General features: G+C 38.0%; 2 protein-coding genes across 7 annotated transcripts; both read right to left on the reverse strand.

Moving 5' to 3' along the window:
• Positions 1-57,706: 57,706 nt before the first annotated feature.
• On the reverse strand, positions 57,707-74,808 carry LOC310853675 (G1/S-specific cyclin-D2-like). The gene is made up of 5 exons (XM_083758070.1): positions 74,116-74,808; positions 72,603-72,818; positions 67,795-67,954; positions 64,678-64,826; positions 57,707-61,485 (listed from the first exon to the last, which is right to left on the reverse strand). The coding sequence occupies exons 1-5, from the start codon at positions 74,314-74,316 to the stop codon at positions 61,318-61,320; spliced, it is 894 nt and encodes a 297-aa protein (XP_083614196.1). The 5' UTR covers positions 74,317-74,808; the 3' UTR covers positions 57,707-61,317.
• A 5,833-nt stretch (positions 74,809-80,641) lies between these two features.
• On the reverse strand, positions 80,642-108,780 carry usp18 (ubiquitin specific peptidase 18). Of its 6 annotated transcripts, XR_014568777.1 has the most exons (12): positions 108,584-108,780; positions 107,516-107,612; positions 107,004-107,176; positions 106,840-106,919; positions 106,567-106,701; positions 105,734-105,829; positions 104,095-104,259; positions 103,629-103,760; positions 103,278-103,318; positions 102,247-102,352; positions 83,355-83,601; positions 80,642-81,560 (listed from the first exon to the last, which is right to left on the reverse strand). XR_014568777.1 is itself a non-coding variant. In XM_083757643.1 (11 exons), exons 1-10 carry the CDS (start codon positions 108,651-108,653, stop codon positions 102,277-102,279), a joined length of 1,065 nt encoding a protein of 354 aa, XP_083613769.1. In that variant the 5' UTR covers positions 108,654-108,780; the 3' UTR covers positions 80,642-81,560; positions 102,247-102,276. The 6 variants fall into 6 exon arrangements, 5 of the variants coding, with proteins under 5 accessions (XP_083613769.1, XP_083613767.1, XP_083613768.1 ...); XM_083757643.1 differs by lacking the exon at positions 83,355-83,601; XM_083757641.1 differs by lacking the exon at positions 80,642-81,560 and having other exon boundaries at positions 83,058-83,601.
• Positions 108,781-109,599: the final 819 nt, after the last annotated feature.

Genomic DNA, 109,599 nt, shown 5'->3' on the forward strand with positions numbered 1-109,599 from the left:
GGTAGGGGCTATAGCCCATGCTCAAAAACGATGAAAAACGAGGATAACATTTTTTTCAAAAATTAAAAAAACGATGGGCTATAACCCATGTTTTTTGAAATTTTGAATTTTTTTCAAATCCTCAAAAATGATGAAAAACTGCGTGCTATAGTATGCCGTACGGTAGGGGCTATAGCCCATGCTCAAAAACGATGAAAAACGAGGATAACATTTTTTTCAAAAATTCAAAAAACGATGGGCTATAACCCATGTTTTTTGAAATTTTGAATTTTTTTCAAATCCTCAAAAATGATGAAAAACGGCGTGCTATAGTATGCCGTACGGTAGGAGCTATAGCCCATGTACAAAAACGATGAAAAACGAGGATAACATTTTTTTTTTTAATTCAAAAAACGATGGGCTATAACCCATGTTTTTTGAAATTTTGATTTTTTTTTTTAAATCCTCAAAAATGATAATAAACGGCGTGCTATAGTATGCCGTACGGTAGGGGCTATAGCCCATGTTCAAAAACGATGAAAAACAAGGATAACATTTTTTTCAAAAATTAAAAAAACGATGGGCTATAACCCATGTTTTTTGAAATTTTGAAATTTTTTCAAATCCTCAAAAATGATGAAAAACTGCGTGCTATAGTATGCCGTACGGTAGGGGCTATAGCCCATGCTCAAAAACGATGAAAAACGAGGATAACATTTTTTTCAAAAATTCAAAAAACGATGGGCTATAACCCATGTTTTTTGAAATTTTGAATTTTTTTCAAATCCTCAAAAATGATGAAAAACGGCGTGCTATAGTATGCCGTACGGTAGGAGCTATAGCCCATGTACAAAAACGATGAAAAACGAGGATAACATTTTTTTTTTAAATTCAAAAAACGATGGGCTATAACCCATGTTTTTTGAAATTTAGATTTTTTTCAAATCTTCAAAAATTATGAAAAACGGCGTGCTATAGTATGCCGTACGGTAGGGGCTATAGCCCATGTTCAAAAACGATGAAAAACGAGGATAACATTTTTTTCAAAAATTTAAAAAACGATGGGCTATAACCCATGCTTTTTTAAATTTTGCATTTTTTTCAAATCCTCAAAAATGATGAAAAACGGCGTGCTATAGTATGCCGTACGGTAGGGGCTATAGCCCATGTTCAAAAACGATGAAAAACAAGGATAACATTTTTTTCAAAAATTAAAAAAACGATGGGCTATAACCCATGTTTTTTGAAATTTTGAAATTTTTTCAAATCCTCAAAAATGATGAAAAACGGCGTGCTATAGTATGCCGTACGGTAGGGGCTATAGCCCATGTTCAAAAACGATGAAAAACGAGGATAACATTTTTTTCAAAAATTTAAAAAACGATGGGCTATAACCCATGCTTTTTTAAATTTTGCATTTTTTTCAAATCCTCAAAAATGATGAAAAACGGCGTGCTATAGTATGCCATACAGTAGGGGCTATAGCCCATGTTCAAAAACGATGAAAAACAAGGATAACATTTTTTTCAAAAATTAAAAAAACGATGGGCTATAACCCATGTTTTTTTAAATTTTGAAATTTTTTCAAATCCTCAAAAATGATGAAAAACGGCGTGCTATAGTATGCCGTACGGTAGGGGCTATAGCCCATGTTCAAAAACGATGAAAAACGAGGATAACATTTTTTTCAAAAATAAAAAAAACGATGGGCTATAACCCATGTTTTTTGAAATTTTGAATTTTTTTCGAATCCTCAAAAATGATGAAAAACGGCGTGCTATAGTATGCCGTACGGTAGGGGCTATAGCCCTTGTTCAAAAACGATGAAAAACGAGGATAACATTTTTTTCAAAAATTTAAAAAACGATGGGCTATAACCCATGTTTTTGAAATTTTGAATTTTTTTCAAATCCTCAAAAATGATGAAAAACGGCGTGCTATAGTATGCCGTACGGTAGGGGCTATAGCCCATGTTTAAAAACGATGAAAAACAAGGATAACATTTTTTTCAAAAATTAAAAAAACGATGGGCTATAACCCATGTTTTTTGAAATTTTGAATTTTTTTCAAATCCTCAAAAATGATGAAAAACGGCGTGCTATAGTATGCCGTACGGTAGGGGCTATAGCCCATGTTCAAAAACGATGAAAAACGAGGATAACATTTTTTTCAAAAATAAAAAAAACGATGGGCTATAACCCATGTTTTTTGAAATTTTGAATTTTTTTCAAATCCTCAAAAATGATGAAAAACTGCGTGCTATAGTATGCCGTACGGTAGGGGCTATAGCCCATGCTCAAAAACGATGAAAAACGAGGATAACATTTTTTTCAAAAATTCAAAAAACGATGGGCTATAACCCATGTTTTTTGAAATTTTGATTTTTTTTCAAATCCTCAAAAATGATGAAAAACGGCGTGCTATAGTATGCCGTACGGTAGGGGCTATAGCCCATGCTCAAAAACGATGAAAAACGAGGATAACATTTTTTTCAAAAATTCAAAAAACGATGGGCTATAACCCATGTTTTTTGAAATTTTGTTTTTTTTTCAAATCCTCAAAAATTATGAAAAACTGCGTGCTATAGTATGCCGTACGGTAGGGGCTATAGCCCATGTTCAAAAACGATGAAAAACGAGGATAACATTTTTTTCAAAAATAAAAAAAACGATGGGCTATAACCCATGTTTTTTGAAATTTTGATTTTTTTTTCAAATCCTCAAAAATGATGAAAAACGGCGTGCTATAGTATGCCGTACGGTAGGGGCTATAGCCCATGTTCAAAAACGATGAAAAACGAGGATAACATTTTTTTCAAAAATTTAAAAAAACGATGGGCTATAACCCATGTTTTTTGAAATTTTGAATTATTTTCAAATCCTCAAAAATTATGAAAAACTGCGTGCTATAGTATGCCGTACGGTAGGGGCGATAGCCCATGTTCAAAGACGATGAAAAACGAGGATAACATTTTTTTCAAAAATTAAAAAAACGATGGGCTATAACCCATGTTTTTGGAAATTTAGATTTTTTTTCAAATCCTCAAAAATGATGAAAAACGGCGTGCTATATTATGCCGTACGGTAGGGGCTATAGCCCATGTTCAAAAACGATGAAAAACGAGGATAACATTTTTTTCAAAAATTAAAAAAACGATGGGCTATAACCCATGCTTTTTGAAATTTTGCATTTTTTTCAAATCCTCAAAAATGATGAAAAACGGCGTGTTGTAGTATGCCGTACGGTAGGGGCTATAGCCCATGTTCAAAAACGATGAAAAACGAGGATAACATTTTTTTCAAAAATTTAAAAAACGATGGGCTATAACCCATGTTTTTGAAATTTTGAATTTTTTTCAAATCCTCAAAAATGATGAAAAACGGCGTGCTATAGTATGCCGTACGGTAGGGGCTATAGCCCATGTTTAAAAACGATGAAAAACAAGGATAACATTTTTTTCAAAAATTAAAAAAACGATGGGCTATAACCCATGTTTTTTGAAATTTTGAATTTTTTTCAAATCCTCAAAAATGATGAAAAACGGCGTGCTATAGTATGCCGTACGGTAGGGGCTATAGCCCATGTTCAAAAACGATGAAAAACGAGGATAACATTTTTTTCAAAAATAAAAAAAACGATGGGCTATAACCCATGTTTTTTGAAATTTTGAAATTTTTTCAAATCCTCAAAAATGATGAAAAACTGCGTGCTATAGTATGCCGTACGGTAGGGGCTATAGCCCATGCTCAAAAACGATGAAAAACGAGGATAACATTTTTTTCAAAAATTCAAAAAACGATGGGCTATAACCCATGTTTTTTTAAATTTAGATTTTTTTTCAAATCCTCAAAAATGATGAAAAACGGCGTGCTATAGTATGCCGTACGGTAGGGGCTATAGCCCATGCTCAAAAACGATGAAAAACGAGGATAACATTTTTTTCAAAAATTCAAAAAACGATGGGCTATAACCTATGTTTTTTGAAATTTTGATTTTTTTTTCAAATCCTCAAAAATTATGAAAAACTGCGTGCTATAGTATGCCGTACGGTAGGGGCTATAGCCCATGTTCAAAAACGATGAAAAACGAGGATAACATTTTTTTCAAAAATAAAAAAAACGATGGGCTATAACCCATGTTTTTTGAAATTTTGATTTTTTTTTCAAATCCTCAAAAATGATGAAAAACGGCGTGCTATAGTATGCCGTACGGTAGGGGCTATAGCCCATGTTCAAAAACGATGAAAAACGAGGATAACATTTTTTTCAAAAATTTAAAAAAACGATGGGCTATAACCCATGTTTTTTGAAATTTTGAATTATTTTCAAATCCTCAAAAATTATGAAAAACTGCGTGCTATAGTATGCCGTACGGTAGGGGCGATAGCCCATGTTCAAAGACGATGAAAAACGAGGATAACATTTTTTTCAAAAATTAAAAAAACGATGGGCTATAACCCATGTTTTTGGAAATTTAGATTTTTTTTCAAATCCTAAAAAATGATGAAAAACGGCGTGCTATATTATGCCGTACGGTAGGGGCTATAGCCCATGTTCAAAAACGATGAAAAACGAGGATAACATTTTTTTCTAAAATTAAAAAAACGATGGGCTATAACCCATGTTTTTTGAAATTTAGATTTTTTTTCAAATCCTCAAAAATGATGAAAAACGGCGTGCTATAGTATGCCGTACGGTAGGGGCTATAGCCAATGTTCAAAAACGATGAAAAATGAGGATAACATTTTTTTCAAAAATTAAAAAAACGATGGGCTATAACCCATGTTTTTTGAAATTTTTTAATTTTTTAAAATCCTCAAAAATGATGAAAAACGGCGTGCTATAGTATGCCGTACGGTAGGAGCTATAGCCCATGTACAAAAACGATGAAAAACGAGGATAACATTTTTTTCAAAAATAAAAAAAACGATGGGCTATAACCCATGTTTTTTGAAATTTTGAATTTTTTTCAAATCCTCAAAAATGATGAAAAACGGCGTGCTATAGTATGCCGTACGGTAGGGGCTATAGCCCATGTTCAAAAACGATGAAAAACGAGGATAACATTTTTTTCAAAAATAAAAAAACGATGGGCTATAACCCATGTTTTTTGATTTTTTTTTTTTTTTTTTTAAATCCTCAAAAATGATAAAAAACGGCGTGCTATAGTATGCCGTACGGTAGGGGCTATAGCCCATGTTCAAAAACGATGAAAAACGAGGATAACATTTTTTTCAAAAAATCAAAAAACGATGGGCTATAACCCATGTTTTTTGAAAATTTGATTTTTTTTCAAATCCTCAAAAATTATGAAAAACGGCGTGCTATAGTATGCCGTACGGTAGGGGCTATAGCCCATGTTCAAAAACGATGAAAAACGAGGATAACATTTTTTTCTAAAATTAAAAAAATGATGGGCTATAACCCATGCTTTTTGAAATTTAGATTTTTTTTCAAATCCTCAAAAATGATGAAAAACGGCGTGCTATAGTATGCCGTACGGTAGGGGCTATAGCCAATGTTCAAAAACGATGAAAAATGAGGATAACATTTTTTTCAAAAATTAAAAAAACGATGGGCTATAACCCATGTTTTTTGAAATTTTTAAATTTTTTCAAATCCTCAAAAATGATGAAAAACAGCGTGCTATAGTATGCCGTACGGTAGGAGCTATAGCCCATGTACAAAAACGATGAAAAACGAGGATAACATTTTTTTCAAAAAAAAAAAAAACGATGGGCTATAACCCATGTTTTTTGAAATTTTGAATTTTTTTCAAATCCTCAAAAATGATGAAAAACGGCGTGCTATAGTATGCCGTACGGTAGGGGCTATAGCCCATGTTCAAAAACGATGAAAAACGAGGATAACATTTTTTTCAAAAATAAAAAAACGATGGGCTATAACCCATGTTTTTTGAAATTTTGAATTTTTTTCAAATCCTCAAAAATGATGAAAAACGGCGTGCTATAGTATGCCGTACGGTAGGAGCTATAGCCCATGTACAAAAACGATGAAAAACGAGGATAACATTTTTTTTTAAAATTCAAAAAACGATGGGCTATAACCCATGTTTTTTGAAATTTAGATTTTTTTCAAATCTTCAAAAATTATGAAAAACGGCGTGCTATAGTATGCCGTACGGTAGGGGCTATAGCCCATGTTCAAAAACGATGAAAAACGAGGATAACATTTTTTTCAAAAATTTAAAAAACGATGGGCTATAACCCATGCTTTTTTAAATTTTGCATTTTTTTCAAATCCTCAAAAATGATGAAAAACGGCGTGCTATAGTATGCCGTACGGTAGGGGCTATAGCCCATGTTCAAAAACGATGAAAAACAAGGATAACATTTTTTTCAAAAATTAAAAAAACGATGGGCTATAACCCATGTTTTTTGAAATTTTGAAATTTTTTCAAATCCTCAAAAATGATGAAAAACGGCGTGCTATAGTATGCCGTACGGTAGGGGCTATAGCCCATGTTCAAAAACGATGAAAAACGAGGATAACATTTTTTTCAAAAATTTAAAAAACGATGGGCTATAACCCATGCTTTTTTAAATTTTGCATTTTTTTCAAATCCTCAAAAATGATGAAAAACGGCGTGCTATAGTATGCCGTACAGTAGGGGCTATAGCCCATGTTCAAAAACGATGAAAAACAAGGATAACATTTTTTTCAAAAATTAAAAAAACGATGGGCTATAACCCATGTTTTTTTAAATTTTGAAATTTTTTCAAATCCTCAAAAATGATGAAAAACGGCGTGCTATAGTATGCCGTACGGTAGGGGCTATAGCCCATGTTCAAAAACGATGAAAAACGAGGATAACATTTTTTTCAAAAATAAAAAAAACGATGGGCTATAACCCATGTTTTTTGAAATTTTGAATTTTTTTCGAATCCTCAAAAATGATGAAAAACGGCGTGCTATAGTATGCCGTACGGTAGGGGCTATAGCCCTTGTTCAAAAACGATGAAAAACGAGGATAACATTTTTTTCAAAAATTTAAAAAACGATGGGCTATAACCCATGTTTTTGAAATTTTGAATTTTTTTCAAATCCTCAAAAATGATGAAAAACGGCGTGCTATAGTATGCCGTACGGTAGGGGCTATAGCCCATGTTTAAAAACGATGAAAAACAAGGATAACATTTTTTTCAAAAATTAAAAAAACGATGGGCTATAACCCATGTTTTTTGAAATTTTGAATTTTTTTCAAATCCTCAAAAATGATGAAAAACGGCGTGCTATAGTATGCCGTACGGTAGGGGCTATAGCCCATGTTCAAAAACGATGAAAAACGAGGATAACATTTTTTTCAAAAATAAAAAAAACGATGGGCTATAACCCATGTTTTTTGAAATTTTGAATTTTTTTCAAATCCTCAAAAATGATGAAAAACTGCGTGCTATAGTATGCCGTACGGTAGGGGCTATAGCCCATGCTCAAAAACGATGAAAAACGAGGATAACATTTTTTTCAAAAATTCAAAAAACGATGGGCTATAACCCATGTTTTTTGAAATTTTGATTTTTTTTCAAATCCTCAAAAATGATGAAAAACGGCGTGCTATAGTATGCCGTACGGTAGGGGCTATAGCCCATGCTCAAAAACGATGAAAAACGAGGATAACATTTTTTTCAAAAATTCAAAAAACGATGGGCTATAACCCATGTTTTTTGAAATTTTGTTTTTTTTTCAAATCCTCAAAAATTATGAAAAACTGCGTGCTATAGTATGCCGTACGGTAGGGGCTATAGCCCATGTTCAAAAACGATGAAAAACGAGGATAACATTTTTTTCAAAAATAAAAAAAACGATGGGCTATAACCCATGTTTTTTGAAATTTTGATTTTTTTTTCAAATCCTCAAAAATGATGAAAAACGGCGTGCTATAGTATGCCGTACGGTAGGGGCTATAGCCCATGTTCAAAAACGATGAAAAACGAGGATAACATTTTTTTCAAAAATTTAAAAAAACGATGGGCTATAACCCATGTTTTTTGAAATTTTGAATTATTTTCAAATCCTCAAAAATTATGAAAAACTGCGTGCTATAGTATGCCGTACGGTAGGGGCGATAGCCCATGTTCAAAGACGATGAAAAACGAGGATAACATTTTTTTCAAAAATTAAAAAAACGATGGGCTATAACCCATGTTTTTGGAAATTTAGATTTTTTTTCAAATCCTCAAAAATGATGAAAAACGGCGTGCTATATTATGCCGTACGGTAGGGGCTATAGCCCATGTTCAAAAACGATGAAAAACGAGGATAACATTTTTTTCAAAAATTAAAAAAACGATGGGCTATAACCCATGCTTTTTGAAATTTTGCATTTTTTTCAAATCCTCAAAAATGATGAAAAACGGCGTGTTGTAGTATGCCGTACGGTAGGGGCTATAGCCCATGTTCAAAAACGATGAAAAACGAGGATAACATTTTTTTCAAAAATTTAAAAAACGATGGGCTATAACCCATGTTTTTGAAATTTTGAATTTTTTTCAAATCCTCAAAAATGATGAAAAACGGCGTGCTATAGTATGCCGTACGGTAGGGGCTATAGCCCATGTTTAAAAACGATGAAAAACAAGGATAACATTTTTTTCAAAAATTAAAAAAACGATGGGCTATAACCCATGTTTTTTGAAATTTTGAATTTTTTTCAAATCCTCAAAAATGATGAAAAACGGCGTGCTATAGTATGCCGTACGGTAGGGGCTATAGCCCATGTTCAAAAACGATGAAAAACGAGGATAACATTTTTTTCAAAAATAAAAAAAACGATGGGCTATAACCCATGTTTTTTGAAATTTTGAATTTTTTTCAAATCCTCAAAAATGATGAAAAACTGCGTGCTATAGTATGCCGTACGGTAGGGGCTATAGCCCATGCTCAAAAACGATGAAAAACGAGGATAACATTTTTTTCAAAAATTCAAAAAACGATGGGCTATAACCCATGTTTTTTTAAATTTAGATTTTTTTTCAAATCCTCAAAAATGATGAAAAACGGCGTGCTATAGTATGCCGTACGGTAGGGGCTATAGCCCATGCTCAAAAACGATGAAAAACGAGGATAACATTTTTTTCAAAAATTCAAAAAACGATGGGCTATAACCTATGTTTTTTGAAATTTTGATTTTTTTTTCAAATCCTCAAAAAATATGAAAAACTGCGTGCTATAGTATGCCGTACGGTAGGGGCTATAGCCCATGTTCAAAAACGATGAAAAACGAGGATAACATTTTTTTCAAAAATAAAAAAAACGATGGGCTATAACCCATGTTTTTTGAAATTTTGATTTTTTTTTCAAATCCTCAAAAATGATGAAAAACGGCGTGCTATAGTATGCCGTACGGTAGGGGCTATAGCCCATGTTCAAAAACGATGAAAAACGAGGATAACATTTTTTTCAAAAATTTAAAAAAACGATGGGCTATAACCCATGTTTTTTGAAATTTTGAATTATTTTCAAATCCTCAAAAATTATGAAAAACTGCGTGCTATAGTATGCCGTACGGTAGGGGCGATAGCCCATGTTCAAAGACGATGAAAAACGAGGATAACATTTTTTTCAAAAATTAAAAAAACGATGGGCTATAACCCATGTTTTTGGAAATTTAGATTTTTTTTCAAATCCTCAAAAATGATGAAAAACGGCGTGCTATATTATGCCGTACGGTAGGGGCTATAGCCCATGTTCAAAAACAATGAAAAACGAGGATAACATTTTTTTCTAAAATTAAAAAAACGATGGGCTATAACCCATGTTTTTTGAAATTTAGATTTTTTTTCAAATCCTCAAAAATGATGAAAAACGGCGTGCTATAGTATGCCGTACGGTAGGGGCTATAGCCAATGTTCAAAAACGATGAAAAATGAGGATAACATTTTTTTCAAAAATTAAAAAAACGATGGGCTATAACCCATGTTTTTTGAAATTTTTTAATTTTTTAAAATCCTCAAAAATGATGAAAAACGGCGTGCTATAGTATGCCGTACGGTAGGAGCTATAGCCCATGTACAAAAACGATGAAAAACGAGGATAACATTTTTTTCAAAAATAAAAAAAACGATGGGCTATAACCCATGTTTTTTGAAATTTTGAATTTTTTTCAAATCCTCAAAAATGATGAAAAACGGCGTGCTATAGTATGCCGTACGGTAGGGGCTATAGCCCATGTTCAAAAACGATGAAAAACGAGGATAACATTTTTTTCAAAAATAAAAAAACGATGGGCTATAACCCATGTTTTTTGATTTTTTTTTTTTTTTTTTTAAATCCTCAAAAATGATAAAAAACGGCGTGCTATAGTATGCCGTACGGTAGGGGCTATAGCCCATGTTCAAAAACGATGAAAAACGAGGATAACATTTTTTTCAAAAAATCAAAAAACGATGGGCTATAACCCATGTTTTTTGAAAATTTGATTTTTTTTCAAATCCTCAAAAATTATGAAAAACGGCGTGCTATAGTATGCCGTACGGTAGGGGCTATAGCCCATGTTCAAAAACGATGAAAAACGAGGATAACATTTTTTTCTAAAATTAAAAAAACGATGGGCTATAACCCATGCTTTTTGAAATTTAGATTTTTTTTCAAATCCTCAAAAATGATGAAAAACGGCGTGCTATAGTATGCCGTACGGTAGGGGCTATAGCCAATGTTCAAAAACGATGAAAAATGAGGATAACATTTTTTTCAAAAATTAAAAAAACGATGGGCTATAACCCATGTTTTTTGAAATTTTTAAATTTTTTCAAATCCTCAAAAATGATGAAAAACAGCGTGCTATAGTATGCCGTACGGTAGGAGCTATAGCCCATGTACAAAAACGATGAAAAACGAGGATAACATTTTTTTCAAAAAAAAAAAAAACGATGGGCTATAACCCATGTTTTTTGAAATTTTGAATTTTTTTCAAATCCTCAAAAATGATGAAAAACGGCGTGCTATAGTATGCCGTACGGTAGGGGCTATAGCCCATGTTCAAAAACGATGAAAAACGAGGATAACATTTTTTTCAAAAATAAAAAAACGATGGGCTATAACCCATGTTTTTTTTTTTGTTTTTTTTTTTTTTAAATCCTCAAAAATGATAAAAAACGGCGTGCTATAGTATGCCGTACGGTAGGGGCTATAGCCCATGTTCAAAAACGATGAAAAACGAGGATAACATTTTTTTCAAAAAATCAAAAAACGATGGGCTATAACCCATGTTTTTTGAAAATTTGAATTTTTTTCAAATCCTCAAAAATTATGAAAAACGGCGTGCTATAGTATGCCGTACGGTAGGGGCTATAGCCCATGTTCAAAAACGATGAAAAACGAGGATAACATTTTTTTCAAAAATTAAAAAAACGATGGGCTATAACCCATGCTTTTTGAAATTTTGAATTTTTTTCAAATCCTCAAAAATGATGAAAAACGGCGTGCTATAGTATGCTGTACAGTAGGGGCTATAGCCCATGTTCAAAAACGATGAAAAACAAGGATAACATTTTTTTCAAAAATTAAGAAAACCATGGGCTATAACCCATGTTTTTTTAAATTTTGAATTTTTTTCAAATCCTCAAAAATGATGAAAAACTGCGTGCTATAGTATGCCGTACGGTAGGGGCTATAGCCCATGCTCAAAAACGATGAAAAACGAGGATAACATTTTTTTCAAAAATTCAAAAAACGATGGGCTATAACCCATGTTTTTTGAATTTTTGAATTTTTTTCAAATCCTCAAAAATGATGAAAAACTGCGTGCTATAGTATGCCGTACGGTAGGGGCTATAGCCCATGCTCAAAAACGATGAAAAACGAGGATAACATTTTTTTTTTTAATTAAAAAAACGATGGGCTATAACCCATGTTTTTTGAAATTTTGAATTTTTTTCAAATCCTCAAAAATGATGAAAAACGGCGTGCTATAGTATGCCGTACGGTAGGAGCTATAGCCCATGTACAAAAACGATGAAAAACGAGGATAACATTTTTTTCAAAAATAAAAAAAACGATGGGCTATAACCCATGTTTTTTGAAATTTTGAATTTTTTTCAAATCCTCAAAAATGATGAAAAACGGCGTGCTATAGTATGCCGTACGGTAGGGGCTATAGCCCATGTTCAAAAACGATGAAAAACGAGGATAATTTCTTTTTCAAAAATAAAAAAAACGATGGGCTATAACCCATGTTTTTTGAAATTTTGATTTTTTTTTTAAATCCTCAAAAATGATAAAAAACGGCGTGCTATAGTATGCCGTACGGTAGGGGCTATAGCCCATGTTCAAAAACGATGAAAAACGAGGATAACATTTTTTTCAAAAATTAAAAAAACCATGGGCTATAACCCATGTTTTTTGAAATTTTGAATTATTTTCAAATCCTCAAAAATGATGAAAAACTGCGTGCTATAGTATGCCGTACGGTAGGGGCTATAGCCCATGTTCAAAAACGATGAAAAACGAGGATAACATTTTTTTCAAAAAATCAAAAAACAATGGGCTATTACCCATGTTTTTTGAAAATTTGATTTTTTTTCAAATCCTCAAAAATTATGAAAAACGGCGTGCTATAGTATGCCGTACGGTAGGGGCTATAGCCCATGTTCAAAAACGATGAAAAACGAGGATAACATTTTTTTCAAAAATTAAAAAAACGATGGGCTATAACCCATGCTTTTTGAAATTTTGAATTTTTTTCAAATCCTCAAAAATGATGAAAAACGGCGTGCTATAGTATGCCGTACGGTAGGGGCTATAGCCCATGTTCAAAAACGATGAAAAACGAGGATAACATTTTTTTCAAAAATTAAAAAAACGATGGGCTATAACCCATGTTTTTTGAATTTTTGAATTTTTTTCAAATCCTCAAAAATGATGAAAAACTGCGTGCTATAGTATGCCGTACGGTAGGGGCTATAGCCCATGTTCAAAAACGATGAAAAACGAGGATAACATTTTTTTTTTAAATTAAAAAAACGATGGGCTATAACCCATGTTTTTTGAAATTTTGAAATTTTTTCAAATCCTCAAAAATGATGAAAAACGGCGTGCTATAGTATGCCGTACGGTAGGGGCTATAGCCCATGTTCAAAAACGATGAAAAACGAGGATAACATTTTTTTCAAAAAATCAAAAAACGATGGGCTATAACCCATGTTTTTTGAAAATTTGAATTTTTTTCAAATCCTCAAAAATGATAAAAAACGGCGTGCTATAGTATGCCGTACGGTAGGGGCTATAGCCCATGTTCAAAAACGATGAAAAACGAGGATAACATTTTTTTCAAAAATTAAAAAAACGATGGGCTATAACCCATGCTTTTTGAAATTTTGCATTTTTTTCAAATCCTCAAAAATGATGAAAAACGGCGTGCTATAGTATGCTGTACAGTAGGGGCTATAGCCCATGTTCAAAAACGATGAAAAACAAGGATAACATTTTTTTCAAAAATTAAAAAAACCATGGGCTATAACCCATGTTTTTTGAAATTTTGAATTTTTTTCAAATCCTCAAAAATGATGAAAAACGGCGTGTTGTAGTATGCCGTACGGTAGGGGCTATAGCCCATGTTCGAAAACGATGAAAAACGAGGATAACATTTTTTTCAAAAATTAAAAAAACGATGGGCTATAACCCATGTTTTTTGAAATTTTGAAATTTTTTCAAATCCTCAAAAATGATGAAAAACTGCGTGCTATAGTATGCCGTACGGTAGGGGCTATAGCCCATGCTCAAAAACGATGAAAAACGAGGATAACATTTTTTTCAAAAATTCAAAAAACGATGGGCTATAACCCATGTTTTTTGAATTTTTGATTTTTTTTCAAATCCTCAAAAATGATGAAAAACTGCGTGCTATAGTATGCCGTACGGTAGGGGCTATAGCCCATGCTCAAAAACGATGAAAAACGAGGATAACATTTTTTTTTTTAATTAAAAAAACGATGGGCTATAACCCATGTTTTTTTAAATTTTGATTTTTTTTCAAATCCTCAAAAATGATGAAAAACGGCGTGCTATAGTATGCCGTACGGTAGGAGCTATAGCCCATGTACAAAAACGATGAAAAACGAGGATAACATTTTTTTCAAAAATAAAAAAAACGATGGGCTATAACCCATGTTTTTTGAAATTTTGATTTTTTTTCAAATCCTCAAAAATGATGAAAAACGGCGTGCTATAGTATGCCGTACGGTAGGGGCTATAGCCCATGTTCAAAAACGATGAAAAACGAGGATAATTTTTTTTTCAAAAATAAAAAAAACGATGGGCTATAACCCATGTTTTTTGAAATTTTGATTTTTTTTTTAAATCCTCAAAAATGATAAAAAACGGCGTGCTATAGTATGCCGTACGGTAGGGGCTATAGCCCATGTTCAAAAACGATGAAAAACGAGGATAACATTTTTTTCAAAAATTAAAAAAACCATGGGCTATAACCCATGTTTTTTGAAATTTTGAATTATTTTCAAATCCTCAAAAATGATGAAAAACTGCGTGCTATAGTATGCCGTACGGTAGGGGCTATAGCCCATGTTCAAAAACGATGAAAAACGAGGATAACATTTTTTTCAAAAAATCAAAAAACAATGGGCTATAACCCATGTTTTTTGAAAATTTGATTTTTTTTCAAATCCTCAAAAATTATGAAAAACGGCGTGCTATAGTATGCCGTACGGTAGGGGCTATAGCCCATGTTCAAAAACGATGAAAAACGAGGATAACATTTTTTTCAAAAATTAAAAAAACGATGGGCTATAACCCATGCTTTTTGAAATTTTGAATTTTTTTCAAATCCTCAAAAATGATGAAAAACGGCGTGCTATAGTATGCCGTACGGTAGGGGCTATAGCCCATGTTCAAAAACGATGAAAAACGAGGATAACATTTTTTTCAAAAATTAAAAAAACGATGGGCTATAACCCATGTTTTTTGAATTTTTGAATTTTTTTCAAATCCTCAAAAATGATGAAAAACTGCGTGCTATAGTATGCCGTACGGTAGGGGCTATAGCCCATGTTCAAAAACGATGAAAAACGAGGATAACATTTTTTTTTTAAATTCAAAAAACGATGGGCTATAACCCATGTTTTTTGAAATTTTGAAATTTTTCAAATCCTCAAAAATTATGAAAAACGGCGTGCTATAGTATGCCGTACGGTAGGGGCTATAGCCCATGTTCAAAAACGATGAAAAACGAGGATAACATTTTTTTCAAAAATTAAAAAAACGATGGGCTATAACCCATGCTTTTTGAAATTTTGCATTTTTTTCAAATCCTCAAAAATGATGAAAAACGGCGTGCTATAGTATGCTGTACAGTAGGGGCTATAGCCCATGTTCAAAAACGATGAAAAACAAGGATAACATTTTTTTCAAAAATTAAAAAAAACATGGGCTATAACCCATGTTTTTTGAAATTTTGAATTTTTTTCAAATCCTCAAAAATGATGAAAAACGGCGTGCTATAGTATGCTGTACAGTAGGGGCTATAGCCCATGTTCAAAAACGATGAAAAACAAGGATAACATTTTTTTCAAAAATTAAAAAAACCATGGGCTATAACCCATGTTTTTTGAAATTTTGAATTTTTTTCAAATCCTCAAAAATGATGAAAAACGGCGTGTTGTAGTATGCCGTACGGTAGGGGCTATAGCCCATGTTCAAAAACGATGAAAAACGAGGATAACATTTTTTTCAAAAATTAAAAAAACGATGGGCTATAACCCATGTTTTTTGAATTTTTGAATTTTTTTCAAATCCTCAAAAATGATGAAAAACTGCGTGCTATAGTATGCCGTACGGTAGGGGCTATAGCCCATGCTCAAAAACGATGAAAAACGAGGATAACATTTTTTTTTTTAATTAAAAAAACGATGGGCTATAACCCATGTTTTTTGAAATTTTGAATTTTTTTCAAATCCTCAAAAATGATGAAAAACGGCGTGCTATAGTATGCCGTACGGTAGGAGCTATAGCCCATGTACAAAAACGATGAAAAACGAGGATAACATTTTTTTCAAAAATAAAAAAAACGATGGGCTATAACCCATGTTTTTTGAAATTTTGAATTTTTTTCAAATCCTCAAAAATGATGAAAAACGGCGTGCTATAGTATGCCGTACGGTAGGGGCTATAGCCCATGTTCAAAAACGATGAAAAACGAGGATAATTTTTTTTTCAAAAATAAAAAAAACGATGGGCTATAACCCATGTTTTTTGAAATTTTGAATTATTTTCAAATCCTCAAAAATGATGAAAAACTGCGTGCTATAGTATGCCGTACGGTAGGGGCTATAGCCCATGTTCAAAAACGATGAAAAACGAGGATAACATTTTTTTCAAAAAATCAAAAAACAATGGGCTATAACCCATGTTTTTTGAAAATTTGATTTTTTTTCAAATCCTCAAAAATTATGAAAAACGGCGTGCTATAGTATGCCGTACGGTAGGGGCTATAGCCCATGTTCAAAAACGATGAAAAACGAGGATAACATTTTTTTCAAAAATTAAAAAAACGATGGGCTATAACCCATGCTTTTTGAAATTTTGAATTTTTTTCAAATCCTCAAAAATGATGAAAAACGGCGTGCTATAGTATGCCGTACGGTAGGGGCTATAGCCCATGTTCAAAAACGATGAAAAACGAGGATAACATTTTTTTCAAAAATTAAAAAAACGATGGGCTATAACCCATGTTTTTTGAATTTTTGAATTTTTTTCAAATCCTCAAAAATGATGAAAAACTGCGTGCTATAGTATGCCGTACGGTAGGGGCTATAGCCCATGTTCAAAAACGATGAAAAACGAGGATAACATTTTTTTTTTTAATTCAAAAAACGATGGGCTATAACCCATGTTTTTTGAAATTTTGAAATTTTTTCAAATCCTCAAAAATGATGAAAAACGGCGTGCTATAGTATGCCGTACGGTAGGGGCTATAGCCCATGTTCAAAAACGATGAAAAACGAGGATAACATTTTTTTCAAAAAATCAAAAAACGATGGGCTATAACCCATGTTTTTTGAAAATTTGAATTTTTTTCAAATCCTCAAAAATTATGAAAAACGGCGTGCTATAGTATGCCGTACGGTAGGGGCTATAGCCCATGTTCAAAAACGATGAAAAACGAGGATAACATTTTTTTCAAAAATTAAAAAAACGATGGGCTATAACCCATGCTTTTTGAAATTTTGCATTTTTTTCAAATCCTCAAAAATGATGAAAAACGGCGTGCTATAGTATGCTGTACAGTAGGGGCTATAGCCCATGTTCAAAAACGATGAAAAACAAGGATAATTTTTTTTTCAAAAATTAAAAAAACCATGGGCTATAACCCATGTTTTTTGAAATTTTGAATTTTTTTCAAATCCTCAAAAATGATGAAAAACGGCGTGTTGTAGTATGCCGTACGGTAGGGGCTATAGCCCATGTTCAAAAACGATGAAAAACGAGGATAACATTTTTTTCAAAAATTCAAAAAACGATGGGCTATAACCCATGTTTTTTGAATTTTTGAATTTTTTTCAAATCCTCAAAAATGATGAAAAACTGCGTGCTATAGTATGCCGTACGGTAGGGGCTATAGCCCATGCTCAAAAACGATGAAAAACGAGGATAACATTTTTTTTTTAATTAAAAAAACGATGGGCTATAACCCATGTTTTTTGAAATTTTGAATTTTTTTCAAATCCTCAAAAATGATGAAAAACGGCGTGCTATAGTATGCCGTACGGTAGGAGCTATAGCCCATGTACAAAAACGATGAAAAACGAGGATAACATTTTTTTCAAAAATAAAAAAAACGATGGGCTATAACCCATGTTTTTTGAATTTTTGAATTTTTTTCAAATCCTCAAAAATGATGAAAAACGGCGTGCTATAGTATGCCGTACGGTAGGGGCTATAGCCCATGTTCAAAAACGATGAAAAACGAGGATAAATTCTTTTTCAAAAATAAAAAAAACGATGGGCTATAACCCATGTTTTTTGAAATTTTGATTTTTTTTTTAAATCCTCAAAAATGATAAAAAACGGCGTGCTATAGTATGCCGTACGGTAGGGGCTATAGCCCATGTTCAAAAACGATGAAAAACGAGGATAAATTTTTTTTCAAAAATTAAAAAAACCATGGGCTATAACCCATGTTTTTTGAAATTTTGAATTATTTTCAAATCCTCAAAAATGATGAAAAACTGCGTGCTATAGTATGCCGTACGGTAGGGGCTATAGCCCATGCTCAAAAACGATGAAAAACGAGGATAAGATTTTTTTTTTTAATTAAAAAAACGATGGGCTATAACCCATGTTTTTTTAAATTTTGAATTTTTTTCAAATCCTCAAAAATGATGAAAAACGGCGTGCTATAGTATGCCGTACGGTAGGAGCTATAGCCCATGTACAAAAACGATGAAAAACGAGGATAACATTTTTTTCAAAAATAAAAAAAACGATGGGCTATAACCCATGTTTTTTGAAATTTTGAATTTTTTTCAAATCCTCAAAAATGATGAAAAACGGCGTGCTATAGTATGCCGTACGGTAGGGGCTATAGCCCATGTTCAAAAACGATGAAAAACGAGGATAATTTTTTTTTCAAAAATTAAAAAAACCATGGGCTATAACCCATGTTTTTTGAAATTTTGAATTTTTTTCAAATCCTCAAAAATGATGAAAAACGGCGTGCTATAGTATGCCGTACGGTAGGGGCTATAGCCCATGTTCAAAAACGATGAAAAACGAGGATAATTTTTTTTTCAAAAATAAAAAAAACGATGGGCTATAACCCATGTTTTTTGAAATTTTGAATTATTTTCAAATCCTCAAAAATGATGAAAAACTGCGTGCTATAGTATGCCGTACGGTAGGGGCTATAGCCCATGTTCAAAAACGATGAAAAACGAGGATAACATTTTTTTCAAAAAATCAAAAAACAATGGGCTATAACCCATGTTTTTTGAAAATTTGATTTTTTTTCAAATCCTCAAAAATTATGAAAAACGGCGTGCTATAGTATGCCGTACGGTAGGGGCTATAGCCCATGTTCAAAAACGATGAAAAACGAGGATAACATTTTTTTCAAAAATTAAAAAAACGATGGGCTATAACCCATGCTTTTTGAAATTTTGAATTTTTTTCAAATCCTCAAAAATGATGAAAAACGGCGTGCTATAGTATGCCGTACGGTAGGGGCTATAGCCCATGTTCAAAAACGATGAAAAACGAGGATAACATTTTTTTCAAAAATTAAAAAAACGATGGGCTATAACCCATGTTTTTTGAATTTTTGAATTTTTTTCAAATCCTCAAAAATGATGAAAAACTGCGTGCTATAGTATGCCGTACGGTAGGGGCTATAGCCCATGTTCAAAAACGATGAAAAACGAGGATAACATTTTTTTTTTAAATTCAAAAAACGATGGGCTATAACCCATGTTTTTTGAAATTTTGAAATTTTTTCAAATCCTCAAAAATGATGAAAAACGGCGTGCTATAGTATGCCGTACGGTAGGGGCTATAGCCCATGTTCAAAAACGATGAAAAACGAGGATAACATTTTTTTCAAAAAATCAAAAAACGATGGGCTATAACCCATGTTTTTTTAAAATTTGAATTTTTTTCAAATCCTCAAAAATTATGAAAAACGGCGTGCTATAGTATGCCGTACGGTAGGGGCTATAGCCCATGTTCAAAAACGATGAAAAACGAGGATAACATTTTTTTCAAAAATTAAAAAAACGATGGGCTATAACCCATGCTTTTTGAAATTTTGCATTTTTTTCAAATCCTCAAAAATGATGAAAAACGGCGTGCTATAGTATGCTGTACAGTAGGGGCTATAGCCCATGTTCAAAAACGATGAAAAACAAGGATAAATTTTTTTTCAAAAATTAAAAAAACCATGGGCTATAACCCATGTTTTTTGAAATTTTGAATTTTTTTCAAATCCTCAAAAATGATGAAAAACGGCGTGTTGTAGTATGCCGTACGGTAGGGGCTATAGCCCATGTTCAAAAACGATGAAAAACGAGGATAACATTTTTTTCAAAAATTCAAAAAACGATGGGCTATAACCCATGTTTTTTGAATTTTTGAATTTTTTTCAAATCCTCAAAAATGATGAAAAACTGCGTGCTATAGTATGCCGTACGGTAGGGGCTATAGCCCATGCTCAAAAACGATGAAAAACGAGGATAACATTTTTTTTTTAATTAAAAAAACGATGGGCTATAACCCATGTTTTTTGAAATTTTTAATTTTTTTCAAATCCTCAAAAATGATGAAAAACGGCGTGCTATAGTATGCCGTACGGTAGGAGCTATAGCCCATGTACAAAAACGATGAAAAACGAGGATAACATTTTTTTCAAAAATAAAAAATACGATGGGCTATAACCCATGTTTTTTGAAATTTTGAATTTTTTTCAAATCCTCAAAAATGATGAAAAACGGCGTGCTATAGTATGCCGTACGGTAGGGGCTATAGCCCATGTTCAAAAACGATGAAAAACGAGGATAAATTCTTTTTCAAAAATAAAAAAAACGATGGGCTATAACCCATGTTTTTTGAAATTTTGATTTTTTTTTTAAATCCTCAAAAATGATAAAAAACGGCGTGCTATAGTATGCCGTACGGTAGGGGCTATAGCCCATGTTCAAAAACGATGAAAAACGAGGATAAATTTTTTTTCAAAAATTAAAAAAACCATGGGCTATAACCCATGTTTTTTGAAATTTTGAATTATTTTCAAATCCTCAAAAATGATGAAAAACTGCGTGCTATAGTATGCCGTACGGTAGGGGCTATAGCCCATGCTCAAAAACGATGAAAAACGAGGATAAGATTTTTTTTTTTAATTAAAAAAACGATGGGCTATAACCCATGTTTTTTTAAATTTTGAATTTTTTTCAAATCCTCAAAAATGATGAAAAACGGCGTGCTATAGTATGCCGTACGGTAGGAGCTATAGCCCATGTACAAAAACGATGAAAAACGAGGATAACATTTTTTTCAAAAATAAAAAAAACGATGGGCTATAACCCATGTTTTTTGAAATTTTGAATTTTTTTCAAATCCTCAAAAATGATGAAAAACGGCGTGCTATAGTATGCCGTACGGTAGGGGCTATAGCCCATGTTCAAAAACGATGAAAAACGAGGATAATTTTTTTTTCAAAAATAAAAAAACGATGGGCTATAACCCATGTTTTTGAAATTTTGATTTTTTTTTTAAATCCTCAAAAATGATAAAAAACGGCGTGCTATAGTATGCCGTACGGTAGGGGCTATAGCCCATGTTCAAAAACGATGAAAAACGAGGATAACATTTTTTTCAAAAATTTAAAAAACCATGGGCTATAACCCATGTTTTTTGAAATTTTGAATTATTTTCAAATCCTCAAAAATGATGAAAAACTGCGTGCTATAGTATGCCGTACGGTAGGGGCTATAGCCCATGTTCAAAAACGATGAAAAACGAGGATAACATTTTTTTCAAAAAATCAAAAAACAATGGGCTATAACCCATGTTTTTTGAAAATTTGATTTTTTTTCAAATCCTCAAAGATTATGAAAAACGGCGTGCTATAGTATGCCGTACGGTAGGGGCTATAGCCCATGTTCAAAAACGATGAAAAACGAGGATAACATTTTTTTCAAAAATTAAAAAAACGATGGGCTATAACCCATGCTTTTTTAAATTTTGAATTTTTTTCAAATCCTCAAAAATGATGAAAAACGGCGTGCTATAGTATGCCGTACGGTAGGGGCTATAGCCCATGTTCAAAAACGATGAAAAACGAGGATAACATTTTTTTCAAAAATTAAAAAAACGATGGGCTATAACCCATGTTTTTTGAATTTTTGAATTTTTTTCAAATCCTCAAAAATGATGAAAAACTGCGTGCTATAGTATGCCGTACGGTAGGGGCTATAGCCCATGTTCAAAAACGATGAAAAACGAGGATAACATTTTTTTTTTAAATTCAAAAAACGATGGGCTATAACCCATGTTTTTTGAAATTTTGAATTTTTTTCAAATCCTCAAAAATTATGAAAAACGGCGTGCTATAGTATGCCGTACGGTAGGGGCTATAGCCCATGTTCAAAAACGATGAAAAACGAGGATAACATTTTTTTCAAAAATTAAAAAAACGATGGGCTATAACCCATGCTTTTTGAAATTTTGCATTTTTTTCAAATCCTCAAAAATGATGAAAAACGGCGTGCTATAGTATGCTGTACAGTAGGGGCTATAGCCCATGTTCAAAAACGATGAAAAACAAGGATAACATTTTTTTCAAAAATTAAAAAAACCATGGGCTATAACCCATGTTTTTTGAAATTTTGAATTTTTTTCAAATCCTCAAAAATGATGAAAAACGGCGTGCTATAGTATGCTGTACAGTAGGGGCTATAGCCCATGTTCAAAAACGATGAAAAACAAGGATAACATTTTTTTCAAAAATTAAAAAAACCATGGGCTATAACCCATGTTTTTTGAAATTTTGAATTTTTTTCAAATCCTCAAAAATGATGAAAAACGGCGTGTTGTAGTATGCCGTACGGTAGGGGCTATAGCCCATGTTCAAAAACGATGAAAAACGAGGATAACATTTTTTTCAAAAATTAAAAAAACGATGGGCTATAACCCATGTTTTTTGAATTTTTGAATTTTTTTCAAATCCTCAAAAATGATGAAAAACTGCGTGCTATAGTATGCCGTACGGTAGGGGCTATAGCCCATGCTCAAAAACGATGAAAAACGAGGATAACATTTTTTTTTTTAATTAAAAAAACGATGGGCTATAACCCATGTTTTTTGAAATTTTGAATTTTTTTCAAATCCTCAAAAATGATGAAAAACGGCGTGCTATAGTATGCCGTACGGTAGGAGCTATAGCCCATGTACAAAAACGATGAAAAACGAGGATAACATTTTTTTCAAAAATAAAAAAAACGATGGGCTATAACCCATGTTTTTTGAAATTTTGAATTTTTTTCAAATCCTCAAAAATGATGAAAAACGGCGTGCTATAGTATGCCGTACGGTAGGGGCTATAGCCCATGTTCAAAAACGATGAAAAACGAGGATAATTTTTTTTTCAAAAATAAAAAAAACGATGGGCTATAACCCATGTTTTTTGAAATTTTGATTTTTTTTTTAAATCCTCAAAAATGATAAAAAACGGCGTGCTATAGTATGCCGTACGGTAGGGGCTATAGCCCATGTTCAAAAACGATGAAAAACGAGGATAACATTTTTTTCAAAAATTAAAAAAACCATGGGCTATAACCCATGTTTTTTGAAATTTTGAATTATTTTCAAATCCTCAAAAATGATGAAAAACTGCGTGCTATAGTATGCCGTACGGTAGGGGCTATAGCCCATGTTCAAAAACGATGAAAAACGAGGATAACATTTTTTTCAAAAAATCAAAAAACAATGGGCTATAACCCATGTTTTTTGAAAATTTGATTTTTTTTCAAATCCTCAAAAATTATGAAAAACGGCGTGCTATAGTATGCCGTACGGTAGGGGCTATAGCCCATGTTCAAAAACGATGAAAAACGAGGATAACATTTTTTTCAAAAATTAAAAAAACGATGGGCTATAACCCATGCTTTTTGAAATTTTGAATTTTTTTCAAATCCTCAAAAATGATGAAAAACGGCGTGCTATAGTATGCCGTACGGTAGGGGCTATAGCCCATGTTCAAAAACGATGAAAAACGAGGATAACATTTTTTTCAAAAATTAAAAAAACGATGGGCTATAACCCATGTTTTTTGAATTTTTGAATTTTTTTCAAATCCTCAAAAATGATGAAAAACTGCGTGCTATAGTATGCCGTACGGTAGGGGCTATAGCCCATGTTCAAAAACGATGAAAAACGAGGATAACATTTTTTTTTTAAATTCAAAAAACGATGGGCTATAACCCATGTTTTTTGAAATTTTGAAATTTTTTCAAATCCTCAAAAATGATGAAAAACGGCGTGCTATAGTATGCCGTACGGTAGGGGCTATAGCCCATGTTCAAAAACGATGAAAAACGAGGATAACATTTTTTTCAAAAAATCAAAAAACGATGGGCTATAACCCATGTTTTTTGAAAATTTGAATTTTTTTCAAATCCTCAAAAATTATGAAAAACGGCGTGCTATAGTATGCCGTACGGTAGGGGCTATAGCCCATGTTCAAAAACGATGAAAAACGAGGATAACATTTTTTTCAAAAATTAAAAAAACGATGGGCTATAACCCATGCTTTTTGAAATTTTGCATTTTTTTCAAATCCTCAAAAATGATGAAAAACGGCGTGCAATAGTATGCTGTACAGTAGGGGCTATAGCCCATGTTCAAAAACGATGAAAAACAAGGATAACATTTTTTTCAAAAATTAAAAAAACCATGGGCTATAACCCATGTTTTTTGAAATTTTGAATTTTTTTCAAATCCTCAAAAATGATGAAAAACGGCGTGCTATAGTATGCTGTACAGTAGGGGCTATAGCCCATGTTCAAAAACGATGAAAAACAAGGATAACATTTTTTTCAAAAATTAAAAAAACCATGGGCTATAACCCATGTTTTTTGAAATTTTGAATTTTTTTCAAATCCTCAAAAATGATGAAAAACGGCGTGTTGTAGTATGCCGTACGGTAGGGGCTATAGCCCATGTTCAAAAACGATGAAAAACGAGGATAACATTTTTTTCAAAAATTCAAAAAACGATGGGCTATAACCCATGTTTTTTGAATTTTTGAATTTTTTTCAAATCCTCAAAAATGATGAAAAACTGCGTGCTATAGTATGCCGTACGGTAGGGGCTATAGCCCATGCTCAAAAACGATGAAAAACGAGGATAACTTTTTTTTTTTAATTAAAAAAACGATGGGCTATAACCCATGTTTTTTGAAATTTTGAATTTTTTTCAAATCCTCAAAAATGATGAAAAACGGCGTGCTATAGTATGCCGTACGGTAGGAGCTATAGCCCATGTACAAAAACGATGAAAAACGAGGATAACATTTTTTTCAAAAATAAAAAAAACGATGGGCTATAACCCATGTTTTTTGAAATTTTGAATTTTTTTCAAATCCTCAAAAATGATGAAAAACTGCGTGCTATAGTATGCCGTACGGTAGGGGCTATAGCCCATGTTCAAAAACGATGAAAAACGAGGATAATTTTTTTTTCAAAAATAAAAAAAACGATGGGCTATAACCCATGTTTTTTGAAATTTTGATTTTTTTTTTAAATCCTCAAAAATGATAAAAAACGGCGTGCTATAGTATGCCGTACGGTAGGGGCTATAGCCCATGTTCAAAAACGATGAAAAACGAGGATAACATTTTTTTCAAAAATTAAAAAAACCATGTGCTATAACCCATGTTTTTTGAAATTTTGAATTATTTTCAAATCCTCAAAAATGATGAAAAACTGCGTGCTATAGTATGCCGTACGGTAGGGGCTATAGCCCATGTTCAAAAACGATGAAAAACGAGGATAACATTTTTTTCAAAAAATCAAAAAACAATGGGCTATAACCCATGTTTTTTGAAAATTTGATTTTTTTTCAAATCCTCAAAAATTATGAAAAACGGCGTGCTATAGTATGCCGTACGGTAGGGGCTATAGCCCATGTTCAAAAACGATGAAAAACGAGGATAACATTTTTTTCAAAAATTAAAAAAACGATGGGCTATAACCCATGCTTTTTGAAATTTTGAATTTTTTTCAAATCCTCAAAAATGATGAAAAACGGCGTGCTATAGTATGCCGTACGGTAGGGGCTATAGCCCATGTTCAAAAACGATGAAAAACGAGGATAACATTTTTTTCAAAAATTAAAAAAACGATGGGCTATAACACATGTTTTTTGAATTTTTGAATTTTTTTCAAATCCTCAAAAATGATGAAAAACTGCGTGCTATAGTATGCCGTACGGTAGGGGCTATAGCCCATGTTCAAAAACGATGAAAAATGAGGATAACATTTTTTTTTTAAATTCAAAAAACGATGGGCTATAACCCATGTTTTTTGAAATTTTGAAATTTTTTCAAATCCTCAAAAATGATGAAAAACTGCGTGCTATAGTATGCCGTACGGTAGGGGCTATAGCCCATGCTCAAAAACGATGAAAAACGAGGATAACATTTTTTTCAAAAATTAAAAAAACGATGGGCTATAACCCATGTTTTTTGAAATTTTGATTTTTTTTTTAAATCCTCAAAAATGATAAAAAACGGCGTGCTATAGTATGCCGTACGGTAGGGGCTATAGCCCATGTTCAAAAACGATGAAAAACAAGGATAACATTTTTTTCAAAAATTAAAAAAACCATGGGCTATAACCCATGTTTTTTGAAATTTTGAATTTTTTTAAAATCCTCAAAAATGATGAAAAACGGCGTGCTATAGTATGCCATACGGTAGGGGCTATAGCCCATGTTCAAAAACGATGAAAAACAAGGATAACATTTTTTTCAAAAATTAAAAAAACCATGGGCTATAACCCATGTTTTTTGAAATTTTGAATTTTTTTCAAATCCTCAAAAATGATGAAAAACGGCGTGCTATAGTATGCCGTACGGTAGGGGCTATAGCCCATGTTCAAAAACGATGAAAAACGAGGATAACATTTTTTTCAAAAATTAAAAAAACGATGGGCTATAACCCATGTTTTTTGAATTTTTGAATTTTTTTGAAATCCTCAAAAATGATGAAAAACTGCGTGCTATAGTATGCCGTACGGTAGGGGCTATAGCCCATGCTCAAAAACGATGAAAAACGAGGATAACATTTTTTTCAAAAATTAAAAAAACGATGGGCTATAACCCATGTTTTTTTTAATTTTGAATTTTTTTAAAATCCTCAAAAATGATGAAAAACGGCGTGCTATAGTATGCCATACGGTAGGGGCTATAGCCCATGTTCAAAAACGATGAAAAACAAGGATAACATTTTTTTCAAAAATTAAAAAAACCATGGGCTATAACCCATGTTTTTTGAAATTTTGAATTTTTTTCAAATCCTCAAAAATGATGAAAAACGGCGTGCTATAGTATGCCGTACGGTAGGGGCTATAGCCCATGTTCAAAAACGATGAAAAACGAGGATAACATTTTTTTCAAAAATTAAAAAAACGATGGGCTATAACCCATGTTTTTTGAATTTTTGATTTTTTTTGAAATCCTCAAAAATGATGAAAAACTGCGTGCTATAGTATGCCGTACGGTAGGGGCTATAGCCCATGCTCAAAAACGATGAAAAACGAGGATAACATTTTTTTCAAAAATTAAAAAAACGATGGGCTATAACCCATGTTTTTTTTAATTTTGAATTTTTTTCAAATCCTCAAAAATGATGAAAAACGGCGTGCTATAGTATGCCGTACGGTAGGAGCTATAGCCCATGTACAAAAACGATGAAAAACGAGGATAACATTTTTTTTTTTAATTCAAAAAACGATGGGCTATAACCCATGTTTTTTGAAATTTTGATTTTTTTCAAATCTTCAAAAATGATGAAAAACGGCGTGCTATAGTATGCCGTACGGTAGGGGCTATAGCCCATGTTCAAAAACGATGAAAAACGAGGATAACATTTTTTTCAAAAATTACAAAAACGATGGGCTATAACCCATGTTTTTTGAAATTTTGATTTTTTTTTTTTAATCCTCAAAAATGATAAAAAACGGCGTGCTATAGTATGCCGTACGGTAGGGGCTATAGCCCATGTTCAAAAACGATGAAAAACAAGGATAACATTTTTTTCAAAAATAAAAAAAACGATGGGCTATAACCCATGTTTTTTGAAATTTTGAAATTTTTTCAAATCCTCAAAAATGATGAAAAACTGCGTGCTATAGTATGCCGTACGGTAGGGGCTATAGCCCATGCTCAAAAACGATGAAAAACGAGGATAACATTTTTTTCAAAAATTCAAAAAACGATGGGCTATAACCCATGTTTTTTGAAATTTTGAATTTTTTTCAAATCCTCAAAAATGATGAAAAACGGCGTGCTATAGTATGCCGTACGGTAGGAGCTATAGCCCATGTACAAAAACGATGAAAAACGAGGATAACATTTTTTTTTTAAATTCAAAAAACGATGGGCTATAACCCATGTTTTTTGAAATTTTGATTTTTTTCAAAAATTATGAAAAACGGCGTGCTATAGTATGCCGTACGGTAGGGGCTATAGCCCATGTTCAAAAACGATGAAAAACGAGGATAACATTTTTTTCAAAAATTTTAAAAACGATGGGCTATAACCCATGCTTTTTTAAATTTTGCATTTTTTTCAAATCCTCAAAAATGATGAAAAACGGCGTGCTATAGTATGCCGTACAGTAGGGGCTATAGCCCATGTTCAAAAACGATGAAAAACAAGGATAACATTTTTTTCAAAAATTAAAAAAACGATGGGCTATAACCCATGTTTTTTGAAATTTTGAAATTTTTTCAAATCCTCAAAAATGATGAAAAACGGCGTGCTATAGTATGCCGTACGGTAGGGGCTATAGCCCATGTTCAAAAACGATGAAAAACGAGGATAACATTTTTTTCAAAAATAAAAAAACGATGGGCTATAACCCATGTTTTTTGAAATTTTGAATTGTTTTCAAATCCTCAAAAATGATGAAAAACGGCGTGCTATAGTATGCCGTACGGTAGGGGCTATAGCCCTTGTTCAAAAACGATGAAAAACGAGGATAACATTTTTTTCAAAAATTTAAAAAACGATGGGCTATAACCCATGTTTTTGAAATTTTGAATTTTTTTCAAATCCTCAAAAATGATGAAAAACGGCGTGCTATAGTATGCCGTACGGTAGGGGCTATAGCCCATGTTTAAAAACGATGAAAAACAAGGATAACATTTTTTTCAAAAATTAAAAAAACGATGGGCTATAACCCATGTTTTTTGAAATTTTGAATTTTTTTCAAATCCTCAAAAATGATGAAAAACGGCGTGCTATAGTATGCCGTACGGTAGGGGCTATAGCCCATGTTCAAAAACGATGAAAAACGAGGATAACATTTTTTTCAAAAATTCAAAAAACGATGGGCTATAACCCATGTTTTTTGAAATTTTGAATTTTTTTCAAATCCTCAAAAATGATGAAAAACTGCGTGCTATAGTATGCCGTACGGTAGGGGCTATAGCCCATGCTCAAAAACGATGAAAAACGAGGATAACATTTTTTTCAAAAATTCAAAAAACGATGGGCTATAACCCATGTTTTTTGAAATTTAGATTTTTTTTCAAATCTTCAAAAATTATGAAAAACGGCGTGCTATAGTATGCCGTACGGTAGGGGCTATAGCCCATGCTCAAAAACGATGAAAAACGAGGATAACATTTTTTTCAAAAATTCAAAAAACGATGGGCTATAACCCATGTTTTTTGAAATTTTGATTTTTTTTCAAATCCTCAAAAATTATGAAAAACTGCGTGCTATAGTATGCCGTACGGTAGGGGCTATAGCCCATGTTCAAAAACGATGAAAAACGAGGATAACATTTTTTTCAAAAATAAAAAAAACGATGGGCTATAACCCATGTTTTTTGAAATTTTGATTTTTTTTTCAAATCCTCAAAAATGATGAAAAACGGCGTGCTATATTATGCCGTACGGTAGGGGCTATAGCCCATGTTCAAAAACGATGAAAAACGAGGATAACATTTTTTTCAAAAATTTAAAAAACGATGGGCTATAACCCATGTTTTTTGAAATTTAGATTTTTTTTCAAATCCTCAAAAATGATGAAAAACGGCGTGCTATAGTATGCCGTACGGTAGGGGCTATAGCCAATGTTCAAAAACGATGAAAAATGAGGATAACATTTTTTTCAAAAATTAAAAAAACGATGGGCTATAACCCATGTTTTTGAAATTTTTTAATTTTTTCAAATCCTCAAAAATGATGAAAAACGGCGTGCTATAGTATGCCGTACGGTAGGGGCTATAGCCCATGTTTAAAAACGATGAAAAACAAGGATAACATTTTTTTCAAAAATTAAAAAAACGATGGGCTATAACCCATGTTTTTTGAAATTTTGAATTTTTTTCAAATCCTCAAAAATGATGAAAAACGGCGTGCTATAGTATGCCGTACGGTAGGGGCTATAGCCCATGTTCAAAAACGATGAAAAACGAGGATAACATTTTTTTCAAAAATAAAAAAAACGATGGGCTATAACCCATGTTTTTTGAAATTTTGAATTTTTTTCAAATCCTCAAAAATGATGAAAAACTGCGTGCTATAGTATGCCGTACGGTAGGGGCTATAGCCCATGCTCAAAAACGATGAAAAACGAGGATAACATTTTTTTCAAAAATTCAAAAAACGATGGGCTATAACCCATGTTTTTTGAAATTTAGATTTTTTTTCAAATCTTCAAAAATTATGAAAAACGGCGTGCTATAGTATGCCGTACGGTAGGGGCTATAGCCCATGCTCAAAAACGATGAAAAACGAGGATAACATTTTTTTCAAAAATTCAAAAAACGATGGGCTATAACCCATGTTTTTTGAAATTTTGATTTTTTTTCAAATCCTCAAAAATTATGAAAAACTGCGTGCTATAGTATGCCGTACGGTAGGGGCTATAGCCCATGTTCAAAAACGATGAAAAACGAGGATAACATTTTTTTTCAAAAATAAAAAAAACGATGGGCTATAACCCATGTTTTTTGAAATTTTGATTTTTTTTTCAAATCCTCAAAAATGATGAAAAACGGCGTGCTATAGTATGCCGTACGGTAGGGGCTATAGCCCATGTTCAAAAACGATGAAAAACGAGGATAACATTTTTTTCAAAAATTTAAAAAAACGATGGGCTATAACCCATGTTTTTTGAAATTTTGAATTATTTTCAAATCCTCAAAAATTATGAAAAACTGCGTGCTATAGTATGCCGTACGGTAGGGGCGATAGCCCATGTTCAAAGACGATGAAAAACGAGGATAACATTTTTTTCAAAAATTAAAAAAACGATGGGCTATAACCCATGTTTTTGGAAATTTAGATTTTTTTTCAAATCCTCAAAAATGATGAAAAACGGCGTGCTATATTATGCCGTACGGTAGGGGCTATAGCCCATGTTCAAAAACGATGAAAAACGAGGATAACATTTTTTTCAAAAATTTAAAAAACGATGGGCTATAACCCATGTTTTTTGAAATTTAGATTTTTTTTCAAATCCTCAAAAATGATGAAAAACGGCGTGCTATAGTATGCCGTACGGTAGGGGCTATAGCCAATGTTCAAAAACGATGAAAAATGAGGATAACATTTTTTTCAAAAATTAAAAAAACGATGGGCTATAACCCATGTTTTTTGAAATTTTTAAATTTTTTCAAATCCTCAAAAATGATGAAAAACGGCGTGCTATAGTATGCCGTACGGTAGGAGCTATAGCCCATGTACAAAAACGATGAAAAACGAGGATAACATTTTTTTCAAAAATAAAAAAACGATGGGCTATAACCCATGTTTTTTGAAATTTTGAATTTTTTTCAAATCCTCAAAAATGATGAAAAACGGCGTGCTATAGTATGCCGTACGGTAGGGGCTATAGCCCATGTTCAAAAACGATGAAAAACGAGGATAACATTTTTTTCAAAAATAAAAAAACGATGGGCTATAACCCATGTTTTTTGATTATATATATTTTTTTTTTAATCCTCAAAAATGATAAAAAACGGCGTGCTATAGTATGCCGTACGGTAGGGGCTATAGCCCATGTTCAAAAACGATGAAAAACGAGGATAACATTTTTTTCAAAAAATCAAAAAACGATGGGCTATAACCCATGTTTTTTGAAAATTTGAATTTTTTTCAAATCCTCAAAAATTATGAAAAACGGCGTGCTATAGTATGCCGTACGGTAGGGGCTATAGCCCATGTTCAAAAACGATGAAAAACGAGGATAACATTTTTTTCAAAAATTAAAAAAACGATGGGCTATAACCCATGCTTTTTGAAATTTTGCATTTTTTTCAAATCCTCAAAAATGATGAAAAACGGCGTGCTATAGTATGCTGTACAGTAGGGGCTATAGCCCATGTTCAAAAACGATGAAAAACAAGGATAACATTTTTTTCAAAAATTAAAAAAACCATGGGCTATAACCCATGTTTTTTGAAATTTTGAATTTTTTTCAAATCCTCAAAAATGATGAAAAACGGCGTGCTATAGTATGCTGTACAGTAGGGGCTATAGCCCATGTTCAAAAACGATGAAAAACAAGGATAACATTTTTTTCAAAAATTAAAAAAACCATGGGCTATAACCCATGTTTTTTGAAATTTTGAATTTTTTTCAAATCCTCAAAAATGATGAAAAACGGCGTGTTGTAGTATGCCGTACGGTAGGGGCTATAGCCCATGTTCAAAAACGATGAAAAACGAGGATAACATTTTTTTCAAAAATAAAAAAAACGATGGGCTATAACCCATGTTTTTTGAAATTTTGAAATTTTTTCAAATCCTCAAAAATGATGAAAAACGGCGTGCTATAGTATGCCGTACGGTAGGGGCTATAGCCCATGCTCAAAAACGATGAAAAACGAGGATAACATTTTTTTCAAAAATTCAAAAAACGATGGGCTATAACCCATGTTTTTTGAAATTTAGATTTTTTTTCAAATCCTCAAAAATGTGGAAAAACTGCGTGCTATAGTATGCCGTAGGGTAGGGGCTATAGCCCATGCTCAAAAACGATGAAAAACGAGGATAACATTTTTTTCAAAAATTCAAAAAACGATGGGCTATAACCCATGTTTTTTGAAATTTTGAATTTTTTTCAAATCCTCAAAAATGATGAAAAACGGCGTGCTATAGTATGCCGTACGGTAGGAGCTATAGCCCATGTACAAAAACGATGAAAAACGAGGATAACATTTTTTTCAAAAATAAAAAAAACGATGGGCTATAACCCATGTTTTTTGAAATTTTGAATTTTTTTCAAATCCTCAAAAATGATGAAAAACGGCGTGCTATAGTATGCCGTACGGTAGGGGCTATAGCCCATGTTCAAAAACGATGAAAAACGAGGATAATTTTTTTTTCAAAAATAAAAAAAACGATGGGCTATAACCCATGTTTTTTGAAATTTTGATTTTTTTTTTAAATCCTCAAAAATGATAAAAAACGGCGTGCTATAGTATGCCGTACGGTAGGGGCTATAGCCCATGTTCAAAAACGATGAAAAACGAGGATAACATTTTTTTCAAAAATTAGAAAAAACCATGGGCTATAACCCATGTTTTTTGAAATTTTGAATTATTTTCAAATCCTCAAAAATGATGAAAAACTGCGTGCTATAGTATGCCGTACGGTAGGGGCTATAGCCCATGTTCAAAAACGATGAAAAACGAGGATAACATTTTTTTCAAAAATTAAAAAAACGATGGGCTATAACCCATGCTTTTTGAAATTTTGAATTTTTTTCAAATCCTCAAAAATGATGAAAAACGGCGTGCTATAGTATGCCGTACGGTAGGGGCTATAGCCCATGTTCAAAAACGATGAAAAACGAGGATAACATTTTTTTCAAAAATTAAAAAAACGATGGGCTATAACCCATGTTTTTTGAAATTTTGAATTTTTTTCAAATCCTCAAAAATGATGAAAAACTGCGTGCTATAGTATGCCGTACGGTAGGGGCTATAGCCCATGCTCAAAAACGATGAAAAACGAGGATAACATTTTTTTTTTAAATTCAAAAAACGATGGGCTATAACCCATGTTTTTTGAAATTTTGAATTTTTTTCAAATCCTCAAAAATGATGAAAAACGGCGTGCTATAGTATGCCGTACGGTAGGAGCTATAGCCCATGTACAAAAACGATGAAAAACGAGGATAATTTTTTTTTTTTTAATTCAAAAAACGATGGGCTATAACCCATGTTTTTTGAAATTTTGATTTTTTTCAAATCTTCAAAAATGATGAAAAACGGCGTGCTATAGTATGCCGTACGGTAGGGGCTATAGCCCATGTTCAAAAACGATGAAAAACGAGGATAACATTTTTTTCAAAAATTAAAAAAACGATGGGCTATAACCCATGCTTTTTGAAATTTTGCATTTTTTTCAAATCCTCAAAAATGATGAAAAACGGCGTGCTATAGTATGCCGTACAGTAGGGGCTATAGCCCATGTTCAAAAACGATGAAAAACAAGGATAACATTTTTTTCAAAAATTAAAAAAACGATGGGCTATAACCCATGTTTTTTGAAATTTTGAATTTTTTTCAAATCCTCAAAAATGATGAAAAACGGCGTGCTATAGTATGCCGTACGGTAGGGGCTATAGCCCATGTTCAAAAACGATGAAAAACGAGGATAACATTTTTTTCAAAAATTAAAAAAACGATGGGCTATAACCCATGTTTTTGAAATTTTTAAATTTTTTCAAATCCTCAAAAATGATGAAAAACGGCGTGCTATAGTATGCCGTACGGTAGGGGCTATAGCCCATGTTTAAAAACGATGAAAAACAAGGATAACATTTTTTTCAAAAATTAAAAAAACGATGGGCTATAACCCATGTTTTTTGAAATTTTGAATTTTTTTCAAATCCTCAAAAATGATGAAAAACGGCGTGCTATAGTATGCCGTACGGTAGGGGCTATAGCCCATGTTCAAAAACGATGAAAAACGAGGATAACATTTTTTTCAAAAATAAAAAAACGATGGGCTATAACCCATGTTTTTTGAAATTTTGAATTTTTTTCAAATCCTCAAAAATGATGAAAAACTGCGTGCTATAGTATGCCGTACGGTAGGGGCTATAGCCCATGCTCAAAAACGATGAAAAACGAGGATAACATTTTTTTCAAAAATTCAAAAAACGATGGGCTATAACCCATGTTTTTTGAAATTTAGATTTTTTTTCAAATCTTCAAAAATTATGAAAAACGGCGTGCTATAGTATGCCGTACGGTAGGGGCTATAGCCCATGCTCAAAAACGATGAAAAACGAGGATAACATTTTTTTCAAAAATTCAAAAAACGATGGGCTATAACCCATGTTTTTTGAAATTTTGATTTTTTTTCAAATCCTCAAAAATTATGAAAAACTGCGTGCTATAGTATGCCGTACGGTAGGGGCTATAGCCCATGTTCAAAAACGATGAAAAACGAGGATAACATTTTTTTTCAAAAATAAAAAAAACGATGGGCTATAACCCATGTTTTTTGAAATTTTGATTTTTTTTTCAAATCCTCAAAAATGATGAAAAACGGCGTGCTATAGTATGCCGTACGGTAGGGGCTATAGCCCATGTTCAAAAACGATGAAAAACGAGGATAACATTTTTTTCAAAAATTTAAAAAAACGATGGGCTATAACCCATGTTTTTTGAAATTTTGAATTATTTTCAAATCCTCAAAAATTATGAAAAACTGCGTGCTATAGTATGCCGTACGGTAGGGGCGATAGCCCATGTTCAAAGATGATGAAAAACGAGGATAACATTTTTTTCAAAAATTAAAAAAACGATGGGCTATAACCCATGTTTTTGGAAATTTAGATTTTTTTTCAAATCCTCAAAAATGATGAAAAACGGCGTGCTATATTATGCCGTACGGTAGGGGCTATAGCCCATGTTCAAAAACGATGAAAAACGAGGATAACATTTTTTTCAAAAATTTAAAAAACGATGGGCTATAACCCATGTTTTTTGAAATTTAGATTTTTTTTCAAATCCTCAAAAATGATGAAAAACGGCGTGCTATAGTATGCCGTACGGTAGGGGCTATAGCCAATGTTCAAAAACGATGAAAAATGAGGATAACATTTTTTTCAAAAATTAAAAAAACGATGGGCTATAACCCATGTTTTTTGAAATTTTTAATTTTTTTCAAATCCTCAAAAATGATGAAAAACGGCGTGCTATAGTATGCCGTACGGTAGGAGCTATAGCCCATGTACAAAAACGATGAAAAACGAGGATAACATTTTTTTCAAAAATAAAAAAAACGATGGGCTATAACCCATGTTTTTTGAAATTTTGAATTTTTTTCAAATCCTCAAAAATGATGAAAAACGGCGTGCTATAGTATGCCGTACGGTAGGGGCTATAGCCCATGTTCAAAAACGATGAAAAACGAGGATAACATTTTTTTCAAAAATAAAAAAACGATGGGCTATAACCCATGTTTTTTGATTATTTTTTTTTTTTTTTTAATCCTCAAAAATGATAAAAAACGGCGTGCTATAGTATGCCGTACGGTAGGGGCTATAGCCCATGTTCAAAAACGATGAAAAACGAGGATAACATTTTTTTCAAAAATTAAAAAAACGATGGGCTATAACCCATGTTTTTGAAATTTTTAAATTTTTTCAAATCCTCAAAAATGATGAAAAACGGCGTGCTATAGTATGCCGTACGGTAGGGGCTATAGCCCATGTTTAAAAACGATGAAAAACAAGGATAACATTTTTTTCAAAAATTAAAAAAACGATGGGCTATAACCCATGTTTTTTGAAATTTTGAATTTTTTTCAAATCCTCAAAAATGATGAAAAACGGCGTGCTATAGTATGCCGTACGGTAGGGGCTATAGCCCATGTTCAAAAACGATGAAAAACGAGGATAACATTTTTTTCAAAAATAAAAAAAACGATGGGCTATAACCCATGTTTTTTGAAATTTTGAATTTTTTTCAAATCCTCAAAAATGATGAAAAACTGCGTGCTATAGTATGCCGTACGGTAGGGGCTATAGCCCATGCTCAAAAACGATGAAAAACGAGGATAACATTTTTTTCAAAAATTAAAAAAACGATGGGCTATAACCCATGTTTTTGGAAATTTAGATTTTTTTTCAAATCCTCAAAAATGATGAAAAACGGCGTGCTATATTATGCCGTACGGTAGGGGCTATAGCCCATGTTCAAAAACGATGAAAAACGAGGATAACATTTTTTTCAAAAATTTAAAAAACGATGGGCTATAACCCATGTTTTTTGAAATTTAGATTTTTTTTCAAATCCTCAAAAATGATGAAAAACGGCGTGCTATAGTATGCCGTACGGTAGGGGCTATAGCCAATGTTCAAAAACGATGAAAAATGAGGATAACATTTTTTTCAAAAATTAAAAAAACGATGGGCTATAACCCATGTTTTTTGAAATTTTTAATTTTTTTCAAATCCTCAAAAATGATGAAAAACGGCGTGCTATAGTATGCCGTACGGTAGGAGCTATAGCCCATGTACAAAAACGATGAAAAACGAGGATAACATTTTTTTCAAAAATAAAAAAAACGATGGGCTATAACCCATGTTTTTTGAAATTTTGAATTTTTTTCAAATCCTCAAAAATGATGAAAAACGGCGTGCTATAGTATGCCGTACGGTAGGGGCTATAGCCCATGTTCAAAAACGATGAAAAACGAGGATAACATTTTTTTCAAAAATAAAAAAACGATGGGCTATAACCCATGTTTTTTGATTATTTTTTTTTTTTTTTTAATCCTCAAAAATGATAAAAAACGGCGTGCTATAGTATGCCGTACGGTAGGGGCTATAGCCCATGTTCAAAAACGATGAAAAACGAGGATAACATTTTTTTCAAAAAATCAAAAAACGATGGGCTATAACCCATGTTTTTTGAAAATTTGAATTTTTTTCAAATCCTCAAAAATTATGAAAAACGGCGTGCTATAGTATGCCGTACGGTAGGGGCTATAGCCCATGTTCAAAAACGATGAAAAACGAGGATAACATTTTTTTCAAAAATTAAAAAAACGATGGGCTATAACCCATGCTTTTTGAAATTTTGCATTTTTTTCAAATCCTCAAAAATGATGAAAAACGGCGTGCTATAGTATGCTGTACAGTAGGGGCTATAGCCCATGTTCAAAAACGATGAAAAACAAGGATAACATTTTTTTCAAAAATTAAAAAAACCATGGGCTATAACCCATGTTTTTTGAAATTTAGATTTTTTTTCAAATCCTCAAAAATGATGAAAAACGGCGTGCTATAGTATGCCGTACGGTAGGGGCTATAGCCAATGTTCAAAAACGATGAAAAATGAGGATAACATTTTTTTCAAAAATTAAAAAAACGATGGGCTATAACCCATGTTTTTTGAAATTTTTAATTTTTTTCAAATCCTCAAAAATGATGAAAAACGGCGTGCTATAGTATGCCGTACGGTAGGAGCTATAGCCCATGTACAAAAACGATGAAAAACGAGGATAACATTTTTTTCAAAAATAAAAAAAACGATGGGCTATAACCCATGTTTTTTGAAATTTTGAATTTTTTTCAAATCCTCAAAAATGATGAAAAACGGCGTGCTATAGTATGCCGTACGGTAGGGGCTATAGCCCATGTTCAAAAACGATGAAAAACGAGGATAACATTTTTTTCAAAAATAAAAAAACGATGGGCTATAACCCATGTTTTTTGATTTTTTTTTTTTTTTTTTTAATCCTCAAAAATGATAAAAAACGGCGTGCTATAGTATGCCGTACGGTAGGGGCTATAGCCCATGTTCAAAAACGATGAAAAACGAGGATAACATTTTTTTCAAAAAATCAAAAAACGATGGGCTATAACCCATGTTTTTTGAAAATTTGAATTTTTTTCAAATCCTCAAAAATTATGAAAAACGGCGTGCTATAGTATGCCGTACGGTAGGGGCTATAGCCCATGTTCAAAAACGATGAAAAACGAGGATAACATTTTTTTCAAAAATTAAAAAAACGATGGGCTATAACCCATGCTTTTTGAAATTTTGCATTTTTTTCAAATCCTCAAAAATGATGAAAAACGGCGTGCTATAGTATGCTGTACAGTAGGGGCTATAGCCCATGTTCAAAAACGATGAAAAACAAGGATAACATTTTTTTCAAAAATTAAAAAAACCATGGGCTATAACCCATGTTTTTTGAAATTTTGAATTTTTTTCAAATCCTCAAAAATGATGAAAAACGGCGTGCTATAGTATGCTGTACAGTAGGGGCTATAGCCCATGTTCAAAAACGATGAAAAACAAGGATAACATTTTTTTCAAAAATTAAAAAAACCATGGGCTATAACCCATGTTTTTTGAAATTTTGAATTTTTTTCAAATCCTCAAAAATGATGAAAAACGGCGTGTTGTAGTATGCCGTACGGTAGGGGCTATAGCCCATGTTCAAAAACGATGAAAAACGAGGATAACATTTTTTTCAAAAATAAAAAAAACGATGGGCTATAACCCATGTTTTTTGAAATTTTTAAATTTTTTCAAATCCTCAAAAATGATGAAAAACGGCGTGCTATAGTATGCCGTACGGTAGGGGCTATAGCCCATGCTCAAAAACGATGAAAAACGAGGATAACATTTTTTTCAAAATTCAAAAAACGATGGGCTATAACCCATGTTTTTTGAAATTTAGATTTTTTTTCAAATCCTCAAAAATGTGGAAAAACTGCGTGCTATAGTATGCCGTAGGGTAGGGGCTATAGCCCATGCTCAAAAACGATGAAAAACGAGGATAACATTTTTTTCAAAAATTCAAAAAACGATGGGCTATAACCCATGTTTTTTGAAATTTTGAATTTTTTTCAAATCCTCAAAAATGATGAAAAACGGCGTGCTATAGTATGCCGTACGGTAGGAGCTATAGCCCATGTACAAAAACGATGAAAAACGAGGATAACATTTTTTTCAAAAATAAAAAAAACGATGGGCTATAACCCATGTTTTTTGAAATTTTGAATTTTTTTCAAATCCTCAAAAATGATGAAAAACGGCGTGCTATAGTATGCCGTACGGTAGGGGCTATAGCCCATGTTCAAAAACGATGAAAAACGAGGATACATTTTTTTTCAAAAATAAAAAAAACGATGGGCTATAACCCATGTTTTTTGAAATTTTGATTTTTTTTTTAAATCCTCAAAAATGATAAAAAACGGCGTGCTATAGTATGCCGTACGGTAGGGGCTATAGCCCATGTTCAAAAACGATGAAAAACGAGGATAACATTTTTTTCAAAAATTAAAAAAACCATGGGCTATAACCCATGTTTTTTGAAATTTTGAATTATTTTCAAATCCTCAAAAATGATGAAAAACTGTGTGCTATAGTATGCCGTACGGTAGGGGCTATAGCCCATGTTCAAAAACGATGAAAAACGAGGATAACATTTTTTTCAAAAATTAAAAAAACGATGGGCTATAACCCATGCTTTTTGAAATTTTGATTTTTTTTCAAATCCTCAAAAATGATGAAAAACGGCGTGCTATAGTATGCCGTACGGTAGGGGCTATAGCCCATGTTCAAAAACGATGAAAAACGAGGATAACATTTTTTTCAAAAATTAAAAAAACGATGGGCTATAACCCATGTTTTTTGAATTTTTGAATTTTTTTCAAATCCTCAAAAATGATGAAAAACTGCGTGCTATAGTATGCCGTACGGTAGGGGCTATAGCCCATGCTCAAAAACGATGAAAAACGAGGATAACATTTTTTTTTTAAATTCAAAAAACGATGGGCTATAACCCATGTTTTTTGAAATTTTGAATTTTTTTCAAATCCTCAAAAATGATGAAAAACGGCGTGCTATAGTATGCCGTACGGTAGGAGCTATAGCCCATGTACAAAAACGATGAAAAACGAGGATAATTTTTTTTTTTTTAATTCAAAAAACGATGGGCTATAACCCATGTTTTTTGAAATTTTGATTTTTTTCAAATCTTCAAAAATGATGAAAAACGGCGTGCTATAGTATGCCGTACGGTAGGGGCTATAGCCCATGTTCAAAAACGATGAAAAACGAGGATAACATTTTTTTCAAAAATTAAAAAAACGATGGGCTATAACCCATGCTTTTTGAAATTTTGCATTTTTTTCAAATCCTCAAAAATGATGAAAAACGGCGTGCTATAGTATGCCGTACAGTAGGGGCTATAGCCCATGTTCAAAAACGATGAAAAACAAGGATAACATTTTTTTCAAAAATTAAAAAAACGATGGGCTATAACCCATGTTTTTTGAAATTTTGAATTTTTTTCAAATCCTCAAAAATGATGAAAAACGGCGTGCTATAGTATGCCGTACGGTAGGGGCTATAGCCCATGTTCAAAAACGATGAAAAACGAGGATAACATTTTTTTCAAAAATTAAAAAAACGATGGGCTATAACCCATGTTTTTGAAATTTTTAAATTTTTTCAAATCCTCAAAAATGATGAAAAACGGCGTGCTATAGTATGCCGTACGGTAGGGGCTATAGCCCATGTTTAAAAACGATGAAAAACAAGGATAACATTTTTTTCAAAAATTAAAAAAACGATGGGCTATAACCCATGTTTTTTGAAATTTTGAATTTTTTTCAAATCCTCAAAAATGATGAAAAACGGCGTGCTATAGTATGCCGTACGGTAGGGGCTATAGCCCATGTTCAAAAACGATGAAAAACGAGGATAACATTTTTTTCAAAAATAAAAAAAACGATGGGCTATAACCCATGTTTTTTTAAATTTTGAATTTTTTTCAAATCCTCAAAAATGATGAAAAACTGCGTGCTATAGTATGCCGTACGGTAGGGGCTATAGCCCATGCTCAAAAACGATGAAAAACGAGGATAACATTTTTTTCAAAAATTCAAAAAACGATGGGCTATAACCCATGTTTTTTGAAATTTAGATTTTTTTTCAAATCTTCAAAAATTATGAAAAACGGCGTGCTATAGTATGCCGTACGGTAGGGGCTATAGCCCATGCTCAAAAACGATGAAAAACGAGGATAACATTTTTTTCAAAAATTCAAAAAACGATGGGCTATAACCCATGTTTTTTGAAATTTTGATTTTTTTTTCAAATCCTCAAAAATTATGAAAAACTGCGTGCTATAGTATGCCGTACGGTAGGGGCTATAGCCCATGTTCAAAAACGATGAAAAACGAGGATAACATTTTTTTTCAAAAATAAAAAAAACGATGGGCTATAACCCATGTTTTTTGAAATTTTGATTTTTTTTTCAAATCCTCAAAAATGATGAAAAACGGCGTGCTATAGTATGCCGTACGGTAGGGGCTATAGCCCATGTTCAAAAACGATGAAAAACGAGGATAACATTTTTTTCAAAAATTTAAAAAAACGATGGGCTATAACCCATGTTTTTTGAAATTTTGAATTATTTTCAAATCCTCAAAAATTATGAAAAACTGCGTGCTATAGTATGCCGTACGGTAGGGGCGATAGCCCATGTTCAAAGACGATGAAAAACGAGGATAACATTTTTTTCAAAAATTAAAAAAACGATGGGCTATAACCCATGTTTTTGGAAATTTAGATTTTTTTTCAAATCCTCAAAAATGATGAAAAACGGCGTGCTATATTATGCCGTACGGTAGGGGCTATAGCCCATGTTCAAAAACGATGAAAAACGAGGATAACATTTTTTTCAAAAATTTAAAAAACGATGGGCTATAACCCATGTTTTTTGAAATTTAGATTTTTTTTCAAATCCTCAAAAATGATGAAAAACGGCGTGCTATAGTATGCCGTACGGTAGGGGCTATAGCCAATGTTCAAAAACGATGAAAAATGAGGATAACATTTTTTTCAAAAATTAAAAAAACGATGGGCTATAACCCATGTTTTTTGAAATTTTTAAATTTTTTCAAATCCTCAAAAATGATGAAAAACGGCGTGCTATAGTATGCCGTACGGTAGGAGCTATAGCCCATGTACAAAAACGATGAAAAACGAGGATAACATTTTTTTCAAAAATAAAAAAAACGATGGGCTATAACCCATGTTTTTTGAAATTTTGAATTTTTTTCAAATCCTCAAAAATGATGAAAAACGGCGTGCTATAGTATGCCGTACGGTAGGGGCTATAGCCCATGTTCAAAAACGATGAAAAACGAGGATAACATTTTTTTCAAAAATAAAAAAACGATGGGCTATAACCCATGTTTTTTGATTTTTTTTTTTTTTTTTTTAATCCTCAAAAATGATAAAAAACGGCGTGCTATAGTATGCCGTACGGTAGGGGCTATAGCCCATGTTCAAAAACGATGAAAAACGAGGATAACATTTTTTTCAAAAAATCAAAAAACGATGGGCTATAACCCATGTTTTTTGAAAATTTGAATTTTTTTCAAATCCTCAAAAATTATGAAAAACGGCGTGCTATAGTATGCCGTACGGTAGGGGCTATAGCCCATGTTCAAAAACGATGAAAAACGAGGATAACATTTTTTTCAAAAATTAAAAAAACGATGGGCTATAACCCATGCTTTTTGAAATTTTGCATTTTTTTCAAATCCTCAAAAATGATGAAAAACGGCGTGCTATAGTATGCTGTACAGTAGGGGCTATAGCCCATGTTCAAAAACGATGAAAAACAAGGATAACATTTTTTTCAAAAATTAAAAAAACCATGGGCTATAACCCATGTTTTTTGAAATTTTGAATTTTTTTCAAATCCTCAAAAATGATGAAAAACGGCGTGCTATAGTATGCTGTACAGTAGGGGCTATAGCCCATGTTCAAAAACGATGAAAAACAAGGATAACATTTTTTTCAAAAATTAAAAAAACCATGGGCTATAACCCATGTTTTTTGAAATTTTGAATTTTTTTCAAATCCTCAAAAATGATGAAAAACGGCGTGTTGTAGTATGCCGTACGGTAGGGGCTATAGCCCATGTTCAAAAACGATGAAAAACGAGGATAACATTTTTTTCAAAAATAAAAAAAACGATGGCTATAACCCATGTTTTTTGAAATTTTGAAATTTTTTCAAATCCTCAAAAATGATGAAAAACGGCGTGCTATAGTATGCCGTACGGTAGGGGCTATAGCCCATGCTCAAAAACGATGAAAAACGAGGATAACATTTTTTTCAAAAATTCAAAAAACGATGGGCTATAACCCATGTTTTTTGAAATTTAGATTTTTTTTCAAATCCTCAAAAATGTGGAAAAACTGCGTGCTATAGTATGCCGTAGGGTAGGGGCTATAGCCCATGCTCAAAAACGATGAAAAACGAGGATAACATTTTTTTCAAAAATTCAAAAAACGATGGGCTATAACCCATGTTTTTTGAAATTTTGAATTTTTTTCAAATCCTCAAAAATGATGAAAAACGGCGTGCTATAGTATGCCGTACGGTAGGAGCTATAGCCCATGTACAAAAACGATGAAAAACGAGGATAACATTTTTTTCAAAAATAAAAAAAACGATGGGCTATAACCCATGTTTTTTGAAATTTTGAATTTTTTTCAAATCCTCAAAAATGATGAAAAACGGCGTGCTATAGTATGCCGTACGGTAGGGGCTATAGCCCATGTTCAAAAACGATGAAAAACGAGGATAAATTTTTTTTCAAAAATAAAAAAAACGATGGGCTATAACCCATGTTTTTTGAAATTTTGATTTTTTTTTTAAATCCTCAAAAATGATAAAAAACGGCGTGCTATAGTATGCCGTACGGTAGGGGCTATAGCCCATGTTCAAAAACGATGAAAAACGAGGATAACATTTTTTTCAAAAATTAAAAAAACCATGGGCTATAACCCATGTTTTTTGAAATTTTGAATTATTTTCAAATCCTCAAAAATGATGAAAAACTGTGTGCTATAGTATGCCGTACGGTAGGGGCTATAGCCCATGTTCAAAAACGATGAAAAACGAGGATAACATTTTTTTCAAAAATTAAAAAAACGATGGGCTATAACCCATGCTTTTTGAAATTTTGAATTTTTTTCAAATCCTCAAAAATGATGAAAAACGGCGTGCTATAGTATGCCGTACGGTAGGGGCTATAGCCCATGTTCAAAAACGATGAAAAACGAGGATAATTTTTTTTTCAAAAATAAAAAAAACGATGGGCTATAACCCATGTTTTTTGAAATTTTGATTTTTTTTTTAAATCCTCAAAAATGATGAAAAACTGTGTGCTATAGTATGCCGTACGGTAGGGGCTATAGCCCATGTTCAAAAACGATGAAAAACGAGGATAACATTTTTTTCAAAAATTAAAAAAACGATGGGCTATAACCCATGCTTTTTGAAATTTTGAATTTTTTTCAAATCCTCAAAAATGATGAAAAACGGCGTGCTATAGTATGCCGTACGGTAGGGGCTATAGCCCATGTTCAAAAACGATGAAAAACGAGGATAAATTTTTTTTCAAAAATAAAAAAAACGATGGGCTATAACCCATGTTTTTTGAAATTTTGATTTTTTTTTTAAATCCTCAAAAATGATAAAAAACGGCGTGCTATAGTATGCCGTACGGTAGGGGCTATAGCCCATGTTCAAAAACGATGAAAAACGAGGATAACATTTTTTTTTTAATTCAAAAAACGATGGGCTATAACCCATGTTTTTTGAAATTTTGAATTTTTTTCAAATCCTCAAAAATGATGAAAAACGGCGTGCTATAGTATGCCGTACGGTAGGAGCTATAGCCCATGTACAAAAACGATGAAAAACGAGGATTTTTTTTTTTTTTTTAATTCAAAAAACGATGGGCTATAACCCATGTTTTTTGAAATTTTGATTTTTTTCAAATCTTCAAAAATGATGAAAAACGGCGTGCTATAGTATGCCGTACGGTAGGGGCTATAGCCCATGTTCAAAAACGATGAAAAACGAGGATAACATTTTTTTCAAAAATTAAAAAAACGATGGGCTATAACCCATGCTTTTTGAAATTTTGCATTTTTTTCAAATCCTCAAAAATGATGAAAAACGGCGTGCTATAGTATGCCGTACAGTAGGGGCTATAGCCCATGTTCAAAAACGATGAAAAACAAGGATAACATTTTTTTCAAAAATTAAAAAAACGATGGGCTATAACCCATGTTTTTTGAAATTTTGAATTTTTTTCAAATCCTCAAAAATGATGAAAAACGGCGTGCTATAGTATGCCGTACGGTAGGGGCTATAGCCCATGTTCAAAAACGATGAAAAACGAGGATAACATTTTTTTCAAAAATTTAAAAAACGATGGGCTATAACCCATGTTTTTTGAAATTTTGAATTTTTTTCAAATCCTCAAAAATGATGAAAAACGGCGTGCTATAGTATGCCGTACGGTAGGGGCTATAGCCCATGTTTAAAAACGATGAAAAACAAGGATAACATTTTTTTCAAAAATTAAAAAAACGATGGGCTATAACCCATGTTTTTTGAAATTTTGAATTTTTTTCAAATCCTCAAAAATGATGAAAAACGGCGTGCTATAGTATGCCGTACGGTAGGGGCTATAGCCCATGTTCAAAAACGATGAAAAACGAGGATAACATTTTTTTCAAAAAAAAAAAACGATGGGCTATAACCCATGTTTTTTGAAATTTTGAATTTTTTTCAAATCCTCAAAAATGATGAAAAACGGCGTGCTATAGTATGCCGTACGGTAGGGGCTATAGCCCATGTTCAAAAACGATGAAAAACGAGGATAACATTTTTTTCAAAAATTAAAAAAACGATGGGCTATAACCCATGTTTTTTGAAATTTTGAATTTTTTTCAAATCCTCAAAAATGATGAAAAACGGCGTGCTATAGTATGCCGTACGGTAGGGGCTATAGCCCATGTTTAAAAACGATGAAAAACAACATGTTTTTTGAAATTTTGAATTTTTTTCAAATCCTCAAAAATGATGAAAAACGGCGTGCTATAGTATGCCGTACGGTAGGGGCTATAGCCCATGTTCAAAAACGATGAAAAACGAGGATAACATTTAAAAAAAAAAAAAAAAAACGATGGGCTATAACCCATGTTTTTTGAAATTTTGAAATTTTTTCAAATCCTCAAAAATGATGAAAAACGGCGTGCTATAGTATGCCGTACGGTAGGGGCTATAGCCCATGTTCAAAAACGATGAAAAACGAGGATAACATTTTTTTCAAAAATTAAAAAAACGATGGGCTATAACCCATGTTTTTTGAAATTTTGAAATTTTTTCAAATCCTCAAAAATGATGAAAAACGGCGTGCTATAGTATGCCGTACGGTAGGGGCTATAGCCCATGTTCAAAAACGATGAAAAACGAGGATAACATTTTTTTCAAAAATTCAAAAAACGATGGGCTATAACCCATGTTTTTTGAAATTTAGATTTTTTTTCAAATCCTCAAAAATGATGAAAAACTGCGTGCTATAGTATGCCGTACGGTAGGGGCTATAGCCCATGCTCAAAAATGATGAAAAACGAGGATAACATTTTTTTCAAAAATTCAAAAAACGATGGGCTATAACCCATGTTTTTTGAAATTTTGAATTTTTTTCAAATCCTCAAAAATGATGAAAAACGGCGTGCTATAGTATGCCGTACGGTAGGAGCTATAGCCCATGTACAAAAACGATGAAAAACGAGGATAACATTTTTTTTTTTAATTCAAAAAACGATGGGCTATAACCCATGTTTTTTGAAATTTTGATTTTTTTCAAATCTTCAAAAATGATGAAAAACGGCGTGCTATAGTATGCCGTACGGTAGGGGCTATAGCCCATGTTGAAAAACGATGAAAAACGAGGATAACATTTTTTTCAAAAATAAAAAAAACGATGGGCTATAACCCATGCTTTTTGAAATTTTGCATTTTTTTCAAATCCTCAAAAATGATGAAAAACGGCGTGCTATAGTATGCCGTACAGTAGGGGCTATAGCCCATGTTCAAAAACGATGAAAAACAAGGATAACATTTTTTTCAAAAATTAAAAAAACCATGGGCTATAACCCATGTTTTTTGAAATTTTGAAATTTTTTCAAATCCTCAAAAATGATGAAAAACGGCGTGCTATAGTATGCCGTACGGTAGGGGCTATAGCCCATGTTCAAAAACGATGAAAAACGAGGATATTTTTTTTTTCAAAAATAAAAAAACGATGGGCTATAACCCATGTTTTTTGAAATTTTGAATTTTTTTCAAATCCTCAAAAATGATGAAAAACGGCGTGCTATAGTATGCCGTACGGTAGGGGCTATAGCCCATGTTCAAAAACGATGAAAAACGAGGATAACATTTTTTTCAAAAATTTAAAAAACGATGGGCTATAACCCATGTTTTTTGAAATTTTGCATTTTTTTCAAATCCTCAAAAATGATGAAAAACGGCGTGCTATAGTATGCCGTACGGTAGGGGCTATAGCCCATGTTTAAAAACGATGAAAAACAAGGATAACATTTTTTTCAAAAATTAAAAAAACGATGGGCTATAACCCATGTTTTTTGAAATTTTGAATTTTTTTCAAATCCTCAAAAATGATGAAAAACGGCGTGCTATAGTATGCCGTACGGTAGGGGCTATAGCCCATGTTCAAAAACGATGAAAAACGAGGATAACATTTTTTTCAAAAAAAAAAAAACGATGGGCTATAACCCATGTTTTTTGAAATTTTGAATTTTTTTCAAATCCTCAAAAATGATGAAAAACGGCGTGCTATAGTATGCCGTACGGTAGGGGCTATAGCCCATGTTCAAAAACGATGAAAAACGAGGATAACATTTTTTTCAAAAATAAAAAAAACGATGGGCTATAACCCATGTTTTTTGAAATTTTGCATTTTTTTCAAATCCTCAAAAATGATGAAAAACGGCGTGCTATAGTATGCCGTACGGTAGGGGCTATAGCCCATGTTTAAAAACGATGAAAAACAAGGATAACATTTTTTTCAAAAATTAAAAAAACGATGGGCTATAACCCATGTTTTTTGAAATTTTGAATTTTTTTCAAATCCTCAAAAATGATGAAAAACGGCGTGCTATAGTATGCCGTACGGTAGGGGCTATAGCCCATGTTCAAAAACGATGAAAAACGAGGATAACATTTAAAAAAAAAAAAAAAAAACGATGGGCTATAACCCATGTTTTTTGAAATTTTGAATTTTTTTCAAATCCTCAAAAATGATGAAAAACGGCGTGCTATAGTATGCCGTACGGTAGGGGCTATAGCCCATGTTCAAAAACGATGAAAAACGAGGATAACATTTTTTTCAAAAATAAAAAAAACGATGGGCTATAACCCATGTTTTTTGAAATTTTGAATTTTTTTCAAATCCTCAAAAATGATGAAAAACGGCGTGCTATAGTATGCCGTACGGTAGGGGCTATAGCCCATGTTCAAAAACGATGAAAAACGAGGATAACATTTTTTTCAAAAATAAAAAAAACGATGGGCTATAACCCATGTTTTTTGAAATTTTGAATTTTTTTCAAATCCTCAAAAATGATGAAAAACGGCGTGCTATAGTATGCCGTACGGTAGGGGCTATAGCCCATGCTCAAAAACGATGAAAAACGAGGATAACATTTTTTTCAAAAATTCAAAAAACGATGGGCTATAACCCATGTTTTTTGAAATTTTGAAATTTTTTCAAATCCTCAAAAATGATGAAAAACGGCGTGCTATAGTATGCCGTACGGTAGGGGCTATAGCCCATGTTCAAAAACGATGAAAAACGAGGATAACATTTTTTTCAAAATTTCAAAAAACGATGGGCTATAACCCATGTTTTTTGAAATTTTGAAATTTTTTCAAATCCTCAAAAATGATGAAAAACGGCGTGCTATAGTATGCCGTACGGTAGGGGCTATAGCCCATGTTCAAAAACGATGAAAAACGAGGATAACATTTTTTTCAAAAATTCAAAAAACGATGGGCTATAACCCATGTTTTTTGAAATTTAGATTTTTTTTCAAATCCTCAAAAATGATGAAAAACTGCGTGCTATAGTATGCCGTACGGTAGGGGCTATAGCCCATGCTCAAAAATGATGAAAAACGAGGATAACATTTTTTTCAAAAATTCAAAAAACGATGGGCTATAACCCATGTTTTTTGAAATTTTGAATTTTTTTAAAATCCTCAAAAATGATGAAAAACGGCGTGCTATAGTATGCCGTACGGTAGGAGCTATAGCCCATGTACAAAAACGATGAAAAACGAGGATAACATTTTTTTTTTTAATTCAAAAAACGATGGGCTATAACCCATGTTTTTTGAAATTTTGATTTTTTTCAAATCTTCAAAAATGATGAAAAACGGCGTGCTATAGTATGCCGTACGGTAGGGGCTATAGCCCATGTTGAAAAACGATGAAAAACGAGGATAACATTTTTTTCAAAAATAAAAAAAACGATGGGCTATAACCCATGCTTTTTGAAATTTTGCATTTTTTTCAAATCCTCAAAAATGATGAAAAACGGCGTGCTATAGTATGCCGTACAGTAGGGGCTATAGCCCATGTTCAAAAACGATGAAAAACAAGGATAACATTTTTTTCAAAAATTAAAAAAACCATGGGCTATAACCCATGTTTTTTGAAATTTTGAAATTTTTTCAAATCCTCAAAAATGATGAAAAACGGCGTGCTATAGTATGCCGTACGGTAGGGGCTATAGCCCATGTTCAAAAACGATGAAAAACGAGGATAATTTTTTTTTCAAAAATAAAAAAACGATGGGCTATAACCCATGTTTTTTGAAATTTTGAATTTTTTTCAAATCCTCAAAAATGATGAAAAACGGCGTGCTATAGTATGCCGTACGGTAGGGGCTATAGCCCATGTTCAAAAACGATGAAAAACGAGGATAACATTTTTTTCAAAAATTTAAAAAACGATGGGCTATAACCCATGTTTTTTGAAATTTTGCATTTTTTTCAAATCCTCAAAAATGATGAAAAACGGCGTGCTATAGTATGCCGTACGGTAGGGGCTATAGCCCATGTTTAAAAACGATGAAAAACAAGGATACATTTTTTTTCAAAAATTAAAAAAACGATGGGCTATAACCCATGTTTTTTGAAATTTTGAATTTTTTTCAAATCCTCAAAAATGATGAAAAACGGCGTGCTATAGTATGCCGTACGGTAGGGGCTATAGCCCATGTTCAAAAACGATGAAAAACGAGGATAACATTTTTTTCAAAAAAAAAAAAACGATGGGCTATAACCCATGTTTTTTGAAATTTTGAATTTTTTTCAAATCCTCAAAAATGATGAAAAACGGCGTGCTATAGTATGCCGTACGGTAGGGGCTATAGCCCATGTTCAAAAACGATGAAAAACGAGGATAACATTTTTTTCAAAAATAAAAAAAACGATGGGCTATAACCCATGTTTTTTGAAATTTTGCATTTTTTTCAAATCCTCAAAAATGATGAAAAACGGCGTGCTATAGTATGCCGTACGGTAGGGGCTATAGCCCATGTTTAAAAACGATGAAAAACAAGGATAACATTTTTTTCAAAAATTAAAAAAACGATGGGCTATAACCCATGTTTTTTGAAATTTTGAATTTTTTTCAAATCCTCAAAAATGATGAAAAACGGCGTGCTATAGTATGCCGTACGGTAGGGGCTATAGCCCATGTTCAAAAACGATGAAAAACGAGGATAACATTTTTTTCAAAAATAAAAAAAACGATGGGCTATAACCCATGTTTTTGAAATTTTGAATTTTTTTCAAATCCTCAAAAATGATGAAAAACGGCGTGCTATAGTATGCCGTACGGTAGGGGCTATAGCCCATGTTCAAAAACGATGAAAAACGAGGATAACATTTTTTTCAAAAATAAAAAAAACGATGGGCTATAACCCATGTTTTTTGAAATTTTGAATTTTTTTCAAATCCTCAAAAATGATGAAAAACGGCGTGCTATAGTATGCCGTACGGTAGGGGCTATAGCCCATGCTCAAAAACGATGAAAAACGAGGATAACATTTTTTTCAAAAATTCAAAAAACGATGGGCTATAACCCATGTTTTTTGAAATTTAGATTTTTTTTCAAATCCTCAAAAATGATGAAAAACGGCTTGCTATAGTATGCCGTACAGTAGGAGCTATAGCCCATGTACAAAAACGATGAAAAACGAGGATAACATTTTTTTCAAAAATTCAAAAAACGATGGGCTATAACCCATGTTTTTTGAAATTTTGAATTTTTTTCAAATCCTCAAAAATGATGAAAAACGGCGTGCTATAGTATGCCGTACGGTAGGGGCTATAGCCCATGTTCAAAAACGATGAAAAACGAGGATAACATTTAAAAAAAAAAAAAAAAAACGATGGGCTATAACCCATGTTTTTTGAATTTTTGAAATTTTTTCAAATCCTCAAAAATGATGAAAAACGGCGTGCTATAGTATGCCGTACGGTAGGGGCTATAGCCCATGTTCAAAAACGATGAAAAACGAGGATAACATTTTTTTCAAAAATAAAAAAAACGATGGGCTATAACCCATGTTTTTTGAAATTTAGATTTTTTTTCAAATCCTCAAAAATGATGAAAAACGGCGTGCTATAGTATGCCGTACGGTAGGGGCTATAGCCCATGTTCAAAAACGATGAAAAACGAGGATAACATTTTTTTCAAAAATTAAAAAAACGATGGGCTATAACCCATGTTTTTTGAAATTTTGAAATTTTTTCAAATCCTCAAAAATGATGAAAAACGGCGTGCTATAGTATGCCGTACGGTAGGGGCTATAGCCCATGCTCAAAAACGATGAAAAACGAGGATAACATTTTTTTCAAAAATTCAAAAAACGATGGGCTATAACCCATGTTTTTTGAAATTTAGATTTTTTTTCAAATCCTCAAAAATGATGAAAAACTGCGTGCTATAGTATGCCGTAGGGTAGGGGCTATAGCCCATGCTCAAAAACGATGAAAAACGAGGATAACATTTTTTTCAAAAATTCAAAAAACGATGGGCTATAACCCATGTTTTTTGAAATTTTAAATTTTTTTCAAATCCTCAAAAATGATGAAAAACGGCGTGCTATAGTATGCCGTACGGTAGGAGCTATAGCCCATGTACAAAAACGATGAAAAACGAGGATAACATTTTTTTTTTTAATTCAAAAAACGATGGGCTATAACCCATGTTTTTTGAAATTTTGACTTTTTTCAAATCTTCAAAAATGATGAAAAACGGCGTGCTATAGTATGCCGTACGGTAGGGGCTATAGCCCATGTTCAAAAACGATGAAAAACGAGGATAACATTTTTTTCAAAAATTAAAAAAACGATGGGCTATAACCCATGCTTTTTGAAATTTTGCATTTTTTTCAAATCCTCAAAAATGATGAAAAACGGCGTGCTATAGTATGCCGTACGGTAGGGGCTATAGCCCATGTTCAAAAACGATGAAAAACGAGGATAACATTTTTTTCAAAAATTAAAAAAACGATGGGCTATAACCCATGTTTTTTGAAATTTTGAAATTTTTTCAAATCCTCAAAAATGATGAAAAACGGCGTGCTATAGTATGCCGTACGGTAGGGGCTATAGCCCATGCTCAAAAACGATGAAAAACGAGGATAACATTTTTTTCAAAAATTCAAAAAACGATGGGCTATAACCCATGTTTTTTGAAATTTAGATTTTTTTTCAAATCCTCAAAAATGATGAAAAACTGCGTGCTATAGTATGCCGTAGGGTAGGGGCTATAGCCCATGCTCAAAAACGATGAAAAACGAGGATAACATTTTTTTCAAAAATTCAAAAAACGATGGGCTATAACCCATGTTTTTTGAAATTTTGAATTTTTTTCAAATCCTCAAAAATGATGAAAAACGGCGTGCTATAGTATGCCGTACGGTAGGAGCTATAGCCCATGTACAAAAACGATGAAAAACGAGGATAACATTTTTTTTTTTAATTTAAAAAACGATGGGCTATAACCCATGTTTTTTGAAATTTTGATTTTTTTCAAATCTTCAAAAATGATGAAAAACGGCGTGCTATAGTATGCCGTACGGTAGGGGCTATAGCCCATGTTCAAAAACGATGAAAAACGAGGATAACATTTTTTTCAAAAATTAAAAAAACGATGGGCTATAACCCATGCTTTTTGAAATTTTGCATTTTTTTCAAATCCTCAAAAATGATGAAAAACGGCGTGCTATAGTATGCCGTACAGTAGGGGCTATAGCCCATGTTCAAAAACGATGAAAAACAAGGATAACATTTTTTTCAAAAATTAAAAAAACCATGGGCTATAACCCATGTTTTTTGAAATTTTGAAATTTTTTCAAATCCTCAAAAATGATGAAAAACGGCGTGCTATAGTATGCCGTACGGTAGGGGCTATAGCCCATGTTCAAAAACGATGAAAAACGAGGATAATTTTTTTTTCAAAAATAAAAAAACGATGGGCTATAACCCATGTTTTTTGAAAATTTGAATTTTTTTCAAATCCTCAAAAATTATGAAAAACGGCGTGCTATAGTATGCCGTACGGTAGGGGCTATAGCCCATGTTCAAAAACGATGAAAAACGAGGATAACATTTTTTTCAAAAATTTAAAAAACGATGGGCTATAACCCATGTTTTTTGAAATTTTGCATTTTTTTCAAATCCTCAAAAATGATGAAAAACGGCGTGCTATAGTATGCCGTACGGTAGGGGCTATAGCCCATGTTTAAAAACGATGAAAAACAAGGATAACATTTTTTTCAAAAATTAAAAAAACGATGGGCTATAACCCATGTTTTTTGAAATTTTGAATTTTTTTCAAATCCTCAAAAATGATGAAAAACGGCGTGCTATAGTATGCCGTACGGTAGGGGCTATAGCCCATGTTCAAAAACGATGAAAAACGAGGATAACATTTTTTTCAAAAAAAAAAAAACGATGGGCTATAACCCATGTTTTTTGAAATTTTGAATTTTTTTCAAATCCTCAAAAATGATGAAAAACGGCGTGCTATAGTATGCCGTACGGTAGGGGCTATAGCCCATGTTCAAAAACGATGAAAAACGAGGATAACATTTTTTTCAAAAATTAAAAAAACGATGGGCTATAACCCATGTTTTTTGAAATTTTGAATTTTTTTCAAATCCTCAAAAATGATGAAAAACGGCGTGCTATAGTATGCCGTACGGTAGGGGCTATAGCCCATGTTCAAAAACGATGAAAAACGAGGATAACATTTTTTTCAAAAAAAAAAAAACGATGGGCTATAACCCATGTTTTTTGAAATTTTGAATTTTTTTCAAATCCTCAAAAATGATGAAAAACGGCGTGCTATAGTATGCCGTACGGTAGGGGCTATAGCCCATGTTCAAAAACGATGAAAAACGAGGATAACATTTTTTTCAAAAATTCAAAAAACGATGGGCTATAACCCATGTTTTTTGAAATTTTGATTTTTTTTCAAATCCTCAAAAATGATGAAAAACGGCGTGCTATAGTATGCCGTACGGTAGGGGCTATAGCCCATGTTCAAAAACGATGAAAAACGAGGATAACATTTTTTTCAAAAATAAAAAAAACGATGGGCTATAACCCATGTTTTTTGAAATTTTGAATTTTTTTCAAATCCTCAAAAATGATGAAAAACGGCGTGCTATAGTATGCCGTACGGTAGGGGCTATAGCCCATGCTCAAAAACGATGAAAAACGAGGATAACATTTTTTTCAAAAATTCAAAAAACGATGGGCTATAACCCATGTTTTTTGAAATTTTGATTTTTTTTCAAATCCTCAAAAATGATGAAAAACGGCTTGCTATAGTATGCCGTACGGTAGGAGCTATAGCCCATGTACAAAAACGATGAAAAACGAGGATAACATTTTTTTCAAAAATTCAAAAAACGATGGGCTATAACCCATGTTTTTTGAAATTTCGAATTTTTTTAAAATCCTCAAAAATGATGAAAAACGGCTTGCTATAGTATGCCGTACGGTAGGGGCTATAGCCCATGTTCAAAAACGATGAAAGACGAGGATAACATTTTTTTCAAAAATTCAAAAAACGATGGGCTATAACCCATGTTTTTTGAAATTTTGAATTTTTTTCAAATACTCAAAAATGATGAAAAACGGCGTGCTATAGTATGCCGTACGGTAGGGGCTATAGCCCATGCTCAAAAACGATGAAAAACGAGGATAACATTTTTTTCAAAAATTCAAAAAACGATGGGCTATAACCCATGTTTTTTGAAATTTTGATTTTTTTTCAAATCCTCAAAAATGATGAAAAACGGCGTGCTATAGTATGCCGTACGGTAGGAGCTATAGCCCATGTACAATAACGATGAAAAACGAGGATAACATTTTTTTCAAAAATTCAAAAAACGATGGGCTATAACCCATGTTTTTTGAAATTTCGAATTTTTTTCAAATCCTCAAAAATGATGAAAAACGGCTTGCTATAGTATGCCGTACAGTATGGGCTATAGCCCATGGTCAAAAATGGGATAAAAAACATCTAAAAATAGACGTCTAAAACACGTCTATTTTTAGACGTGTTTTAGACGTCTATTTTTAGACGCTCGTCTAATAGCCCATACTGTACGGCATACTATAGCACGCCGTTTTTCATCATTTTGTGTGTAGGACTAGTAGCATGCCAAAGTTTGTGCTATTGCCATAGAGAATGCATTGGGCATTTAAGTTAAACAACTCAGAAACTATAAAACATTTCAAAGTAAAAAAGTTCCAGCATGTGTCTCCACATTAAGCTGAATAATAAAAAGTGTGAATGGAGTTTCTAGGTGAAAGTCATTTTTGACGTGCCAGTGGCTACGTTTACATGAAGGGTGATCATTCCGAATAAATACTTCAGAATAAAATACATCCGATGTAATGTTTTTTGCCACGAGTTTACATGGGAAATGGTCATTCCGAATGAGTGTTTATATGGAGAAGTGATAGAAGACATGATACATGTTAATTCACGTGAAACTACGCCATCTGTTGGACACATAAAATATAGGCAGTTCATTCATTGTGACTTTCAGACGAAAGACGACACTTTGAAATCCCATCATTTCATTCCGCAGTAGTTTTGAGGCTGCTGCTTGGATAAGGACGGACATACTATGTTTACCGTCTTTTTTTCCCCACCTGCTGCGGCTCCCCTTCTCCGCTGGGAAGGTGATCATCTCGTTTTTATGTGTAGCCTGCCCTACTTTATTATCTACAGCACGGCCAGGGCACGCAACACACTGATTATTATTGTATCGGGTCGCTCGTTATTTTTGAGAGAGAGAGAGAGAGAGAGAGAGAGAGAGAGAGAGAGAGTGTGAGAGAGAGACCGTTGAACACACACACACACACACACACACACACACACACACACACAAAATGCACGAAATAACGCGCTCTATGTGCAAACTCCTCAGCGCGCCTTGGATATGAGGCTTATGAGCGCCTTGGAGTTGGAGCGCAATGGAAATGAGCATGCTCAGAAAGACCAGAATTAATTTACATCCGAAGCAGTGTATACATGAGTCCAATTTTCTTTCAATCGCATTGAACATCGGAGTAATCCGGCCAGTGACATCGGAATGGTTTTTAGATCGCATCGAGCGTTTTCATTCGGATGTAAGTTTTTGTAGGTGTTTACATAACAACGTTTAATACGATTTAACTTCTATTCGGAATGAAAAGGGGATTTAACTGCTCATGTAAACGTAGCCAATGTCTGCCATTGAGCCCCATTGTAAATTTGAAAGCACTATATTTCTAAAACTATGAAACATTTCAAATATTCCTTTTCAGACAAATGTCCACCGTAAGATGAACCTTTTCAGGCAAATGTCCACCGTAAGATGAACCTAAGTAGGCTAGAATGGGGTTGGTAGGTTTAAGCATGTAGGACTAGTAGCATGCCAAAGTTTGTGCTATTAGTTAGTACTATTAGTGCTATTAGCTATTAGTTAGTACCCTGAAATACAAGACTAGTTAAGACATCTCTGCAACGGCCATTAACTGTAGAGAAGGAAAATGCCACACAAAGATCTTTAGCCAATTTATTGAACACAATGAACAGTTATTTTGGATCAGACATGTCTGAGGTACATCATGTGATTTATTGTGGTGGTAGAAAAGGGAGTGTGGCATAAAAACAACTGGCAGTCCCACATCCTCTCGACACATGAACAATAATGAACATGAACAATTAATTAACTTACTTCTGGTGACTAAAATGTGGACTAAAATGGGTACCTCACAAAAAAAGGTAAAACAAAAAAGAATGAAAGGAAAGGGGGGAAAAAATGCTTCACTTAGTCCAAGGCACTCATCTTAAAAATGTCAAATTCAAAAGAAAGAAGGGGGAAATTCTATAGGAAAAGAAAACCAATAATATAGATGTTTTCTGTCTTTGAAATACAAACTATATACACCGTCACCTTCTCTGATTTAGCACCAAATGAGACATGGGAAAACAAATTTGTAGAATACCGGTAGTCACCAATGAGTGAACACTTGAATCCGTTTAGTGGATTCAAAGAGGTGCCATCATGCCTCTCTTCCAGGAAATTAACGTAACCCGTCCAACAAATTCAGAGTCAAGAGATGAACCCCAACCCCCGCCCCCCGCCCCCCAGAAGAAGAAAAAAACAAAAACTGCCCAGTTATGATGAGGTAATGCAAGATGGAATCTCGCTCTTTCTGTCCAAGGAACCTGAGGTACACAAACAACACAGGAAGCAGCAAGAATATCAGATAATAGGAATATAACAGACAAGAATTGAGAATAAACATGCTATTCAAAAAAGGTCTGCAAACACAAGTGCTTCCAGTCCCAGACCAAACCTCTTACTTGCCCTCCAGTACGCACAAGGCAGAAAAGCAAGGAGAACGTTACATTTTCAAAATGTCATAATATAGCAGCACACTCAAGTGAATCACAATAAGGCAACGTAATCTTTGTGTAAGACTAGAAAAAGAAAAGCTTAATAGCAGCAAGAGGAAGATGTCTATAATATAAACACTTTGGAATTATATCTTTCAAATTATTCACAAAAACAAACCTTTAAAAGCATCAACAATGTTGATGTTTAAAGCAGGCGAGTTTTTTTCTAATACAAAATGTTTTTGGCTTTTTGCACCACTAAACATGCGAGAAAAATCTGAAAATAATAATAAAGAACATTTCTGTCATAAATGTCAAACCGAGTATTCTCTCATGGTAAATTTGGTTATATATTGGAGAATTTTTCAACCCCTGCCCATGACTAGATAATGGAATTGAGGCATTGCTTTTTAATTTTTTAACTCAGTTTGGAGAACATCTTACATAAACAAGCAAAACAAGAACGAGAAAGTAATATTTAGGACACAGAATGTAATTCTTTCAAAGAACCATCACAAAGTTTGGCTATGGATTTAGGCAAACCAAAAATTCAAGTAAGGTTAAATGAATGAATGCAATAAAAAATAAAGCTTAATTTATACTTCTTCACACAACGCTTTCAACAAGCGTTTTTGACCGCCCCCTCCCCACCCAAAAGAAAGTGTGATTTTTGTCTAGCGCCATGGTCGTATGACGAAATATAAATTTGCCTTAAGTCTATACGTGACTTGGCTTTGTAGGTTTGCATTTACTAACCCATGGGATAGCTTTCAATACAATATGCATCACCCCAATTGGGAATCCAGCCCACAGAAAAAGGAAAAAAAAAAAAAAAAAGGAAAAAAAAGAATAACTTAAGAGAAAACCAAAAACATAACATAACCCTAACACCCCACCTGAATCTCCTCAACTACCATCCCCTTTCTATTCTTAAGGAGTGTTTTAAAAGTGCATTTAGATTGATCCGAGCCCCTTCCCCCGCAAACAACCACTTTTTTTTTCTCTTCTTATAATCAATGGTTAGATTGATACCGGAGAAAATGATGGGTAAAACTCCCGTGCACTAGTGATGCTAAACTTGGGGGAGGGGTGGTAATGAATGAATTTGACCGCCCCCAACCTGTCGCGACAAAAATAAAAAAATAAAAAGAAAGAAAATGTCTGACTCATCCGCTGATTGCGGGTCAACCCGCGCATTACTACCGTGCACACAAACTGTGTACTGAACCCTCTCCCTCACAAGGTATCAGACCTTGTGGCGTGCGCTGCACAAGTATCGTGCGGCATTTGAATAACTAAATAGATTAGGATTAACACTCCGTTCAACATCCAGCACTGGACACATCACCCATTTTCTTCTTACACTTTCTGTACACTTTTCCTTCTCAAACCTCCTGCCATCTCTCACGAACATTTAACCACTACATCTCTGTGTGCTTTGCTGTGCATCAACAGTGACAACAGAAGTATCCAAAAGATCCATAATCGCGGAATGTTCGCCCCGATGTTCATAATGACATGATGGCCACTACAGGGCTCCTGTAGTTTATTAAACCTGCTTTCCATTCATCTCTCTACCGTCCAACCACGGCCAAACCTGCAACACTACTTAGCACAACGAAACAGTCTCCCCCAATCACTACAGTCAAACTACTGTATACACCCAATCTCTTTCTAGAACAAGAAACAACCGCTATTAAGAGTCTAGGGGCACCATCTTCGTCAGTGCCTTATCCCTAAACCTATCCTTTTTGTTTTTACCATTTGATCGGCAAAGAAGTTTATGGATAAAGGCTAAGGCACTGATGGAAATGGGGGTCAAATGCAGCCTTCCAAATCAAAATAAGGTGAATATTGGCCTGTTGACTTTGACATGGCAGTAAAATCAAGACCTCAGTAAACAATGCTGATCTTGATATTAAGCACAGCCCCAACCTCTCCATTATCACTCTCTCTCGACTCTGTCTCGAGTGGGCCCAGCCCACTTCTGGCCAGCACAGATGAGCACAAATAGCAAGCAGTGGCGCACAACACACTAGAAAGCAAGAGTCACTATTTTATCTAGCACTCCCCCTAGTGGACAACAGCTTGGTTTAAATGCCATGTATAATCTCATCATTCACACACTCATGCACACGTTTCCTGTACATTGGAAACTGAATACAAATCACAGTTGAGAAAAATTCTATAACTGTGAAATTGATAAATGCTTATTAAAGATAAATGCAACTAAGTCGTCTCTTGACTGTACTAATAACAAATAGACATTATTTATGATAAATGTATTTCTTGTTACGCTAGATGGTATGAAAAGAAATATGAATATATCATAGTATAATTACCCATTTTGTTTTCAAGTAAGAAAATATATTTAGGTTTCCATTCTGGCAACCTAGGGAACTATCAAGTTTTCAAAAATGTACTGTTTTAAACAGGCTGTGTGATTATATGTGGCCCATACAACAACAACAGGTCAAATTATGACCACTCTGTACTACTTAACGGGGAAAACAGAACAAAACAAAACCCATCTTCACTGTCAATCCAAAAAAATGCCGTTTTCAGCAAAGCTCAAAGAACACCGTCCATCGTGGGGGAGCCAACATAATACACTTGCCGAATCACCGGAGCTTATAGGTGGGACTTGACAAATAATGACGGGCGGCTCATGGCTTGGATGTTTTTTTTTACGCCACGTTGCTGCTGCCCGCTAAGCTCATTGTTCAGCAGGACTTGCGTTCTAAACGGGGCTGGTTAGCAGGGAGCGAGTTCATAGGTTCACGTCGCGTACATCTGTAGGGGTGCTCGCCTGGTCTTGCTGCTCCATGGCTTTGTTGCCCGCTCGGACGGCGGCGGCGCTCTCCTGCCTCTGCAGGCCCTCCCTCAGACTGTTGGCCAGCACCAGCTCGATTTGCTCCTGGCACGCCTTCAGGCAATCCTAGAAGAAAAGAAAAAAAGGTTTATTATCCCATTTAGACCCGAGAACCATTCTACAAATGTTGTTCTAAATCCTGACAGTTTTCTGTAAACCCTATGTTTTCTATGCCAGTGGTTCTCAAACATTTTCATGTCAAGGACCCACAAAAATATATATATTTGGCCGCTGACCCCCCCCATCTGAAAATATGTTGTTCCAGGGACCCACCCACCCAGAAGCAAAGATTTGAGTTAAAAACGTTCACTCTGAAAGAATACGTTTGGGCCACATTTTCACGATTGTTCAAAAATAGCAAACCTACAAGCTCATAGTGCGGCACTCGGTGCCGCGCTATGAGCTTGTAGATCTGCTATTCAATCCATAGCTAAAGTACAACATAATGCTTGAAACACCAAAAAGGGGTTCCCGGCCCAAAATGGGTTATACAAACATACGCGCGAGTGGCTCCACATGTACGGATTAATGAATGATCTGATGCGCACATGCCGGACATCTGCGGACGAACACTGAACAGCTTTGGTCACATGCGTGGCATACCAGCAGGGAATTATGATTATCCCATTCTGAACGGGAACCCATTTTGGTGTTAGCATCATGTTATGCTTTAGCTATTGAAAAATAGCAGATCTACAAGCTCATAGCGCGCCACCAAGTGGCGCGCTACGAGCTTGTAGGTCTGCTATTTAAAAAAAATCGAAGAACGACTGACATTTTTAGAATCTGATCTCAGGTCAGAATGGGTTGATCAGACCAGTGTGTGTCCAGTGGAAAGCTCGTATGAATCTGATCTCAGGTCAGAATGGGTTATGGTAGGTGGTCCCGTCTGTGTAAGGAGCAGAACAATGGGTACCAGCACACTCCCAATACCAACGACACGGTGCACCTAGTTACTTGGTGGGCACAGGAATCCTCTCTAACACGGGGAGAGGTGGGAGGGAAACATTCTTAATCTAATTCAGGGGTCATTGGCATGGCTTTGGCTTGTGGTTTGGACATTTTTGTCATCCATTTTTACCACGGACATAAAAGAAAATGGAGCACTTCACCACTTTTCAACCTATCTTCATATAATAGGTCCTCACTAATAATCATGATAAAATGTGCACAATATTTTTCTACTCAGTGCAGGCTGTGGGCAGTTCAGAAACCGTCCTCCAGTGACATCATCATTAGGCAGATTTATTTTTTACCAAGTACCACCAGTGGTACAAATACCACAGGTTGAGAATCACTGCCCTACACCCATTGCTGGCAAACAATTTCCAAATAATGTCAGACCAAAATATCGTAACATACAAATGTGCAAGAGCACTTTGGTGTAACATGGCGGTACAAGGTGCATGCTTGAGCATCCGAAAAGGAAGCATCCCAGTGCAGATGAACCTACACAGTGTTGGGCAATATTACACATTAATACTCCTTTAAAAAGTAATATATTAATTACTACTTTGTATTAAGAGTAATATATCATATTACATTACTAACACATTGAATACAGCCGATGTGCAAAGCTCAAACATGTCGCGTCAGCAACGTGTTGCGAGCAGAGCTTGCAGATCGGCTATTTTCAGTGTGCGAACCTGTCATACGACAAAAGTATCAATTCGGCTTTAGACATCGAATACTTCACAGACCACGGTTGAGAGCCATTAGCCCATGCTACCCGCACAATGTTTACAATCGCGCTTTGACCGTCACCGATACAAACTTAAAGTATGGATGTGTACGTGGCTTCGTTTTGGAGCCACGTGGAACCCCTGAAAACTTTGTGCGATGACGCAAGCTTAGAAAGGAATAGATCTACAAGTTAACAACTTTCTACTCTGCCGTATAAATGCAATGCTCCACGTCCACGGTCTGACAACGGACAGACACACCTTGGCACCGACTCATAAGACAACGATACAGCGAAGAGAGATCGCTTTTATTTCACTCAGAATCAAAAAAACAAATCATGCATAACGCAGCATTACTTAAATCAGTAATATGTAATAATATTAGGTACTCTTTTGGCAGCTGTAATACGTTACACTACCCGTTACTGGGTAAAGTAATAATATTCCACTAATATATTACCAAGTAATGCGTTACTGCCCAACACTGCTGCATGTTGCATGGCGAGTAATGTCGGCTGGGTGAACAATTAGCAAATTGAGCTAATGAGTTAATGTATGTATATTTCAATCATCGATACTAAAATTGTAAAAGATAATGTGTTGCAGCCCTAAAGGGAACCCTCTTTTTCCATGTCCTCCTCCTCCCTGCCGATCTGGACGAGATGTGGGAGGTCTGCAAGCCGACAGCGGGGACCTTAAAGAATGCACCGGGGCTCGCAAAAGAGGCCGACATTCCTTTGAAATGTACGGATAATTAGATCCTGATGGGCCGCAGTCGGAGGGCCTGTTGTGACGGGCTGGGTTTGCGGGGCCCACGATGCCATGGCAACATAACAACCACAAGCCCGATGGCGGGAGCGTTGCCGTTCCTCTGACTGAGGAACGGGCCTTTATGAAAGACTTCTGGGCTTGCGTCAGTCCCTCATCAGGTTGTGTAGTAATGCCACTATACACAGACAGACAGTTGTATCTTTGAGCGTTTCCACGATAACAAATTGACTGTATGCAAATGCACGACGGAAGATCCTCCTACGCAAATATTAATACACTTACATTGGGTCGACCGGACGGAGCGTGCAGTAATAGTATGTGTAGGTGAGAATAACTTGGAAGATCGCTTTATCTCTCTCTCTCCACTGGCCACTCCCCTTGAAAGATGGCCCTCGGCTTCAACTGCATTAGGAACATTTTTATTCCTCTACCACCAGGAGGGGCACACACAGCTAAAGTGGGAGAAACTCAAAAGGAACTTGCCTGCCTGTGTCCTACCACAAGAATGTGGGCCCAGGGTTCTAAAGAAGACATTCCCTCTACTGTTGCTCTTTATAGCAAAGCAGTCATGCTCCCCAGCCAAGAGCCACAGGCTCTCCCTATGAAAAGTAAATGGCTTCAATCTGCCACAATGGCAGCCATCGACGGTGTTTACTAGAAGGTCCTCCATGCCCATTATAACCTGCGAGAGGTTATGAATACCGTTGGTAAAGTACTGCCGTGTATGCAATAATCAAAGTAAGTAGCTAACTATATCAACAGATGTTATAATTCCCACACTCTCACGCTATGGTTTACTACTCACCACCTCCGTGTTGGTGATCTTAGCCAGCAGGTCCGTCAGCCTGTCTCGACTCAGCGTCTGGTCGGTGTGGTGGATCTGCAGGCCGCAGACCGCCGCTCCCACACTGCCGGTGGCGATCATGGAAGGCGGGTTCATGGCGAAGTTGAAATCTGCCGGGGAGGGAGGGAGGGAGAAGCAACGAGAAAACAGAACCGCTTTAGTTTATCACACGTCAATCAATTCAATTCAATGGGCTTTATTGGCATGAGAAAACATACGTACGTTTACATTGCCAAAGCAAAAGGCACAATACAGCAACACATTGAAAGTCAGAAAGTCTTCAATAAATCAATTTCTATGTACCAAGATCACTCGAGGCAGACAGTGCAGGAATACACACAATGATTAGCCTCAGGGTGGTTGTGTTCCAGCAGCTCACAGATCTTGCTGCCGTGTTTGCACATCAATCACTGTCGAGGCAACAATAGTGCAGGACGATGATAATCGCTTCGACGACACTTAGCACAGTGCAGCCTCACTCAGCCCAAAGGGGGGACGACACATAGCACAGTGCAGCCTCACTCAGCCCAAAGGGGGGGACGGGCGACGGACGGGTTGCAAAAGCATCCGAATCATCTCCAAAATGCATCCGTCCCAGCTGAACCGGACTTTCGCACAGACTTTTGGAGTTTCGACACACCCAACGACCACGGCGTGGAACCCGTGTGGTTTCCTATTAACCAAGAGCTTCAGCTGTGATTACAAAAACAGAGCATATGCGTCCTCCTACTCACTTAGCACTAACGACTCCCTCTGGTGACCGACTGGTCCCCCCCGTCCCAGACTCAGAGATCAAGTGGTCAACAAGCCTTAAGGACGGACCGCGGAAAAGGAAGCGATTGAGCACATTATTCACATGGCTGTCCGTTTTGCCCTTACATCATACCGGGGGTGGTAGGTATGACGCAAGACGATGATGTCAATTCACCTAGTCAGTTTCTCTCAACAGCAGCACAATACTGTTACTGTATATTGTCAAACATACAAAATATACCCGACACAAATACTGGTGGAAAGCAACCACAAACTAAACATTTACTCACGTACTGTACTTAAGTACAATTTTGAGGCATTTGTAATTTCACAGTTCAAATACTAGTCTTCTCTACTCCACTACATCTCGGATCCAAATGTACTTTTACTCCACTACATTTGAAAGCTTGTTACAATTTACTATCTTGATTAGTATTACAAAAACAAACATTAATCACTTCAGACCTACAGTATACATATCGGCCATTTTGAAAATAGCCGATCTATAAGGTCTGCTTTTTTTCCCAAAAGATTTTTATAGAAGAACATTTTCATACCAATACTTTTGTACCATTACTCAAGTAATTTTAGAATTTCGGACGTTCAATTGTAAAAGTATTTCTATATTGCTGTATTGATACTTTTACTCAAGTACAAAATGTGAGTACTTTTTCCACTTCTGCTGGTTCCACAACACAGTCACACTTTTAATAAGTGCTGGACCGCTGCATTGCCCAAGGCCCTACACAAGCCAACCCAGTGAATGGCAATAGTCAGCACAGGCCAGTCCCTCTCTTGCTAAACTCCTTCCTTCAAAGAGGATATGACCGATAGCTCTGTCTAACTCCTGGAGAGTAGCCCACCGCACAACACCTCTCCTCTCCTCTCCTTCAAGGACCAGCTGTCCATAGGAGGAGCTCCATCGTAAGAATAACATCTCGACTCCATATAAAACTCCAAACATTTACGTTACAGCACAACCACAGCAGGCCTTGCATTTTTTTTCTCTCTCTCCCGCTCTCTCTCCACCCCCCCCCCCCCCCCCCGCCCTCCCCCCTGCGGCTGTTTTGTGCTGGGGCATAACCAGCTGCTTATGAATAGCGGGAGGCAACCACTGAAACACACCCAAATAAATACAAAATAAAATAAGACTAAAGTGACACACAACAAGCCCTAAACGCATTCGTCAAACTACATTTTTCAATGATTGTTGGTTGGCTGCCTTCAGCAGATAAAAGTGAGTCTAGGTGGTGGTGCTCTAAACACGCTTTCCAGGATATGAAAACATGATAATGGAATTTAAATGCCAGGCACAGGGGAGCCACACAATGCAGGGCACATCTGAATGTGTGCTGCTGCAGCGCCAAAAGACTTTGTTTTACAAATGCACACAAAGGCAGTGAAGGAAGGAAGGAAGATTGCTGGCCCACTGCCCCGACTATTTAAACCCGCTAGCTTCTCTAGTGTCAACAAACAATACAGAGAGGAGCCCTGAAAATCAGCTGCACCTGAGTCATAGTGCACTGCTTGTGCATAGGTGTGCGTGTGCGTGTGCGTGCGTGTCATCTGAGTGGGTGGCTAATCTAAACACTGCACTAACAATTCTCCCAGGCGCTTTGGAACGAGGGCCCCTGCTATGTCCACTGGGCAAAGCCAATGTTTCATTGGCTAAGTACATTTGCAGACATACCTCGTACCGCGTTTAACCTAGGAGCAGTGGACGGCTGTTGAACAGCTAGTGTGTAGTTTATGTTTTCTGCCTTTAGTGATAGTTTGAGTGAAGATGGACAGGAAAGAGGGGGAGAGAGAGACGGGGAGAGACACGCAGCAAAGGTCATCCTGAACTGGATTCGAACATGCGACGCGCCATCAGGCCAGAGCCTATATGTGGCATGCGCCTGGACCGCTAGGCCAGCGGGTGCCCAGTTTAAGAACCAGAGCCAGGATCAAACTGGGGAACCTTTCCGATTCCCCCTGCAACTGCTCTTACCCCCTGAGCCACTGCTGTACCCGGCCCACTGTGAGCTCTATACAGCACAGCTTTCAGTAGCCGTTCCATAGCTAAAGAAGACAGTCCACACTGAAAGCTAGGCTCCAGTGTGGAGAGACCAGCACAGAGGATGGCCCGGGGGGAAGCCCAGCCAGAAGACCTTGTTGAGGAACGGAAGGTCAGCAGAGACATCATCACAGATGACTCACAGTGGAAGAATGTGCGTGGTGATTGAATGTGGGAACAAAAAAGCAAGCAAAAGAGCAACTGTGTGAGCGAGGAAGAGAACGAAATTATGAAAAGGGTTACATGAAATGATTCACCGCTGTTTTTACCTGTGGCGCAGAGCGCAATGAATGTGTTTGTGTGCTTGCGGACCACGGCCAACCGCTCTTTGGGCAGGGGGAGTCTGCGGATGATGTGCTCCACAAAGTCGTTGGGAATGACCGAGGCCATGTTCCACTTCAATTTCCCCAGTACCACCAACTCCCAGTCCTGCAAGACAAAGCCAGAGAAGAAGTCCATTTAATGTTAAGAAACATTTTGTGGTTCTATCAACCAGTGGTCCAGGGGCAGGGACCCCTCGAATGCAGAATAATGGACCTTGATATGGGGTGAAAACCAATGGTATACTATAAACTAAGGAGTCAACTCTATTGGTTTGTGATATGTACTTAGTCAGAGGGTGAAATGACATCATGCCGTGCGTCAATTCAACCATGAAAGTTCACGGTCCAACGCCATTTTCAGAGGAAATGACTCCGTAACACGAGTAACATTTCTCCCCCTTTATCTCTCCTCGCTGTCTCTCATTATCTGCATGCCTCTCTCATTCCTCTCATCCTTTGTCCTCATACTGCCGGCATGTGACGAGCTGCTTGAAGAGTCTCTGCCAAACAGACAGCTAGCCACTCACTTCCTGTCACAAGCCTCAACCAGATAAAATGGCTTTTGCACCAACTCGAGTAGCTGTGGGGAACAAATACGCCCCGACACCCTGGAGGAAATGGTACCTTAAGTTATATTTAGAGTTTTGTTAAGACTAATCCATGTTCATCACAACATCCTTTAACCATGTACTATCAACACCTGACTTGTGTGTGGTTAATTTGGGACATTACCACGGCTACGGTGGACCAATGTTACAATTTATTTTTAATATTAACTTAACATATTTTAACTTGTAGCATGCTTGACCCTGATGGTTATAAAGTCAATGCACTTCCCCGCCCTGGTATGCAGAGTTCCAAATGCATTGCTTGACACGAGATCAGCCTGCAAGAAGAGGGCTCGATACATTCTAATCATTACTTAACAGAAGTTACAGAACATTTCTGAATGAGATCATAATCTCCTTCTGCATTTTCTTTTGATGAAAGTGGCGTCTCGCTCCAAGGCATGAGTTCTTCTCGCCTCCATGGTATGAAGAGCATGGCATTGATGTTAGACATGTGCTGGGGGTTTCTCAATCACCAGATATGATCCCCATTCATTGACATTTATGAAACATTCTGGCACAGAAGCTCGACAACCAAAGAAAGAATCATTATGTTGCTCGTGATTAGCGTGGACCTTGCCTTCTACTTCTAATAGATGACTGGGTTTGAACTATGCCAGACAAAGGCGGAAAATACCTTTAGTATGGCCCCTGTGTGCGTGTGTTCATTGGAAAGTATATGTACTTGCAAATGTTTAAATGGGTATATGTACCAACTAGTCTACTAGACCATACTCATCTTGATGTGCACCTTAAGGATATGATTGAGTACCTTAAAATTGTTGTTTGCATAATGGAGGGGGAAAAAAAGTAGTTTTATTGAAAAACACCAGCTTAAAATCCTGTCCCACTCCCAACCCAAGTACCAATGATGATGTTATGAAGCCAAAATATAAAATGTATCCACTCAAAACAAGAGTCTAGACCAGTGCTGGGCAACAGGTGTCCAGTGGGCCAAAATAATCCTGCCAGTGATGATATCAGGCCTGGCAAAATGATTTAGTATAATTTATAATATTCAACAGTCCCACATATAGCCTAGTAATTCTCAGTGGGGGTCGGGGGACCACTAGGGGGTCCATGGAGGGCTTCGTCGGCGTCCCCAGCTAAATTACTGATAGTTTGGAACTAAATGGACCTTTAAATTAAAAACATTTGTAACTCTTGAGAGCATACGAATGGATCCAAAATGGATGTGTATATTCTCTGTATTATGGGTGTCGTGGCCTAAATTTGTAAACTAAACTGGGGATCCTATATTTTTTAAAGTTTGACAAGCACTGGACTATAATGTCCAAATAGAGAATCGACCCCCACCTGAAGAATGCCTTTATTTTATTCTGCGAACAACAGGCATGCGTTTCATAGTCTCTCCATATCAGAGACCTTGAGCTCCTATTCTATGAAAGAGCTTGTTTATCTCTGTTCAAAGGGAGTATGTCTGTATGTCTCCAGATGTTCTTTTTACTTTCTTTGTTTTTTTACTTTTTAATTAACTTTTGTGAAGGCCAAGGATGTAGCCAGCACAAAATGATTACCCCAAGTATTTATTTCGGCACCTGTAACATTTGATTACACACATGCAGTGAGTTTTATCAGTATGTAGTTATATCTCACACATATTATTAAAGGAGAATTCCATGCTAGAAGGCTTTCTTACCTTTATTTGTAACGTCCCCACCAAAGAGCTCCAGGTGTGCAAAAGCGCATTATTGGCTATTTCCCCTAATATAAGCCCTCAATGAATTGAATGGGGCATTGGGGTGTTGTGCTAATTCGATTATTTCCATCGCTCAAAAATCATTTTTTTAGTTTGTGTGTATATATCCTCTCTTCATAATGTAAATGGTATACCAAGCGGCACACTTTACTACTTATTTTGATGGAAATAAGCAAATTAGCACAAAACCCCAACCCCCATTGTGGGCTTATATTAGGGGAAATACCTGGACTGGTGGGGATGTAACAACTACAAATAAGGTAAGAAAGCCTTCTAGCATGGAATTCTCCTTTAACTTTAATAGCAATATCATATTATATAAAAAAAAAATCAATGTGTTCTGGTGCATCATCATGCACCGGCTCCAAAAAATGTTTAGCTCATGACCGAAAAGAGAAATGAGTGCAATCAGACTAATGCCTTAGAAAGAAATTGGCCTGAGGCCAAACTTACTTGCTGACCCCTGTTCTAGACTTAGTAAAACTAACCCGAGTTGGCTCTTTACTTGGACCACATTTTCCCCCTCCAAATCAAAATTGCGTTGCGAGCTTGTAGAGCGTCTATTTTTGGCTAAGGAGTTCATTGTATAACATTAGTAGAAGTTGGTTAGGGTGAAGGTGTTTTCTTTTTTCACTTTAGTGATACGGAAACCGTGACTAATTCAACGTCTCAATGGTTTCCTCTTTTTGCAGATGTGTCAGCTAAAAACACTCCAAACCTGAGGTTGGGAGGGGCGTCTCCCACCATGCCCGGCCTGCCTCTCATGATACGGGGCAGTCCAGGACACAGAAACGAGGTGATGTTCACACAGTGAACCCATGTGACTCTCAGCCATTCATTATGGGCTTCCTACTTGCCTCACCTACCACACATATGCTAACATTTAACCTCTGCTAGCCCCTGTGGAGAATCTTAAAGTAAAGATGAGTAGGGTGGAGTACAGAGTTGCTGGGCTCACTTCCTGGCAGTGGTGGGAAAAAAAGTACATGATTTATTTAAGTACTTGTATCAATACTGCAATGAAGTACTCCGTTATAAGAAAAAAGTCCGGAAAAGAAATATGTACTTGAGTTAAGTACAAAAGTATTGGTATCAACATGTACGCAGAATGTCCCATTTCACAATTTACAAATAAATAAAAATGCAATGCATACATTGTGAGCTTGTAGATAGTCTATTTTCGAATCGCCAAAATGTATATAGGCTGCCGATATGGTTAAAGTATGCTTTGTCATAATAATCAAAATCTACAAAGTAACTAGTAACTTTTTCAGTTTTCAAATAATTGCAGTTGAGTAAAAGTGCAACATTTGGACCAGAGATGTTGTGGAGTAAGAGTATTGGGAATTAGAATTACTCAAGTAAAGTACAACTACCTCAAAATTGTACTTAAGTACAGGACTTGAGTAAATGTAATGTACTCTTTCCACCACTGCTACCCAGAACCCTTGCGTTCCAGCTGTTGACACCGGCAGCGATGGTTATTTGAAGAGGAACTACCACTGTGCCTGACTCTGTCCCAGTGCCTATATGCAATTTATGCATCCTGTGAGGGGGACATCCTGGAATCTAAAACATTACGATGCACTCAAAACAGACTGAACACCACCACCCCCCGCACCAAAAAAAAGCTGCAATGGGCTCTGCTATTCTGGAAAGAACTTGGGGCCCCTTCCCTACTTCCTTCACAGGTGTTACCGATGATACTAACGAAGGCTCTGTTCCATTCTGGTCAAACAGTCAGCATGTGCTGCTGCTGCTACTGTGCATGTTGGCTCACTGGAAACACTCTGCTATTGGGTCTCAAAAGGTGTCCTTGAGTGTGTTCCAAATGGCCCCGCACTCTCAAGAGTTAAGGGGGTCCTTGAAATTAAAGTTTGAGAACCACTACACGCTAAATTGAACAGAGCCATTAGTATCATCAGTAACAGTAACATCAGTATGGCTCCTCAAGAAACATTAATTCACAGGGTCTGTTGAATCTCGTCTCCTTGGTTTAATTAGCTGTGCAAGAAATGCATGAACGCAAGCTTATTGTGTATTCCATTTCCATGTAGGAGCAGATAGGAGAAGACAGATGAGAGGTAATGGCATAATGGTCCATTAAAACTAGTTTTCTCCTGAACAACTAACAGGGCAACTTTTGGGGTGAGCTGACAAAATCTAAATCCTGTACTGCATAACTGCCCACTAGATGGCATTACAGGCCACTCCAGTTCAGAGACACGAGATTTTGTTCTGTTCAAAGAAGGGACGTTGCCTGAATTGCATGCAGACTGCAGTATAACCCATTAGTGAAAATGGGACCACTTTCCTGTTAACCAATACAGTTATATTATCAAATAACGTAATGATATTAATGATACTGCAATGTACGTCCTTGAATATGAATATGGCCATTGAAACATAAGACTATGGCTTCTTACCAGCAGTTGCCTGGGTGTGATGGAGTGGTCTGTGTACATGCAAAGCTTTTCTGCCGATAGTGGCCGACTGTCCTTTAATTTGGAGGCGAGGAACATGCAGACTGCTGCCAGAAGCTGTAAATAACACTTTCTGGTGGGCATCACCGCTAAGAATCTGTCCAAATAATTAATGGCCAAGGGAAAGACGTCCGCTTCACTCTTCTCCTCTTCACACACCTATCAAAACAGGGAGACAGACAGAATAATACATCATTGCAAAAGTATCTTCAAAGTTTGCTGTAGATTAGCTAGCTATAGGCCCTGAATCAAAGGACAGGTTTAACATGTGACTGATGGTCTTAGGCCTCTCCCTCTAGTCAAGTTGTAGGCCTTTGTTCATTTAAAGTGTGAATCACATTAATTATAAAGGCATTTTCTTTAACCAGGGCAAAGAAACAACGCACAAAACCCATGCAGCCGATGCCTGCGTAATAGGAAGTGCAGTGCCATTAGCCCACGCTATGCATGCAACGTTGCCTTCAGTATTCACAAACATGTCACACCATCTTTTGAAAAGGGATTATAAATGTAAATAAAATGTCTAAAAGTCGGGAATCATGTGCATAACGTTAACGTGTTATTCGCAAAACGCCCCCAACAGTTGCCAACACGGTTGGACAACATTTAGGCTACCGTTTTATCTCTTCAAGAATGAAAGGTTGTTTGGTTTTGCATGCATGTGGCCGTTCGGCGAAAAGCTATGATGGAGGACTCGACTCGGCGTTTTCAGAAATTCACTATAATTATTGGGAATGCAGAATGTGCGTCGTTATTTGACGTAAATTAAACTCAATCCGTCATCTATCGTGCAAGTGAACCGGTCCCACAAATCCCCCCAAATATTTAGCTTTAATCTGTAATGCAAATAGGCCTCATATGACTTTGAAGCTGCAGTTGTTAATTCACCATGGTGGAATTTCCACCGCTCCCACGCCTTTGGCCCGAGTTATTTTCATTCAATCGTTAAAACACAAGTTGTGACAGTTCTGCCTAAACTTAAAGAATGTCGTGCCATTTCGAAAGTTGTTAACCAATAACCAATTAGACCCTCATGATTAGATCTTAAACTCTTTGTGCGTAAAATGAAATGGGTTCGTTAGGTTTCGTTTTACGCTCTCGAATAGTTGAAAAGTATTGTTAAACATCTGCATTAGTTAATTTACAAGAAGTCTACACAATTAGAGTGTAGAAAGATTGTTATTTTTGATCAACGTTTAGCCTGCTACCACACATCAATAGAGCATGGAGTTGTGGACATTGAGTTTTGGGTCTCAGAGAGAGAGGCTACAAATGGTGGTCAGCCGACTCAAACGCCGGAATGGAACCATGGCTTGTTGATATGAAGAGTTGTGAAAACCACTGATTTAACATGCAAAAAAACGTTGCAGTTACTACAGGCACTGATTTTGATTCAACGTTCATATGTGCATGATATAAAATGGCCTATACAGACATGAGACTACTAGGTACAAACCTCATGCATCCAACTTGCAACCACTGCTCTCATGCCGGGCTGAATGTCCTTCTGCACGCACTGGAAGTAGGAGCACTGCGGCAGAAACCTGTCTTCGATTGTTAGTAAACTTTGCAACACTCTCTCGTCATGGAAAATGCTCGGGTCGGGCTGGGCTCTCTTGACCACCAGAGCGTCCGACTCGAAGCAAAGCAGCTCCATGATGGTGCTTGGGTTTTTTGTGCCTTTCTCTTCTCGGGGGGGTCAACAACAAGTAAAAAGTAATGCAAAAAAATAAGTTAATATCACAACAATGTCGCCAGGAATGGGGCCAGCAACAGCAGCGTGCACGGGGAGGAGGAGGAGAGGTGCCTGCTGGGACGAAGCATGAGGAGAGAGACTGCAGGGTAGGCTGTTCCAGCGAAGAACAAGTCCTGCCTCTCTCTGTTTTTTTCTGCCTCTTCTTCCTAGTCTGACAACGTGCTACTTTCCTCTCATTTAGACTAGCCTACTCTTTTTTTTGTGGTCCGACGCTGAATATGACGCAGCCAGCCTGCATATATTCTGCCCCCCAACTAAAGCCCATGAAGAGTTTAGAGTTAGTTTGAACATCGGCCCGACTACACACACACTACTGAGTTGACTGACATAATATGCAGCTCCTTCTTGAGGGAAGCGAATCGCCGAAACCGGATGATGATGATGAATGCCACCTCACTGAAACAGCTACGAAGCAGCCTTTGTACTCACACTCTCTCTCTCACTCCCTCTCTCTCTCTCTCCACCCCAGCTGGCCCCACGCACACACACGCACACGCACATGCACCGATGATGCAAGCAAGCAAAATAACAACTGGGAAAGAGCTTGTTGTGAATAAACCAGTTGAGTTCTCAACCTTATTCTTATAAATGTTAAGGGCCCCCGGTTTGACATGCTTTAGGCCAGTGATTTTCAACCAGTGGTCCTTGAGGGGGTTCCAGGTGGTCCCCACAGCTAAGGCTAATGATGGGAGAGTTGGTAACAAAATGGACCCTTATAGATCTTTAACTCTCGAGAAAAATGTTGTTAATCAAGAGTTAAATTGTTGTTAAACATATATGCATTACTTAATTTAGGCTACAAGAAGTCTAGGCTTACACAATTAGACAATGTAGAAGAATTGTTATTTTCCTGTTATCTCTCCTATGATACAAACATCAATACAGCATGGAATTGTGGACAACATGTTATCCCAACAACAACAAAATAATCTTAAATTTAGGGTCTGATGGGTGAAATCTCATCAAATGGTGGTCCGTGGCTCAAATGCTGAATATATAATGGGCCTTGATAGGAAGAGGGTTGAAAACCACTGTCTTAACCAATTTAGACATGAGACCGATTCTAAAAACGCCTGTTTTATGAAAAACACCTCAAATAATAGGAAACGTTACGATAGAGCAACATCTAACATCACATGCTTTAGTGTCAGACAGGTGCACAGGAGGTGAATGTGGGAAGAACAAACTATTTTCACCTAACCTCGCCTCACCAGGCTTTCCACCGCCACGGAGGAAAGCCTGGTCTCTGTTTCAAAAGTCCGTATGATCCGGGCTGGGGCCGGATGATGTGGTTACGTCATGTTGTAGTATTGTTTTGTAGTCGCCAGACAGGATGAACAGGCGGCAACAACTTCCTTTTCCCTCTCAATAAAAGCTCTCGCTTACGAGAGCTTTTATTGCTTTTATTCAAACAGGAAGTAACAAACAGCTTCCTGTTTGTTGTAGGCAAACCATTGCCTACAACATGACATAAGCATATCATCCGGCTCCAGCCCGGATCATATACCGAAATGAAATGGTGCCCAGGCTAATTTTCACCCATAAACAGTCTGGAAATGAACACTTGCGATATTACTGTGTCTTTCTTTCACAAGTCAGCATTTTATTTCTTCATTCCTTTCGCAGATCACAGTTGCGATGCATGAAGCCACAGGACAACATGGCATGATATCCGCAGACATCCGGTGTGGAGGTCAGGGTGGTTTTCCATAAAGGATGTCCTCTGGCATTCCACCACCATCGTTCATGATGAGCATCAACGCACAAGTCCAGAGGGAATACTTTGTGATCTGCCCAAGGATGTCTGTGAGTCTGTCTTACGATTTTTCTCCCAAGTAAAGACACTGATTTAGGCTCTTCCTGAACCTACTGTGGATTATACCAGGAACTAGTTGACTTGGACTTTAGCTCTTCTTTAGCCTTACTGCTTATGATTCTGCCCTGCAGTAAGGCTCTGCTACTTTCGTTTTTAAATCTCACATGAAAATCAGACCAGCCTCTAGTCTTTAGCGTAAATACAGAGAAAGTTTTTGCTACTCACCAAAACAAAGGCGGGTTGTGTCATTAGAAAGCCTACTTTCCTTAGTGGAAGCACTCTGAGCCCCCCACCACACGTATAAACGGTACTTTTTGGCCAAAAAGGGATTTCGTTTCCACCGGAAAGAAAATACTCCAATGCACCCTCTACCGATATTGCCCAGAGAATTGCCTCATAGAGATTTTCTTTTTTTTTTAAATCCCTTTCTGGCCAAAAAGTACAGTTTATACGTGTGGTGGGGGGCTCAGAGTGCGTCCACTAAGGAAAGTAGGCTTTCTAATGACACAACCCGCCTTTGTATTGGTGAGTAGGTCAAACGTTCTTGAGATTTCCACTAAAGAGGAGAGGCTGGTCTGATTTCCATGTGAGATTTAAAAACGAAAGTAGCAGAGCCTTACTGCAGGGCAGAATCATAAGCAGTAAGGCTATGGACCAGAGCGAGCTCTTCTTGAACAACGTTGCACCTTGAATGATGTCCCCCCCCCACACACACACACACACACACACACACACACACACCCACACACACAATCTCAGGTACCATGTGTAATTTTTCTTGTGGAAAAGAGACCCCTTGCTTGTATGGCTGTACATCCTGTAAACAAAATAAGAGAGACCTGGCGTTTGTGAAACAAGCTTGTAAATATGTGGACACCTCTTACTTGTATTGTAAATAAGATAAGAGGGACTCTACGGCTGTGCTGTTTGTAAATGAGCTAATAGAGACTATATGAGTGTGCTGTTTGTGTGTGGAACAATCATATACATTTTCTTTCTTGCCTCACTACCCCGCCCCCCCCTTCCTACTTTTTTACTTCTAAAACCGATGTGATTCTAATCTATCCTGGAAAAGTGAGCCGTGAGGCTGTCGACCAATCAAACTGGGCCTCTGCAGGCCAGAGTTCACTTCCTTGGTTCTGCGTGCCACTCCTTGAGCTAACTTCCTCAATAAATACATAAAAACACATAAGAAAGATAAGGACATTGGATATCATTGTTCTGAAATGTTTTGTTTATCGGAATTAAACTTTCTGCAAAGCTGCCTGCATGCTTTTAAAACACAATCTCACACTGTTATACGTAGATCTAAATGACTTCGTGCTCAGTGGAACAGCTACACAGACTTCCCTTTTCACAAAGACTGGCCAAACAGCTGAATGAAAGGTGCAGTTTCATTGAGAAAAATGTAAATAAAATTGCTGCAGTGTTGTTCTCCGAGGGAATGTCAAGGTTAGCCTTATTAGTTCTACTTCAAAGTGTGTGTGTGTGTGTGTGTGTGTGTGTGTGTGTGGGGGGGGGGGGGTGAATGCTTTCATTACAGATTTCATGCCAGCAGGCTCTGCCCCATTGACCCCCATACAGAGACGTTTATAAAACCCTATAGCTGGCCCCAATGTTGGCGTCCAGAGGGTCTCTGTCTCTCTGTTGTGACCAAAGTATCCATGCCATACCAGACAGACAGGCAAAGTCTGACACTTGAGGGAAACAGAGGTGTGAGCCAGATAAAGCTGCCTTGCCCCCGTCGCTGCTGTTTGTGCATGTGTCCAATGATAACACATGTCAGCCACTATCACACACCCCGAGTCGCACAGAGGTAACAGAAAGCGCCCGAAGCCCTGGGAAAACGTGGAGGAGCGTGAAATCACCTTGATCCAAAGATTCCTGCCGCATACCAGTCCACTGAACCCACCAGAGCACACAGGGGGGCCCTGAGATGGGCAGCCTGCACTCTACAGGGCCACAGGTCGGGGGGGAAGCAGAGAACAGACACGCAGAGACGAGACAAGGAAGAGAAAGGGGGGTTTAGCGCGAAGCTTAAAACCGACTTATGCATTTCCTGCATAAGAGCAGGTAAATAATTTCATGAGGGTGGGGGGGCCTGCCTCCTCTCCGGCGGGGAGATATAAACACAGGATTTACTTTGACATGCCACTTTTCAAGGCCAGGCTTGATTACAGGTTGCCCATGTGTTGTGAGTGAGTCAGGCCGCCTGCCTGTTTGGGTTTACTGACAGCAGAAGAGGATGCTATGGCTGGAATGCTGTGGTGTGAACCGTGGTGAAGACTCCTCCCAGTGCTGAGTGATAGCTGGTGTGCTTCAGCCAGAGAGCAGATAAAGTGGCCTCTGTGTGTCACATGGCAGTATACTGTATGCTTTCACATCAACTGATTACACCCTATTGCCCTCTCAAAACCCAGAGTGTGAATTGAACTCAAGAGTGTACAAAATTGACCCGAAAGAGTACATTTTTACCAGTGGTGGAACGTAACTAAGTACATTTAAGTACTGTACTTTTTTTGGGAGGTATTTGTAGTTTACTTGAGTATTTCCAATTCCAATACTTTTACTTTCTACTCAACTGCATTTATTTGAAAGCTTTAGTTACTAGTTACTTTGTAGATCTTGATTATTATTACAAAACATACATTAACCACTTCAGCCCTATATTATATATCTTGGCCATTTGAAAATGGCCGATCTACAAGCTCACAATGCGTCACATCGTGATGCATTGTGAGCTTGTAGATCTGCTATTTTCAAAAGATTATATTTTGAAAACTTTAAATGGGACATTCTGCACAATGAGTACTTTTACTTTTGGTACTTTAAGTATAGTTTGAAGCCAATACTTTTGTACTTTTACTCAAGTAAATGTAAAATTCTGGACTATCACTTGTAACAAGAGTATTTCCATATTGCAGTAAGTAAGTAAAAAAACAAAAAAGGAAAGGGGGAAAAAAGTGAGTTATTTTTCCACCACAGATTTTTACACTCCCTGGGTAAAATGTACACTCGGGATTCTACAGCGCGGGAGGGGAGATCTCCATTCCCAAACATGAAACGTAGGCTACATATTCATATAGATCATGGGGTGGTTCTTGGCCCTTTCACATGCTATTCTTGTCATGCTATCAGCGTAGCGGAGCAGGCCTCTATCAGGAGTGTCACACATCAAAGCTAGCCTTGTCAGTGCCACTTCACCACACCGCGGCTACGCCAAAGTGGGAAAGACAGTGTTTTCCGAGAGAATAATGGCTACACGTGAAGAAGGTCAGACAGAGAAAATCCCCTTGCATGTTCCCCTTGGGAGTCTTGTTGATCATCTGATGATTTCATAAAGAATTATTGGGTTACCAACACTTACAAGAATATCACTGAAAGTTTGTGATATTAGGGGTTGACCATTTAAAAAATATATATTTTCTTTGGCTCTAGTAATTCTTCGGACAGGAAAGGGGGAGAGAGATGGGGGGAAGACATGCGGCAAAGGCCGACAGGCTCGGGACTCGAACCCGCAACACGCCGTCAGGCTGGATTACCGGCCTAGGTGCCTGGACCGCTCAGCCGCAGCACAGTCCAGGGGTTAACCGGTTTTAAGGGTTATGCAATACATAGATGGGAAACATTCCACTTGAGCAAATCCCAACTCAACTTACAAGCATAATGTTAGAAAGAGTGCAAGGATAAATGTACCATTAGCTGCAATACACCAGGCAGATGTTTGCATTGTGTTCATTTAGTTGTATTATTTTCTGTTTGCATGTCTATGTCTTTATACTACAGTGTGCCATTGCATCTTGGAATGTAATCATGAGAGTGCTGTGGCGCAAACAGTTAAATTGCAGCAAAACTGCAGTGCTAGATCGGAAAACAAATGGAAAGTCATTGAATCGGCACAGGAAAACGAGGGTGTTTCCCCACACTGTGCCTTTGGAATGTTTTGGCTAAAGTGAAAGCCATCATTCAAACCCAAATGCCAACATTTGAAGAGACAATGAAGGGACAGATAGAGACATCCGGGCCTGGTCTTTAGTCTGGGTCTGGAACACAAGTGCGTTTCTTCTCCGACTGTATCTTGGGCCTGGGTCAATGGCTCAGTAACCCCCCTGCCTCCCACCCCATCCCGTCCCCCCTCCCCTCCTCCCCCAGGTCGGTATACAAGTCGTTCGGCAGCTTGCATCCCTCACTCCAGTCCTAGCAGAGCTTCAGAGAACATTTTGCCCCATTCTCTTCTTGAACGCTTATAGGAGTGAGGAAAAAAGGAGAGAAGACCCAGACAAATTAATGGTGAGGGAAGGGAAGAGGGGAGGAGTGTATGGAGTGGTGTGCGTGCATATGTGTGTGTGTGTGTGTGTGTGTGTGTGTGTGTGTGTGTGTGTGTGTGTGTGTGTGTGTGTGTGTGTGTGTGTGTGTGTGTGTGTGTGTGTGGGGAAGGGGAAGCCTGGATTAAGTCATGAGCTGTGCGAGACATAGGTTGGATTTTTAGTGGGTGAGGTCACATCCTCTTTGTTGAACAGCGGACAAAGTCATTCTGCTCCACGTGTCTAAAAGAGTGCACTCTGATGAAAAAGATGATCTCTGGCGGTTAATTCAACTCTTCAAATGTGAAAAATTATCTGTAAGGGTCAGAGTTAAATTAACACTCTATATATCTCTGTGTGTCGACACACCGAGGGGGCCACTTGTTCTTCCCCAGAGGTCGGCTCTGGAGTTTCCCTACTGTAAATATAGCTTCCCTTCCTTCGCTTGCCTCATGCTGCACAGACGGCAAGTTGTGAGCTTGTAGATCCGCTGTTTTCTACTTGCGACACCGTCATACATACGACAAGACTATGAATGAGGCCTCAAGGCAGTGGAGGACAGGGGGGACTCTAGGCCCGGGGCCAAGAGAGGCAGCGTCTGCCTGTCACAAGTGAGTGAGTGTGTGCGGTCAGAGATTAGGGAAGGAAAAGGACCCAAAAAACATCCAAATTCCGGTGGAGGCGCTCCTCCCGCAGCAGCTGTGGCTTTCCGAGTGGGGAAGGATGCTGGACAGCTGGAGCGACCCGATTGGCTGGCGAGGCCGTGGAGGGGGGGGGGCGTGTCCCCGGCCAACATGGCCACTTGGCCATGGACACGCTTCCTCTCTGTGAAGTCTTAAATGAGACGAGTGACAATTCATCGGGGACAGGATGTCCAATAGGAAGACGGACCCCTAGGGGTACAGATGGAGGGGGCCTTGCAGCTGGCCCACGCGGTGACCTTCATGATATCAAACCAAAGCCTATAGTCTCTATCGCTTTCTCCCTCTTTCTCGCTCCATCCCTTCCTCATAAGCACACTGTGCCTATAGAAAAGAAGAAAGAAAGAAAAAAAGGCATTAATCAGCAGGAGAGAGCAGAGCGGTTTCCAGTAAGTCATTTTCTGTACGTTTATTTTAAGGCGACGCAGGGCCTCGCTGCCGGTCCACAAATAACATTGCTTTCTTCGTCTCTCTCTCTCGACTTCCCCCGGCCTTTGCAACATTTCCTCTGCAGCACACTTTACATTTCCCTCCTGAGAGAGAAGAGGAAACGGGGGCCCTCTCTCGCCATGCGAAGGAAAGTGCTTTGAAAAGCGGGGCTCCAGCCAGCGAGCATATATACCATAAAATGCTCCTTATAAACGGCGAGCTTGCAGGATTCAGAGGCAGCAGCAGCAGACTCGCCTGCCAGGGGCCCCCAGTCAGTCAGTCTGTCTGTCTGGAGGAGCTGCTGCTTTCCTGTGTGTGAAGCATGCACAGCACTGGGCCTCCTGAGCTTCATACGAGCAGCATAAAGAGGCCTCTGTGAGGCTGACTCAGCTCTGCTCTTAATTCACCTTATTGGTCTCATTGCGTGATTCAATTCCGAGGGAAGGCTCAAGAGCGACTGGTCCCTCAAGGACCGCAGGGTCCCCCCCCCCACCCCCCCCAATCAACAGAAGCCCCATCCATCCATTCATGCAACCAGAAGGATGGAAGATGTTCTGTCGTTGGCATGGAACATGGAACCCGTCTCAATAAACAGCCCCTGTGTAGCTAGCTACTACAATTAGAGTGATCATCCATGACCTGTAGCCATGGCAAATACAGTAAAAATCATCTGTGAGCATATATGAAAATGGACCCTTTTGACTAGTGTACCCAAATGGATTGGGACGGTTGAACGCATACTGTAAGGGTCCAACCCTTGGGTTTTTGAGGGTCTCTAGCCCCTCCAATGCCTGGCTTTTGAAATTACGTTATATGGCAGCCAATAGGTCTATGGGCTTTTAATGTTTGTTTAGAGCGCTTTTAACAAAGATTGAATGGCAGCCAAGTCTATGGACTTTAAATATTTGTTTAAAGCAGTTAAACAAACATTGACAACGTGCGACGCCATGTGGCCAATATACTGTAAATACATCTTGGGATCTTTTTTTCCTATGCCCAGCACGGCATGTGATGATGTATGATGATGTATGTTGATAAGAGCACCCCTCACTTCACACGAGTAACGTAACGTATATAGTGGCAGTGAATCTGCAATGAATGAAAGTGACTGCCATACGTGGCAGCCAAGTCTATGGACTTTTAATGTTTGCTTTAAGCCGTGACGTCATGTAGCAGCCACAGTGGACGCCCCTGACTTCACTGAGTGGGATTTTTAAATGTATTTTACATTAACACTTGGTTTGTTTTACTGTGAACTGATAATTCAATAAAGCTACATAAATGTAGTGTCTCCCTGAGGTAATTGCCTTTTCTGGCTCCACAAAATGTCATTGTCTTGAAATTGAAACCATTCTAGGAATCTTGGCCGACTACAGTCCAGCATTGCGGCGCAGACTACGTTTACAGAATATGGAGGGCAGAGTGGAGGGACGTCTGAAATGTAGGCAACCAACCGGGCCTAATTCAGCGCCACATTGTAACATGCATGCACTGACCCACAAAACCACTAACCAATTCTTTACCAAATGCATGGCACTTGATCTCACCACTAGCATGCTAGTAAGGCAAACAAACATTCCGTCTGGGTGATGGTGAAATCAGACAGATTCCCTTGTGCGTTGCGTAATGTGTAGCATTCCAAAAGAGCCCCAAAAGCAAGAGCAAGGCAAACAGCGGGGCATTACTGGCCTTATCTGGAGGAAATGTCATGATAGGAATTAGAGCGATGACGACTGTGTGGCTGACGGCGGCGTCGCTCTCCGCGTTTTCCTGGCTCACGGCCCGGCTTTGATCTTCTGGTGCCTGGAGGCCTTCCGTCTGTGGAGGGTCCAGCGGCATAGAGGTGTGGTCTCGGTGGTAGTAGACCTGCTCATCAGCATGGCACGGGGGCCTGTATCCACTGGGTCGTTCTTCTTCGCTCTGCCCAGGTGAGGGACTATACATATACTGCCCGCCATTACTGTTATCAGCTCATCTGTAAAGCTAAGTGGGCATTATTTATGACACGCACACAACATGCCTATACGACGGAGCCAGTATGAGTTTAGCTGTTGCCCCATCCTCAGATATAAAGATTAATTTGTGAATCCTCGCCCTATAAAACATAGTAAAACTTTGTAGAGTGGAGACTCTTTTCTTTTGGCCATAGTTGGCTCTGTGTCTCTTCAAAACAACATGGTGGTCACCATTTTCCCATGTCTTTTTCAGTGGTGGAAAGTACATTTACTTAAGTACTGTACTTAAATAAAATATTGAGGGATTTTTACTTTACTTGAGCATTTCCAATTCCCAGTACTTTTACTCTACTTTTTTTTTTTTTTTAAGATATTTTTTTGCGGCTTACGCCTTTTATTGATTTTTGAAGGGACAGACAGTAGGCTGACAGGAAACGGGAGAGAGATGGGGGGATGACATGCAGTAAAGGCCGTGTCGGGTCCGGGAGTCGAACCCGCGGCACACTGCGACTGGATTACCAGTCCGGTGCCCAGACCGTTACGCTACGGCCTGGGCCTACTTTTACTCTACTAATATAAAAAAAAATGCATTACCCACTTCATCCCAATATACATTTTGGCCATTTGAAAATAGCTGATCTACAACCTCACAATGCTCCGGGATGCGACACATTGTGAGCTTGTAGATCTGCTATTTTAGATTCTAGATTTTTTTAAACCTGAAATGGAAAGTTCTGCTTAATGAGTACTTTTACCTTTGGTACATTGTGATGGCAATACTTTTGTACTTTATTATTACTTTATTATTATTTAGAATTCTGGACTTTTACTTGTAACGGGGTATTTCTATATTGCAGTATTGATACTTTTACTTAATTAAGTAAAACATGCCGAGTACTTTTTCCACCACTGGTCCTTTTTCCCATGACACATTACTTTCTTTTTCTCTTTTTTTTCCTTTAGCTCAGAGAGCTTAAAATCCTGTTCAACGGGGTGAGCCTTATAGAAAAAGAGGGAGCTAAAAGTACTTTTGGCGGTGGTGAAAAACCAGTTTCAATCCAAACCTGGATTAGTCTCAATCAAATGACAACCTTGAAGGACTAGATACTTGCGTTTCATTGCTGAGCTAAGGGTCCCCTCAAGCTACGAGAGGTGGATTAGGGTGACACATGACACAACTTGCTATGCACCAACTATGCATAGTTACACACACACACACACACACACACACACACACACACACACACACACACACACACACACACACACACACACACACACACACACACACACACACACACACACACACACACACACACACACACACACACACACACACACACACACGATATATAGTACGATCCATCTACAAAAAATTCCCACAAGGACTGCCCTGTTCAATCTATCAGGCCTATTAATATCAGATACCTCCCAGAAGAAAACCTTTTTTTTTCCTCTTTGCCTGAGGTCAGTGAAGAGGAAGTCATCAATTCTTCCCACCGAAACTCTGGGAGGAGCGCCTGGACCCATTCTTTCCAACTCTCTTTCTCTAATCGTTGTTATTCGGATGTCAGCCAGCCTTGAGCCGGCCGGCCCACACCGGTCCACTTGTGTGAGATCAGGGGAGAGAGAGAGGGGGTGGGGGCCTGGGGGGGGGGGGGGTTCACAGCAGTGTTGTTTTTGTCGACTAAAACTATGACGAAAACTAAATGGAAACTAAATTAAAACTGAGCTATGACGACTACAACTAAGCTAAATGTATTGACAATTTTGTCAACAGATGAAAACTAGACTAAAATGTTAGGAAGGGACAAGATATCTAGTGGACAAGATATCCAGTATAAGTCATTTTACACTTGGTTGCATGCTGAAAATAGCCAATCTACAAGCTCACAACGCGTCGCAGCGCGACACGTTGTGACTCAAACTAAAATAGAAAATTGCTACCAAAACAACAAGGTTCACAGTGCTTCTTGGCCCTATGGGCTGCATGCGATGCTGCAGGCTGATCCTAGGCCAGAGCTTCCCAGGCTCAAGGCCTCGTCCCTGGGGGAGCGCTCGTGCAAGTTCCGGGCCATGTCGCTCGGAATCCTCCCGCAGCCTACAAAGTGGGAACGTAGCCAAATTATAAGCAGCAGCATCCATCCAGAAGGATGTGCATCTAAAAATATCAAACATATAGCTGAGAAAGGAGTTTAGGGTATCATAACGGAAACACACCTACAAGGTTTGTAATCAAAGTATAGACTGGGTATGCACGCTGCGTGACATCATCATATCCGGAAGTTATGCAGGAATGCCTAACTGAGTGGCAAAAAAAAAAACTGGCCTTGACAGCCCAGGCACACATACAGTACACACAGAAAAGTCCTATCTGATGGCATTAAACGTTAAACTCGATTTGCCTTTATATTATGCATGCGCATACCCTCTATATTGGAACTGCTTTGTGTGTACACGCAGTGGGGCGTCTCCCACCTGTCATAACTGCTCTGTAAATGTTCAGTGACAACTGTACCTACAGTACAAACCATAAACTGGCTATGAGCAGAGAAGTCACTCTTCGGTGTGTGGCTATATGTTTTGAGACACTCTGCATCTGCAATGGCATTCTCATGGAAATGGCAGTGCCCGGTCAGACTGATTCTACGACAACCTTGGATGTCTTTTGTTTCCGTTGCTTATGCAATTGTTGATAACAGGAAGTACAGAAGGCATATGTTATGGTTGGAGCTCCGGCCTGAGCTCAAGTCCTTGGTCAGGATTCCCACTGTCACTGAGGAAATGAAAGCACAGGGAGGATCTCTTTATGGTTAGCCCATGAAGACATAAATACTCACTGCATGGGAGAAGCAAGACTTTCAATGGGCCTGCCGGAAAACTGATGAACAGGCAAAGAAGAACATTATTGCACAAGATGAGAGCTTGTCGCAGGCAGTGAAACCTCTCAAAGGACGGACACACGCACACAAATTATTCATTGGACCAGTGGGGGCCCGCTGTCCAGGGGCCCTTCGGAGAAATTTGACCGTGCGGTACTGGGTTTGAGGCCCTGGTTAAATGTAGGTCAAAAAGATGATAAAACACGGAAAAACACGAAAATGTCACGCGCACTATGGGGGCCCGGCAAAAATTGTGGGAGTTAGTCCGTCCCTGACGCGCACGCATGCACGCACACACACACAAACACAAACACATTTGCATTTGAGTCATTGTCCTCCAGTTGTTGCTGTTGACCTGATGAAAAGGGGGGGGGGGGGGGGGGGCAAAAAAAAAAGGAAAGAAAGCAAACATGCTTGTGGAATCTATGAAATGCAAAGCGTGGGAGGAGTGGCCTGACACATGTGGCTAGACATGAAAACAACCAGAGCTTTCAAGGTGCGGCTTCTCTCTCTGCAGCCTGTCGGCAGTCTCGCCGAGTCGCCTGTCAGGCTGATATGTTCTCCCTCTCTCTCTCTCTCTCAGATGTGACGGAACTGAGCATGTTTGTATTCCATAGGGTTTCCACAGTTCAGTCTGTGCCCCCGGGGCGTGCAGATATGGGTGACTGTGAGGGGGCCATTGGAAGTCCCTCGTTCCCACACACACACAGTCGGCTTGCAACTGACATCGCGTCTTTTTATGCACGAACACGGCGCTATGGGACTCTCACGTCAGTTGCTATACCAGTGGTGGAAAAAGTACTCAAATGTTTTACTTAAGTAAAAGTATCAATACATCAATTTAGAAATACTCCGTTACAAGTGAAAGACCGGAATTCACTTGAGTAAAAGTACAAAAGTAATCGCTTTAAAAAAAAACTTGAAGTACAAAAAGTAAAAGTACTCATTATGCAGAATTGCAGAAGTTTTCAAATGTATGGAAATCTTTTGAAAATAGAAGTTGGGGGACAATCCAGGCTCGACTGTGACTTGACATGAAAGCCCCGTGAATGCACATAGACACACAGGAAAACCTTTGCACGCCAGTTCTGCTTTTAAACCAAAATCGGTAAACCAGAGGATATGTTCTTGTTCCTGTCTGTTTCTGTGAATTGTGTCCTGTAATGTATCTTTTTGTAATGTATTGTGTCTGTCTTGTCTGTTTCTTGAACAGTGACGTCATGGACGCAAAACTTTGAATTTTTTCAGCGCAAGCTGACAATAAAGTTGTATCGCATGATTTGCATCGCATCGTATCGTAGATTGACAGTATATACTGTATATATACCATCAACACACAAATACACTGAGGGAGGGCAGACCGGCAGACAGTTAAATCATGAGTTAAACCATTGGTTCTCAAAGTGGGGTCCGGCCGGGAACCCCCAGCAGTCCTTCGAGGGAGTTCCAGGGGGTCCCCAGCTAAATTATAGATAGTTAGGAACCAAATGGACCCTTATGGGTCTGCAACTCTGAGAGCCTACAAATGGATCCATTTTGTACATGTCACACTGGGGGGGGGGGTCCTTGAAATTAAAACAGTTGTGAATCACTGCTAGAGCCGTGACAAATCTTCTCTTATGGGGGTCCATGCATAGCATATGTTTTCAAATGGGGGTGCGCGGGTTATACGTCTCAATTTGGGGGTCCTTGACATGGAAACTTAAAAAAATGTGCAGTGAACAAACAGGGTGGTATAGAGATAGGCAGCTGAGGTCATGCTCTGTTGCATTCCGCAGACAGAGAAAGAGAGAGACAGAGAGACAGAGAGAGAGAGAGAGAGAGAGACTAGAGAGAGAGGAACAACAAAAGCCAAAGGTGTCAATGACCAACAACAGCTGGTTCTGCTTCCTCAAGAGAGCGGTGTCTGTCTGCATGTTGCCATGTCGAGCTTATTATAAGCAACTTTGGGCATGCTTTTTGTGTGAAGTAGCTTGTAAAATAGGCCTATTGGTAGTTGCGGGTTGCGGTTTTGTGGGGCTTGTTTCTAAAGTGTATTTGGGGCTTGTTTCCTAATGTCGTCTAACTAAACCAGTAGTGATTCTCACACATTTTCATGTCAAGGACTTCCGGATGTATTGGTCCAAAGACCCTATAAAAACATGTTTTGCCAGGAACCCCCCATACAAGATTTGTGTTGAAAATAGAAGAATAGTAGAAGTGGAAGTAGAAGTGGAAGGCTCATCTGAGGACAACCTAGAGAGAGAGAGAGAGAGAGAGAGAGAGAGAGAGAGAGAGAGAGAGAGAGAGAGAGAGAGAGAGAGAGAGAGAGAGAGAGAAGTAGATCTGCTATCTACTAGCAGCTATAGTAGATAGTAGATCTGCTATTTTCAAATAGGCTTCCTTTGGGCTTGTTTTCATGGACCTGGTTGCTTATTTCTCTCACAAAATCTATACGATACAGTTCCTTTCCCTCTGTTGTACTCACCAGTGGTGGAATAAGTATGCAAGCGTTTTATTTCAATAGTCAAAGTACCAGTACTGCAATGTAGAACTATACTCCGTTACTAAAGTAAAAATCCGGAATTCAAAATGTACTTGAGTAAAAGTACGAAAGCATTGGCATTAGAATGTACTTAAAATTACCCCAAAAGTAAAAGTACTCATTGCGCAGAATGTTTCGTTTCAAATATTTAAATCTCACAATGAAAAGAATGTAGATCAGCTATTTTCAAATGGCCGAAATGGACATAGGGCTGGAGTGCTTACTGTGTGTTTTGTCATATAATCCAAATCTACAAAGTAACTATAGTAACTAACATTTTCCAATAAAAGTAGTGGAGTAAATTTAAAGTACAATATTTGCCTCTTGAGATGTAGTGGAGTAGATGCAAAAGTACTGGAAATACTCACGTAAAGTAAAAATACCTCAAAATATCACTTAAGTAAATGGACTTAGTTACTTTCCACCTCTGTGCACTCACTGACTACAACGGTTTCCAATGACATCTGATATCGCGATGAGCGCACATGGCCTGCATGTCCAGTCAGTCCGATCGTCTTGACATGACATCAGGAAGCCCAGCTCGAATCTAGACGGACAGAGGACATGTGTTTCTCTCGCCCATGAAGTCCCCCCCCCCCCCCCCCCCCCCCAAAAAGTGCTTCTTCTCATCTGGCTAGAGAAGAAACACAAATACATGACATGACATACATGGTAGAGAGAGAGAGAGAGAGAGAGAGAGAGAGAGAGAGAGAGAAACTCTTATTCTCTATGGGAAGGAAGGGGGAGAGAGAGAGAGCGAGAGAGAGAGATAACACATTCTCTCATGCTACAATCATTTCCTCCCTCCGGCATGGTTTCTGCCTCGACAGCTAGCTCACCAGCTGAGAGGAGGATGTTGCTGGTGAATATGCCTCGGCAGCAAGTATAAATGGAAGATAAGTGACACTGCTGGTTTTTGTTCTTCTACCCAGCCTGTCAAAAAGGCGTGTCAAAAGGTGCGTGACATTTCTTTTTTAAAACAATGTTTTATCATATAGGAAAACTATTGGTGGAAAGGTACCCATGTTAAGTCAAAGTCAGAGTCGAAGTCATACGATTTGTCACACACGTTACCGCAGTTAAATTTGTTCTCCGCATTTGACCCATCTCTTGGAGCAGTGAGACGCAGCCAAGGAGCGGTGAGCTGCAGCCGTGCCGCGCTCGGGAATCATTTGATTAGTAGATTTGACCCCCCAATCCAACCCTTTGATGCTGAGTGCCAAGCAGGGAGGCATTGGGTCCCATTTTTACAGTCTTTGGTATGACCTGGCCGGGGATCGAACCCCGACCTCCCAGTTTCAGGGCGGACACTCTAACCACAAGGCCACTGTCTGGTAATGGTTATGCTTAGCTGTGATTGGACCATAGCAGTTTGGGGAGGGGCTTAGCTATAGGTAGTGGTGGAGAAAAAAAAGTCCTACTTAGAGTTTTTACTTAAGTAAAAGAACCAATGCTGCAATATAGAAATACTCTGTTACAAGTGAAAGTCCGGAATTCAACATTTACTTGAGTAAAAGTACTTCAGAATGTACTTAAAGTACCAAAAGTAAAAGCACTTAAATGTATAATAACATTTTGAAAATAGCAGATATACAAGCTAAGTACAGCACTTAAATGTACTTCGTTACTTTCCACCTCCGACAGTTTGGGCGGGAACCCCTTTTGGTGTTTTAAACATTATGTTATAATTTAGCTATTGAAAAATAGCAGATCTACACGATTTTACGGGGAGCAGTTTCGAATTGCAGCCGTCAACAGTTAGTCCAACGAATGGATCTAATCTAAGTAACTAATAGGAACGGTTTACGATTCTGTGACTGTTCCTATCCATCCGGACACAACTCGGACAGCGCTGAATCGACTGAAGATGATTTCGCAACGCCTCAGGCGACTCGTTCGCCTGAGGTGGCTCAAATCACCTTCAGGCAGCACGCCTCCGTCGGTGAAACGGAGTGCACCTCAGTCAATCTGACAAAGATATTTATAAAGATATTTTTGGGCCCTTTTCTGCCTTAATAGTTGGATAGTGTACTGTACACTAAGGTGACAGGAAATGGGGGGAATGACACGCAGCAAAGGTCATCGGGATCGGGACTCGGACTCGCGACACGCTGTCAGGCTGGATTAGCAGTCTAGGTGCCTGGACTCGCTAGGCCGGACCAGGCAATCTGACAGTTTTATTTTGTGTTTTTGTAACTGTGACATAAACATTTAAAACTGTGTTCTCCATTGTTCTAGTAATCTAAAAAGCTAATCATAAGAATAATTGCTAAGAAAGAAATTCTCGGCTCTTTGCCCACAGATGCCGACTTGTGACTGGGCCAGGAACTATAATGTTCTCCTTTGACCTCTGTTCACCACGGCTCAATGTGCTCTCTCTCTCTCTCTCTCTCTCTCTCTCTCTCTGAACGCGAGGTGACGTGACGGCTACGGCAAACGGACGGGCGCGTGCCAACACGTCCAGCTCTTTGCCCTCCGTCTCTCCTCTCGTCATACCGAGCATGTTTTCTCACTCAGGCTTTAGGCACCGAACATGTTCTCACAACTCTTCTTTCAGATGATAATAGATAATTTTATGTACGTAAGCCCCTGGCCTGCGAGGAAGAATGTATCGGATAAAAATCATCATCCCTAGCTCCAGCGTTGTGTATAAGTTCAACCACATAGCAGGGAGACATGGTGGCATGACTTAGCGGCCTTTCTATAAAATATATACAGTAAATTCCTTGCTTTATGAGAATAGAGGTATCCAACATGTCTACCCGGGCCCATATGCTGGCTGTGTGTGTGTGTGTGTGTGTGTGTGTGTAGACTGGCCACAGGGTAGACCCCATGCTTCAGTCAAAGACATATTGAAGCCAATTAAGCTTCACTCATGTTGCCACATCAAATGGCTGCTCACCAACTTAATGGGACCAGTTGTTTTTTGCACGTTATTGTCCCGCCGGTGCGATTTAAGTCTGAAAGACACACATCTGAACCTGTGGAGGTTTAAGCGCATTTCCAGATGTTTCATCCCCTGGCCATCGCTCACATGTGCAACGGATTTCAGAGAGCATTGCCTCGTGGAGCTTTACATCATCCGACATAGGAAATGCATTCACGTTTGCAAGGCATATACGGAGCAACTTCAAAACTGAAAGCTGATGTGAATATTGCATGCACAATCACTGGCTGTGGCTCCTCAGCAGCCCAGAGGTGCGGCAGTTCAGTCCGACTGTAATGGAAAACCGTGTGGGCTCCACATTGACGTCGCATCAGCCGAGCGTCCCAAGAACACATGAAAATGCTTTTTGCAATGTCATAACACGGAAGACGAGGAGACCGCTATACGCCCGTCGACTAACAGCGGCAGATTGTGCTTGCAGATCAAACGGGCTCCCGCGGCCTGGGGCACGTTATATCACATTTCATTTTTGGGCCGAGGCCCTTCATTCATTTCTGACATTTACAGTTGGATCAGTGAGCAGCCCCCCTCTCCGAGGCCTCTTGGCTCTCGCTCTGCACTGAGGCCCCGTCAGCCACTCTGGAAAAACCCAGTGCATCTGATTCACATTGCCTGGCTCCACTTGTGTGTTCCGTTTTGGGCCCGTGCCGCTGGAGGAGCAGAGCGGGCCAATTAACAGCCGCCACTCCGAGACGACCATGATGTCATCCTCCCCTCTCTCCCTCTCCGCCATAACAGGCTGCAGATGAGAAGGCGGCTTTGCTTTCTCCCAGTTCCCGGCCCTGTGAGCTTTAAGCAAAGCAGACGACGGGATGAAAATGGCATTGGATGTCTATTCTACGAACAATTGCATCTTTCTGGATCTGCTCTCAATTATTGCCAATTACCGCGGTCCCCCATGTGTCACGGGCTGTTAACAGTGCAGCACTCGTCGACTTAAGTCAGCGCGGATAATGTCGTGTCATTTATCTCATGCGAGAGAAAGAAGGAAAAAAAACCCACTTATGATTGATAACAGCCCAAGAGAAACAAATGTGAGAGAATGGCTTTTAAGGCCTGTTGCCGTCGTAGTCGTGGGACAGAAGTGAGGCCACCGAGGCAGGACCTCCGTATGGTGTTAATTGGGGCCACGCCCCCGAATACAAAGCACCTGTGTGATGCAGTCAGTGTGGCCCTCTGGCCTCCTGCACTGGCCAAGCTGACACACCTTCTTTGTGTGGAAAGCCACAGTCAGCCAACTGTGTGTCCTCGGATATCAAAGGAGAGGTGATGACAATGATGCTGGGAGTGGCCCTCACACACACACACACACACACGGGCAGACGCGTGCAAATCCCAATGCGGCAAAAACACGCGCACACACACACACACACGCTCCAGTGTACGTCTTAAGCACAATCCCAGAAGGCCTTGCATTTTGGAGGAAACGAGCATGGAAGCCACATCAGTGGGTCTCTCTCCTCCCTGCAGGGACCTGTGGGCTGCGACAGACCTCCTCTCATTTCCCTATGTAATCTATCTCAAAACGCCCCACAACCACACACTTCATATAGACTCCATGGGCCTCTGCAGACGACATCTTTCCCCCGAATGAATTTGTCAGCGTAGATTCAAGGAGGAGCGAATGAATCGCCCGCCGTAAATGTATAGTTGCATGAAGGCAATGTGAACGTTTTGAGAATGTTGATTTTATCACCCGAGAGTCTATTTGACGTAGAAGCAAAGATTGTGTCATAATGTGGGAAGAAGATAAGTGAACCTGGAGCTATGTCAGACGTGAAAATGATTACGGTTCATACAGATGGTACTCAGTACGCCGAGCAGGAGTCTTACATTACGCAAAGTGACGCCAGGTGAAGTCCACTGCCAGCTGACAGTCACCACATTCATACACAGATGGGAGGAGGAAACCATGCAGGGCACAAACCTGCACATCGGGAGCAATTAGGGGTTCAGAGTCTTGCTCAAGGACACTAACTCTGGGGATTTAACTGGGAACCCTGGGGTTCCCATCCAGCCACTCTACCGGCCACTCTACCCCTCCTGAGCCACTGAGCCGCCCATTATCAAGAGTGCAGTCTTTGCTGTGGGAGAGGAAAGAGCTTTGATGGTGAATTCCTCTGTAAATCTTCACAAGCCGTGGTTCAGTTCTAGCTCAGGGGAGGGTCGGTCGGTGAAGTGGGGTCAGGCACCTAACCTCAAGTCACATACTGGAGCAGGCTAGCATGGAAGGAGCCAATTCCCTTTATATATGGGGGAAACGGTGCTATACATGCTTATGTATAATACTTAATTATAATAAGGAATGAGCAAAGTTACCTCTAATTGTGTCCATTTTCAGCCTAAGGTGCTGATATTACAGAGGAACAGAGGAAAGCTAAAATTTTTGGAAAATGACCACAGACCTTCAGAAGAGAAAACATGCCCAAGTCTCGTCAACCATGCCTGTTGAATGGATGGCTCTGTTGCTAAACGCAGATACATTTCTCTCAATCAGCTTTGTATCTCTATCATGTTCTTTTCCGTATAGCATGACGGCTAGTTTACAATTCATCGTAAGACTCACAACACTTTGACACATCACGTCAAAATTGACTTTACTCTGCTCGCTGAGTCGCTATAAGAGGATCTGAATCTTGTCCGAAATGTGTCTTTGGGGCTGTTGTCATACAGACTGCGTGAAGCTATGCCCTGTTTCGCATTCCTCTGCCATCCAACCTCTGTCTCTGCCTGGACTTTCCCACAGAACCCTAAACCCTGTGAATGAGAGTGTGCCTTTGTTTCAGGCATTTTTTATCCTGATCCCGGCAACTTCCCCGTGGTGGAATGCAACAGGAATGCCAGCGCCTGCTACCTGGCATTAGAGAGTCTTTGTCCGGAAATAGGAGAGGCTGAAGCAGAGAACAGGTCAAAGAGGTTTTGACAATGGATCGCTCACTCTCTCTTAAGATGCCCAGCCCATATTACTGTGCAAATGAACGGCACAACCCCGGGTCAATTTCTGAAACATGGCAAGGTGCACCACGTAGAAGCTAAAACAAAACAAAAAAGAAGCACTTTGTCTGCAACTAGGCCAGTTTCCCTATGAGATCGCTACAGTACCTGTCACAAGACTTTTTCCCACTGTACAAATCATTAACTGGCTTGCCGGTGTAGCAACTGATTGGCATGCATACACAAGCACAATTGAAAATGTGTGTGTCGGCTGGCTGCTGCAGTCAACAGGTTGCCATGAGCTTATCGTCGCCGGCTGAGAGCAGTGTTGCCAACCCTCATGAGAGAAATAAGCCAACCCACCTCCAAAAACAAGCCAACTCTTGCGAGAGAAATAAGCCAAATCTCCCCTCGAAAAACAAGCCAAAACAAGGCCAATAATATGGCCTGACAAACCCTCAACTCTGGAGAAAAAAAAACAAGCCAAAAGTTGCAAGAAACAAGTGGACGTGGCAACCCTGGCTGAGAGTGAGAGCTGGAGCAGAATGGAAGGGGTTAACCTCAAGGTGTAATTCCATTCGTTCCTGTACACTGACACATTGGTTTAAGTGTGGGAGGTAAAAGGACTCCATGATTTACAGAACGGGGATTTTGTTTGACACGGTTCAGAGTTTCAGTGTTCAGTTTTAGTTCATTTGCATCAGCATATATATATGTACGTAATTAACCACTTAAGCCCTAAATACTGTTGTAAGCTTGAAGAGTTGCAATTTATTTTAAAATTCTTAACATTTGTGATTTTCTTTTCCTCTTTCAAAATGTTTGGCCTATGTTTGTTGGTTTGGCCTAACGACATGGACGCCAGGTTTGAAAGTGGTTCAATGACAAATTAACAAAATGACCCGCAGGCTTGCCGCTTATACGGTCAGTTTCCAAACCAGGACGTTTTACCAAAAACACATCTCTAAACGCAGATCTACAAGCTCATAGCGCTACGAGCTTGTAGGTCTGCTATATGATACAAAACGGATCAGCTGTAAGCGTGGGAACAAGCCAACGTTTTGATGTACATGTCAGAGCAGGAGTTTGCTTTGTGGCGGGTATGCACAGGCACACAGTTAACCCGGGCCCGTCAGTAAAGCCATTTCAGCTGTAATGTGAGCAGGCCCCATCTCTGAGACTATAGGGCTGATATCGCCCGAGTCCCACAGTCTGATGATGAGGACCTGAGATAAGGTGCTGAGGGGTAACTAACGACAGACCAAAGCACACACATGTCTGGGACATCAGGTCACAAATCCTACAGTTACCCCAAGCAGCCTCACTTCCTGGGGAGGACCACCACCAGAGAGAAAGCCATTACCTAACTGGTCAGTTCAAACCAATCAAGATACAAATTTTAAGTAAAAAAAATAATAATCCCACCCGTGTGAAGTGAGGGGCACTCTTATCATCGTACATCATCATGCATCATCTCATACTGGCCTGTTGCCTCAAATTTACGTCATATTTGGCGGACATTTGACCTAATTTCTCCTTTCATTGTCGATGGCAAATATGAGACATGTGGGGACAAGATGACGTAAACTTTCTCTTCATTGTCAATGGCATTTAATGTTTGTGTTGCAGACCTTTTGTGGGGAAAAGCTGTATATAGGAGGGGCTAGCGGCCCTCAAAAGAAAAAAGAAAAGAAAGAAAGAAAGAAAGAAAGAAAGAAAGAAAGAAAAAGGACTCTTCCAAAGAGGGTATGTGCATGACATCATCATCATACCCGGAAGTTATGCGGGAACGCCTACTGAGTGGCCAAAAACTACTTTCTGGCCATCCAAACAGAAAAGTCCTATCTGATTGCATTAAACTAAGTGAAACGACGTTAAACTCACTTTGCCACTCACTTTTTGCATGCGCATACCATCTATTATTAACCAGTGAACCAGTTTAATCCAATATTTTGGATTCAACGGACGGGAGGGTGAATACGTCGAGGGTGAATAGACCTAAACACGAACCATTGACTGTATAGGTTCTGACAAAACCCAACCAAATACGAACCACGCTTTTCCTTTACTGTTGTAATTTAGTTATGGCAGTTGGACTGCAACATGCTCTTCCCTAGAAAACCCAGCAGATGTGCTCTTTATTACCCACAGGCCGCCAAACGTCCAAGGGAGTAGAAGTGAACAGGGGAAGAGAGTCTGTTGTCCAGGCCCTCTCAGTCGGTCTCTCCAGAGAGGAAAGTTATGAACTCAGTGGGAAAAGATAAGGCCAGTTCCTCGACATGACAGACCATAAGGGTAGATAAAGAATTCCGCCAAATTCCACACCAGTTAAGTATATTCATAGACAACGGCACTTTTTTTTTTGCAGTCTGAAATTCCCAGCCTATAATGGAAACACTAGCCTGCATTCAGGCCTGAATGTGAACTGAGGGTGACATCTTGAAAGTAATGTCATAGCCATGAGGTCACCAATCAAAGTGCATGCCTTCCAATAGAGGGTATGCGCGTGACATCATCGTACGTGGAAGTTATGCGGGAACGCCCACTGAGTGGCAAAAAACGACTTTCTGGCCTTGCCAGCCCATTCATCAAAACAGAAAAGTCCTGTCTGATTGCATTAAACAATGTTAAACTCACCAACATTGCAGCTGTATGAAAAGCTTGAATTATCCTCTTTCTATCTGCAAAGTTTCATATAAATCCACCATAGACATGTTATGAGCTACTTTCTGTCAAGAAACGCCCTGCATTTGATTATTTTTCTAATGGTCAGAGTTTGGAAGTGCTTGTTTTCAATAACACAACATTTTGCTGCCTCCTGCATTATGTGACATTTAGAAACAGGTGGTACGCAGGACGGTTGAGTGATTTCCAACAAGCGCTTCCAAACACTCCATGCTGCTCAATGTTTTGTTTTGCCACTCAGTCTAGATGAGGGGGGCGTGTCCTGATGGGAAAATCATGCATGTGCATACTCTCTATACTACCAGAAGGTTGTATGACTGCACCTGACTGCACCACTGAAGTTGAGATGAAGCTAAAAATTAGTGGAAATGTATGTAACGACCATATATAATTAGGTCATTCCAATCACATTTGTGTGAGCAAACACACATAACTGCGTTCGATGATCTGATTTACCAATTCTTTGACAAAAAGGGAGGAAAGAAAATCGAAGTCATGCTGCAGACATTTGCCTTCGATTCTTGTTTGCTATTTACAAGTCGACTTCACCATGGTCACCACCAGCAGCCTTAAGAGAGCGTGCAGCGAAAATCATTTCCTATTCGAAACTACATTATGCAACTACAGGACGAAACATACAGTATGAGCTGGTTTGCCACCCCTAAGCAACCAGAGATCTTCTGATAGATAGGTTAGGCAGGATTAAAGTAGATTAGGACAGTGACATGACAGGGCTTGTTAGTGTATCTTGGGGGTAAGTCAGTCTCAGCATTAAAGCTGAGACTGACTCAGCTCATAAATATACAACTGAAGGAGCATTCATCAATTCATCCAATTAAAACAGGCAAGTCTATCTTCCATTCATAACTTTCTGTTCTGAAGAACGGAAGAACCCGAGGCTGCTTCAGGAACTACAGTCAAGTTTATTTCCTTTCTATTGTTGTAAGAGCAAAAAGAAAACGTGGAACTAGACATGGAAAATAGAAAGGCCTCTCTGACTATTCCTGGTGGAAACTAAATTAATTTTTGAAAAACATTATCTGACACAAACTCCACTTCAGGGGGGCTGGAACGTTGGCTGCTTAGAGACATGTCACTCATATTCAAGTCTTTCAAAGTTAGGCACAGCCATTAATCTAGGCCTTAAAATCCACAACGTAAAAATGGGAAAATATAAGAGTTGTTCTCAAATAGCCAAATCCCATTTTCTCCATTATGTCTTATACTCACGTAGTAACTGGTAAACACACATCAACAAAACGCTAAAAAGTATTAATGGCCCTCCAAACTTTTATCCAAATAAAACAGGGGGATTCTTAAGTGTTGCCACATTGCTACTTCTATGGAATATCTGCCAAACTCCTCGCCTACATGCCTCCTGTCTCTACGATCTCACAGGGACACCACATAACCACTTGGAATGTAGTTGTCTTTACCTCACTTTTGCTCTGTCAATGCCTGCCGCTACTGGGCAAATGGCATGCGCCCCGGCAATAAGGTGCATTGAGTACAGCATTGAGTACAGTGGTCCAAGTAATCATATCCAGGGGTCAGACCTGAAGATTGATCACACAACTACAGACATCAGGCAGCTGTGACTTATACAAACTAAGATGTCCCTTACTCCCTTCAGTCAGGCTTTAAGCGTAGCCTCAAGGTGTGGTACCACTACCAGTATCATGTGTCGGCCTTGTGCCAACGCTTGGCTAGACAGATGGCCATCTAAACTGTGACGCATGCCTGGCTGCCATCTCCAATTATAATGGAAAGGAAAATCACATTATAGCACTTGATTAATTATTCAAGGCCTTTTAACAATGGCTGAAACACTAACCAACACCCGCAGAATCAGTTATTGTGTATCCCATTGAATTCATCATTGTAAGTATACTGTTCTTGAGTTGTGCTTTGTGTTAAGATATTTGTCTCTCTGGTTCCCGGGAAGGCATATACCAGCTGGGTCATATACGGATTTAGTTTCTATCGAGTACCTTTTTGAGCACCTGGCCATCTTAGTTACCATTGACTAGCATTATGAAAATATTAGTACACACGCAATACGCACTGAAGCACAAATAATATGCGAGTAGGGCAAGCAAATCGTCAGCGGGGTCCCTGTTCACTTCAAGGAAAACATTTGAGTACTTTTTCCACCACTGGCAGCCACTCGCAGCGCTTTAGTTGGGACTGTGGGAGGGATATGTACCCCTATAGAGCAAGCAGTGCTTGTGCTTAATGGCACCGGGATGACTAAGCATGGAGGCCCAGTGCCTGTGGCAGCGTGCAGACATGTTCCATTCTGTCAGCGTCCCAGTAGCAAACACAGGCACCATCTAACATGGTCCCCCAAACTCTTCCTGGCTAGGAGGAGTGGGAACAATCAGCAAAATGAATCCTTGTGAAACTCTTCTGCAAACAACCTCCCAAGCAAGCATCCACAGTTCCACACTGTGGCTGTAGCGTAACAATTTGTCCCTTTTACTCTGTAAGTCTGTGTTTGTTAGTTGGTCAGTTAGTTTTCTTTTCTTTTTCACATTCGGTGCCATGTGGCTGCTGGAGCAATGGTGTCCGAGGGCGAAGTTATCAATAGCAAACCGATGACCATGTGACATATACAGTATATGCATGCACACACGCACGCACGAACAGTAAATATTGTGTGAGTGTGGCTAATGGTCTTGCGGCCTGTGAGAAATAACTGCACTGTCTGGGAGATCTTTTTCTTTTTATTGCTTTGCCAGCAAAAATGGACATAATTTGTTTTCCAAAATGTGTCATATTTCCCATCATTGTCAGGAAAATGTACTGACTGAGTCAATGTCTTCCTGCAGGTATTTCCCCCCCAAAAAACAATGAATATCTGAGCTAAGCATTCTCCTCAAACCATTCAAACCAACTCCACAGTATCATACAGTGCTTTCACAATGTGTGTGGTCTGGTCTGGGCTCAGAGAGAAGCCTGTCACCAGTGCTTTTGAATCTTTGCCTCCACCTAGTGGGCTTTGCCAGAAGAACAAATAAGTACAATAACCCTTGTCTAGGTTTATCCTCCTCCAGTGGGACCTTTTCCACCACCACCAGAAGAACTTTGGTTCTAGAACTTCGTTATCTTTTTTTTTAGCGGCTCTTTTAAACAGCTAGTGGATGGAAATACATTTCTTGCAGCGTTCGGCAAAAAACGGAAACGTTGTGAGTTTATATCACATCTGCATCTTCCAACCTGAATAGTGACACGCCCACTTTGGTTCCCACTTCAGGGCAAGAAGAAGTATAGACCGATTCACAGAGGGTTTCCTGGGTGCGGCCGTTACTGAGGTGTACCATTGAGTGCAGCAGCACTGATTAGCTACACCTGGCCTACGGATCACCTGCTCCATGGATTACACCTCAGTAATGGCCGCGCCCAGGGCACCCCTCTGTGAATCGGTCTATTCTTTTGGTTCCAGTTTCGAACCAACTTTTAGGGATCTGAACCAATTCATTTGGTGCAAAATTAGACAGGAAAAAAATAACGGAACCGGTTCAATCCTGGTGGAAAAGTGTGCCAGTGTGAGGAACGTAAAATAAAACTACATAGGCCTACTCACAACCTTTAAAGCAGAAGACCCAAATTAAATAAAGAGTCTAAATCAAAATACAGTACATTCAAATTCAATTAACCATTTTGAGTTAATCCGTATTCCTATTTTGATCACGTACGTGGTGTCACCCTGTAGATCGGCTATTTTCAGCAAATGTAAAAACAGTCCTTACGACGGCATCAAGGCCTGACAAAATACATTTTAGTCGACTAAATCAACTGTAGATGTAGTCGACTAAAATCCTATGTTATTTAATCGACTAAAACTACCGGCAGACTAACACTAAGACATTCCAGGTGACTAAAATGTGGCTGAAACTAAATGAACACTATTCAGGAGACTATGACTAAAACAATTTGCTGCCAAAAACAAGTACACTGCTTGAGACAGAGCCTCCCTCCGCAAAATTCACAAGCAAAGAAATATTACTGAATCAGACTACTAACGTGGGAAGTTTGGAAAATGCGTTTACAACAGACCCAACATATGGGTGTAAACATCTTAGTGAATCCGGCCAAATATCTTTGTACACTATAGACCACTGTTTCCCCAAACACTGGGTCTGGACCCTTTTTAGTCATCTGAAATGTTAGTCTTAGTCGGCTAAATATGACAAACCAGTCTTAGTGTTAATTCTTAAAGCAAATTCTGATTTAGTCTTTTGAACACACGACATAGATTTAGTCTTATGCTGCATTCACATGGAATCAGGCAAGCAGTAGACGGCAAACCAAAGTCATTATAGTGGACGTGAGCAGGCCGGTAAACGGAACAGGACGGCTCGGCAGCCATAACCGGCGACGGTAACGGCAGACGGCAACAATGTTAAAATATTTAATCTTTTTACTGTTTGCCATCTACCGCTTGCCTGATTCCATGAATGCAGAATTAGTCTCAACAAAATGAACACTGGTCTAAACAAGATATATCTGCATGTTTCGTACTACGAATAAAGTTAACAAGTGTAAGTTTCTTTCAGGTGTCCATTTTTTTCCGACCTCAACCACTCAAGTGCTCTGAGATGGGAAGGAAGTAGGGAGTTCCAAGTCGGAAACCTTTCAGCCATGAACGCACCATATTCCATGACTCCAGCATGTCCATTCTTCAGCCTGAACACTGGGGCTGCTCTTCTTCTTCTCTGTTACTTCTTCTATACAGTAACATGTAGGCTGTGGTGGCACTGTTGAAAAGTTGTTTTTGTTTGACTTTTTTAAATTGATACGTTTGATGTTAAAAGTATAGTGTGTGACTGTGAAATGATATTTTTTTGTTGCCAATGTCCAGCCAATACAAGCAGGAGAGAGTACGCACTTATCAACTTAGAATGTATAGTGCTCCAATTCTAATTGTCTTCTAAATGGTAAATGGTGCATTTATATAGCGCCTTTATCCAAGGCGCTTTACAGAGATTGTGCATTACATTCACCCATTCACACACACATTCATACACCGATGGCAGCGGAAACCATGCAAGGCACCAACTAGCACATCGGGAGCAATTAGGGGTTCAGTGTCTTGCTCAAGGACACTTCGACAGTAACTCTGGGGGAGCCCGGGTTCGAGCTGGCAACCTTACGGTTCCCATCCAGGCACTCTACCCCTGAGCCACCGCCGCCCCTAAATTGTCACAACCTCTCGTCTCTCTTGCTGATTAGATAAAATTGGTATCCAGACATGGAAATGCATTTTCTGTTTACTAACGAACTGGAGAGACAGGGTGACCCCTGTTACTGAACAAACACTCTAGTGATCGTCTATAGCAATGATTGATATCAGCAGAATATAGAGGTATTTAACACTTATTTTAAAGGTATATTCAGTGATTTCACTCAAAAAACCTTAGGTTTCGTTTTTGGCTGTGGGACCCAGCCTTTCGTCCAATCAGGATAGAGAGTCAAAAACGAAACCTAAGGTTTTTTGACCCCCAGGGGTTAACTGGGGACAGGGAGGAACTCCTTATATGGCCAGCACACTCTATAGTAGGGAGGATTATCACAACAAAACAAAAAAATAAGTGATATTTGAATTAAGTGAAATCACTGAATATACCTTTAACAAAGTTAAAATCACTTTTTAAATAATAGCAACTGAAATATTAACTTTACCTGTGTCCTCCATATGAGCTTTGTACCTCCTCCCAGCTGGCCTGGGTGTTGACACAAGAAAGAAATCAGACAAACATTGATTTATATATATTCAATGTCACGCGCGCGCGCGCACACACACACACACACACACACACACACACACACACACACACACACACACACACACACACACACACACACACACACACACACACACACACACACACACACACACACACACACACACACACACACACACACACACACACACACACACACACACACACACACACACACACACACACACAAACTCATTTTGAATAAAAAAAAATCAAAATCTTAAAATCATTTCAGAAGCTGAAGACCTACCTGTTTTACATGGCTGTCATCTGCATAGTGCCAGCTTTGGTCCCCCTTGTGGCGAACATAGGCAGTGTAGTGTCCAAACATTACAGTGCCAGAGTGCACTATCACCGCATACAACATATATCTGCCTTCAGTCTGAAAGAACACAAATATAATAATAATAATAATAAATAATAATAATGGTGTCATACCAAAGACTCTAAAAATGGGACCCAATGCCTCCCTGCTTGACACTCAGCATCAAGTCCCTGCGACATACTAGCGTCATGTCCAGGGGGTGTACTTGTACATCAAGCTGCCTCACGCTACAGAAACAGGAGATGGGCCTCATGGCTCGGCAAGGCTACTTACTTACTTACCAGGTCTTTAGTTTACTCAAGTTATGGAATAAGACCTGGTACTTAAGACACGCAAAATACAACCCTTTATGTTCAAACCCAGTACAGGGTTCACGTGGTTAAAAAAGCACCTTGACGTAGTTCCTTGAAAACGTCTCTTCTGTCAGGATCTGCAGACAGTCGAGGGTTTCCGGAAAAGCAACTCTGCATTGAAGTTTTGTGATGTTGCCACGAGAATGACGAAATCTCTTCAGGTGCACACACAGAACGGAGGGCATGGAGAGCAGTCTGAGACCCTAAAGAGACAGAAAGTGTTCAGTCAGCACAACTCAAGAATGGATGGAATATATATTTAATATTTATTGAATATCAAATGAGAAATATATTCATTATGGTTTGGCAATGTATTGGATCTGCTTTTAAGGTACTCAGATCAAGCGCATCAGTCCCGAGTCCCGACCATAGGGACTCCGAATCACCCGTACCTAAACAGTAGATCCAAAATGACAGGTGGTAGGCTGGGGTGGAGGTGGGTGAGCAGCAGGTTGTATACAGCAGCGCAGCAGAATCAGCAGCAGCAAGCAAGCAAGCAAGCAGGAGGAGTGCAAAAGGAAACTTGTGAACTCAATACTGCCTCACTCTGGCGGAGTCAGGTTAACACTCAGTACCCTCTTTAAATTTAGTGTAGCCAATTATATTACCCCTTTTTTTCTCCCCAATCTAGTCAAAATGCCAATTAATTCCGACCACTGCCCACCTGTCAGCGAGGAGCCCCCCGTTAACCCATTCTGGGCGGGAACCCCTTTTGGTGTTTCAAGCATTGTTATACTTTAGCTATTGAAAAATAGCAGATCTGCGAGCTTGTAGGTCTGCTATTTCTGAAAAATCTTGAAAATGTGGCTCAAATCTTTGAATATATACTCTTTCAGAGCGAACATTTTTAACTCATATCTTTGCTTCTGAGAGGTTCCTGGAACAACATATTTTCAGATGGGGGTCGGTGGCCAATTACATATAATTTTTGGGTTCCTTGACATGAAATATTGAGCACCACTGATACAGAAACATGAGGTTTTTCAGAAAATTGTCATCATTTAGAAGACATTTTTCTAATTTCGACGTCAGGCCTAAATGGGTAAAGCATTCCCTGCGGTGCCGACAGTCACCGCCCCTAGCCCCGTAGAGTACATGCAGTGACAAATATCATGCTCACCACCCGGCTTTGGTTCTCCCAAACCCAAATTCAGGTCAGCCTAATTATTGTGTTGGTTCGTATAGACGTTCAGCAAGTCGGATGCACAGCGGACCGCGGTGGATTTTGGGTCTCTGCAGTGAAGGGCAGGTAGCCTACTGCCCTACTTCACCCTCAAACTCCTGGCAGTTTTCTGAAATACTTATGTTTCTATGTAAGTGGTGCTCAATATTTCATGTCAAGGACCTAAGAAATTATATTGAATTGACCGCTGACCCCCATCTGAAAATATGTAGTTCCAGGGACCACCCAGAAGCAAAGATTTGAGTTAAAAACCGAAACGTTCGCTCTGAAAGAATATATATATATATATATATATATATATATATGTATATTCAAAGATTTGCGCCACATTTTCACGATTTTTCAAAAATAGCAGACCTACAAGCTCATATGAGCTTGTAGATCTGCTATTTCTCAATAGCTAAAGTGTGACTTAATGTTAAAACACCAAAAGGGGTTCCCACCCAAAATGGCTTAACTCTCAGGATAGATCGTATCAATAGAAAACAACACACCTGTTTAGATGGGGTCTTTTTTGCACACAGTGCACAATAGCAAATGTTACTTCCCCGAAGCTCCTGCAGTTCGAAGAAAGATGCCATGCAGCTTTCCTGGGAAAAAAATTAAAAGGAATTAGTGTCAGCTAAAACATGTATTGGTAACCCAACTGGAAAAGCATCTGTGTCAAATTTATTTGCAAGCTTTCGGTCTGCACTGACCTTCAGGCATAGACCGAAAAGCTTGCAAAATAATTGATTGTGCACAGTTTTTAGTGTGCAGAGCTTCCTATTATTGTTTCTTCATTATCCTTGTGTGACTCCAGCACCTCACTTAAGTTTTTTCAGCAGATGAGCTGTGTTTTTTTTTTACATTTTTGTCCGAGTTGGCTATTTAAAAAAAAAAAGCAGATTATACAAGTTCACAGCGCTTCACTTTGTAATTTATGAAGGAGAATTTTTTTTAATAATCTTTAAAGTGTTTTTTGAATAGTAGGGGTATGTGCGTGACATCATCATCATAACGTTATGCGGGAATGCCTATTGTGTAAAAAATCGGATTGCATTAAATTACGTTAAATGACGTTAAACTCACTTTGCCACTCGATTTGCCACTCACTCACTTTATGCATGCGCATACCCTCTATTGTACAAATACAAATCTTCTCTTCTGGGGGTCCCTGCCACAAAATGCTTTCCGCGGCCATACTGTATTGATTCAATATATCAATTTGGCACAAAACTGGTTTAGAAGGCATTTGTAGAATCGGCCTCAGGTCTTAATGAGTTTAGTTAATTAGGGCCAAAATGACTGAATCCCAGTCATATGTATCCGATAATAATGGTCTCACCAGGGTGTTGTGACCCTCATGTATGTGCAGAGGGAGACTGAGCAGGTAGCTGGCCTCAGACTGGACGTGACCGCATTCCAAACACTGAAGGTGATTTTCAACTGAAATCTTGTATAGACGCTGGATATCAAGAGCCTAGAGAAGAGCAGTATACCGTTAAATACATGGGCTATTGTAAGCCAATGCCAATTAATTGCAGTGGCTAAATGTAAATAAACAAGGATGTAATCATTTGAAAGAAAAAGAAAGAAAGAAAGAAAAACAACAACGAACCACTTCTTTGTCATCCATCTGTTGATGCATTAAGTTCAGAATAGCGAGGAACACCTCATCCGCGTCATGCTGGATATAAACTACAGTACAAAGCAAAACATTTTGATATCTGTAAAGCTTAAATAGCATGTGACAATGACAAGCAATATACTTTGTTTAAATACCGCAAAGTAGAGGTAGGTAAGTGCTCATACGTCGAATGTGGTTTTTGTCCAGGCAGCGCAGGAAATCTGCATGAGGAGCAGGCTGGGACTGGTCACTCTGCAGGGCTCGAAGGACTCTCTTTAGTTGTCGGGGGACATTATAACTGTCCCATTCCGTGTCGTCTGGTTTCCACCTTTGTAGAATGTGAAATGAATAATCATATCTATGATGTCTTTGTTACTGTACATAACTACATGGTACAGTATAGCCCTGGTAAATGGTGCATTTATATAGCGTTTGGGGCCTTACATTCACCCATTCATACACCGATGGTGGGCCATGCAAGGAACCAACCTGCACATCAGGAGCAATTAGGGGTTTAGAGTCTTGCTCAATGACAACCTTGCGGTTCCCATCCGGCCGCTGTACCGGTCACTCTACCCCTGGGCCACTGCTGCCCTGCGTTTATTGTTGTCTAGTTATCCAGGATGGTAACCACTATGGAGATACTGTGACGACTGTGTGGACTTACTTGTCTAGTATGTTTGTCAGTTCCCAGGTAGCAGAGAAAGACTGCAATAAAGCGTTCACGCAGCAGGACAGACCATAGTTCCCGAGACCCCGTATCCCTGCAAAATCACACCAGTCAGTCAGTGCATCTTTTGTCTAGATATTTCAGACAAATTAACATTTCAAGGTATCGAGTAGATACCTGTAAATGCTGCATTTTATACAAATTTGGAACTGGAACTCTAAACAAATTAAGCTGAGTGTAGCCTACTCTTTCCTGATGGGCTAAACATGTATTTTCTGTTTATTGAAGAGCTGGAGACAGAGGGAGGCTCCTGTTAATGAACAAACACTAGTGAGTCTATATGATTACTATGAAAATATAGGGCTTTAATCATTTAACAACAACAAAAAAGGGGAAAAAATGTTTTGTTATAAACAAAGAAATCTCACTAACAGTGACCCTAGACATACCTCTAAATCTAAAAAAATATATAGTGTTTGTTCAGTAATAGACCCTCTTTCTTGTAAACAAGTGTAATGCTTAATTGGGTCGTCCACTCACAGTTAACAGTCTTTGTATTGAGTTTGTTTTTGAAATGTACTGTAATTCTGTAAACTGTTAATACATATTTCAATCAATCAACCAATCAATGTACCCTAGCTCTGGAACATGACTGTCATGACGAGTCATGGGAACCACGCCCCCCTAGTGGCGAAAAATAAAACTTCTGGAAACTCAGATTATGGGAACCATATGGCTAGCTCCCTCCAGCATTTTCAACTGCATTGCCAATTCAGCCAATCAGGAAAGTGTAGCCTATGAATATCAGGCTCAGCTTCAATGTTACAGTGTTCCAGTTTAATCTGAATCTGTGTAAATTCTCTCTGAATCCTATAGGATGAAATTGGTATCCTGAGCTGACCCGAAAAGGCATTTTCTGCTTAGAACTGGAGAGACGTGGATCTCTTGTTTGCTGAACAAACACTCCATGATTGTTAAACACCATTACCAGCAGAATGTAGAGCTATTTCATTGGTTATAGCATCCCATTCAATAAATGAAAAGACAACATTACCACTTACTTACCAGAAGACCTTATGTAACGAGGATCAAACTTTGAGCCACTTCCTCCCATATTCCATGAATACCGGTACATGTCACTGATATTGAAGAGCAGGCACTATATGGGCAGCAACCGTCAAGTGTAGAGCTGCTGCAGCAACATTACTTAACCTCGCCCACCAGGCTTTCCACCACCTCGGAGGAAAACATTAGTAGCAAGCAGCATGGTTACTTTCAGTTTCTATTCCGTTAAACGAAACCAAGTTCAAACCTACCGGGAGGATGAGAGGTGTAATAGTGATGGATCGTAATGAATTTTATGAATTGAACAAGCTGGTGGACCCTCTTGTAAACAAGTGTAATGCTTTATTGGGAATTGGGTCGTCCACTTACAGTTAACAGTCTGAAATGTAGGCCTACTGTAATTCTGCAAATTGTTAATATAAATATTTCAATCAATCAATAACAAATATTACACCAATACGAGCGGAGACTGTAGCCATAGTCAGACCAGTGTGGTTTTCATTCAATCCCCATGGGTTCTTGTGAGAATTGGACGGCTCTCTTTATTTTGTTATAGGCTGCCTGGTATATTGCCGGCAGACTTTTGGCTATAAAAAAACAAAGGCAGCATAAATAGATATTAAAGAGATTAATTTATTGTCTACACATAAATTTATTCTGGATCTGGACCAAATTATACATCAGATCAAACCAAATCAAACCATGTCTCCCAATGTGGGGATAGGCTATCACTTTATTTTCACCAGAGGGTGAAATGGTGTCATACTTTTTGTGCTAATTTGTGCTGGTATAATTTCTTTGATAATTTAAGTTATACGTTTCCTACTGTCTGTTTTCATCATATGGGGAATAATGGGGTGCCAACATCAGAGGTGTACCTCAGGATCATCACATTATGCTGCTTGCTTGCCATGTTGTGGTTCTAAAATCCTGTAGCTTCAAACACAGGAGAGCAGATGGTTCTCTTCTTGGCTCTCCTTGAATATTTGTGGAGATGACCGATTTATCCAAGTTGT

The sequence above is a fragment of the Protomyctophum parallelum genome, assembly GCF_964188405.1.
Source record: "Protomyctophum parallelum genome assembly, chromosome: 22".
Taxonomy (NCBI): Eukaryota; Metazoa; Chordata; class Actinopteri; order Myctophiformes; family Myctophidae; genus Protomyctophum; species Protomyctophum parallelum.

What these genes read in the sequence shown, in the direction of transcription:
- LOC310853675 (XM_083758070.1), bottom strand. Translation starts at nt 74,316, where the DNA reads ATGGAGCTGCTTTGCTTCGAGTCGGACGCTCTGGTGGTCAAGAGAGCC. An exon ending in TTGCAAGTTGGATGCATGAG is followed by an intron (nt 72,819 to 74,115) that starts GTTTGTACCTAG and finishes CTGTTTTGATAG; the next exon opens with GTGTGTGAAGAGGAGAAGAG. An exon ending in TCACACCCAGGCAACTGCTG is followed by an intron (nt 67,955 to 72,602) that starts GTAAGAAGCCAT and finishes TTTGTCTTGCAG; the next exon opens with GACTGGGAGTTGGTGGTACT.
- usp18 (XM_083757643.1), bottom strand. Translation starts at nt 108,653, where the DNA reads ATGTACCGGTATTCATGGAATATGGGAGGAAGTGGCTCAAAGTTTGAT. An exon ending in TTACCTACCTCTACTTTGCG is followed by an intron (nt 106,920 to 107,003) that starts GTATTTAAACAA and finishes TTTGTACTGTAG; the next exon opens with TTTATATCCAGCATGACGCG. An exon ending in ATGAGGGTCACAACACCCTG is followed by an intron (nt 105,830 to 106,566) that starts GTGAGACCATTA and finishes TTTTTTTCCCAG; the next exon opens with GAAAGCTGCATGGCATCTTT.